General features: G+C 40.6%; 2 protein-coding genes across 8 annotated transcripts; one reads left to right on the top strand and one right to left on the bottom strand.

The window, feature by feature from the left end:
• Nucleotides 1-2,079: 2,079 nt before the first annotated feature.
• On the bottom strand, nucleotides 2,080-75,986 carry cep41 (centrosomal protein 41). 5 transcript variants are annotated; one of them, XM_073066801.1, is made up of 12 exons: nucleotides 74,465-74,480; nucleotides 61,577-61,640; nucleotides 58,694-58,798; nucleotides 48,832-48,879; nucleotides 41,521-41,582; nucleotides 40,855-40,921; nucleotides 39,989-40,148; nucleotides 34,596-34,762; nucleotides 30,655-30,722; nucleotides 25,804-25,918; nucleotides 17,948-18,154; nucleotides 2,080-3,321 (listed from the first exon to the last, which is right to left on the bottom strand). In XM_073066801.1, the coding sequence occupies exons 4-12, from the start codon at nucleotides 48,857-48,859 to the stop codon at nucleotides 3,194-3,196; spliced, it is 1,002 nt and encodes a 333-aa protein (XP_072922902.1). In that variant the 5' UTR covers nucleotides 48,860-48,879; nucleotides 58,694-58,798; nucleotides 61,577-61,640; nucleotides 74,465-74,480; the 3' UTR covers nucleotides 2,080-3,193. The 5 variants fall into 5 exon arrangements, with proteins under 5 accessions (XP_072922902.1, XP_072922901.1, XP_072922900.1 ...); XM_073066800.1 differs by lacking the exons at nucleotides 58,694-58,798; nucleotides 74,465-74,480 and adding an exon at nucleotides 75,768-75,986; XM_073066799.1 differs by lacking the exon at nucleotides 58,694-58,798 and having other exon boundaries at nucleotides 74,465-74,602.
• On the top strand, nucleotides 74,506-108,596 carry mest (mesoderm specific transcript). Of its 3 annotated transcripts, none has more exons than XR_012101468.1 (12): nucleotides 74,506-74,652; nucleotides 76,854-77,008; nucleotides 80,706-80,785; nucleotides 87,972-88,049; nucleotides 88,728-88,864; nucleotides 90,070-90,128; nucleotides 90,226-90,266; nucleotides 91,762-91,832; nucleotides 92,672-92,773; nucleotides 101,210-101,255; nucleotides 103,155-103,218; nucleotides 105,774-105,852. XR_012101468.1 is itself a non-coding variant. In XM_073066804.1 (12 exons), exons 1-12 carry the CDS (start codon nucleotides 74,630-74,632, stop codon nucleotides 105,889-105,891), a joined length of 1,005 nt encoding a protein of 334 aa, XP_072922905.1. In that variant the 5' UTR covers nucleotides 74,506-74,629; the 3' UTR covers nucleotides 105,892-108,596. The 3 variants fall into 3 exon arrangements, 2 of the variants coding, with proteins under 2 accessions (XP_072922905.1, XP_072922907.1); XM_073066804.1 differs by having other exon boundaries at nucleotides 101,210-101,286; nucleotides 105,774-108,596; XM_073066806.1 differs by lacking the exon at nucleotides 74,506-74,652 and adding an exon at nucleotides 76,085-76,190 and having other exon boundaries at nucleotides 101,210-101,286; nucleotides 105,774-108,596.
• Nucleotides 108,597-113,670: the final 5,074 nt, after the last annotated feature.

Raw genomic sequence — 113,670 nt, 5'->3', positions numbered from 1 at the left:
TGTGCATTTTATATCCATCATATGACTATATGGTCAGATTCTGAACAACATTTTGATTATTAGGGTGGAAAAACCCCTGACAAAGTACAACCGAGATCATTGACAAACTCATACCGAAGCTCTGTCGTGCTGTTACATTCTTTTGATGATTAAAGGGAGGAGATTTAACATACAGTATATCCACACTCTCTGTGAAGGCAGTAGGTGTAAATGATAAAAGTATCAGAAGCTATCCATCCCTTTCCTGTATGATTGTTGTTGTTGTTTGTCCTTCGGAGTCGAAGACGACCACAACTTCTGTCAGGTGGAGGGTTTGTGACTGTGGGTCCGTAGGTGACTGGTGAGGCCAATCCGGGCCCTGAAAGCTCGCCCACATGTGGGACACATGAGGGTAGATGCTGCAGTGGAAGTGGAGGTAGCTCGAGCCTTGCGCGTGGCACGTTTCCTCTGAGCCTCTGCGGTGCGTCTGATTTCTGCTGCATACGCTCCTTTAGTGGTCCTGCTCCACCAGGTTGGGCGGTCCAGAGCAAGCGATTCCCAGCTACTGGGATTGATGTTGAGGTCTTTGAGGGACACTTTGAGGCAGTCTTTGAAACGTTTCTTCTGCCCTCCAACTGAATGCTTGCCCTGGCTCAGCTCTCCATACAGCAGCTGTTTTGGTAGTCGACTGTCAGACATCTTGACGACATGGCCAGCCCATCTGGCTTGGGCTTTGGACACCCATCTGGCTTAGGAGGGTGTTGACACTGTGGGTGCTAGTCCCGTCCTGTATGATTACAGTTTTAACAATAATCAAGACTCACTGTCCAGGACAAAGAGGCCCACTTATTTGATACGATACTCAACAAGTTAAACATTCACTCCATCCACCACCAACATGACAGTACTGATGAGTTACAAGATGTTCCACAAGAACTCCACAAGGATGTTTTAAAATGGTTTCTCTTGAACCTGTGACTTTTGCCATCTAATTGGGCAGCAGGGAAACAGAGAAAAGACTAGAATCCCCTTACAAAATACTTGCATCAAGATTTAGACATATATCACCATTAGTCCATCAATGCCAAGTCAAAATCCTGAAAGTCCCTTCATCTGGTCAATAAGAGATTAGTAATAGACACTGTTCTTGCCTCCATATCCAATATACCATAAATGGATTAAAAACATTGTACACTATTATATCCATTGAAGAACATTTGCATTACTGGAAAGATGAAAGTAGTAGCACAAAAAAAAAGCATAATTGATTAAAATTCAGTTTAAGATTGTTCCTAGATTTGTTTGCTGTAAATTATAGTGGGTAAGGTAAGGCCAGTACAGCTGGGAATATCCCTTAAGACAGATGTCAGAGTTTGTGCACATACATCATCGGTGCCCTGTGTGGACAACAGTTTCAGTGTCCTGGTTCTAAATCTCATGGGTACCACACTTTAGAAAACAAGACTTGGCGATAACACCATTGGACTCTATAATCATTACAAAATGGGTTCTTGCTTTGAAATTCTCTTCTCATTTCAATACCATGTGCTAGTTTTGTTAATCATTGAGGGGGAAGTCACATCCCTTGTTTTCTGACTATTCATTTCCACTGAACCTAACTGCTAGTAAGGATTTTTATACGATTATACTTAAGAAATAGAAAAATTAATAGGATTTTCTAAACTTTTGACATGGCAATGAGTCAGCACATGACTAAAAAAGACCAATGCCAGCTAGAAAAATACAACTTTGATTCATAACGTATAAATCTACCAGTACTGGTACACTTGCATATTTCCTGTGCACATCTGCCTTTTCGACACCTTTAGCCAGAATTGCTAAATAATGGCTGATTTACTGAAAACAAGCATGCAAGAAGGAAAACTGTCTTCTTGGTGCTAGCCTTCCAGCCCCAAATTCAGGTAGCACAGAGAAAGAACATGCATATAATTTCACTGTAGGGCATACAGTATATTCAAGTTAAAAAAAGCCTCTCAGAAGAAAGTGAGGCTGGGATAGCAGGAAGCAGTACACAGGCAGCTGTAATTTATTCAGTATATTGTGCTACTAAAATTCTTCTAAAATTGACGCACCTGAAGGTTGAATTTTAAAACTACATTTATTTTGGTTTTAAAAGAAGCAACTTGCATGTATTCAGACAAGATAAATAATAACCCATCACAGACTTGCCTCCACTTCATTTCAGTGAAACATCTGTAGAGAAGTGTAGCAAATTGCACATTCATCTTGATTACACAATTGCATCAGCATTTTGCCCAGATGCTTCCAAACAATAGTTTAAAAAAAAGGTATGTAACATGCGTCCATGTGCTTATAATATCAAACTAATTTTAAACAGAAGTGAAGAAGCCCTGTGGGTTAAATAAACTAATCAGTTTATTACTCTCTTGTAAGCAAATAGATTGATTGCCACATTGACAGGTACATAAGCAAGGGAATTAGAATAAGTATAGGGTCATGGGATAAGATATTATGCACATTGCTCAGAGGCAAAAATAATTGAACAATGAGATTCACAAGGACTCCCCCACACCCCACAAAAATAAAAAGTTTTTCAAAGCATGACACTAGGATTGGTTATATGGAATTTTGGTGGCATATCATGTATTCTTTCACTATTTAGTTGTGGCAGTGGGGGAGGGTGCAGGAGAAGTGAATAACTCTTAGAACCAATGATTCAAAATAGCACAAGGATCAATATGGAGAACATTCTTCCTTTGGAGGCATGGTGGGGAAAATACAGCACTTGTAATGCGAAGGGTTGTTCTGTGCAAAATACTTAGCTTTCATATTAAAATTTATACCAGATTTTAATATGAAAATCTTAAAATTGAGAATCTATTGTGTATTCCAAGTCTTGATGCTTTGTAAGACAGGATGAGAAATTATTCTACAATGGCGCTTCGGCTCCAATCCTTTTCCTCTGCTTTTGGTTGGAGCTGAAAGCTATAAAGTTAAAAATATGCACTTTAATTTAAGATGATCTTAAATATCACAAAGCTTTTACTTTCTACAACTTGTTTGCTATTGCAATCAACAGTGTCTATTAACATATAATGCATCAGTTGTATTATTTTTGTAACTGAATGTCAATGATGCACATTTTCCATAGGTTCTCAGCACAATAACAGCTGATATTTAAAACACAGTAAAAAAAAAAATCAGGCTTAAAACAGAAGCGATATTCTTTCGCTCATTTCCACGGCTTGCTTTGGATGCTGCTTGTCCGTGATCGGGCACTGATGGAGCCAGCGAGCGAGGACACATGGCTGGCAGATGTCTTCAGTCGTGTTCTTGATGATGAAAGGTGGCTGTAATTGCCTAAAAAAAAGTAAATGAGCATGAATTACAATACTCCCACTTTATAAAAGTAGTGTGGAATTGTACAGCCCAGAATATACAACACAATCAAATATTAGTCTCATATAATAAGCATATCCACAGTGTTGTAGTAAGGGGAGTGAATGTTAAAATAATAACTGGAATGTTACTTCTAGTGCAATATTACCTGTAGGAAAGAGTTAATTTATGGAGTCAGAATAGACTAGGATTAGTTTGATCTGTGCACAATAGGTGTCTTTTTATCTCTTCTAATGGTTTCTAAAACAAAACTTCAAAAACAAGTTATCAGAGCTATTGCCAGACATGTCATCACTTGAAAGTTCACTGAAGTTTTAAAAAGTCTTGTAAGTTCAGAAAAAGCAGAACAAGTCTTAAATAGAGGAGCAAGATTAGAAGCAAACTCTATTTACCAGCATTTTTGTGGTGTCTGATATGACTGGAGGCTGCTGTCTCCTCTGACGAGGACTGAGTACAAATACAATGTTAGAACATGGCAAGCAAAAACTACTTTGACATTCCAATGCAGTTAAAGGAATGTTGTGCTGTTAAACAGGCTGTCTAGGGTAAAATGTTAAACTCGTGCCTTGTCATCCTAATAAATGGTGTAAAAAGTATCAACACTCTGAAAGATCCTTTAAATATCATTAACAATAAAATATACAGCTGTTCACTTATGAGAGGCTTGTTATGCACATCATAAATATGCCCTTCATACTTTAAAATAGTGACTACATTTATTCATCTGTATGTACTGTGGAGACGGAAAGGGACACTAGTGAATTCAAGGAAGGAAACAGTGACATTCTGGTGCACATTGATATTACGGAGGTGATGGTGTAGGAGGTCTTGAAACAAACAGTGAATAAATTCCTGAGGCCCAACCAGGTGTATCCTAGGATTCATGGGAAGCAAGGGAGAAGATTGCTGAGGTCCTGGCAGAGATTTTTGTATCTTCATTAGTTACAGGCAGGGTAAAGACAAGATAGCTAATGTTGTGCCTTTATTTAAGAAGGGTAGCAGGGATAAGCCAGAGAAATACAGGTTGACAAATGTTACATCAGTGGTGGGAAGTTACTGAAAAGGATATGGCTGATAGAAATTGTCAGCATGGCTTCCTGAATGGAAAATCATGCCTCGTGAATTTGATTGCATGTTTTGAAGAGATGACCATGAGAATTTACAAGAGTAATAGATATTCTCCACATGCACTTTACCACAGTCTTGACTGGGCCTCACATGGTAAACTAGTTCAGAATGTTAGAACAGATGGGAACTATATAACAATTACAGCACGGAAACAGGCCATCTCGGCCCTTCTAGTCCGTGCCGAATGCTTACTCTCACCTAGTCCCACTGGCTTGCACTCAGCCCATAACCCTCCATTCCTTTCCTGTCCATATACCTATCCAATTTTACTTTAAATGACAATACTGAACCTGCCTCTACCACTTCTACCGGAAGCTTGTTACAATCAGCTACCACTCTCTGAGTAAAGAAATTCCCCCTCGTGTTACCCTTAAACTTTTGTCCCCTAACTCTCAACTCATGTCCTCTTGTTTGAATCTCCCCTACTCTCAATGGAAAAAGCCTATCCACGTCAACTCTATCTATCCCCCTCTTAATTTTAAATACCTCTATCAAGTCCCCCCTCAACCTTCTATGCTCCAAAGAATAAAGACCTAACTTATTCAACCTTTCCCTGTAACTTAGTTGCTGAAACCCAGGTAACATTCTAGTAAATCTTCTCTGTACTCTCTCTATTTTGTTGATATCTTTCCTATAATTCAGTGACCAGAACTGTACACAATACTCCAAATTTGGCCTTACCGATACCTTGTATAATTTTAACATTACATCCCAACTCCTATACTCAATGCTCTGATTTATAAAGGCCAGCATACTGTTACGAATGAGGAGCAACTCTGATGGGCAGAAGGGTGCAAAGTCGTCCCCCCCCCTTTTTGAGAATCGCAAAATCGCTACTATTTCGGGTCTGATACCAAGGAAATGAGAGAGAGACAACGCAGAGATACACAAAAGTGGAATGTCTCCTCCTAACAAAAGCGGAACGGAACTACTGATTACTGCTATTGTCTCTTGGAGAAGGATTGTGTATTGAGTACTGTTCTATTCATTGAAACCCCTCAGGGGGCAACCAGAGTGGTCTGGTTGATGGGTTGCATCATCCCAACCTGATTAACACCTGAGACCCCGTGAGTGGGGATAAAAGTAAGTTCTGGGGAACACCCCTCAGACGCACCAGGAGAGACGCTACGAGACCGGTGGGGGCTTGTGTGTGTGTCCACCCTTGCCTGGGTGACGAGTCCGCCACGAAAGAACAGTCTAGCTAAAGGACGGATGGGTCATACGTGAATGGCCACAACAACAACGCATCGACGGATCAAGATCGTAAAGGAAAGTCGGCAAGTCAATAGCTGTTACTCTCTCTCTCTCTCCAACAATTGTAACACAGCGACCAACAACTACCGCAGCCTGCATAAACTGAACTGAACTTTATATTTCCATCGGACAATTCATTATCCCCTAGACAACGATCGAGCTTATTTCTTATTATTATTATACCCGCACTTTTAGGTTTAGTATTGATGACGTATGTTATCTGTATATTTGCATTGATATTATTTTTGTGTATTTTTACTAATAAATACTGTTAAAAATAGTATCACCAGACTCCAACGGATACTCCTATCTTTGCTGGTAAGATACCCAGTTACGGGGTTTGTAACAACTTGGGGGCTCGTCTGGGATCTGATACCAAATTGGAGGGCCAGTGAATCGGGCTTTTAAGTCCAGACTTTGATCTGGTTGCGCAGGTAACCAGACGGGAAACCAGCAAAGATGGACGTAGACGAATTTACACAAAACCCAACTTTGAAGGCGCTAGAGGAGGCCACAAAGACGGACTTGGTAAATATTGCGAAAGGACTAAATCTCGCAGAGGTGACGTCGTCAATGAAAAAGTGGGAGATGCGGAGGGCCATAACTCAGTATTATATTGAGAAGAATATGTTTTTGGCTGAGGTATTGGAAAATATCCCTGAAAAGGTACCAGCTATTGGGACGGCTCAGTTAGAGTTGGAAAAATTAAGGTTGGAACAAGAAAAGGGAGTATGAGCTCCAGCTAAAGGAGTTAGAGGCGAAGAGGGAGCATGAAATTAGGTTAAAACAGCTGGAAGCAGCTGAAAAGGAGAAGGAAAGAGCTGAAAGGGAGAAGGAAAGAGCTGAAAAACAGAGGGAGTATGAGGAGAAGGAGAAACAGAGGCAGCATGAGCTGGACATGGAGAAGTTAAAGCAAGAGAGAAGGGTCCAAGGGGCAGACCGAGAGGAGAGGTTTAATGTTAGTAGGGAGTTTAGGTTAGTACCTCCGTTCGAGGAGATGGATGTTGATAGTTATTTCTTGCATTTTGAAAAGGTGGCAGTGAATCAGAAGTGGCCCAGAGATCAGTGGGTGGCGTTGTTACAAAGTGTGTTAAAAGGGAAGGCACAACGGGCATATGCGGCGTTGTCTGTGGAGGAGGAGGAGTATGAGAATTGTGAGGAAGTAAAACAGGCCATTTTTCGGGCCTACGAGTTGGTACCTGAGGCATATAGACAAAAGTTCAGAGATTTAAAGAAAGTGTGGAATCAGACATATGCAGAGTTTGCCTATGAGAAGGGTGTGCTCTTGGATCGCTGGTGTGCGGCAGAAAGGGTGGAAGAGGATTTTCGGCGTTTCAGAGAGTTAATTCTGATTGAGGAATTTAAAGGTTGTGTTTCGGATGATATCCGGATGTATTTGAACGAGAAGCTGAATAAATCCATATCAGAATTTGCCAGGTTCACAGATGAATATGCCCTAACTCACAAGACAAAGTTTTCCTCGAATAAGAGTTACCAGAAAGACAGTAGGAATGGTAGAGAAAGCCCGCCGGCTGAGGCAGAAATTCAGCCGGGAGCTAGTGGTAAAAGTAAGGAGGAAGAAAGGCAAGCTGGCAGGAGGGTTCCTGGCTTGACCTGTTTTAATTGTGGAAAGGTGGGTCATATTGCATCTAAGTGCTTTGCTCCGAGGAAGGAGACAGGAAAAGGGAAAGCAGCAGTCCCTACAGGGTGTATTGCGTTGATCAGCAAATCGACAAGAAAGCCCCAGGTAGATAAAATACGAGAGGGGCGTGAGAAATTTATTTCAGAAGGGACCGTGTCTGTGAAAGAGGGAGAAACACCAGTTCCAGTGTGGATCTGGAGAGATACTGGAGCTGAACAGTCATTGATTCTCGGTAAGGTACTAGATTTTGGTCCTGAGATGGGAGAGGTAGTTTTGAGAGGCATAGGAAAAGGGACAGAAGCTGTACCTTTCCATGGGATCATTATAAATTGTGATCTGGTATCTGGACCAGCTGAAATAAGGGTACGGTCAGAATTACCGAGAGACGGCGTGGACGTCCTTCTTGGTAATGATTTAGCAGGGGGTGAGGTGTGTTCAGCCATGAAGCTGACGAGCCAGCCTGTAAGTGTTGAGGACCCGCCCCTAGATTCCAAGATCTATCCCGCATGCGCAACCACTTGCATGTCGAGAAAGGCAGCTGAGAAAGAGACCAGTTTAAATCAGTCCAGTGTTGATTTGGCTGAGACGTTTTTACCGACCCTGTACCAAGAGGGGTTGGGGGGTGGTAAAACGGAGAATAGGGAGGTGAAAGAGAGTAAAGGAGAGGAGGTAGACCTACCCTTAGCCAGGAGGGAATGTATAGAGGCACGGAGTAAAAATGAGAAACAGATAAGGCTGTTAGAAGGTCCAGGGTTGGACATAGATGATCTGTCTGGCTTGACAGAACTGTTTGAAGAAGTTGAAAATTTTAAATGTGTTCCCGATAATGAAATAAGGGCAGTCCTAGATGAAAAGGATGCCATTACCTTGAAGGAGTCTGCTGGGTTAACAGATGAGGTTGTTTTAACCCGCAGGGTTGAGTTTACTCCAGAAGGGAGTTGCCCAGAGAGTAGCTGGGAGGATCAGGGGAACTTAGAATTTGAAAAGGGGTCGGGTATTGAAAGCCTGGAAGAGGCAGATGTCCCGTCTGAGTGTGTTCAAGATGTGGATGCACATGGTACTGAACCTAGTAATGAAACTCAGGAAAAGTCTGAGGTATCTGATTCAGTCAAAAAGGAACGCAGTCCTTTTGGGTCAGATGGACTTGGTTCAGTGAAGAAAGGGTTAACCTTGGTACCAGTGGGAAGTGAGAATTCCCAGTTGTTTGTTTTAGAAGGTGTGTTAAAAGTTAGTGAGGAGATAAAAGGTGGTGATGTGGATATTATTGAAGAAGGGAAAAGTGTAGTTCCTAAACTGACTAAAGAAAATTTAAAGTCTGGATTGGTGTCGGAAGCAGTAACCAGGCTGAAGGAACAATGGCTTGTTAACAAGGTGCCTGCGAATCAATTACAGTTTGATTTGGAATGTAAAGGTACCCCACTCGCTAATGTTATTCAAGGGTGTGCTGTGAAGAGGCAGAATTTGAAAAGTTGTTTGGACAAAGAGGGATCACTTACAGATGTTAAACTGAAAACTAATAGAATGAAGGGCCCTGAAGATAAAATTAATGAATTGCTTAAAAATAAAGAATTGTGTGGAAGTTCAGAAGATGGGCTAAGTTTGGAAAACATTGTTGATAAAATAACTCCTATGAAAGGAGTATGCAAAAGCCTATTCCACACTGGTGAGCAAGCTAACCACGTGAGAGTTAACTGGAAAAGAGGCGAAGGTTGACAAAATGCCACTTTAAATAACAGGATCTGGTTTTGAGGGATTTCGACAAAGCATGTAAATAATAAAGACAACACCATGGAAGATTGACTGTTAAGTTTAAAAGTAAAATAAAGATTAGTATTTGCATAAACTTTTGTAATGTACTACAGAATAATCACACATGTATTGGTTCACATTTTGTAATATACACTTAAGCTAAGATCACAACTCTTTAGTTTTGTTTTGCTGAAGAAAAGGAATAAAAATAGATGGTTATTAAATTGGAGTCTGATGCTACAGGAATTTATTAAGGTACAAGATATTAAAGGAAGTGACAATGTAATCGCTAACTGTTTAGATGCTAAATTGAATGTATAACTGTATTACTCTGTAGTGAAAACTCTTTTGTATTGTGTTAGATTCTGAAATTCGGTAAGACTCTGTATTAGTTAATTTTCCCCTTTTGGTGAAAATTCTTAGAAGGATAGGGGTGTTACGAATGAGGAGCAACTCTGATGGGCAGAAGGGTACAAAGTTGCCCCCCCTTTTGAGAATCGCAAAATCGCTACTATTTCGGGTCTGATACCAAGGAAATGAGAGAGAGACAACGCAGAGATACACAAAAGTGGAATGTTTCCTCCTAACAAAAGCGGAACGGAACCACTGATTACTGCTATTGTCTCTTGGAGAAGGATTGTGTATTGAGTACTGTTCTATTCATTGAAACCCCTCAGGGGGCAACCAGAGTGGTCTGGTTGATGGGTTGCATCATCCCAACCTGATTAACACCTGAGACCCCGTGAGTGGGGATAAAAGTAGGGTCTGGGGAACACCCCTCAGACGCACCAGGAGAGACGCTACGAGACCAGTGGGGGCTTGTGTGTGTGTCCACCCTTGCCTGGGTGACGAGTCCGCCACGAAAGAACGGTCTAGCTAAAGGACGGATGGGTCATATTTGAATGGCCACAACAACAATGCATTGACGGAACAAGATCGTAAAGGAAAGTCGGCAAGTCAATAGCTGTTACTCTCTCTCTCTCCCCAACAATTGCAACACAGCGACCAACAACTACCGCAGCCTGCATGAACTGAACTGAACTTTGTGTTTCCATTGGACAATTCATTATCCCCTAGACAACGATCGAGCTTATTTCTTATTGATTATTATTATACCCACACTTTTAGGTTTAGTATTGATGACGTATATTATCTGTATATTTGCATTGATATTATTTTTGTGTATTTTTACTAATAAATACTGTTAAAAATAGTATCACCAGACTCCAACGGATACTCCTATCTTTGCTGGTAAGATACCCAGTTACGGGGTTTGTAACAACTTGGGGGCTCGTCTGGGATCTGATACCAAATTGGAGGGCCAGTGAATCGGGCTTTTAAGTCCAGACTTTGATCTGGTTGCGCAGGTAACCAGACGGGAAACCAGCAAAGATGGACGTAGACGAATTTACACAAAACCCAACTTTGAAGGCGCTAGAGGAGGCCACAAAGACGGACTTGGTAAATATTGCGAAAGGACTAAATCTCGCAGAGGTGACGTCGTCAATGAAAAAGTGGGAGATGCGGAGGGCCATAACTCAGTATTATATTGAGAAGAATATGTTTTTGGCTGAGGTATTGGAAAATATCCCTGAAAAGGTACCAGCTATTGGGACGGCTCAGTTAGAGTTGGAAAAATTAAGGTTGGAACAAGAAAAGGGAGTATGAGCTCCAGCTAAAGGAGTTAGAGGCGAAGAGGGAGCATGAAATTAGGTTAAAACAGCTGGAAGCAGCTGAAAAGGAGAAGGAAAGAGCTGAAAGGGAGAAGGAAAGAGCTGAAAAACAGAGGGAGTATGAGGAGAAGGAGAAACAGAGGCAGCATGAGCTGGACATGGAGAAGTTAAAGCAAGAGAGAAGGGTCCAAGGGGCAGACCGAGAGGAGAGGTTTAATGTTAGTAGGGAGTTTAGGTTAGTACCTCCGTTCGAGGAGATGGATGTTGATAGTTATTTCTTGCATTTTGAAAAGGTGGCAGTGAATCAGAAGTGGCCCAGAGATCAGTGGGTGGCGTTGTTACAAAGTGTGTTAAAAGGGAAGGCACAACGGGCATATGCGGCGTTGTCTGTGGAGGAGGAGGAGTATGAGAATTGTGAGGAAGTAAAACAGGCCATTTTTCGGGCCTACGAGTTGGTACCTGAGGCATATAGACAAAAGTTCAGAGATTTAAAGAAAGTGTGGAATCAGACATATGCAGAGTTTGCCTATGAGAAGGGTGTGCTCTTGGATCGCTGGTGTGCGGCAGAAAGGGTGGAAGAGGATTTTCGGCGTTTCAGAGAGTTAATTCTGATTGAGGAATTTAAAGGTTGTGTTTCGGATGATATCCGGATGTATTTGAACGAGAAGCTGAATAAATCCATATCAGAATTTGCCAGGTTCACAGATGAATATGCCCTAACTCACAAGACAAAGTTTTCCTCGAATAAGAGTTACCAGAAAGACAGTAGGAATGGTAGAGAAAGCCCGCCGGCTGAGGCAGAAATTCAGCCGGGAGCTAGTGGTAAAAGTAAGGAGGAAGAAAGGCAAGCTGGCAGGAGGGTTCCTGGCTTGACCTGTTTTAATTGTGGAAAGGTGGGTCATATTGCATCTAAGTGCTTTGCTCCGAGGAAGGAGACAGGAAAAGGGAAAGCAGCAGTCCCTACAGGGTGTATTGCGTTGATCAGCAAATCGACAAGAAAGCCCCAGGTAGATAAAATACGAGAGGGGCGTGAGAAATTTATTTCAGAAGGGACCGTGTCTGTGAAAGAGGGAGAAACACCAGTTCCAGTGTGGATCTGGAGAGATACTGGAGCTGAACAGTCATTGATTCTCGGTAAGGTACTAGATTTTGGTCCTGAGATGGGAGAGGTAGTTTTGAGAGGCATAGGAAAAGGGACAGAAGCTGTACCTTTCCATGGGATCATTATAAATTGTGATCTGGTATCTGGACCAGCTGAAATAAGGGTACGGTCAGAATTACCGAGAGACGGCGTGGACGTCCTTCTTGGTAATGATTTAGCAGGGGGTGAGGTGTGTTCAGCCATGAAGCTGACGAGCCAGCCTGTAAGTGTTGAGGACCCGCCCCTAGATTCCAAGATCTATCCCGCATGCGCAACCACTTGCATGTCGAGAAAGGCAGCTGAGAAAGAGACCAGTTTAAATCAGTCCAGTGTTGATTTGGCTGAGACGTTTTTACCGACCCTGTACCAAGAGGGGTTGGGGGGTGGTAAAACGGAGAATAGGGAGGTGAAAGAGAGTAAAGGAGAGGAGGTAGACCTACCCTTAGCCAGGAGGGAATGTATAGAGGCACGGAGTAAAAATGAGAAACAGATAAGGCTGTTAGAAGGTCCAGGGTTGGACATAGATGATCTGTCTGGCTTGACAGAACTGTTTGAAGAAGTTGAAAATTTTAAATGTGTTCCCGATAATGAAATAAGGGCAGTCCTAGATGAAAAGGATGCCATTACCTTGAAGGAGTCTGCTGGGTTAACAGATGAGGTTGTTTTAACCCGCAGGGTTGAGTTTACTCCAGAAGGGAGTTGCCCAGAGAGTAGCTGGGAGGATCAGGGGAACTTAGAATTTGAAAAGGGGTCGGGTATTGAAAGCCTGGAAGAGGCAGATGTCCCGTCTGAGTGTGTTCAAGATGTGGATGCACATGGTACTGAACCTAGTAATGAAACTCAGGAAAAGTCTGAGGTATCTGATTCAGTCAAAAAGGAACGCAGTCCTTTTGGGTCAGATGGACTTGGTTCAGTGAAGAAAGGGTTAACCTTGGTACCAGTGGGAAGTGAGAATTCCCAGTTGTTTGTTTTAGAAGGTGTGTTAAAAGTTAGTGAGGAGATAAAAGGTGGTGATGTGGATATTATTGAAGGAGAAGGGAAAAGTGTAGTTCCTAAACTGACTAAAGAAAATTTAAAGTCTGGATTGGTGTCGGAAGCAGTAACCAGGCTGAAGGAACAATGGCTTGTTAACAAGGTGCCTGCGAATCAATTACAGTTTGATTTGGAATGTAAAGGTACCCCACTCGCTAATGTTATTCAAGGGTGTGCTGTGAAGAGGCAGAATTTGAAAAGTTGTTTGGACAAAGAGGGATCACTTACAGATGTTAAACTGAAAACTAATAGAATGAAGGGCCCTGAAGATAAAATTAATGAATTGCTTAAAAATAAAGAATTGTGTGGAAGTTCAGAAGATGGGCTAAGTTTGGAAAACATTGTTGATAAAATAACTCCTATGAAAGGAGTATGCAAAAGCCTATTCCACACTGGTGAGCAAGCTAACCACGTGAGAGTTAACTGGAAAAGAGGCGAAGGTTGACAAAATGCCACTTTAAATAACAGGATCTGGTTTTGAGGGATTTCGACAAAGCATGTAAATAATAAAGACAACACCATGGAAGATTGACTGTTAAGTTTAAAAGTAAAATAAAGATTAGTATTTGCATAAACTTTTGTAATGTACTACAGAATAATCACACATGTATTGGTTCACATTTTGTAATATACACTTAAGCTAAGATCACAACTCTTTAGTTTTGTTTTGCTGAAGAAAAGGAATAAAAATAGATGGTTATTAAATTGGAGTCTGATGCTACAGGAATTTATTAAGGTACAAGATATTAAAGGAAGTGACAATGTAATCGCTAACTGTTTAGATGCTAAATTGAATGTATAACTGTATTACTCTGTAGTGAAAACTCTTTTGTATTGTGTTAGATTCTGAAATTCGGTAAGACTCTGTATTAGTTAATTTTCCCCTTTTGGTGAAAATTCTTAGAAGGATAGGGGTGTTACGAATGAGGAGCAACTCTGATGGGCAGAAGGGTACAAAGTTGCCCCCCCTTTTGAGAATCGCAAAATCGCTACTATTTCGGGTCTGATACCAAGGAAATGAGAGAGAGACAACGCAGAGATACACAAAAGTGGAATGTTTCCTCCTAACAAAAGCGGAACGGAACCACTGATTACTGCTATTGTCTCTTGGAGAAGGATTGTGTATTGAGTACTGTTCTATTCATTGAAACCCCTCAGGGGGCAACCAGAGTGGTCTGGTTGATGGGTTGCATCATCCCAACCTGATTAACACCTGAGACCCCGTGAGTGGGGATAAAAGTAGGGTCTGGGGAACACCCCTCAGACGCACCAGGAGAGACGCTACGAGACCAGTGGGGGCTTGTGTGTGTGTCCACCCTTGCCTGGGTGACGAGTCCGCCACGAAAGAACGGTCTAGCTAAAGGACGGATGGGTCATATTTGAATGGCCACAACAACAATGCATTGACGGAACAAGATCGTAAAGGAAAGTCGGCAAGTCAATAGCTGTTACTCTCTCTCTCTCCCCAACAATTGCAACACAGCGACCAACAACTACCGCAGCCTGCATGAACTGAACTGAACTTTGTGTTTCCATTGGACAATTCATTATCCCCTAGACAACGATCGAGCTTATTTCTTATTGATTATTATTATACCCACACTTTTAGGTTTAGTATTGATGACGTATATTATCTGTATATTTGCATTGATATTATTTTTGTGTATTTTTACTAATAAATACTGTTAAAAATAGTATCACCAGACTCCAATGGATACTCCTATCTTTGCTGGTAAGATACCCAGTTACGGGGTTCGTAACAATACCAAAAGCTTTCTTCACCACCCTATCCACATGAGATTCCACCTTCAGGGAACTATGCACCATTATTCCTAGATCACTCTGTTCTACTGCATTCTTCAATGCCCTACCATTTACCATGTATGTCCTATTTGGATTATTCCTACCAAAATGTAGCACCTCAACTTATCAGCATTAAACTCCATCTGCCATCGTTCAGCCCACTCTTCTAACTGGCCTAAATCTCTCTGCAAGCTTTGAAAACCTATTTCATTATCCACAACACCACCTACCTTAGTATCATCTGCATACTTATTAATCCAATTTACCATCCCATCATCCAGATCATTAATGTATATGACAAACAACACTGGACCCAGTACAGATCCCTGAGGCACACCACTAGTCACCGGCCTCCAACCTGACAGTTATCCACCACTACTCTCTGGCATCTCCCCTCCAGCCACTGTTGAATCCATTTTACTACTTCAATATTAATACCTAACGATTGAACCTTCCTAACTAACCTTCCGTGCGGAACCTTGTCAAAGGCCTTACTGAAGTCCACATAGACAACATCCACTGCTTTACCCGTGTCAACTTTCCTTGTAACCTCTTCAAAAAATTCAATAAGATTTGTCAAACATGACCTTCCACGCACAAATCCATGCTGACTGTTCCTAATCAGACCCCGTCTATCCAGATAATTATATATACCATCTCTAAGAATACGTTCCATTAATTTACCCACCACTGACGTCAAACTGACAGGCCTATAATTGCTAGGTTTACTCTTAGAACCCTTTTTAAACAATGGAACCACATGAGCAATACGCCAATCCTCCGGCACTATCCCCGTTTCTAATGACATTTGAAATATTTCTGTCAGAGCCCCTGCTATTTCTACACTAACTTCCCTCAAGGTCCTAGGGAATATCCTGTCAGGACCCAGAGATTTATCCACTTTTATATTCCTTAAAAGCGCCAGTACTTCCTCCTCTTTAATCATCATAGTTTCCATAACTTCCCTACTTGTTTCCCTTACCTTACACATTTCAACTAAGGAGAGCTTTCCAATTGATACAAAATTGGCTTGGTGGTAGGGGCTAGAGGGTTGTATTTTAGATTGTACGTCTGTGACCAGTCATATGCTGAAGAAATTAGAGCTGTGTCCTTCATTATTTGCATATTTATTAATAATGTAAATGGCTTGATAATAAGTTTGCAGCTAGCTCCAATATAGTAGACCAATATTCAAGGTGCAGTGCCACCATGGCCTGGTACAAACGCAGAACGACACCTCTCTGCATGAATCCCACTGCAATGAAGGCCGATATGCAATCTACCTTTTTAATCAGTTGAGGGAGGATGGTAATGGAACCAGGAGAAAACCACTTCCTAGTTGGCTTTTCTGCTTCTGAACTATGCTGACAAGAGCTCAGCAGCACAGAATACAACTAGGAGGAAGCCGGGGTAAAGGAGACTATTTGATGAGGAATGAAATGGGAAGTCAAATGGAAAGCTCTTGAATTAAAGACTGAATGCAATGTTATCTAACGGCCAAAAACCTGAATAATCACATTGTCAAGTTTGCCAACGACTTGACAGGCTTATCACCCACAACTACAGAGAGGTGTTGGAAGAGTTTGAGGCCTGGTGACAGGCAAATAACTCTTCCTCAATATCAACAAAACAAAGGAGAGGGTTATCAACTTCAGGAGAACTCACATCTGTCACACCCCTCTTTACATAGGTGGCACAGCAGTGGAAATTGCGAGCAGTTTCAAACTCCTGAAAGTGATCATCTTGCACAACATTTTGTGGTCCCAGAACATATTCTACATATTTCAGAAAGCTTAGCAATACCTTTGCTTTCTGAGGAGGTTGAAGAGATCTGGACCACGCACAAGAAGACAGATGTGCAGTAGAGAGCATCGTAACATCACTGCATGGTACGGAGACTGCACTATGGCAGACAGGAAGGCTCTACAACGGGTAGTCAAAATGGCCAATGCATCCCCAGCTCCAGCCTACCCGCCATCAAAGTCACAGATACAGAAGGGTGCTGGAAAGAGACCAGCAATATCATTACAGCCCCCCAGTCTGCTCATAGACCACTTTTCCGACTCCCATCAGGGAGGAGGCTATGGCATCCATGCTAGGACCAGACTCAAAAACAGTTACTTTCCCCAAGCAATAAGGCTGATCAATACCTGCACCCACTATCACACCCCACCAACACTACTTTATCATTTCCTGTCAGAGTTACAAGTCACCTGTCACCTTATGTACAGACACCCCAATTGCCGTGCGTCACCTTATGGGCATACAATGTATACAAGATATGTATTTATATTTTTTGTGTTTTTAAAAAAAATTATTGCATTCTTTATCTTGCGTTTTTTGTGCTGCATCGGATCTGGAGTAACAATTATTTCATTCTCCTTTATACCTGTGTACTGGAATGATATTAAACAATCCTGAACCTTGATGCTGATTGTAACTGCCCTTTAGCATAGACAGTTCACTATCCTCGCACTTCGAAAGGTTTATACTTTACATTTCCATATTATTATTAAAAAATGTCTGAGTGGACAAATATTCTGACCCATTCAATCTAATCGCCACAAGACAGGTATTTAGACTTCAGCATCAGCCTGAAAGGAAGTTTGGTATAAGATCTCACAAGAAAGGACATCAATGAGGTAAACTTGACTGTTACAAAGATGCATATCAAACTGGATTCTACATAGTAAATCAGAAGGCAATGTCCCTTTAAAGCTCTTTGTCATCAGATGGCCTTCAGGGAAAAAGCAGCAGAAAGCAGTCACTCAAAGTTACTGCAATTTAGTTGTGCACTGAATAAGATCATAGCCATTCTCTGAACTAACACTCTATCCCACAATATCTTTGGCTAAGAAAAATGAATCAAAGTAAGATTTAATATGAATAATTGATAAATCAATATTCCTTTTGCAAAGAGGTTCCCAACTTTTTTTTTAAATGCAAGGACCCCTACTGTTAACCAAACGGTCTGTGGACCCCAGAATGGGAACCCCTGCTTTTGCAGAAGGAAGCACTTTCATCATTTGCTCATAACTTCTAAAGTTCTTGACTTCCAAAAGGCCTAGGTCTACTTTTGCTTAAGTAATTCCCCCTCTTCTAAAGACTCTACATGACACTCATTAACTTATCATTACTTTCTATGATTTACTATACAGTACTTACTGGCAGGAACCAGGATCTCATCCAAGCTATACCGAATCTTGTTTAAATCTTCTTCAGTGAACCGGAACTTATCCTCTGCAGGGAGTGTTGGTTCTTGAGCTGTTGATCGCCTCGGACGAGGTGTTGGGACAACTGGAGGTTGACACGATGGTGGAATGGATCCAGTGGTTAGTCCTTGTGGGAACATCTGGGCAACTACTTTCAGTCCTAATAAGGTATTAACATTATTAAGATTCAAATATGCAACTGTAGTTTTACTGACAGACAAGACTTCATTATAAAAGTGAGAATGCACAAAGTAAATCAGTAACAACATCCCAATAGTTTCTTCCTAATTATTTGATTTATCTATCTACTATGCTTTTCAAATCAAGCACCAAGTTTACTTTCATCTCAGATCTCAAATATTTAAATAACACGTCTCAATTATTTTTTGGCCGAATTCAACTACAGTGGATTCTGGTTAATTGGAACAAGTAAATTTTGGCCCAATTAAGTGGTTACCCCAATTAGCCAAAGTTTCATGGAAATTGTTAAAAGGGTTTAAAAAAGAAAAATACTATTTAACTGAGTAACAAATTATGCATTTAAATGAAATATAAAACAGATGAGAACATTACTGATACTACTACAGTACTATAAAACTGTATTGGTCCCTAATAGTTATTGGAGAAATTCCTCTTGTACACGCTACTGTGTTCTTTTGATTGACTGTAAAAGAACAAAATCAGCACTGACACCTAGTGTAGATAATGGACTGCCTTCATACAATGCTTTCAACGATTGCATCCTCCAAATTCTTCACAGTTCCTAACCTGAAGTAATGAAATAGTTTCATTTGCACTCCCGTCTGTTTCTGGCATCTCCTAGCCTGATTGCTTGAAATTGCAGTGAGCAAAACAGTTCTGAATTGTCTTTCTGCTTATTTCTCTCTAACTATCAGTTTCAAAAATCACTGCTTTTTGAATACAAATACACGGAACTGACGCTATTTAACAATGGCCATAACAAGTGCATGTAACTAACGTTAGAAATTGTTCAGCAACAGTCCAATTATAGTGTCCCAAATAAATGAATATTTTCTTGATTACTTTTAGTTTTTTTAATATCTACAGAGTTGCACCGAATAAGCAGCTGCCCTGGTTAACTGGAATCCACTGCATTTCATATTCTCCCACATTATAGTTCATTTTCAGATCTTTGCTTTTCACTTAACCCTGTCTACTTTGTAATTTATTTTCTTAACTATCTTACGAACCAGATCAGAAACAGTAAGGTAGCAACCATACTTCTGGTCACTTCACCCAAGTCCTAACTTGAGGCCCCAGTAACAATCCCTGTGGTACATCATTTATTATCTTGCCTAACAGAGAAAACCTACTTAAGAGACTCCTGGATGGATACATGGAGCTTAGAAAAATAGAGGGCTATGGGCAAGCCTAAGTAGTTCCAAGGTAAGGACATGTTTGGCACAGCTTTGTGGGCTGAAGGGCCTGTACTGTGCTGTAGGTTTTCAGTCACCAGCTAATCTTCTATCCACAGCAATACCATCTCCTGCAGTATGAGCTTTTATTTTCCACAACCTTCGATGTAGAAGCTATCAAATGTTTTTTGAAAAGCTCAGTTTAGTGCACCTACTAATTCCTCTTCATCCACAGTATATTCTAGAACATAGAAATCTACAGCACATTACAGGCCCTTCAGCCCAAAATGTTGTGCCAACCCTGTAACCTACTCTAGAAACTGCCTATAATTTCCTGAGCACATATCCCTCTATTTTTTCTAAGCTCCACGTACCTATCTAAGAGGCTCTTAAAAGACCCTATTGTATTCGCTTCCACCACTGCACGCATCTACTTTCCGCTGATATGCCCTCGGTATCCATCTCCAAGCACCTTAAAACTATGCCCCTTTGTGTCATCCATTTCAACCTTGGGAAAAAGCCTCTGGCTATCCACCTGATCAATGCCCCTCTTCATCTTATACATATGTACCCTAACCCTAACTCTAACCAGTTTTTCTTCCCTATCTGTTTTACTTGTTATATCCTCAAAAACAGATTTGTCAAGAATAATTTCCCTTTCCTAAACTCGTACTGCCATTCTCCAATCCTATTAATGTTTACAAAATGTTTTTATTTACATCTTTGAGCACTCCCACCCACTACTATTGTTGGTCTTTCTGGTCTGTTTTTCGGTTTCTCCCATCACATGAAATAGTTTCTAACTCTAATAGTTTGATAATGTACAAGATGCACATATATATCTTGTTTTAATGAGTGATGGGTGACAAAATAGTGCAATGGTTAGCACAATGCTTTACAGTATCAATGACCCAGGTTCAATTCCTGCTGATGTCTGTAAGAAGAATTGGAGTATAAAAGTTGTATTGTTTGCTGTGTAACCAAAACTATGTAGATTATGTAGTTTGAACTTGCTATTTGCTATGCATGTACCCAATTTAGTAGGAGAATGAAATCTTAAGAATGTAGAAGACAATGGTGTGTTAATGAGAGGCTAGCTAAGAGATGTAGATTAGAACATGATTAAGTCAATAGGTAGAAACAATAGTGGCGGATGTACTTGTGATATGCAACTATAGACCGATTGGATATGCTAATGCAACTAAACCAGGAGATTGCTATAAAAAATGCTATGTACAAGGATCGGTGGGCAATCAGCGACTAGCTCAATGACTGTCTCAGCTTTGATTTGCAAATTAAAGTTTAACCCTTCTTGAAGAATCTTCTGCGTCTCCTGGTCGTTTGTGGGGCACGAGAAACCACGAGAAAATTGGCGACCGCGGCAGGACCGGAAAGAGACCCGCGGAAAGGAAACGGCAGATTGGGGACGCTTCCCAGTCCTCTAGGGACCCCCACAAGGCTAACAGAATTAAGGGTGCACCCAAACAAAAGGTAAGCGCTTTTTGCGACAATTTGGACTAAGAATTCTGTTGGTTTTGGGGAGGTCTTGGAGTCTCAGAAGTGTGGAACCACTGCCGAAGGGTCTCTCTGGTCCAAAGAATCTGGCAGAATTGGGGGTTAACAGGAGGCTCAGAGGATTGATCAAGAACACTGCAGTGAGGGTAAGTACAAATAAGCTAATAAGTTAAGTGAAGAAAAATTCCACGTGGTGTTGGTAAGTCCCTGTGGATACCGCTTCGTATGAAACGAAGGTCTGAACGGGCAGGGAAAGGGAAAATAGAGAAAACCCTGTGGATACCGCTTCGTATGAAACGAAGGTCTGAACGGGCAGGGAAAGGGAAAGTAGAGAAAATCCCTGTGGATACCGCTTCGTATGAAACGAAGGTCTGAACGGGCAGGGAAAGGGAAAATAGAGAAAATCCCTGTGGATACCGCTTCGTATGAAACGGAGGTCTGAACGGGCAGGGAAAGGAAAATAGAGAAAATCCTCGTGGATACCGCCTTAAGAGATAAGGGTCTGAATAGACGAGGTGCAAAGAGAAAGTTCTGTGGATACCGCTCTGAATAGAGGTCTGTACGGGCAGAACAGAATAGGAAACAAGGACAGTCCAATATATAGTTTAAAGTGCTGGTAGATAGACGATAGACTAGGCATAGAATTAGAGTAAATAATATTATCCAGTAAATGAACTGTGAATCTCTGAAATACCTTAAAAAGAGAGAACAACATGACAGGTAAAGGAATGGCAGTAGAGATTCTGAGCAAAAAAATCCCGGTAAATAAATATGAGATCACAAAAACTTCAGAAAAATGGGAAAAGAGAACCAAAAACCTGGTCACAAAATGGCCAAGAGAAGGGAACGTCTGATGTAAGCATGTGTGAAGAAATGGAGGCACTAATTAAAAATTACAAACCAAAAGATAAATCTAAGAAAAGAGGGCAAAAAAGAGAACGAGAAATGGAAGTGCTAAAACTCTTCAGAACGGAGGGAGAAAGGCTGAGGAGGGCAGGTAGAATATTGATTACAAGTGAGGAAGACACTAAGGTGCTGGAGAAACAGCCTGTTAGAGAGAGAGGAAGGTACAGTGAGAAGCTGGCTTCAGCTCCGTACCCAGATGCGAAAGAAACAGAAAAGCCCCCTCCCTATAATGAGGAAGGAACCCCTAAGCAGTGCCCCCTGCTGATGGGAACAGTAAACATGCAGGGAGAAGTACAAGTTTGGGATAATGAGGAGGAAAAAAGACAACACGAGAAGGAAAAAGCGGCGATATGGAAGGAGATACAGGCAGAAAGGATAAAGGTGGAACAGGCAAAGAGAGAAATGAAAGAAGAGATTGAACGGATGAAATACTTGAGAGAGGAAAAGGAAAAGGAGTATGAGGAGTATCGGTTATACCATAGAAATAAACAGACTAGAAAAGAAAGTGGCTCATCAGGGCAGGAAGAGATGAGGCATTCAAGAGGAAGTGGAAAAAAGATAGGAGATGAGAGTCTTGGAGAAACACAAGAGAGAAGGGAATCAAGCACGAGTAAGGATCATGAGGAGTCCCTGCCACAGGTGTACAGACACGGAGAGGAAGAAAGAGAAGGTGATTCTTTGGAGGAGCAAGAGTTAAGTGGAGAGAGAGAGGATGCAAGAATTTGTGGGGAAGAGGTAGGAGGCAGAAGCCTAGAAGAGCAGAAGGAGGCGGTAGGGGAGTGACTTGCGGAAGTAGAGAGAGAGCTAGATAAGTTACTGAGAGGGGATTGCCAGAGGAGATGCATTTGTATTAACTTTCTTTGCACCTCTTCCTGCTGCTCAGCCAACCTTTGTTTGTCTTTCCAGTATTTCTCAACCGCATGGACTACGTGGTCTCTAAATTCTTGTGGGGTCATTGACGTCAGCCCAACCACTTCCTCCAGTTTGGATTTTACTTGCGGAGGCATTGCATCCAAAATGCTATGTCGGACGTCAATGACCCCACAAGAATTTAGAGACCACGTAGTCCATGCGGTTGAGAAATACTGGAAAGACAAACAAAGGTTGGCTGAGCAGCAGGAAGAGGTGCAAAGAAAGTTAATACAAATACATCTCCTCTGGCAATCCCCTCTCAGTAACTTATCTAGCTCTCTCTCTACTTCCGCAAGTCACTCCCCTACCGCCTCCTTCTGCTCTTCTAGGCTTCTGCCTCCTACCTCTTCCCCACAAATTCTTGCATCCTCTCTCTCTCCACTTAACTCTTGCTCCTCCAAAGAATCACCTTCTCTTTCTTCCTGTCCGTGTCTGTACACCTGTGGCAGGGACTCCTCATGATCCTTACTCGTGCTTGATTCCCTTCTCTCTTGTGTTTCTCCAAGACTCTCATCTCCTATCTTTTTTCCACTTCCTCTTGAATGCCTCATCTCTTCCTGCCCTGATGAGCCACTTTCTTTTCTAGTCTGTTTATTTCTATGGTATAACCGATACTCCTCATACTCCTTTTCCTCTCTCAAGTACTTCATCCATTCAATCTCTTCTTTCATTTCTCTCTTTGCCTGTTCCACCTTTATCCTTTCTGCCTGTATCTCCTTCCATATCGCCGCTTTTTCCTTCTCGTGTTGTCTTTTTTCCTCCTCATTATCCCAAACTTGTACTTCTCCCTGCATGTTTACTGTTCCCATCAGCAGGGGGCACTGCTTAGGGGTTCCTTCCTCATTATAGGGAGGGGGCTTTTCTGTTTCTTTCGCATCCGGGTACGGAGCTGAAGCCCGCTTCTCACTGTACCTTCCTCTCTCTCTAACAGGCTGTTTCTCCAGCACCTTAGTGTCTTCCTCACTTGTAATCAATATTCTACCTGCCCTCCTCAGCCTTTCTCCCTCCGTTCTGAAGAGTTTTAGCACTTCCATTTCTCGTTCTCTTTTTTGCCCTCTTTTCTTAGATTTATCTTTTGGTTTGTAATTTTTAATTAGTGCCTCCATTTCTTCATACATGCTTACATCAGACGTTCCCTTCTCTTGGCCATTTTGTGACCAGGTTTTTGGTTCTCTTTTCCCATTTTTCTGAAGTTTTTGTGATCTCATATTTATTTACCGGGATTTTTTTTGCTCAGAATCTCTACTGCCATTCCTTTACCTGTCATGTTGTTCTCTCTTTTTAAGGTATTTCAGAGATTCACAGTTCGTTTACTGGATAATATTATTTACTCTAATTCTATGCCTAGTCTATCGTCTATCTACCAGCACTTTAAACTATATATTGGACTGTCCTTGTTTCCTATTCTGTTCTGCCCGTACAGACCTCTATTCAGAGCGGTATCCACAGAACTTTCTCTTTGCACCTCGTCTATTCAGACCCTTATCTCTTAAGGCGGTATCCACGAGGATTTTCTCTATTTTCCTTTCCCTGCCCATTCAGACCTCCGTTTCATACGAAGCGGTATCCACAGGGATTTTCTCTATTTTCCCTTTCCCTGCCCGTTCAGACCTTCGTTTCATATGAAGCGGTATCCACAGGGATTTTCTCTATTTACCCTTTCCCTGCCCGTTCAGACCTTCGTTTCATATGAAGCGGTATCCACAGGGACTTACCAACACCACGTGGAATTTTTCTTCACTTAACTTATTAGCTTATTTGTACTTACCCTCACTGCAGTGTTCTTGATCAATCCTCTGAGCCTCCTGTTAACCCCCAATTCTGCCAGATTCTTTGGACCGGAGAGACCCTTCGGCAGTGGTTCCACACTTCTGAGACTCCAAGACCTCCCCAAAACCAACAGAATTCTTAGTCCAAATTGTCGCAAAAAGCGCTTACCTTTTGTTTGGGTGCACCTTTAATTCTGTTAGCCTTGTGGGGGTCCCTAGAGGACTGGGAAGCGTCCCCAATCTGCCGTTTCCTTTCCGCGGGTCTCTTTCCGGTCCTGCCGCGGTCGCCAATTTTCTCGTGGTTTCTCGTGCCCCACAAACGACCAGGAGATGCAGAAGATTCTTCAAGAAGGGTTAAACTTTAATTTGCAAATCAAAGCTGAGACAGTCATTGAGCTAGTCGCTGATTGCCCACCAATCCTGTACATAGCATTTTTTATAGCAATCTCCTGGTTTAGTTGCATTAGCATATCCAATCGGTCTATAGTTGCATATCACAAGTACATCCGCCACTATTGTTTCTACCTATTGACTTAATCATGTTCTAATCTACATCTCTTAGCTAGCCTCTCATTAACACACCATTGTCTTCTACATTCTTAAGATTTCATTCTCCTACTAAATTGCGTACATCCATAGCAAATAGCAAATTCAAACTACATAATCTACATAGTTTTGGTTACACAGCAAACAATACAACTTTTATACTCCAATAGAAGTTACGGTAGTACGTTCTCCTCCTGAACTCCTGAGTTTCCTCCAGGTGCTCCACTTTCCTCCCACATTCCGAAGATGTACTGGTTGGCAGGTTAATTAGTCATTGTAAATTGTCCCATGATTAGTCTAGGGTTAAATTGGAGGTTGCTAGGCAGTGCGACTTGAAGAGCTGGAAGGGCCTATTCCACGCTGTATATCAATAAATAAATTTATGAGCTAAAACCTATCATCATTCTACAAAGCAAATGACTGAAAAATTCATAAAGTTAAGCTTTATTCATTCACTTTAGTTTGCAACTCTGTCCCGATAGGGTCACATTCCACTAAATCCAGAGAATTTAGTGCAAGCAGATGGGATAAGCCCAGGGGAACTGTAAGTTTTCAGTGACTGTGCAATGAGAAGCTTACCTATTACTTACTTAGCCAATGCATATATTTTATTAAATAACTTGTATTTTATTGGTGAATTTTAAGCAGCAATATACGTGACATTTAACTTCGGTGTCTATGTACATAATATATACAATAATGTCTCACATTGTTAATATTTAAGAGCTACTCAACCGCTCCATGACATCATGGGGGAGAAAAGGTGCTAGAAATTCCAGACTCACCTCCTGACAGCATAAATAGATTCTCAAAGCCTCTCTCACACAACGTTGTGGCAGCCTGACTAGCTATTCGCTCATCTTCGTCGTAAAGAAGAATGATTTTCCCAGGTGTGTTTTTCTAAATGCAGTCATTAAGGCTCTGAAACTGACTGATCATTAAAATAAATGTAACAACTGATTGAATTAGTTTTTTGTAAAGCAAATTGGGCTGGGAACGCGAGTGTGGTCAGGGAGAAAGAGTAGAAGCTTAAGGGGGAAAACAAGATGTGTAGTAAAGGTACTGTTCATATATAATGCTCTATCAAATCTCAGTAGCTCCACCCTCTCCTCCCCAAGAATCATAGACTTTTGAAGTTGATTTAGTCAAACTTTCTATGATACCAGATGGCATACTGCCAAGATTTCTGCTAGAAAGTTCTTCTCCTGCAGGAATCATTAGCCCAACAGTGCTGTTTGAATTCCAAAATTGTTAACTACCTCAACACTGACAATACTTAATTTCATACATCAGTAGCAAAATGATACAGCATTGTATAATAAAACACAAAGAATTTTTAAAGTTCTAAATGTTGCAACCATCTGGTAGAGAATTGATGTACCTTAATTTGCTGAGGTGAAGAATGTATTACACTTGTCAAGGTGAGGATTGCAACATTTTACAATTTAAAGTAGAATAAATACGAAAGTGATGTTGGCCTGCAGTACAAAACTGCTCCTATCTTGCTAATAATATTCAGAATGGTTTTACTTACAGACAAGGACCATTGGAAAATTCCTTCTGTTTGCTAAGGTCTGGATTCAAGATCAGATTTTATTACCAAAAAAATAAATGGTAAAATAATAGGTACAAAAATTAAATACTTTTGTTATTCATGGGATGGGTTTAGATAACGAAATGGAACATTATACCTCAAATGCTAGAACTGGCACAGATTAAAGTCCAGTTAGAATACCAATGGCGACTGATTGCCAAAGAAAGGACAAAGAACAAGTTAGACAACACAGAATATACCTTCCCCTCTCGCAAAGGAACATTTTACTTTCCTCTTGGTGGACAGCTCAGTACTTTTTAATGAATTGAACATTGCTTGGCTATAATAATTTTAAATGAAACAATTTAGGCAAACTTAATTTTATTCTAATTAATATAAATGCAAGATTTGCTCCTGGGTTTATGGGTACAGATTTGGAATCCCATTTAATACCTGCAAGAGATGAATAATGTGTAAAAGTTGCAGAAAGTGGTAATCTTCTTAAAATGGGGTTAGAGGAGAAAGACGTCTGCTGTGTGTGTTTAACCTCACTACTTTGAATCATGAATTCTTTAATCTTTAGGAATAACAAACAAAATGTCATTTGTCAACAGTACACAGTTACCTATAGATGGTGCCTTCATATTAAATCATTGATACTGTGAAGACTTTCATATAGCTAAGACAGCTTGACACAGCACTGAAGTAATTCCTTCTAAGGAAGAAAATACAGAACATAGAACAATACAAGACCTTTAGCCAATGATGCTGCCAACCCTTTAACCTACACCACGATCAATCTAACCTTTCCCTCCTACATAGACCATGACCCTCCATTTTTCTTTCATCCATCCACCCATCTATGAATCTGTGAAATGTCCATAAAGTATCAGCCTCACCCGCCACACCTGACAATGCAATCCAGTCACTTACCACTGAAAGTCCGCCTCTGACATTCCCCAACTAATGAAGGCCAAAACATCATGGACTTGGACCTCAAGGTCCTTGTTCCCCCGTTCCTTCACACTGACAAGAATCCTGCCATTATCCTTGTACTCTGTCGTCATTTGACCTTCCAAAGTGTCTCACTTTGCATTATTCCAGATTAAACTCCATCCGCTACTTCTCAGTCCAACTCTGGGTCCTACCTATGCCTCATCATAATCTACTTCTACACTAGCCCCAACAACACCAATCTTTCAATCATTTGCAAATTAATAACCCGACCTGCCACTTCCTATCCAACTTACTTATATAAAAACCACAAAGATCAGGGTCCACAAAGCAGGTCCCTGCAGAACACGGCTAATCACTGACTTCCAGGCAGAATACAGAACATTTATTACCATCCTCTCCTTCAGTGGGTTAGCCAATTCCAAATTCACGCAGTCATGTTTCCATGGATCCCATGTCTTATAACTTCCATGGGAAGGATTATCAAATATCTTACTTACCCATCCTAATACTTTTCAAAAGCTCCAATACATCATTTTTCTTAACCATGACATGTCCCAGGACATTGGCCTGCTCTATGCTGACCTCACATTTATCAAGGATCCTCTTACTGGTGAACAATGAGGCAAAGCATTCATTAAGAACCTCCCCTGCCTCCTCCAACTCCCCTTTATCCCTGAGCAGTTTTACCTTCACTCTAGTCACTTACTGTAACACACCACGGTTTTATTTTTCAAAACCATACTTACCAAGGCTTTTCTAGCTCTAAGCCCCTTCTTAAGCTCCTTACTCACTATCATAACTCAAGAGATCTGTCCAAATTTTGTTTTCTAAACCTTAAGTATGCTTCTTCCCTTGTCTAAATGTTTGACCTCTCTAGTCAACCGTGGTTCCTTCATTTCTACCAATCTTTTCCTGTCTCAATGGGACAAACAGCTCCATGCATCTGTTCCTAATTCATGCTCCCAAATTCCTACCTAATGCCACTGTAATTAGTCATTCCCCCAATTAAATACTTTTCCATACCACCTGCACCTATCCTTGCCCAATGCTATAGGTCAGGGTGTTGTGGTGACTGTCTCTGAAATGATTTCCCATGAAGAGATGTTGCCTAACTAGGTTCATTATCTAGAACGGCCTCTCCACAAACTGTGCCAGGAATCCTTCTTGGACACATCAAACAAATTCTACGCCATTTAAACCTTTTGCACAAAGGGCGTGCCAATCAATATTAGGGAAGTTGAGGGCAACAACTCAGTTATTTTTGCACCTTTTCAAAATATGCCTACTTATCTGACCCTTAGTGTTCCTGTTTCTATTGGGAAGTATTGAATACTAGGAAGGGAGTAATTACTCCCTTCCTGTTTCTGATTTCCACCCACACTGACTCAGTAGACTAATGCTCTACAATATTCTCACTTTTTGCAGCTGTGATACTATCCCTGATTAGCAATGTCAACAACTCCCCCACCTCAAAATCAACCTCCCTCTCTATCCATTTTGAAATATAGAAATCACAAAACATCAAGCAGCCAATCCTGCCCTTACAACAGCTGTCTTTGGAATGGCCACAACTTAATAATTCCATCTACTGATCCATGCTCAAAGTTCATCACCTTAGGAGGGAGCTTAAGAATGAAATTAGGAGAGCCAGAAGGGGCCATGAGAAGGCCTTGGCGAGCAGGATTAAGGTAAACCCCAAGGCATTCTACAAGTATGTGAAGAGCAAGAGGATAAGATACAAAAGACTAGGACCAATCAAGAGTGACAGTGGAAACATGTGTATGGAACTAGAGCAGATAGCAGAGGTTCTTAATGAATACTTTGCCTTAGTATTCACTACAGAAAAGGATCTTGGTGACTGTAGGGATGACTTATGGCAGATTGAAAAGCTTGAGCATATAGACATTAAGAAAGAGGAAGTGCTGGAGCTTTTGGAAAACATCAAGTTGGATAAGTCACTGGGACCGGTCGAGATATACCCCAGGCTACTGTGGGATGCGAGGGAGGAAATTGCTGAGCCTCCAGTGGTGATCTTAGCATCATCAATGGGGATGGGAGAGGTTCCAGAGGATTGGAGGGTTGCAGATGTTGTTCCCTTATTCAAGAAAGGGAGTAGAGATAGCCCAGGAAATTATAGACCAGTGAGTCTTACTTCAGTGGTTGGTAAGTTGATGGAGAAGATCTTGAGAGGCAGGATTTATGAACATTTGGAGAGGCATAATATGACTAGGAATAGTCAGCATGGCTTTGTCAAAGGCAGGCTGTGCCTTACGAGCCTGATTGAACTTTTTGGGGATGCGGCTAAACACACTGATGAAGGTAGAGCAGTAGATGTGGTGTATATGGATTTCAACAAGGCATTTGATAAGGTAGCCCATGCAAGGCTTATTGAGAAAGTAAGGAGGCATGGGATCCAAGGGGACCTTACTTTGTGGATTCAGAATCGACTTGCCCACAGAGCGCAGAGTGGTTGTAGACAGGTCATATTCTGCATGGAGGTTGGTGACAAGTGGTGTGCCTTTCCCACTCCTGATAATCACCTGCCTCCTGCACCTTGTTGTGACTGCCTTCCTGCAAGTCCTGTCTACCGATTCTCAGTCTCCCAAATGACCTATAGGTCATCCACTCAAGCTCCAGTCCTCTAACACAGTAAGGAGCTGCAGCTGGGTGCACTTCCCACAGGCGTAGTCATCAGGGACAGTGGAAATTGCCCCGACTTCCCACATCATTCAAGATGAGCTCTGGGTTCCCACTGCTCTACCTATGCAAAACTAAAGAAGAATAACTTAACCGAAACTTCACCTTACCCTTTGCATGCTGAAGCCTGTTGAGCCAAAGGACTCAGCTCACTGCTCTAACACTGAGCATTTGAACAATGGCCACTCTACTTAACCCCAACATATTACTGGCTGCTGCCAATTAACTAATCAATTATCAACTAATAATTTGCAAATGAGTCTCTTTTAGGCTTCTGCTAGCTAAAACTGCAAGAAATTACTAAATTGGTTCAAGACCAAGCCCTAAAGGTAAAAGAACAGCAATCAAACAATCTATAAATCAATGAAATTAGATGTTCACAAACAAAGTGATAATAAAACTGGAAGTCTGATTTTGCAAACTGGCCAACAATTTTAAAAAAGGATACATATTCCAGAACCTCCTTTGTATACGGATTCATTGTCCGCGATAACATTGCTATAGGATAACTGTACGCTGCACAAAAGGGAAAAATCACAGTTTATATGGGCTAAGCACTAACTATGAATATTACTTTATAGCAGGAACTTGTAGCAAACTCTTTGGATTCTAACATAATACACACAAAATGTTATGTCACATCTATGCATCATTTTCTCAACTGGTTAAAATTCAATTCAAATGAAAAACAAATTTCAAGATTATTTAACAGTGTGACTGACATCATGAAAAATTTAGTCATGTGAGTGGCACAATATTCACTATAAGCTCCAGGTACCACTGAACTGAACTCTAGCATGGTGATATTTCATATTCTCCCAATTCTTACAGTCAAAAATCTTCAGGTCAGTTGCTTCTAGAGTTTGTATAAAAGAAGAACTATGAAATTACAGTGCCTTGTAAAAGTATTCAGCCCCAACCCTTTGTTCACATAAATATATTACAACCAGGGATTTTGATAAATGTAACTGAGAATTTTAATTTGTGAACCACATGCTTCTTTTTTCACAGTAGTCCAAAACACAGGGAAAGCTGTAAAACATAACAAACTAAAAACTCAAAAGCTGAAATGTCAACAGCTCTTAAGTATTTGCTCTCTTTGTTCAGTATTTAGCTGAACCACCTCCAGTAGTATTTTTATATAAGTCTCTATTATTTGCACAATGTGATGGAGCAAGATTTGTTCATTCCTCCTTACAAAATTGCTCAAACTATGCCAGGTTAGTTGGGGAGCAGCAGTGGACAGCAAGCTTGAGGTCTTGTCAGAGATATTCGATTGGGTTAAGGTCAGGACTTTGCACCACTCAAGGACATCGACTTTCTTCATTTGAAGTCACTCCAAGGTTGATTTAGCAGTGTACTTTGGGTTACTGTCCTGCTAAAAGATGAACGTCCTCCCCAGTTTTAGCTTTCTGACAGCAGCTAGCGGGTTTATATCCAGGATCTCTCTGTATTTAGCAGCATTCATCTTCTCATCAATCCTGACCAGATTTCTATTCCCTGCTGCTGAAAAGCATCCCCATAGCATGAAGAGACCTCCACCATACCTTACAGTAAGGATGGTTTTAGCTGGCTGATCACAGTACTATATTTACACTACATGTACTGCTTAATGTTGAGGCCAAAATATTGCACTTTAGTCTCATCCGACCATGAGTCCTTCTTCTACATCTTTATAGTATCTTCTAAGTGACACTTTGCAAAGTCTTTATGGGCAAAGGTATGTTTTAATTTAGCCAGAGCTTTTTCATTGCCACTCTTCTATAAACGCTTTTTTGTGCAAGGCCTTAAGAGGTTATGGTGTCATGAACTTCATCTCCAATTGCAGCCACTGACTTCTGCTGCTCACTCAGAGTGACTGTTGGGGTCACAGTAGCTTCGCTTACAAATGCCATTCTTCTCCTGCCTCTAAGTTTATAGTGGCGGCTTGACATAGGCAGTGTGGCTGTGGATTCATATTTTGTCCATGATGGACTGCACTAAATTCTGAGGTATGTTCAGTGCCTTTGAGATGGTCTTGTACCCTTCCCCAGATGTGTGCTTCTCTATTACCATTTCCTTGATTTGTCTTTTGTCGTCATTCTGGCTTGGTCTGTTGAAAATATACCATACTGTTGGACCTTACAGAGAGAGGGGTATTTATTCTTATGAATTAATTGAAAACAGATCCTCCAATTTTCTACATCAACAAATTGAATGAATTGGTAAGCTAATATACAATATTGCAACACTTCTAATTTTCTCCACATTTAGACATAACAAAGTTTGAGAAAGCCAATGAAATACGGTAGGGGGATTAATTTCTTTCCAATTCAACAAAATAGCTCTTCTAGCCATTAATGTAAGAAATGCAATCATTCGACAAGCAGAAGAAGATAAATGGATTGAGTCCACCATTGGTAAACCAAAAATTGCAGTAATAGGATGAGGTTGTAAATCAATGTTCAATACCGTGGAAATAATATCGAAAATGTCTTTCCAATATTTTTTCAAAAGTGGACATGACCAAAACATATGAGTTAAAGACGCTATCTCAGAATGACATCTGTCACATATAGGATTTATATGGGAATAAAAACGAGCCAATTTATCCTTGGACATATGAGCCCTGTGCACAACTTTAAACTGTATTAATGAATGTTTAGCACATATAGATGATAAATTAACTAATTGAAGAATTTTGTCCCAATTCTCAATAAGGATAATAAAGTTAAGTTCTCTTTCCCAATCATTTTTAATCTTATAGAAGGCCTCTGAACATATTTTCATAATTATATTGTAAAGTTTTGATATTACACCTTTCTGAGAAGGATTTAGTTCTAACAATTTCTCCAAAATACCCGAAGGCTCAAAATTTGGAAAGGTAGGAAGTACAGTGTTTAAGAAATTCCTAATCTGTAAATATGTAAAAAAATGAAATCTAGGCAAATTATATTTATTAGATAATTGTTCAAAAGACATAAAACAATTATCCAAAAATAATCCATAACTTTGTTATTGTCTAAATTTGAAGAAAATTGTAAGTGTTGTATTTGACCCTTCTATTAATTTTGAAAAGACATGGAGACCATTTATTCAATATTTTCATATGATGTAATTTGACCCTGATCCAATCCTATTCGTTTTTTCGGTTTTGATTATACATATGTTGAGAGGATCGGAGTTGGCGACACCGATGATTTTGTACTTTTTTTAATAATACTATAAACAGCCCATTATTTATTTAAAAAAAATTTTTTTTTTCCTTTTTTTTTCCTCCTTTTTTTTCTCTTTATTAGTGTTAGGTTGTTAGATTAGTTTTTCTTAGGGTTAATTTTTTTTCTTTTTCTCTTTTCTTTTTTTTAATATATGATATATCTAGTTTTGTTCTGTTTATATGATATTTGTATCATTCATGATTTGGGAAGACTTAACTATATTGTAATTATTGCTTGTGTATCCTTTCATGTTCAGTGTAACTTTGTAAGTTTGTAACCCCACTATCAATGTATTAATCTTATCATATTGATATTAATAATAATAATAGAGATTGAAAAAGAAAAAAAATACAATATTGCACCTGAGGGAAGTTAGCAAGTAATTACAAAAGGGAGGAATTTTTTTTTCAGTCTCACAGTTTTTGTTTTTAAGTTTTAGTAAATGGTTTTGGAATTTTTCTTTTGATTTGTCATGATGCACATGTTTTGTAGATTAGTTCAAAAAATCCTACTTGAACATATTTTAAATTTAGAAAATAGGACAATAGAATGTGAAAATAGCTGTGGGGGATGAATACCTTCTCAGGGCTCTGTAAATTAGATGCATTACGTGTTGGGAATTTGGTGAAAATGCTGGCAAGACTCACACTATTTTAAATCAAGTCTATAGGATGCAACCAGAATGTAAAACAAAATCTTCAAACTCTAATTCCTGAAATATACTACAGGTAGACAAAGCTCTGTATTGGAAGTACAAGCTTGAGTCCCAGTCTTAATTTCATGCTATAGGGAGTTGTGAGAAAATTCTAAAGCAGTAAGGATACATTAGTACATGAATGGGAGGGCTATGGTCCAGGTGCAGATCAGTGGTACTAGGGAAAGTAACAGATTGGCTTGAAGGGCCAAAGGGCTTATTTCTGTACTTAGCACTCTTTGACTATGACCATGATACTCTGACCCAAAAAAAAATGAACGGACAAAAAAAAGCAGATTCCGTAAGTGGAATGGAGGGAAACTCACTTGTTTAATGAGAACAGGGATTTATACTCCACACTTTACCTACTACAACAGGCTAATGTAACATTGTTTTTATGCATTAACTACAATGATCTTTATTGACCTGAAAATAATGATTAAAGTTTTACCCATATAACCTGCAAATGACAACTGAACTAACATCTTCATGCATTACCTCCAACAATATGACATTGTTCATAGGCGTCCCGGTCTCGTACATCCAACAACAGATAAGGGCAGTCCGGATAAGGTCCATCTGTTTTTTCAGGACATTCAGAAGGCTTAGAATGGAACTCTTTCTGTTTCCTCTCCAGGTCAATTTCCCCAACACCACTTATAACACTTATGAGAAAAATACAAAAATTATGGAACCATAAACTACCAGATTCTAATAGTTAATAGCAAATTCTAGTAGTTAAGAATCAAGGACAAACTTTTTAAAATATAATTTAAAGGCGTAAAAAGATATTCTAACAAGTTGGCAGAAACTTAAAAAAACCCAAAATGCTTTAAATAGATCAGGAAACATTTGTGAAAAGTATTAAACATTGGAGATCATCCAGTTCTCACCATAATTAGGAATAAAGTAAGTTTTAGAATGCCATAAAAAGGGTCAAGGGCAGGACTGCGACAGGGTGCAGGGGAGAGAAGTGACAAATAGTTGCGGCAGTGCAGATGAAGAAAGATGATAATAGGAAACAAAAGCTCGAGGAGCTGCAAATACAGAATAATATTTAGAATTAGCAGATGGATATTAGAAATTTGAAATCAGAATTCTGGAATTATTATTAATCCAAATATACTGAACTTGATGTTGAAGGTGAAGGTCAGAAGACAATGATTTTGAGCTTCACTGGAGGTTGAGGAAACAGGTGGTCAGATCTAATGTCTCAGACTGATTCCATGCCTACATAGTACTCCTTAGGAGCACAAAAAAAGTCCAACTACATGAGATGAGGATAGGTGTATGAATAGTTTTCCTTCCTAAACACAAACATCAAACAAAAAATGTTACATTACTGATTCACATTGGACTCCTGCTCAAAATGTCTGCTTTTGTGTTTATAAACAGAATAGATAGTGCAGATTCTAGAAATCCAGAGCAACACATACAAAATGCTGGAGGAACTAAGCAGGTCAGGCATCAAACTAAACAGTCAACATTTCGGGCCAAGACCCTTCAGTAGGACTGGAAAGGAAGGTGAAAAAACGCCAGAACAAAAAGTTGTGGGGCGAGGAGAAGGAGGACTAACTAGAAGGTGATAGGTGAAGCCAAAGGGCGGGAAAGATAAAGGGGCGGAGAAGAAGTAATCTTATAGGAGAGGAGAGTAGGCTATGGGAGAAAAAAGGGCAGGCACCTGGGGGAGGTGATGGGCAGGTGAGAAGAGGTAAGAGGTCAGAGTGGAGAATAGAAGAAGAGGGAAGGGGAAGGATTAAAAAAAATAAATCGATGCCATCAGATTGGAGGCTACCTTGACAGAAATCAAGCCATGAGCTAACACGTCAGAATGGGAAAGGGGATTGGAATTAAAATGGTTGGCCACTGGGAAATTCCACTTTTGGCGGATGGCGAGATGCTCAACAAACCAGTCCCCCAATTTATGTTGTGTTTCCCCAATGTAGAGGGGTCTGCATTCAGAAGCACTGGATACAATGGACAACCCCAACAGATTTTCAGGTAAAGTGTTGCCTCACTTGGAAGGACGGTTTGGGTCCCTGAATGGACTTAAGGGATGAGGTAAATGGGCAGGTGTAGCATTTCTGTTACTTGCAGGGATTTGAGCCCTCATATTGGTGGAGATGGATGAACAGAGAAGGGAATTACAGAGGAAGTGATCCCTGTGGAAAGGAGGGAGTGAAGGGAGGAGTGGAGTTAAAGATGTGTTTGGCGATAGGATCCCATTGAAAATGGCAGAAATTGCAGAGAATAACAGGTTGGATATAGTGGCTCACTATAGTGGGGTGGTAAGTGAGGACATGAGGAATGCTATCCCTGTTAATGTGATGGGAAGTTGAGGTGAGCATGGATGTCCAGGAAATTGCATCAATGGTGGAGGAAGGGACATCACTGATGTCCTGGAAAGAAAAGCCTCATTCTGGGAACAGATGTGACAGAGACGAAGAAACTGAGAAAAGGAAATAGCATTTTTACAGGAGACAGGGTAGCAAGAGGTATAGTCATGATAACCATGGGAATCAGTAGGTTTACAAAAGATGTTGGTAGATATTTTGTTTCCAGAGATGGAGACAGAGAGATTGAGAAAGGAGAAAGATATGTCAGAAATGGACCAAGTGAATTTAAAGGTTGGGTGGAAATTGGAGGTAAAGTAGATGAACTTGACGAGCTCAGCACAAGTGAATGAAGCAGTACCAATGTAGTTGTTAATGTAGCACAGGAAGCATTGGGAGGCATTACCCATGAAGGCTTGGAACATGGACTGTTCTACGTACTGTTACATATCAAACATTTTTTTTAGTAACCGTAAGTGTCATTTAGGCTCGCCTGAACGAGACGGGTGGATTACGTCATTATAACAAATGCGTAGAGGTTCCTTCTATTCGATTCGAGAGGTTTCTGGAAAAATTCGTCAGTTAACGGATTTAATGGATCGTGAGCTACCAGAGAGGGAGTGAATTGAGTCGAGTGAGTTGAAGAGTTCACTACAGCAGTGGGTGGTCCCAATATTTCTCCGTGACGGAAGATTGTGATAATTTGCGGCACACAGTGCATATTGGATATGTGACTGTCACTTTGTATGATCCATACTTGGATTTCTGCAGTATTCTGTGGCGACCTCTTTTTGTTAACCTACACATGGATTTGGGTGTGTTATGTGGCAACCACTTGTGCTAAGGAATATTCTGTGACTGTCACCTTGTTATCCCTGTATGGACTCTAGTATTTAAGTGATGACCACTTGACTTCTGGACTCTTCTGTGACTGTCACCTTGTGTCATCGCAATGCAGATTTTATGAACCCTTCCTCACGGACACCTGTACCTGTTCCCGTGGAACTCAGAACCTTCTGGATTGTCATCCTAGGACTCTGTTTAAATTGTCTATATTTTGGGTTGAGTAAGACTTGGGAAGAACTATTTCCAGACCTCCACAGTTTGTGAGCTAAGATGCATTGCACTGTTAATTTTGGTTAGGGGAGTAACTGTGTTAATTGACAATTAAGTCAAGTCACTTTTTGTCATTTTGACCATAACTGCTGGTACAGTACATAGTAAAAACGAGACAACGTTTTTCAGGACCTTGGTGTTACATGACACAGTACAAAAACTACACTGAACTACGTAAAAAAACAACACAGAAGAAAAACACTAGACTACAGACCTACCCAGGACAAAACAGTGCAGGCATTACAATAAATAATAAACAAGACAATAGGGCAGTAAGGTGTCAGTCCAGACTCTGGGTATTGAGGAGTCTGATAGCTTGGGGGAAGAAACTGTTACACAGTCTGGTCGTGACAGCCTGAATGCTTTGGTGCCTTTTCCCAGATGGCAGGAGGGAGAAGAGTTTGTATGAGGGGTGCGTGGGGTCCTTCATAATGCTGGTTGCTTTGCGGATGCAGCGTGTAGTGTAAATATCCGTAATGGCGGGAAGAGAGACCCCGATGATCTTCTCAGCTGACCTCATTATCCGTTGCAGGATCTTGCGATCCAAGATGGTGCAATTTCCGAACCAGGCAGTGATGCAGTTGCTCAGGATGCTCTCAATACAACTCCTGTAGAATCTGATGAGGATGGGGGGTGGGAGATGGACTTTCCTCAGCCTTCGCTGCAAGTAGAGACGCTGCTGGGCTTTCTTTGCTATGGAGCTGGTGTTGAGGGACCAGGTGAGATTCTCCGCCAGCTGAACACCAAGAAATTTGGTGCTCTTTACGATCTCTACCGAGGAGCCGTCAATGTTCAGCGGGGAGTGGTCGCTCTGTGCCCTCCTGAAGTCAACAACCATCTCTTTTGTTTTGTTCACATTCAGACAGGTTATTGGCTCTGTACCAGTCCATTAGCCGCTGCACCTCCTCTCTGTCGTTCTTGCTGATGAGACCCACCACGGTCGTATCATCGGTGAACTCGATGATGTGTTTTGAGCTGTGTGTTGCAGCACAGTTGTGGGTCAGCAGGTGAACAGCAGTGGACTGAGCACACAGCCCTGAGGGGCCCCCGTGCTCAGTGTGATGGTGTTGAGATGCTGTCTCCGATCTGGACTGACTGCAGTCTCCCAGTCAGGAAGTCTAGAATCCAGTTGCAGAGGGAGGTGTTCAGGCCCAGTAGGCTCAGCTTTCCAATCAATTTCTGAGGGATGATTGTGTTGAATGCTGAACTGAAGTCTATGAACAGTATTTGAACGTACGTGTCCTTTTTGTCTAGGTGGGTTAGGGCCAGGTGGAGGGTGATGGCAATGGCGTCGTCTGTTGAGCAGTTGGGATGGTACGCAAACTGCAGGGGCTCCAGTGAGGGGGGCAGCAGGGTCTTCATGCGCCTCATGACGAGCCTCTTCAAACACTTCATGATGATGAATGTGAGTGCAACGGGACAGTAGTCATTTAGGCAGGACACTGAAAACTTCATTGAAAACTAAAGTCTTCACTGAAGAATTAAATAGAAAATATAGTTGATTAACATTAAAAATCTGTGCCTGTGGTCTATTACTGCTGGCATGTATCAGTACCAATGAAAAGGCAGGCATATTTGGGGCCCATATGGGTGCCCATGCCAACCCCTTGAGTTTTGAGAAAGTAAGAGGAATTGAAGGAGAAATTGTTGGGTTTGAGGACCAGTTCTGCCAGATGGAGGAGGGTGGCGATGGAGGGGAACTGGATGGGTCAGGACTTCTGTGTTTGTCAAGAAATGACAAGATCAGCTTCAGTACATAGTCAAGTAGATTTTGGTTGTTCTTAGCCTTAATTCACAGATAAAAACTAAGCAGTTGAATAAGCTAAGAGTAGGTACCCTGGTCTCTGGCATTGTAAAAGTCAATAACTTTGAGGTGAGCCTTTTAAATTTTGGTAAATAACTAAATGTCCATTTTCTTTATATCTGCCCTTCAACTTGAATGAAGGGTTAAAACAGTTTTATGTTATACCAAACAAGCCTGGACTCTGAGCAAAATATCATGAAATCTGTCTGTTTTGTCCTCATCTGGTTACAAGTTGTAACTAAAGCACACATTTTTTAAAAAAGTTGTTATATATAAAATGAAGGCAAATTTACACAGTTTTGATATTTCTGAGTAATTACTTAGCACCAGTTTTAAACTGAGTGAAATATTTGTAGGAAATGCATAATGTTAGTTACAACTGAACTATAATCACAATGTTGTGTTTCATGTAGGACTGACTATAATCCAATCACTTATTGAAATGACAAGGGTTTGCTCCTTTCAGATATCATTAGTCCTGGTAATTAAACCCAGCATTATAACGTTTTTATTTTAAAGTAATTAAACATTGTTTACTTGCTTAAGTTTGTTCGTTTTTTTTAGAAATCGTGTGACTGACGCTACATGACAAAGAAAGAAATATAATCATGATCGTTTGTCAGTAGAGGAACTCTTACCTTTGGAGGGTGGAACGAGCCGTTAGTGGTTTTTCACCTGACTCATCATTACTTATTAATTCTATTGGAGATTTCTGTGGATTTTCCACTGGACTTTGATCATCATTTCTCTTTATTGCACCCAGCTCAGGCTCATTTGCAGAGACAACAGAATTCAAATCTGAAGGGAACAACACTAAATTTAAAAGCAGCAAGTAGTGGAGATTAGAATATGTAGAATATCTAGTGGAGAAACACTAGAGGTGGTGTATTTGAACTTTGAACAAGAAAGCTTTGGATTGAGGTCTCAAAATAAAGAGATTACAATGCAAATTTAAAACACATTCCACTGGGTAATATATTGGAACAGACAGAAAAAAAATCATTTGACATCCTGGAAACAGTAGGAACAAAAGGGTCTTCTTCTAAGTGGCAAGCAATGATTGGTGAGGCTCCACAGGGATCAGTGCTGTGTCCCCACTATACATAACAGTAAGTGAACTAAGTTTAACAATTTCATTCTACAGATAAAACAAGGCTGGCAAGAGTCTGAGCTCTGAGGAGGAAGAAAAAATGCCTCCATATCATGTAGACAAGTTGGATGAGTGAACAAACGCATGTCAAATGCAGTACAATATAACTTGGTACCAGAAATAAAAAGAAATTATTCTGCAAATGATGAATGCTTGGAAAAGTGGGAGGGGTGCATTAGGGAGACAAAAGGTTAAATGGTCTACTCAGGCTACTGTTATCTATGTTTGAATGTTTGCGTTTTATAGGAGATTTCTATTTAGTAATGATTTCTCATCCATTATCCTGCACTCTCCAGTTATAAACACTGCAGGGTCATTGCTAAAACTTTAACAGATTCTTTAATGGATACAAACCTTCCTCCTGTTGTAGATCTTCAAACACCCCATTATCCTGCTCATTCACAGAAGCCACTTGTAGCACCTATGTTAATTACAAAAGTAAATTAAGATATTGTTCTAAACTACCTGAAGAATAAATATTAAAGACACAGAATCCCCTCAACTTCCTAACTATAGCAGATGAAACAGGTATTTATACCACATTTTGCATTATAACACACATTTCATTTGGAATTCAGATATCAAAAATTAAACTCAACTCGTTCATTGATTTCTTTGGATTACAACTGCAAAGTATTCCCCACTTTGTAGTGTTTACCTCAGATCTGAGATGAATGTCTGAGGAATATTCATCCTTCAATCACAACTGCCATTTCTGAGGAAACAGCACAAAATCTGTATCCTATCTAAAAGAAACACGTTTAGGGTTTTAGTAAATGCCGCGTTCAGTTTAGAAACTCCATCCCCTTCATTTATTCATCCTCAATAAATTTCAGGCTGGGATTTTAAACTGACAGAATTACATGTTTTAGAAAAATATGGTTGTGACTTTAGAAAAAATGATATATTTCAATTACAATTAAGGACATCTGGTAAAAACAATTTGAGACCCGATTCTCTAGGTATTGGATTATATAAAATGGCCTACTGGCTCATGACTTACCAAAAAAGAACACTTACCAACTGGGCAAATGTAGTGACTTTCAATCTTTTGAATAATTCATCTCTTTTATATCTATAATCTATTGAAAATAAAGGAAATAAAATAGGTCAAGTATGAGAATTTAAGACAATTACATTACAAAATGTATACAGATTATATTTCCAAAGTCATTTTGTATGCACCACAGTGTTTAAAGTGTACCAGATGGCATCTACAATCCAGATGTCATGCTGTTGGCAAATCTCTCAGTGGAAACTTACAGCATCCTGGTCAATTCCTAAAATTTTATTTTAACTGAGACAAAATGCTTTATCAATTACATTTCTAGTAGTCAGACATATCAACGTTTTCAATCCACTTCTAATCATCTGTCAGCTTTGAGATCCATCAACCTCAATGACCCTTTTAAATATATTTACTGCCAACCTCTCAAGTGAGTACAAACCTTGGGAACACATAACAAACAGATGCTGTAAAATAAAGAGACAATTCTGAAAACTCCCAGGAGATTTATAGAAAACAATTCTTCCTCACAATTGGGTTAAGAAAATATCGAACCATTTAACAGACGGGACTCATAAAACATCAATCTGTACAGCATAGGAAAAGGTCCTTTCACCCATTATGTCTGTGCTGACCATGATGCTAACCTAACTAATTGCATCAATCTGCACATGATCCACCTCTCTCTCTTCCATGCTCGTTCACACTGAAGTTCAAGTTTATTGTCTTTGGTCTGTACATACATATACAACAAAACAAAATAACCAGAGTGCACCCAAAATTCATACATCACACTAAGAACATAAAACAAAATATTACTACAACTAAGTTAATAAAATATAATTCAAAGTGCAGGTGAAGCGCGCAGCTCAGTAAACAGTAAACCTCACTATCCTAATGATGAGACCTTAGTGGTGGCAGGGTATCCATTAGTCTCAGAGTCTGGGGGTTGGAAGCTGCTATCCAGTTTAGCAATCCTAGTCCTGATGCTCTTGTACCTCCTTCCTGATGGTAGAAGGTGGAAGAGATTGTGCGATGGGTGGTGGGGACCCTCAACAGTACTTTGGGCTGTTTGCATTCAATGCTCCCAATAAATGTCACAAATAGAAGGGAGTGGCTTTTACTATACTCTGCAGGGTTTGCAGTTCAATGCTTTGGAGCTTCCATACTTAAATACCTCTTAAAAATTGCTATTATATCTCCTTCTACTACCTCCCCTGTCAGTGCATTCCAGGCACCTCAGACTCAGAGTTTTTTTTAAATAGATGTCTCTCGCACTTCCTTTAACTTTCCCTCTGTCACCTTAACCCTTTACCATCTAGTATTTGACATTTTCACGTTAGGAACAGGACTCTGATTATCTACCACATCTATTCATCTCATAATTTTATATATTTCTATCAGGTTGCTTGTCAGCTCCCATCACGCGAAAGAAGACAATCCAAGTTTGTCCAGACTTTCCTTATAGCTAATCCTCTCCAATCCATCCTAGTAAGCCTCATCTGTACCTTCTCTAAATCCTCACACTCCACATTCTTCCTGTAACTATGGCTCAGGCCTGATGTGTTCATTTTTTGTTTCAATAGGTTCCTTTGAATATACCACAGGCTATTCTTGCCTTATTTATATCAAGTCAGGAAATACTTTAAATAATCTATCCCAAAAATGGATCCACGTAGAACTTCATCCAGTTCTTGTGTCAGTTTACACATTGAATTTTGCTTAATTTAGGGCTTCACTGTCTAAACAATTGTCTTTACAAATCTCACCTTCATACAAATTAAAATAAATTTCACTGATCGCATTTCACTTTAGTTCGCGAGTGTATTATCACACCTTTAAAATTAAGCATTGTCTAACCACTTAAATTAATGAAAACTGAAGCAGCTAAGATTTCTCTTACCTTGGGTTTGCTTGTTGTCATTTTGTGATCCCTCTTGGCTGATTGCTGACATATTTTGTCTGTTTATTTTCAGATCAATCTTATATTAAAAATAACTTTCTACCTTTACTCTGCTAATAAACACCAAATTCACTGGTTTTATTTACACCAGCATCAGTTTTGGGACTTCCTACATTTGCTGAAATTGTACTCATCCACTCAAAATATCATTCTAAGTTTATACACATCCTTTTATATGCAATGGCTTTATCTTGTGCAACTAAAGGGCCATTTATTTAAATCTATTCATGAAACACTCCGGTTACCTTCGACACAGTGAAGTACTGTGCTGACCAATGCAATTACCTGAACTAACAAAGCAGGCTATATCACTTATCCATGAGAAAATCTAGCAAATTTTCACAATCCATCTTTAATTCCTTTCACGAAAGGAAACTACCTGTACAGCTTTACAACTCGTAATAAATTACCTTTTGTAAAGTACCTGGGCATTCCACGGGAAGTTGAACAAAAAAGTTATTTAAAACTGCTAGAAATCAGAATTGATATTCATTTGACAGGTATGGTGCTGCCACAGTGCATCAAGCCTACTCAGAAAGAAATGGCTTTCTCAAAATTTTAAAAGGGAATTTTCAATTCGTAAGCAGCTACATTACACAGTTAATGAATAACAGCATTAGGCATCTTACAAATGCATACGTGTTCTCTATCACTCAATATCCTCCAAGAGGGCCACAAACGTCATACAATTTGGAGGCTTGTGTGCCTGAATGACCCAGAGAGCTATGTTGGCTGGAGACAGGGTCTTGTGCCTTGACCTTGGTAGGGTCACCAATAGACAATAGATGCAGGAGTAGGCCATTCGGCCCTTCTAGCCAGCACCGCCATTCACTGTGATCATGGCTGATCATACACAATCAGTACCCCGTTCCTGCCCTCTCCCCATATCCCTTGACACCGCTATCTATAAGAGCTCTATCTAATTCTCTCTTGAATGCATTCAGAGACTTGGCCTCCACTGCCTTCTGGGGTAGAGCATTCCACATATCCACCACTCTCTGGGTGAAAAAGTTTTTCCGCATCTCTGTTCTAAATGGCCTACCCCTTATTCTTAAACTGTGGCCTCTAGTTCTGAACTCACCCATCAGCGGGAACATGCTTCCTGCCTCCAGTGTGTCCAATCCCTTAATAATCTTATATGTTTTAATCAGATCCCCTCTCATCCTTCTAAATTCCAGTGTATACAAGCCCAGTCGCTCCAATCTTTTAACATATGACAGTCTCGCCATTCCGGGAATTAACCTTGTGAACCTACGCTGCACTCCCTCAATAGCAAGAATGTCCTTCCTCAAATTTGGAGACCAAAACTGCACACAATACTCCAGGTGGGGTCTCACCAGGGCCCTGTACAGCTGCAGAAGGACCTCTTTACTCCTATACTCAATTCCTCTTGTTATAAAAGCCAGCCTACCATTAGCTTTCTTCACTGCCTGCTGTACCTGCATGCTTGCTTTCATTGACTGATGTACAAGAACACCTAGATCTCGATGTACTTCCCCTTTTCCTAACTTGACTCCATTTAGATAGTAATCTGCCTTCCTGTTCTTGCCACCAAAGTGGATAACCTCACACTTATCCACATTAAACTGCATCTGCCATACATTTGCCCACTCACCCAACCTGTCCAAGTCACCCTGCATTCTCATAACATCCTCCTGACATTTCACACTGCCACCCAGCTTTGTGTCTTCAGCAAATTTGCTAATGTTACTTTTAATCCCTTCATCTAAATCATTAATGTATATTGTAAACAGCTGCGGTCCCAGCACCGAACCTTGCGGTACCCCACTGGTCACAGCCTGCCATTCCGAAAGGGACCTGTTAATCACTACTATTTGTTTCCTGTCAGCCAGCCAATTTTCAATCCATGTCAGTACTCTGTCCCCAATACCATGTGCCCTAATTTTGCCCACTAATCTCCTATGTGGGACTTTATCAAAAGCTTTCTGGAAGTCCAGGTACACTACATCCACTGGCTCTCCCTTGTCCATTTTAGTTACATAAAATAACTAAAGTTACAGCCTCAAAAAACTCCAGAAGATTAGTCAAGCATGATTTTCCCTTCATAAATCCATGCTGACTCGGACTGATCCTTCTACTGCTATCCAAATGTGTCGTAATTTCCTCTTTTATAATTGACTCCAGCATCTTTCCCACCACTGACGTCAGGCTAACCGGTCTATAATTCCCTGTTTTCTCTGTCCCTCCTTTCTCGAAAAGTTGGACAACATTAGCCACCCTCCAATCAGCAGGAACTGTTCCTGAATCTATAGAACATTGGAAAATGATTACCAATGCGTCCACAATTTCTAGAGCCACCTCTTTAAGTACCCTGGGATGCAGACCATCAGGTCCCGGGGACTTATCAGCCTTCAGACTCAACAGTCTATCCAACACCGTTTCTTGCCTAATATAAATTTCCTTCAGTTCACCCTTTACCCTAGTTCCTTTGGCCACTATTACATCAGGGAGATTGTTTGTGTTTTCCCTAGTGAAGACAGATCCAAAAAACCTGTTCAACTCATCTGCCATTTCCTTGTTCCCCATAATAAATTCACCCGTTTCTGTCTTCAATGGCCCAATTTTGGTCTTAACTATTTTTTTGTTATTCACATACCTAAAGAAGCTTTTACTATCCTCCTTTATATTCTTAGCTAGTTTACCTTCGTACCTCATTTTTTCTTGGTGTATTGCCTTTTTTGCTATCTTCTGTTGCTCTTTAAAAGCTTCCCAGTCCTCTGGTTTCCCACTCATCTTTGCCATGTTATACTTCTTCTCTTCTATTTTTATACTGCCCTTTACTTCCCTCATCAGCCACGGCTGCCCCTTACTCCCCTTAGGATCTTTCTTCCTCTTTGGAATGAACCGATCCTGCACCTTCTGCATTATTCCCAGAAATACCTGCCATTTTTGTTTCACTGTCTTCCCTGCTAGGATATTGTTCCATTGAACTTTGGCCAGCAACTCCATAGTTCCCTTTGTTCAACTGTAATACTGACACATCCGATTTTCCCTTCTCCTTCTCAAATTGTAGGTTAAAACATATCATATTATGATCACTACTTCCTAATGCCAAACAGGTCAAAGGGTAAAGGCCAGATTAACAGTGGTCTACCAGTCCTCTACCACCCATGCCAAACAGGTCAAAGAGTAAAGGCCAGACTAACAGTGGTCTACCAGTCCTCTGGGTATGGAGGTTCAGCTCAGGGTTAACAAACTGGTCAAAAAAAAAATTGTTACGGAAACAATAATGAGGAATCTACATCTCTGTGTGATTCTATTCCTGAGTCTCCACCTGAAATTTGCATAACTGACAGTGGCGAAAAGCACGATGAAGGAATCCTGAACCACACTTGGAGCACAATAGAGAAGATGACCAAGGACAGAGTTGGAGGACTTTCATGCTGTCCTAAACACCAGCAGTGCTGACAGGTAGTAACTCTCACTCAGTATAGCATTACCATTACTAGATAGCAATTCACTTGATACATCATATGAAGTGAAAAATGATCTTTATACTGTCATATAATTTCCTTTTCTCCATTGCATTTTAATGTGGTTATATTCATGTCCATATTTTGTAAAGCCACTGTACATGTTAACATGATAAGGAAGGTACCTAATTCATTAGCTCATACAGTGTTTCTTGAATGCTCTTTGGCTTCTTCCTTGAACAAAGACCTGTCCAATCTGTGACCTTATCAACTCTTAAATCCCCTCAAAATTCTAAAGTTTGGTAAATGGGAACCTGTATGGGTCTATGTTACACCTGTCTCCTTCTCTATTATTGTGAACTCCATGTAACAGTACTTATTTCAACCCTCCTCACTTTTTCTGACTGTCTTGGTAGTTCCTCTGGTGCACCTTTGGAATTTCTTCAACATGTGTCTATCTTCTGCCTGCTTTCACTTTTCCTAGTTCTGATGAAAGAATGCTGACTTGAAACAATAAATCCTCTTTTCTCAATCGATGCTTCCTGACCTGCTGATTACTTCCATTGTCTTCTATTTGGACATCCAATTTCCAGTAACTCTAGCAAACATGAAGAAATCTACAGATGCTGGAAATTCAAGCAACACACACAAAATGTTGGTGGAACACAGCAGGCCAGGCAGCACCTATAAGGAGAAACGTCGACAGTGTTTCTCCTTATAGATGCTGCCTGGCCTGCTGTGTTCCACTAGCATTTTGTGTGTGTCCCAGTAACTCTAGTTTTGTTTATTCTAAACAGGTTGTTATACCTTTTATTGCTACCATTTCTCCTCCCAGCTCATTCCTCCCTCTTCCCCTCCCCTCTCTCTTCACTACATTTCACTTCCATTCCTACTTCTTTCCTCATTCCCCAGCATCCTCCTCACTCCTTTTCTCCTCTCTCCTGCAAATCATTTGTAATAATTAAATGGTAGTACTTCACATCTAGCAACGTGGGGTTGGCTTCGTACCCAAATGTCAAAGCTGCTGTAGTAGAAATGCCAGATGTCCAGTTGGGAAGATTGCTGAAAAAGATTTATATTAACTCACTGGGCCACAACAGGCCAGCAGCTCACGCGGAAACAGAGTACCAGTTGGCTTACTCTGGCACAAATACTGTCCCTTGGATGAATCAGTTCAAGTCAGCCTGGGATTGCATCTTTGTAATCAGGTATTAGGTCATGAAAATTATGAGGGAAACACAGCATCCAATGTTGTAAGGCAGCCAATTTCTTTTTAAACAGATGGCAAGTAGTACGGGGCTATTGGCAACCTAGTCAAGCACATGTTCAAAACAATAATATCAGAAGTTTGAAGTGAATGGTTTTGAAATATTCTCTGATATAATTGGATGGGCAAGATAAAATTGCAGAACAGGAGCAATATCTCTGACTGTTTTTATTTCTTAACTTTCCTACATAACACTAGTCTCTACATACATCAAAATAACTCAATGGCCATTTTAAGATTAGTTCCATTTTTTTATCCTCTCCATATTCCTATCAACCTCCTCCAGATTCTACCATTCACCTGCATACAAGGAGCAACTTACTGTGGATCAGAATCCAAGTGTCTGTATATTAAATAGGACACATTGCACCTAAGCAAGTCACTCGGTCCAAACCATTTTTGCTCCAATCTAACCTCATTTTCATTTTCCACATCTAGGTTCATCAGTGCAACCTTCTCGTTTCCTTCCGACATGCTTGGTCAGTCCCATGCTCCCCTTACCCCTCCACCCCAAATGCAACCAATCTTTCACTTTAACTACTCCCTTAGGTAACAAGTTCCACATTCTCACTATATCATATTGGTAATTTAATATTTTATACTTCAACTATTTCATATCTACAAAGAACATTTTGAGGGAGGAGTGGAAATCATCACTTACTTCTTCTTAACTCTTCAATTTTCTCCATGTACTTTGAAAGGCTGTGTCCTACAAAGTTAGAGAAGTTAAATAAATCATATGTTCATATGATTATACTTTAGAGTTATCCACATCAAAATATTATTCACATAGATCAAGTATAAATATCAAATCACAACATTTGAGAATTTAACATGTCAAATAACAATTTGCTGGTGAATGCAGCAAAAAAGTGCAAAATGAAAGATTTCACAGCAATATTTTATTTCTTTGTAAAGCTCTGCCTCTTTTCAAAGTTCTAGTTGAGTCTTATTAGTTGTTTCAGAGAAAGTTCTTGATAGTTAACAACTTATTTAACACTACCATCAAAATATGTACTTAGAAAGAATGCAACTAACTTCAGGAACCAAACCTGGCTTATGATTCAAATTTGTTGTAGATGTAGCCCAGAGTCCAATAGAGGAAAGTTGAGCTTACTAACATAACAGAACTTACAACTTTGATTCTGCTCCACCATTCAATAAAATAATGGGGAATCTTCTTGTATAAAATGGGCTGCTGTTTGTGTTGAGAAGAACCCACTTTACAGACAAATTCTGTAAACCCTAATAGCAGTTTTGCAGATGGGTTTAAGGTTTTATTTGCATCCTTGTTATTCACTTTGATCTGCAGTCGATGTTTTGGACAGAGACTTTTCATCAGGAACAGGGCCTTGGCCCAAAATATCAACTGTTTTTTCCTCTCCATAGATGCTGCCTGACCTGTAGATTTCCTCCAGCACTTTTGTAAAGGATAAAGAGAACCCCTTAGGTGCATAGACTGATTGGTCTGTAGCATTTATGTGAGGTACTCAGAAGATTGTTGTATTTCCCTATTACCTGATAATTACACTATCTTTTAAGTATGGAATCCCCTATGGATGCATTCCAAGTTCTCACATTTATCACAATGTAACACAGTTGGTGTGAATTTTTTTGTAGCCAAACTATTATAAGAAAAATTTTTCCAGCTAAAATACCTCAAAGATCAACTTGCCATCCCCAATTATTTACCATCAATATGAATGACTTGGAGGAGTCAGCGTAGAAGTTATCCAACTTTGCCAATTATACAAAAAAGTAAGAGGGCATGTTGCCAAGAGGACATTTGCACTCTGCAGGAGATTCAGATAGGGTGGGCTAAAATTTGGTAAATGGAGTTTAATGTGAGAGAGTGTGAAGTCATGCACTTCAGTAAGAGGAATCAAAGAGAAAACCGTTTTATAAATGGAATGAAATTATAAATGAGTATGTTGTAGAAGGATCCAAATCTTATCATGCATAAATAATAGTTAAGATCCAAGTATGGCAGTAGGTTCAGAAGCCAAATTAACAGTGGTCTTTATTTCAGGCTGAACGGAGATTAAAAAGTGAAGTATTGTTATAGCTGTACAGGATGTTAGTGAGGCTGCACCTGGAGTACCACGTACAGTTTTGGTCACCTTATAAAAGAAAAGACACAACCACATTTTCTGGCAGTCCAGAAAAGATCCATTAGGATAATTTCTAGGATGAGGGTTATAAAAAGGATATACCTGTAGTGATTGTTTCGAAGAATGAGAGGTGATTTTATTGACGCATATAAGATCCTGTAGGGCATGATAGAATAGATGTTGAGATGTTTCCACCAGTGAGGAAGTCCTGGAAAGAGGTCAAATTAACAAAGGAAGGAGCTGTTGTTTAAATTTCTTCTTGCAATGGGCAGCAATCTCTGCCCCAGCAGGTTGTGGAGGTATTTAAAGGGGTGTTAGATACATTTTTGAAAGATCAGGGAATTGAGATGTGGGGAACTGCAGAGAGGAGTTAAATCTCTATTTATTAATAATGGGACAGGCATCAGTGGTTAGATTTAATAATGGGGCAGGCTTCAGGGATTAGAGGGATGGCCTATTTTTGCTCCTACCTTCTTATGTGACATTTACTAGGAAGGGATTGGGATAATGCTCCTAGGGTTCAGGAACTTGGAATAGTTGATAAAGAATAATACTCATAATAAGCATGTTGTTTTTGTAAAGGGACAACAAAAAATCTTCTGGTATACCCTCAGGTGCTCCTGGAAAGAGATTGGCAGAAAGATCTCCATAAGACCATAAGATATAGGAGCAGAAGTAGGCCATTCGGCCCATCAAGTCTGCTCTGCCATTCAATCGTGGGCTGATCCATTCTTCTAGTCATCCCCACTCCCCTGCTTCCACATCCCCACCTATCTCTGCCATAAATACATCAAATAACTTGGCCTCCACAGTCGCTCGTGGCAACAAATTCCACAGATTTACCACCCTCTGACTAAAGTAATTTCTCTGCATCTCAGTTCTAAAGGGAAATCCTTCAATTCTTAAGTAGTACCCTCATGTCCTAGAATCCCCTACCATGGGAAATAAATTTTACATATTTAACCCGTTCAGGCCTTTTAACATTCGGAATGTTTCTATAAGATTCTCCCTCATACTCCTGAACTCCAGGGAATACAGCCCAAGAAATGCCAGACGTTTCTCATACGGTAACCCTTTCATTCCTGGAATCATTCTCGTGAATCTTCTCTAAACCCTCTCCAATGTCAGAATATACTTTCTAAAAGGAGCCCAAAACTGCACACAATACTCCAAGTATGGTCTCACGAGCGCCTTATAGAGCTTCAACATTACATCCCTGCTCTTATATACTATACTTCTAGAAATGAATGCCAACATTGCATTTGTCTTCTTCACCACCGACTCAAGCTGGAGGTTAACCTTTAGGGTATCTTGCACAAGGACTCCCAAGTCTCTTTGCATCTCTGCATTTTGAATTCTCTCCCCATCTGAATAATAGTCTGCCCGTTTATTTTCTTCCACCAAAGTGCGTGACCGTAGATTTTCCAACATTGCATTTCATTTGCCACTTCTTTATCCATTTCCCTAAACTATCTAAGTCTCTCTGCAGGCTCTCGGTTTCTTCAACACGACCCGCTCCTCCACCTATCTTTGTATCATCAGCAAATCTAGCTACAAATCGATTAATCACATTGTCCAAATCATTAACATACATCTTAAAAAGCAGCGGTCCCAACACCGACCCCTACAGAACTCCACTGGTAACGGGCAGCCAGCCAGAATAGGATCCCTTTATTCCCACTCTCTGCTTTCTGCCGATCAACCAATGCTCCACCCATGCTAGTAACTTCCCTGCAATTCCATGGAATCTTATCTTGCTAAGCAGCCTCATGTGCAGCACTTTGTCAAAGGCCTTCTGAAAATCCAAGTACACCACATCTACTGCATCTCCTTTGTCTACCCTGCTTGTAATTTCCTCAAAAAATAGTAGATTAGCCAGACAGGATTTTCATTTCAGGAAACCATGCTGGCTTTGGCCTATCTTGTCATGTGCCTCTAGGTACTCCATAATCTCATCCCTAACTATTGATTCTAACAACTTTCCAACCACTGATGTCAAGCTAATAGGTCTATAGTTTCTGTTCTGCTGCCTCCTATACTTCTTAAATAGCGGAGTAACATTTGTAATTTTCTATTCATCCAGTAGAATGCCAGAATCTATCAATTCTTGAAAGATCATTGTTAATGTCGCTGCCATTTCTCCAGCTACTTCCTTCAGAACCCGAGGGTGCATTCTATCAGGTCCAGGAAATTTATCCACCCTCAGACCATTAAGCTTCCTGAGCACCTTCGCAGTCGTAATTTTCACTGCACAACCTTCACTTCCCTGACACTCTTGAATGTCTGGTATACTACAGATGTCTTCCACTGTGAAGACTGATGCAAAACACCCATTCAGTTCCTCTGCCACCTCTACGTCTCTCATTACAATATCTCCAGCATCATTTTCTATTGGTCCTCTATCTATTATCAACTCACTTTTACCCTTTATATACTTAAAAAAGCTTTTAGTATCTTCCTTTCATAATTTATCTTTTCCTTCCTAATGACTTGCTTCGTTTCCTTCTGCAAGTTTTTAAAAGCTTCCCAATCCTCTATCTTCCCACTAACTTGCATGCTCTCTCTTTTGCTTTTACTTTGGCTCTGACTTCACTTGTCAGTCACGGTAGTGTCCTTCTTCTATTCAAAAATTTCTTCTTATTTGGAATATATCTGTCTTGCACTTCCCTCATTTTTCATAGAAACTTCAGCCATTGCTGCTTCTGGTGTCCTTCCTGCTGGTGTCTTTTTCCAGTCAACCTTGGCCAGTTCCCCTCTCATGCCATTGTTATTTCCCTTATTCCACTGAAATACCGACACACTGGAATTTGGTTTGTCCTTCTCAAATTTCAAAGTGAACTTGATCATATTGTGATCATTGTTCCCTAAGGGTTCCTTAACCTTGAGCTCTCTTATCACCTCTAGATCATTGCAAAACACCCAATCCAGCACAGCCAATCCCCTAGTGGGCTCAACAACAAGTGGTTCGAAAAAGCCATCCCTTAGACATTCTACAAATTGTCTCTCTTGAGGTCCAGTACTGGCCTGGTTTTCTCAATCTACTTTCATGTTAAAATCCCCAACAATTATCATGATATTGCCTTTCTGACAGGGCTTTTCTATCTCCTGCTGTAGTTTGTAATCCACATCCCAGCTGCTGTTTGGAGGCCTGTATACAACTGCCATTAGAAACATAGAAAACCTACAGCACAATACAGGCCCTTCGGCCCACAAAGTTGTGCTGATCATGTCCCTACCTTAGAAATTACTAGGCTTACCCATAGCCCTCTATTTTTCTAAGCTCCATGTACCTATCCAAAAGTATCTTAAAAGACCCTATCGTATCCACCTCCACCACTGTTGCCGGCAGCCCATTCCACGCACTTACCACTCTGAGTAAAAAAGTTATCCCTGACATCTCCTCTGTACCTACTCCCCAGCACCTTAAACCTGTGTCCTCCTGTGGCAACCATTTCAGCCCTGGGAAAAAGCCTCTGACCATCCACATGATCAATGCCTCTCATCATCTTATACACCTCTATCAGGTCACCTCTCATCCTCTGTCGCTCCAAGGAGAAAAGACTGAGTTTACTCAATCTGTTTTCATAACGCATCTCCTAATCCAGGAAACATCCTTGTAAATCTCCTCTGAACCCTTTCTATGGTTTCTACATCCTTCCTGTAGCAAGGCGACCAGAACCGAGCACAGTACTCCAAATGGGGTCTGACTAGGGTTCTATAACAGCTGTAACATTATCTCTTGGCTCCCAAGTTCAACTCCACAATTGATGAAGGCCAATACACCATATGCCTTCTTAACCACAGAGTCAACCTGTGCAGCTGCTTTGAGCGTCCTATGGACTTGGACCCCAAGATCCCTCTGATCCTCCACACTACCAAGAGTCTTACCATTAATACTATATTCTGCCATCATATTTGACCTACCAAAGTGAACCACTTCACACTTACCTGGGTGGAACTCCATCTGCCACTTCTCAGCCCAGTTTTGCATCCTATCAATGTCCCGCTGTAATCTCTGACAGCCCTCCACATTATCCACAACACCTCCAACCTTTGTGTCATCAGCAAACTTATTAACCCATCCCTCCACTTCCTCATCTAGGTCATTTATAAAAATCACAGAGTAAGGGTCCCAGGGTAGATCCCTGAAGCACACCACTGGTCACCGACCTCCATGCAGAATATGACCCATCCACAACCACTCTTTTGCCTTCTGTGGGCAAGCCAGTCCTGGATCCACAAAGCAATGTCCCCTTGGATCCCATGCCTCTTTACTTTCTCAATAAACCTTGCATGGGGTACCTTATCAAATGCCTTGCTGAAATCCATATACACTACATCTACTGCTCTTCCTTCATCAATGTTAGGGTCCTTTTACCCTTGCCATTTCTTAACTCAACCCATAGAGACTCTACACCTTCCAATTCAATGTCATCCCTTTCTAATGATGTATTATTATTTCTTAAACACAGGGCCATTCCCTCTGCCTACTAACCTATCTTTGCGATACACCGTATATTCTTATTGTTGGGACGTTCAGTTCCCAATGGCAGCCATTCTTTAACCAAGTTTCAGAGATGGCCACAACGTCATACTTGTGAATATGCGGCTGAATTTCAAGATCATCCATTTTATTTCTTATGCTGTGTGCATTGAAATATAACACTTTCAGACCAGTATTTGTTACTTCCTGTTTTAACTGCACCACACTTCTATTGCCCTGTAACTCATCCCGCTGGCTATGATTATGCCTCATCTCCTGCCTGTCCTTTCTATCATCTCTGTTGCACGCTATCTTTGATTTATTTCCTCAGCCCTATCACTCTGGTTCCCATCCTCTTGCCAAATTAGCTTAAACCCTCCTGAACAGCTCTATTACACTTGCCTGCTAGGATATTGGACCTCTTTGGGTTCAGGTGTAATCCGTCCTTTTTGTACAGGTTGTACCTTCCCTAGAAGAGGCCCCAATGATCCATGAACCAGAAGCCCTGCCCCCTACACCAGTCTCTCAGCCAAGTATTAATATGCCTGATCATGCTATTCTTGCACTTGTTAGCACGTGGCACGGGCAGCAATCCTGAGATCACTACCCTGGAGGTCCTTTTCAGCTTCGTACCCAACTCCCTGAATTCTCTCTTCAGGACCTCCTCCCTTATTCTACCTATGTCATTGGTACCAACATGTACCAAGACTTCTGGCTGTTCACCCTCTCCCTTCAGAGTACTCTGCACCCAATCAGAGACATCCTGTACCCTGGCACCTGGGAGGCAACACACCATGTGGGTATCTCTATCAGGCAGAAAGAACCTCCTGTCTGTTCCCCTCACTATGGAATCCACTACGACTACTGCATTCCTTATTTTCTTCTCTTATTTCTGCACCAAGGAACCAGGCTCAGTGCCAGAGACTCAATCTCTGTGGTTGTCCTCTGTCAGGTCACCCCCCACCCCAGCAGCATCCAAAACGAGATACCGAATACTGTGGGGGATGGCCACAGGGGTGCTTTCTACTATCTGAACTCCTCCCACCCCTTCCCTGACAGTCACTCACTTAGTTAACTCCCGCAGCCTCGGGTCTGAAACTTACATTGTTAGAATAGTGCCCACAGCCTGCAGAAAAACTTTTGTAACTGAGTTCATCATGCAATCAGCTGTATCACATTTGATGCTTTTGCCTACATTAAAAAATTGCAACAAGCATCTCAGTGAAACTTGGGATGCAACTTTAATCCCACCTCTAAGGAAATTTAAGCTGGTTTGATTGTCTATGCAAAATCAGAAGGATACCAGTTTAAGTAGATAGATTGGGATCCAATCACACTGAATTGTCCAACAAACAAAAAAAGCAGCAAAGTCATAAATAAAAAACACAAAATGCTGGCAGAACAGCAGGCCAGACAGCATCTATGGGAGGAGATAATAACAACGTTTTGGGCCGAAACCCTTCATCAGGAGTGAAGTAACATGGGATGGTCAGGGGGGGGGGGGGGGAGGATAAGAAGTGGGGGGAGGGATAAAGTAGAGAGCTGGGAAGTGATAGGCTGGAGGGAAATGGGCTGGGGGAAGGTGGAGAATTATGGGAAATAAAAGAGAAAGAAAGGTAGGGCAGGGGGGAGAGATTATAGTGAGGGGGGAAAAAGAGAGAGAAAGAGAACCGGACTAAAATAATAGATAGGGATGGGGGTAAGGGTGGGGGGGCAGGGATGTCAACGGAGGTCAGTGAGTTGGATGTTCATGCCGGCAGGAAGGAGGCTACCTAGGTGGGAGATAAGGTATTGCTCCATCGACCTGCGTGTGGCCTCATCTTAGATAGATAGATAGATAGATAGATAGATACTTTATTCATCCCCATGGGGAAATTCAACTTTTTTTTCCAATGTCCCATACACTTGTTGTAGCAAAACTAATTACATACAATACTTAACTCAGTAAAAAATATGATATGCATCTAAATCACTATCTCAAAAAGCATTTTATAATAGCTTTTAAAAAGTTCTTAAGTCCTGGCGGTTGAATTGTAAAGCCTAATGGCATTGGGGAGTATTGACCTCTTCATCCTGTCTGAGAAGCATTGCATCGATAGTAACCTGTCGCTGGATACAGTATATCACCCCAGCTGACTCACAGGTGAAGTGGTGCCTCACCTGAAAGGACTGTCTGGGGCCTGGGATGGTGGTGAGGGAAGAAGTGTGGGGGCAGGTGTAGCACTTCTTCCGTTTGCAGGGATGAGTGCCCGGAGGGAGGTCCGTGGGGAGGGATGGGGGGGGGGAATGAATGGACAAGGGAATCGCGTAGGGAGCGATCCCTGCGGAAAGCCGAGAGTGGGGGGGGGGGGGGGGGGGGGGAGGGGAAGATGTTCCTCACCTATCACCCTACCAGCCTACAGATCCAACGCATAATCCTCCGTAACTTCCGCCACCTCCTACGTGATCCCACCACCAACTACATTTTCCCCTCCCCCCCACTCTATACTGTGATATACTGTATCCGGTGCTCCCGATGTGGCCTTTTATACATTGGGGAGACCCGCCGCAGACTGGGAGACCGTTTCGCCGAACACCGGCGCTCGGTCTTCCAGCAGTGGCGGGATCTCCCTGTGGCCACACACTTCAATTCCACAAACCAGTCCCACTCCGACATGTCTGTCCATGGCCTCCTCTACCGTCAAGATGAGGCCACATGCAGGTCGATGGAGCAATACCTTATCTCCTGCCTAGGTAGCCTCCTTCCTGCCGGCATGAACATCCAAATCACTGACCTCCGTTGACACCCCTGCCCCCCACCCTTACCCCCATCCCTATCTATTATTTTAGTCCGGTTCTCTTTCTCTCTCTTTTCCCCCACCTCACTATAATCTCTCCCCCCAGCCCTACCTTTCTTTCTCTTTTATTTCCCATAATTCTCCACCTTCCCCTAGCCCATTTCCCTCCAGCCTATCACTTCCCAGCTCTCTACTTTATCCCTCCCCCCACTTCTTATCCCCCCTGACCATCCCATGTTACTTCACTCCTGATGAAGGGTTTCGGCCCGAAACGTCGTTATTACCTCCTCCCATAGATGCTGTCTGGCCTGCTGAGTTCTGCCAGCATTTTGTGTTTTTTATTTACGGTATTTCCAGCATCTGCAGATTCACTCGTGTTGCCAGCAAAGTCATAAATGTGCTTAGCATTCACAATCTATTCCTTTGAACAAGGTTGCTCATGGAATCAGAGCTGAAAAGACCAAAAGACAGGAGTAGAATTAGGCCATTTGGCCCATAGGGTCTGCTCTGCCATTTAATCATAGCTGATCCTTTTATTTTCCCTCCTCAACCCCAGTCCCTGGCCTGTTCGCATTACCTTTGATATCATGTCCAATCAAGAACCAATCTAGCTCTGTCTTAAACACAACTAATGTCCTGGCCTCCTCAGCTACTGGTAGTAATAAATTCCACCAATTCACTTCCCTCTGGCTAAAGAAACTTCTCTGTTTAAATGAGATCCCCCTCCCTTTCACTGTCTCCTAAGTGTTCTTCTACCTTAAACTCCGCAGTCACCTCTGGTTCATTACATAGTATCCAATCTGTTATAGCTGATGCCCGAGTAGGCTCAATGACGAACTGCTCTAAAAAGACATCTTGTAAGCATTCAACAAACTCACTCTCTTGAGATCCATTACCAACCTGATTTCCCCAATCGACGTGCATATTGAAATCTCATGATTATCATAACGTTGCCCTTTTGATATGCCTTTTTCCATTTCCCATTGTAATCTGTGGTCCACATCCCAGCTACATTTGGGAGGCTTGTATATAACTGCCATCAGGGTCCTTTTACCCTTGTAGTTTCTTACAATATCTTCTGATCCTATGTCACCGATTCTTTCTACTGGTTTGATTCTTCACCAGGACAAACATGCCACCTCCTCTGCCTACCTTCCTATCCCTCCGATACAAGGTGCAACCTTGGACATTCAGCTCCCAACTGCAACAATCCTTCAGCCACGATTCAGTGATGGCCGCAACATCATACCCGACAATCTGTAATATTGCAACAAGATCATCCACCTTATTTCTTATACTCGGTGCATTGAAATATAATACTTTGAGCACTGTATTTGCTACAAAGACAAGATTATGACATTACAAAGAAATATATTTTTGACAGAGATGCTTTGTGAGGAGCTGGCACAAACATATGTTCTCTCTGCCGCTGTACTGGGAACCAGCCGCAAATATTTTGGCCACTGATGTTCCCACAGCAATGAAGAAATGCTCACACCAACCACCTATGGCTCTGTGGAGTGAAACCTCAAGGACACAGGCAGAGACCACCAACACGGCTAGCACTGGGTGTGCTGAGAAAATACTCCTGATTGCGCAAAGTTTCATCTTGGCTGGGTACAAAGCAGCTAGGCCTTTGTAGGGGAGCAGCAACAGTTGTTCCACCTGTAAACAGACAACCTGAATTCTACAATCTTTTTTTGTTCTTTCCTATTGGGTGTCACAGAAGCAAGTTACTTAGCTGCACAGTTACTTCTAGTCTGGAGAATTCTCCATGATAATAAGCTCAATGGTTAGAAGTGCACAGCAGTTACAATGGTAGGATGTACTGGACTGTGGAAGCAGTGCACAGTTAGGGAGGCATATGCCAATGAATACTTGTACTGCTGGTCAACAGCACTAAAACAATTCAGTTCTCTGCCTACCTAGAGGGGTGGTGAAGCAGTTAGACGTGATCAGTTTATACTCTCAGGGATTATTACTGGAATCAATACCTTTGTAATACAAATTATTGATATGAGCTTGTGTGTACACAATACAATGCAGGTACAATAAATTATGGGGATATTTAAGAGATATAGTTTGGTGGAATAGGAAGAAAAGTGGCAGATGAAAGTTAATGCTGGGAAATGGGATTGTTACATTTTGGTAGGAAGAATGGGAATAGAATAGAATGGGGGGGGGGAAGAGGACTTTTTGAGGTTCCAATGTTTCTTTTCTTGTCGTTCATTCTTTTGGGGTTCTTCTGTTTTTTGTGGATGTCTGTGAAGGCAAGTATTTCAGGTTGTATACTGTATAAATGGAACCAGATGAACCATTGTACCCCAATATCCTCCTGAAACTCCCACTCCTCCTCTTAGCTAGGCAATCTGACCTGCAGTGAAGAATGCTAACAGAGTCAACTTAATATAGTCTTGCTTTCTTTGAAGGTTGTGCCATCTTCAAAGTGACACACACATTTTCTATTACTGGACAGCTTTACAGAATATTCCATTCATTGAAAGTAGCAGTAAAATAAAATCCAGCAACAAGATATTTGTTATGGAAAGATATTTAGGACAGAATGTTACCCAAACTGTTCCTTGTGAAATAATCATCCAGAAGGATTGATAGAAAAAGTATTTGTAGAAAGCTACAAATTTGGCTTAAATAGGCCTATTTCATTCTTTTCAAGTATCTCCCGTTGTCTGAAATCAGACTGTTGCTTATGGATAATGCCAGCTGCTAAATATCTTATATGCATAATTTTTGTCCAAGGCTTTACTAGTAAGGAACATCAATACTCAATTTTTAACTTCTTCGAGCAGCATGTGTGTTTCTTCCCTTTCAGCATCATTGCCAGCCACCCAACTTTTTTTTTGCCTTGATGGATTGTATGACTTCAGGCTAACATCAGGATCACCTTCTTGAAGATCAGATATTCTTGCTGAATCTGCTTTGATTCGGATGCCCTGGCAATAGCCCTGCTTGCTTGGGATGTTATCGGGTGCATTCTGCTATCCTAGTCTGCCAGGAACAAACACCCAGTTTGCTTCAGTTAACCTTAAGAGATATGGCGATTTCATATGCAGTTATCATGTATTGCTGATTCTGTTTCAAGTCCCTGATGAAATGCTGTTTATTGTTTGTTTTATTTTGTCAAGTATTCTCTGATTATTTCCTCTTTCAGTCACAGTTTCTCCATCTACCAACTGGATTTGGATATCTATTTTTTTTTCTGCCAGGCAAGTACAGTCCCTGTTTCCTATACTTAATGGCCTGAGGAATGATTGAACATCACACATTTACTATAAAGAGTGTTCCTCTATGTAACATCCCAAAAGCTTCAGCATTATCTTCAGGATGAAATAAGGCTACATTTTGTTGCTTTAAAAGAAACCATAGTAAGAGGGAAATTTGATGGATTCTTGTATTCCTATTTGGGGATTATGATGATGTCATTAGTTTGCTATCTTGAATCATTTAGAAGGAATGGCACTTCAAAGGTTTGGGCTGAAAGTGAGCAAATGGCAATACAAAATTAATGGAAATGAATCGAAAGACTAATAAGTGTGTCATTGGAAATAATCAGATCATATAAATAAATTGATTTCCCTACCCAGAGAGCAAAGTGGTGACAGAGACATTGAAAGAGATGTCAGACAAATAGCAATGATAATCTGTCCTTTACCATACTACAGAACATTAAGGCATTAAAACAAGTGGGAGTAAAAGTAAAACCAGCAATCTTCAAACTATGGGCAGCTGTGCTTTCTGTGACCAAAACCCTACACTGGGACATTCTCAATGAGTGTTTCTAATATCTCTATCCTCTTCTGAAATAAAAAGTCAACCCACCTGTTGGTTATATGACCCAAAGTCTCTTTATTGACATAATTTTTTTTTGTTTGGTAAAGCTTCTGTGAAACATCTTAAGGATGTCGTTATCACATTAAATATGAAAATAAAACACTATTGCACAATTTATTTATGTTCAGAATTTATCTGTTGATCTTTCTCTCAATATAAATCACTATGAAAATTTCATCAATTTACCAGTATCAATCCGTGCTCGGACATAACTGTACTTCGGATTTGGTACGACTCTTTTCTTTAGAAACTACAGAGAGAACAAAGCAAATGCAAATGATAAATACATGTACAATAAAACTACAAAAAGACCCAAATGAATATCTTGACTTTGAACCACATTATAAAATCACATGGCCAAATGAAGAACCAGATAGAAAGAAACTGGCACTGAGGAAATTGATAAATTAATATTACCGAGGTACAGTGAAAAACTTGTCTTGCACATCATCCGTACAGATCAATTCATTACAACAATGCATTGAGAGGCAGGGTTGAGTTATGTTGGCACTCAGTGGCAACTCCTTCACGTTCTTCTATGAAAACAACTTAATTTCTACCTTTGATGACTCTCCTTTTCTCTTTCACAGTGGATGGAGCTCTGCTTAAGACCCTAACCTGGAGTTACGCTCAGATTTCAGTTCTTTGTGGGATGGAACCCGCTCCTGGGGGTTCACGGCCGGCTGGTTTTCATATCCCAAGGACTCATCCTAGAAGACGAGCGCACCTTCGGGGTTCCAGGGTTTCTCAGCTTGTGGACAGGCTGATTCTAAGTCGGTGTCACCGACTGAAGTGACGCAGGAAAAATTAAACATCTGGAGCAGTGGATCAGCCACTGGAGACTTTGTACTTGGCGAAATGCAGTCTCTCTCTCTCTCTCTCTCTCTCATTGGTGCTGGAGAGATTGTTACCAATTTTCTGAATGGAGAACTCAGGAAAAAAAAGCAGCATGACAGACTTTTAACACTGTAAATCAGCGAGTTGCTTTGTTATGTCTTCCCTCTTGCAGTGAAAGGGGTCAACTTTTTTTAATTAGTGAGAGAGAGCCTGTGGCAGGTCGAACTGTCAGGTAAATGATTAGTTTCTGTTGTACTGCAGATCATGGTCTTCACAGGGGCCTTTGCTATTGCTTCCTTGGTGGGTGCTGATGCTTTTTTGCAGAAGTGGGCAGGAGAGAGGGATGGTCATTACTTTGCTGCTGCTTGTGTGTGTGTGTGGGGGGGGGGGAGTAGAGGGCTTTGGGGTTCCAACATTTTAACTGTCATTCATTCTTTGGGGCACTCTTCTGTTTTTGTGGAATGTCTGTGGAGAACAAGAATTTCAGGACATACAGTGGCATGCAAAAGTTTGGGTACCCCTGGTCAAAATATCTGTTACTGTGAATAGCTAAGTGGGTAAAAGATGACTTGATTTCCAAAAGGCATAAAGTTAAAGATGACACATTTCTTTAATATTTTAAGCAAGATTACTTTTTCATTTCCATCTTTTACGGTTTCAAAATAACAAAAAAGAAAAAGGGCCCGAAGCAAAAGTTTGGGCGCACCCTGCATGGTCAGTACTTAGTAACACTCCCTTTGGCAAGTATCACAGCTAGTAAATGCTCTCTGTAACCAGCTAAGAGTCTTTCAATTCTTGTTTGGGGGATTTTCACCCATTCTTCCTTGCAAAAAGCTTCTAGTTCTGTGAGATTCTTGGGCTGTCTTGCATGCAGTGCTCTTTTGAGGTCTATCCACAGATTTTCGATGATGTTTAGGTCAAGGGACTGTGACGGCCATGGCAAAACCTTCAGCTTGCGCCTCTTGAGGTAGTCCATTGTGGATTTTGAGGTATGTTTAGGATCATTATCCTGTTGTAGAAGCCATCCTTTTTTCATTGTCAGCTTTTTTAAAAAAACAGATGGTGTGATGTTTGCTTCCAGAATTTGCTGGTATTTAATTGAACTCATTCCTCCCTCTACCATCGAAATGTTCCACTGGCTGCAACACAAGCCCAAAGCATGATCGATCCACCCCCGTGCTTAACAGTTGGAGAGGTGTTCTTTTTATGAAATTCGGCACCTTTTTTTCTCCAAACATACCTTTACTCATTGTGGCCAAAAAGTTCTATTTTATCTTCATATCAGGCCACAGGACTTGTTTCCAAAATGCATCAGGCTTGTTTACATGTTCCTTTGAACTGTTTGAATAGAAAAACAGACTGATAGCAAAGTCTACATCCAGCAAGTGGGATTCCAGTTTAAATGGTGCCAGAGAATCTCAGTGACTTCTTGCTGGTGGCTAATGAAACAAAGAATAATACTTTGTCTAAAAACCTCTCTGGGAAGAGTAGAGGAGGAGGGGTATGCTTCATGGTCAACAATGCTTGGTGCAACCCCCAGAATGTGCATGGTCTCAAATTCTTTTGTTCCCCAGACTTGGAATACCTGGTGCTGCTGTGCAGACCCTACTGGCTGCCTAGGGAGTTCACGGCTGTTACCGTCACAGCAGTGTACATTCCGCCACAGATTGATACTGACCTGGCTCTCAAGAACTGTACGAGACCATCAGCACGCTGGAGACTGCACACCCGGAGGCTGCCTTCATCGTTGCTGGTGACTTTAATCAAGCATCGCTGATGAAAGTCTCTCTGAAGTTTTATCAGCACACCCAGGTGAGCACTCGTGGAGATAAGACACTTGACCACTGTTACATTCCCTTCTGCAACACTTACAAAGCTCTCCTTCGCCCAGCTTCTGGAAAATCAGATCACTCTTCAATCCTGCTTTTGCTGATATATAGGCAGAAGCTGAAACAAGAGGTGACCATAGTTAAAACTGTCCACTGTTGGTCCGACTAATCGGCCTCAATGCTGTAGGACTACTTCAATGATATCGACTGGAACGTCTTCTGTGATCAGTTCACGTTTGGAGTCACATGCTTCATCCGGAAGTGCATCAATGATGTTGTCCCCCAGAAGTTGTTCAGGGTCTTCCTGAACCAGAAACCCTGTATCAGTAGTTCTGTGCGAGCAGCACTTACCGCGCGATGTAGAGCTTATGCTGCCAGCAATCAGCTGGAGCTCAAGGAAACCAGTTACGATCTGCACAAAGCTTTAAAAGGCTGTGAAACGACAATACTGGGACAAGATTGAGTCAAGATCCACAACAAATAGCACATGTGTCTTGTGGTGAGGGTTGCATACCATCGCAGACTTCAAAGCCAAACGTTGTGGTGCCACCAACATCGGAGCCTCTCTCCGTTTAGCTCAACCACTTTTCGGTTTGATATCACTAACTCTGAGCCTCTGAGGAAAGCCACCGCTATAACCCGAAACCTGGTCATCTCTGAGGCTGACGTACGCAGATGTTTCCAACGAGTGGACAGTCGCAAGGCCGCAGGACCAGACGGCATCCCAGGACAAGTACTCAGGATGTGCGCAGCACAATGGGCAGGTGTGTTTACTGACATTTTTAATCTTTCCCTCTTCCAGTGTAGAGTGCCCTTCTCTTTCTAATTATCCACTATTGTCCCTGTACTAAAAAAGACCAAGGTAATGTGCCTGAATGACTGGCATCTTGTCACAATCACCTCAATAATAAGCAAATGCTTTGAGAGGCTGGTCAAGAATTACATCTGCAGCTCCCTACCACCCAAACTGAACATCCTGCAATTCGCCTACCAGTACAACTGATCGATAGACGATGTAATAGCCACTGTTCTACAAACCATTCTTATATATCTGGAGAAGAAGGATGTTTATGTGAAAAATCTGTGCTTGGACTACAGTTCAGCATTCAACACCATAATTCCATCCAGGCTCGACAGGAAGCTCAGAGACCTCAGCCTTGACCTTGCCTTATGCAGCTGGACTTCCTGTCCAATCGCCAGCAGGTGGTAAGAGTAGGCTCCCTCACCTCCACCTCTTTGACTCTCAATACAGGAGCCCCTCAGGGCTGTGTACTAAGTCCCCTGGCTTTACTGCCTGTATACCCATGACTGTGTCACCACACACAGCTCTAATCTGATAACTAAATTTGCCGATAAGACTACATTGATTGGCCTAATCTCAAATCATAATGAGGTGGCCTACAGGGAAGAAGTCATCTCTCTGACACAGTGGTGTCAAGAAAACAACCTTTCCCTCAATGTCGTAGAAACACAGGATCTGGTTGTGGATTACAGGAGGAATGGAGACAGGCTAACTCCTACTGACATCAATGGATCTGGGGTTGAGAGGGTGAACAGCTTTAAGTTCCTTGGCATCCATATCACCGAGGATCTCACGTGGTCTGCACATACCAGCTGTGTGGTGAAAAAGGCACTACATCGCCTCTTTCACACCAGACGGCTGAGGAAGTTTGGCATGAGTGCCCAAATCCTCAGCACTTTCTACAGGGGCACAATTGAGAGCATCCTGACAGGCTGCATCACTGCCTGGTATGGGAAATGTACCTCCCTTAATGGCAGGACTCTGCAGAGTGGTGCGGACAGCCCAGCACATCTGTAGTTGAGAACTTCCCATCATTCAGGACATTTACAAGGACAGGTGTGATAAAAGGGCCCGAAGGATCACTGGGGACCCAAGTCACCCCAACCACAAACTATTCCAGCTGCTGCCAACCAGGAAACAGTACCACAGCATAAAAGCCAGGACCAACAGGCTCTGGAACAGCTTCTTCCAGCAGGCCATCAGACTGATGAACTCACGCTGATTTGAGTGTACTTCCGTTACATTGACTGTTCTATTTATTATAAATTACTATGACTGCACATATAGACAGAGGCCTAATGTAAAGATTTTTACTCCTTATGCATATGAAGGATGTAAGAAATAAAGTCAATTCAATTCAATAATCACTTTTTCTGCTAAGCAAACAATAGCCTGTAGCTTCCTTTTGGACTTGGAGGCAATTGGATGCAGTAGAACTAAGACAGGGCAAGGCAGCATTGTCAACAGTGGGGAAGATCCAAGGTTTGATCAATTTAAGTGTCTGGCCAAATTGAGGCCGCGGATACCAGGCCCCAGAGCACATTGAAACAACAGAACCCAATGTCTGGATGATAACTTAAGTGCTGGAACAGATTGAAAAGGTCAGGGTGTCGAGGCATGACGCGAGGAACAGGTCAGTTCAGCTTGCTGCTCCGTGACGTTTACTCAGCCGTGTGCTGAACTCAGCACCTGTGGACAGACTCTCTTTAGACCATAGAATAGTACAGCACATTACAGGCCCTTCAGCCCACAATGTTGTGCCGACCCTCAAACCCTGCCTCCCATATAATCCCCCACCTTAAATTCCTCCATATACCTGTCTAGTAGTCTCTTAAACTTCAAGAGTGTATCTGCTTCCACCACTGACTGAGGCAGTGCATTCCACGCACCAACCACTCTCTGAGTGAAAAACCTTCCTCTAATATCCCCCTTGAACTTCTCTCCCCTTACCTTTAGGCCATGATCTCTTGTACTGAGCAGTGGTGCCCTGGGGAAGAGGCGCTGGCTGTCCACTCTGTCTATTCCTCTTAATATCTTGTACACCTCTATCATGTATCCTCTCATCCTCCTTCTCTCCAAAGAGTAAAGCCCTAGCTCCCTTAATCTCTGATCATAATCCATACTCTCTAAACCAGGCAGCATCTGTACCCTTTCCAATGATTCCATATCCTTCCTATACTGAGGGGACCAGAACTGGACACAGTACTCCAAGTGTGGCCTAACTATAGTTTTATAGAGCTGCATCATTACATCGCGTTTCTTAAACTCTATCCCTCGACTTATGAAAGCTAACACCCCATAAGCTTTCTTAACTACCCTATTTACCTGTGAGGCAACTTTCAGGGATCTGTGGACATGTACCCCCAGATCCCTCTGCTCCTCCACACTACCAAGTATCCTGCCATTTACTTTGTACTCTGCCTTGGAGTTTGTCCTTCCAAAGTGTACCACCTCACACTTCTCCGGGTTGAACTCCATCTGCCACTTCACAGCCCATTTCTGCATCCTATCAATGTCTCTCTGCAATCTTCGACAATCCTGTACACTATCTACAACACTACCAACCTTTGTGTCGTCTGCAAACTTGCCAACCCACCCTTCTACCCCCACATCCAGATCGTTAATAAAAATCACAAAAAGTAGAGGTCCCAGAACAGATCCTTGTGGGACACCACTAGTCACAACCCTCCAATCCGAATGTACTCCCTCCACCACAACCCTCTGCCTTCTGCAGGTAAGCCAATTCTGAATCCACCTGGCCAAACTTTCCTGGATCCCATGCCTTCTGACTTTCTGAATAAGCCTACCATGTGGAACCTTGTCAAATGCCTTGTAGATCACATTCACTGCACTACCCTCATCTATATGCCTGGTCACCTCCTCAAAGAACTCTATCAGGCTTGTTAGGCATGATCTGCCCTTCACAAAGCCATGCTGACTGTCCCTGATCAGACCATGATTCTCTAAATGCCCATAGATCCCATCTCTAAGAATCTCTTCCAACAGCTTTCCCACCACAGACGTAAGGCTCACTGGTCTATAATTACCTTGACTATCCCTACTACCTTTTTTGAACGAGGGGACAACATTCGCCTCCCTCCAATCCTCTGGTACCACTCCCGTGGACAAAAAGATCCTAGCCAGAGGTTCAGCAATCTCTTCCCTTGCCTTGTGGAGCAGCCTGGGGAATATTCCGTCAGGCCCTGGGAACTTATCCGTCCTAATGTATTTTAACAACTCCAACACCTCCTCTCCCTTAATATCAACATGCTCCAGAACATCAACCTCACTCATATTGTCCTCACCGTCATCAAGTTCCCTCTTAGTGGTGAATACCGAAGAGAAGTATTCATTGAGGACCTCGCTCACTTCCAGCCTCCAGGCACATCTTCCCACTTTTATCTCTAATCGGTCCTACCTTCGCTCCTGTCATCCTTTTGTTCTTCACATAATTGAAGAATGCCTTGGGGTTTTCCTTTACCCTACTCGCCAAGGCCTTCTTCATGCCCCCTTCTTGCTCTTCTCAGCCCCTTCTTAAGCTCCTTTCTTGCTACCCTATATTCCTCAATAGACCCATCTGATCCTTGCTTCCAAAACCTCATGTATGCTGCCTTCTTCCATCTGACTAGATTTTCCACTTCACTTGTCACCCATGGTTCCTTCACCCTACCATTCTTTATCTTCCTCACCAGGACAAATTTATCCCTAACATCCTGCAAGATATCCCTAAACATCAACCACATGTCCATAGTACATTTCCCTGCAAAAATATCATCTCAATTCACACCTGCAAGTTCTAGCCTTATAGCCTCATAATTTTCCCTTCCCCAATTAAAAATTTTCTTGTCCTCTCTGATTCTATCCTTTTCCATGATAATCTTTGTGGACCTCAGTTCTGAACACTATTTGTTAGCCTGTGTGGCGACCCACTTTCTACGCAGGCGAACCGGCTCACAACATGGCACGCGTCGGCAGAGAGGCCAGCCCCAAAATGGCGCTGGGCCTTCTTCTTCACCAGCAAGGGGAGAAAGCCCGCGCGTGGGAAGAGACTTTTGTAATGCACTTCTGATGTCATTTCCGCCCGGAGAGGGCAGGAATGAAACTGCGTAAAAGACAGGGCCGCGAAGTTTGAATAAACTAGTCTTGAGTGCAACTTACAGACTGCGTGTTGTTATTTCTAGCTCTGTGTGTAGCACATGCTACACGTGATTCTTTTCTTTGCACTTTCAGTGTTTAGAGGTCTTTTTTAAATGGGTTCAATTGGATTGCTTTGTTTTGTGGCTGCCTACATGGAGACGAATCTCAAGGTTGTATAATATAACATAATTTGATAATAAATGTACTTTGAACTCTTAAGTGGGATGTCATTCAAAAATAAAATTATGAGAATTAAGAGCCAGTGGTGGATAAATTTCCAGGACTTGAGATGGAAAACAGATGTATAACTAATAGATAATAGTTAAGACTTTATTATAACTAAACACACATGATTAGATGACAGATGTAGCACCTTTATTTAAGAATAGCAGCATGTTTAAGCTCAGTAATTATAGGTCTGTGAGTCTAATGTTAGTTTAAGGAGGTTTTGGAAAAACTTTTAAGAAGAGGATTAATCTACACTTGGAAAAGGAATTAATCAAAGATTGTCAACATTGCTTTATTTATCAGGAAAGATCCTGTCTGACTCATTCGATTTAATATTTCTAAGTATTCCTATCAGCCTATCCCCAAGTTATATCACTCATCTATACATGACAGACAACTTACAGTGGTCAATTAACCTAATAACCCATGAGTGAGGAAACTGGAGTACTCAAAGGAAGGTCATACTGTCACAGGAAAAGCAAGCAACTGCACACAGGCGGCACCTGACGTCAGCTTCAAACCCATGTCACTGAAGTTATGAGGTACCAGCTCTATATGCAGTGCCACTAGATGATGCTTACTGCAATGTATATTAATAAGTTGGTTATGAATGCAGGATGTTTAGGCAGTAAGTTACTTAGGGAGCGATACCTGCGGACAGTGGAAAGTGGGGGTGGGGAGAGAGGGAAAGATGTGCCTCGTGGTGGGATCCCTTTGGAGATGGTGGAAGTTATGGAGAATTATTTGCTGTACGAGGAGGCTGATAGGGTGGCATGTGAGGACAAGAGGAATGCCATCCATTGTGGGGTGGTGGGAGGATGGGGTTAGGGCAGATGTGTGCAAAATGGAAGATCTGCAGGTGAGGGCAGCGTTGATGGTGGAGGAAGCAAAGTCCCTTTCTTTGAAGGAGGAGAACATCTCATTAGTTCTGGAGTGAAAAGCCTCATCCTAAGAGCAGGTGGAGACGAAGGGACAGAGAGATGGAGATGGCAATTTTACAAGTGACAGGGTGGGAAGAGGTATAGTCCAGTTAGCTGTGAGAATCAGTGGGTTTATAAAAGATATCAGTAGATAAACTATCCCCAGAGATAATGACAGAGAGATTGAAAAAAAAGAGGAGAGAAGTGTCAGAAAAGAACCAGGTAAATTTGAGGTGAGGGTGGAAGTTGGAGGCAAAATTGATGAAGTTGATGAGCACAGCATGGGTGCAGGAAGTAGCCTCAGTGAAGTCACTGATGTAGCGTAGGAAAAGTTAGGAGTGATACTGGTGTGGGCTTGGAACATAGACTGTTCTACATAGCTGAGATCCATGCAAGTGCCCTTTGTTTTGGTGGAAGTGGAGAAACTGAAGGAGAACTTATTGAAAGTTCTGCCAGACTTTCAATTGTCATGACCTCAGCCCCCTCCTTTGTGAGAATCGCAAGAGAGAGAGAGAGAGAGAGCCTTACGGTTTGGAATGTGGGCTGGTCGCTCAGCAAGACAAAAGCCTTGGACATAGCCATTGTCTTGGGAGACACCTTTGTGGAATAAGGAACTGGCCTACGTGCAAACCCTCAGGGCAATGTGAGATGGGTGATGGGGGAAAGATTGCCTCGCCCCCACCCTGATTGACATCTACAACCCTGCCAGTCCAGATAAAAGGTGGGCTGCCGAAGCGGGGCCTCAGACGCACCAAGGAGACACACGAAGAAGACACGATAGTGCTTCCCATCGGAGCGGGAAGCCATTCTGAAGGAAGCCACGTGCGTTAGATTCCGGATCGGGAGTCTGTGGCTGGAACCAAAGGACAAACCGTTTTAACTAACAACAGGGATTTGCTTCGCAAATACGACGGGCAAGTGTTCCTTCTCTCTCTCTCCAACACGTGAAATGCCAGCGGTTCCCGAAATGGGGAAGCCTGCAGACTTTGAGTGACTCTTATATTTCATTGGACTCAGTATCCCCTAGACAACGATAGAGCTCATTTTTGATTGATTATTACTACACCTGTGCTTTAGATTGAGTTTTGACGATGTATATGATCTGAATGTTTTGTATTAACCATACGTTTGTGCCCCTTTATAAATAAAACGTTTGAAAATAGTAGCACCAGGCTTCAGTGGACCTCTCTATCTTTGCTGGTAAGTCACCCGGTTACTGGGGAACGTAACACAATAGAGCTAGATAGAACTCTTATAGATAGCAGAGTCAAGGGATATGGGGAGAGGGCAGGAACGGGGTACTGATTGTGTATGATCAGCCATGATCACAGTGAATGGTGGTGCTGGCTAGAAGGGCCGAATGGCCTACTCCTGCACCTATTGTCTATTGACAGAGGAGAGTGGTGGTGGTGGAGAGCAGGTTGCGTCTGCTATCTATAAAGAAACAGAGAGTTCTAAGGCCCTCCTGATGGGGAATGGAGGTGTATAGGGGCTGGACATCCATGGTGAAAATGAGACGATCGGGACCAGGGAACTTGAAGTCATTGAAAATGATCCAGAGCACGTGAAAAGTAACAGATGTAGATAGGAAGGGACTGAACCAACAGGGTCAAAATGAGTCAAGGTATGCTGATACAAGTTCAGTGGGGCAGGAACAAGCTGAAACAATGGGTCTACCTGTACAGGAAGGTTTGTGGATCTTGGGTAGGAGGTAGAAACAGGAGGTGGGGAGAAAGGAAACTGAGGTTGGTGGCGGTGGATGGGAGATCTCCAGAATTAATGGTGCTGATGACAGTGGCCTGGTGCTCCTTAGTGGGGTCCTGTTCGAGAGGTAAGAAAGATGAGGTGTCTGTGAGTTGTTGCCTGGCCTCAGCAAGGTAGAGGTCAGTCTGCCAGAATACTACAGCACCCCCCATATCTGTGAGTTTGATGGTGAGGTTAAAATTAGTGCAAAGAGTGTGGAGAGCAGTGTGTTAGGAAGGAGTGAGGTTAGAATTGGTAAATTGAGACAGTTGATTCAGGGATCGCTCCCTATTGATTCCCTTGTCCATTCATCCCTCCCCACTGAACTCCCTCCTAGTACCTATCCTTGCAAGTGGAACTAGTGCCACTCCTGCCCCTACACCTCCTCCATCACTATCATTCAAGTCTCAAACAGTTCTTTCAGGTGAGGCGACATTTCACCTGAGTCTAATGGTGTAATCTATTGTATCTGCTGCTTCTGGTATGGCCTCCTAAATGTCAGTGAGGCCCAACATAGATTGGGAGATTGCTTCACTGAGCATCTACACTCCATCTGCCAGAAAAAGCAGGATCTCCTGCTGGTCACCCATTTCATTCCTACTGCCGCGATGAGGCAACACTCGATTGGTGGAGCAACACCCTATATTCCATCTGGGCAGCCTCGAAACCAATGGCAAACTGATTGACAATAAACTGGACTGGTCAAAGAACAATGAGGCTGTCTACAAGAAGGGGCAGAGCCGTCTCTATTTCCTGAGGAGACCGAGGTCCTTTAACATCTGCCGGATGATCCTGAGGATGTTCTACGAGTCTGTGGTGGCCAGTGCTCTCATGTTTGCTGTTGTGTGCTGGGGCAGCAGGCTGAGGGTAGCAGAATTAACAAACTCATTCGTAAGGCCAGTGATGTTGTGGGGGTGGAACTGGACTCTCTGACGGTGGTGTCTGAAAAGAGGATGCTGCTTGTGGCCATCAAACTTTACGACTCCTCCCTCGGAGTGTCAGACACCCTGAGCCAATAGGCTGGGCCTGAACTTATTTCCACTTGGCATAATTAACTTATTATTATTTATTTATGGTTTTATATTGCTATATTTCTACACTATTCTTGGTTGGTGCGGCTGTAACGAAACCCAATTTCCCTCGGGATCAATAAAGTCTCTGTCTGTCCAAGTTGCATGCCATCTTGGACAATGTCTCCCATCCACTCCATACTGTACTGGTTAGGCACAGGAGTACCTTCAGTCAGAGACTCATTCCACCGAGATGCAATACTGAGCGTCATAGAAAGTTATTACTGCCTGTGGCCATCAAACTTTACAACTCCTCCCTCAGAGTGTCAGACACCCTGAGCCAATAGGCTGGTCCTGGACTAATTTCCACTTGGCATAATTTATTTATTATTATTTAATTATTTATGGTTTTATATTGCTATATTTCTACACTATTCTTGGTTGGTGTGACTGTAACGAAACCCAATTTCCCTCATGATCAATAAAGTATGTCCGTCTGCATGAACATCAATTTCTCAAACTTCCAGTAACTATCCACCCCTCATCATTCCCACTTCCGCCTCTCACCTCATCTCTTTACGTGCCAATCACCTTTCTCTGGTGCTCCTCCCACTTCCCTTTCTTCCATGGTCTTCTACCTTCTCCTTTCAGATTCCCCCTCCTCCAGCCCTTTATCTTTCACCAATCAACTTCCCAGCTCTTTACTTCAATCCCTCCCCATCGCCAGTTTCACCTACTTCCTTGTACTTCTTCTTCCCTTCCCCTACCTTCTTGCTCTAACTTCTAATTTTTTTTCCCCAGTCCTGATGAAGGGTCTCAGCCCAACACCTCGACTGTTTACTCTTCTCTATAGACGCTGCCTGACCTGCTGCGTTCCTCCAGCATTTTGTGTGCTTTGCTTGGATTTCCAACATCTGCAGATTTTCTCATCTTAGTCAGCACAGACTTGGTGCTCGTAACTAGAGGGGCATTGGAAGGGGCGAGAACTGTGTGTACAATACAACACAAAAAGAGGCCTTACAGCATGATATCTGGACTGCCGATGATGTCCAATGTAACTAATCTAATCAGTCCAAGTAAACCTTGTTTAAAGGACATTACAAGCGTAAGGACAACGGGTTGAATGGTGGAGTGTCCTCTAAATCGAGTTACACAAGAGCCTGTGATAATGCTGCAAGAAAGTTTTTCATGGTACTTCTAACTCGATGTACTTGTGAAATAAGCGCCCAAAGTACTGGGTAGAGGACGGGGTACTGCAGAAACAGTTGATGGGGGTGGTGGGATAGGGGGTGGCCCTGGGGGTGGGGGTGGGAAAGGCGGGGGGGGGGGTGGATGGGGGTGGGAAAGTGGGGGTGGGGGTATCTCAGTTCCGCAGCCACACACAGCGCGTGCGCGGCGGCGGGCAGTGCCACACGGGATGCGGTGTTGTTCGTGGTCAGAATGCCCTCTGCCCTTCAAACCTGACCATAGCCAGCGTCACCTAGGGTGAGGGTTAGGATGCTGGAAGAATACCTCGAGTCAGGGGTCTAAGAATAAAACCGCTTTATCAGCGTGTCGTTCCCACTTACCTCAGGATTTCCGATCGGGTTCTTTAGTGACATATTTATAAATCCTTGCTCGCTGAACCCTGAAGCAATTTACAAAGACATCAACGCAGTGTCAGACCCACTAAAAGTAACCGTCGCTGACATTCAAACATTTTCGCGATTGGTTTATGCCTTTGAACGTGACCAATGAGGGTGCTGCTTATTCCGAGGTGAGACGGATCGCCGTTGCTGGGGGAGGGATGCAAAGGCGGCGGTTGCCGTGGAAACGGCCGGGATGCCGTTCGCGTCACTGCTGGACAGTCTGGTCCACGATAATGGTTGTACTAATTTCGTTTATATTACAATTACATTGTTATTTTTCAGCGTGATGAAAAAAGCTATTGTTTCCGCATTTGTTTAACTTACATTTGGAAAGAAATGGCTTCATTTAGCTTGGTGTAGTGCTTTAAAAACCAGAGATGATTATATAACCAGAGAAAACAGGTCCGTCAACCTCCATTTCGACCATCATATCCTATTTATTCCAACACAAAATGCTGGAGGAACTCAGCAGGCCAGGCAGCATCGATGGAAAAGAGCACAGTCGACATTTCGGGCCGAAAACTTTCGGCAGTACATCAGAACACTCTTTTCCATCGATGCTGCCTGGCCTGCTGAGTTCTTCAGCATTTTGCTCGGATTACCAGCATCTGCAGATTTTCTCTTGTTCCTAGTTTCGGTATTCCAAATGTGTTAACCAGCACTTGATCCAGCTGTCTGTGCCTTAACGACGCCAGTGCTTGTTCAGATGTTTCTTAATACTCTGTAAAAGTATTTAGCTCCACTAATTTCTCAGGCAAAACCTTCGAAACTGAAAAATTTGGATGAAGCAAATCACTTCCTCAAAGTTCAACGCTGAAAGTGAATTTATTATCAAAGTATGTATAAATTATACGACCTTGAGATTCGTCTCCTTTCAAGCAGCCACAAAACAAGAAACCAGAAAGAACCCATTAGAAAGACAAGCACACACCCGATGCACAGAGAGAAATAAAAACACAAATGGTGCAAGTAACAATACTTAGAAGAAAGTGACATAAAGCCCGGAACCTCAACCTCAGCTAATCACACAACGGAGCAAATCGTCGTGGAGCTCCTCAGATCTCCATTAAAGCACTTAATCTTCTCTTTAAAGCCATATCATCGGATCTCAGACACCTCTGTCATGAATAAACGTTTGTTATTTCCTACCGTACATTGCTTGTATCCATTTCGAGAAAACAACCCTGGCCTGAAATTGCAGTGGTCAGTTTAAGATGATTTACAAAGTAAAGCAGGTTCAAACCTGAGCTCATGTACTGTCTGTGTGGTTTTGCAGGTTCTGCCGCTGAGGTCTAGTTTCCTCTAAAGTCCCAAATATGTGCGGGTTGGTAGGTTAATCAGCCACTGTAAATTTCTTCTTGTGTTTTTTTTTTGAAAGAGGAGATGAGAAAGTAGGAAGAATAAGATATAGTGAGATGAAGCTGTTCTTTAAACGTGTGCTCCCCGTAGTTATTGCCAACTCTGAAGCATGTCTCCGGCGTGTGTGCAGTCGCGCAGCCGGCCCTCCGGCCAGCAGGGGGTGCCTGCATGGGGCTGGGGGAGGAGGCGGGGTCAGGTCAGCGGAGCGGCGACACTACCCGATCCGGATCCGAACTCGGACCGGACCGGAGGCGAAAGTGTTTTCAGGTGCGGTGGCCCTTGAGTATGAGGACTCACCTGAATGCAGGTAAGCAGCGTCCAGTATTCTACCTGCACCTTTACCGGCAGATGTCCCATCCCTATACCACCAGGAACTAAACTTTGCAACACTTCCAGGTTCTAAAATAGAGAAAAAAACAGTTCCCAATTACTTATATAGATCTGGCTGAGACCTAAGTCCATTCAGATTTGGGAGAATACACTTGTTAACATTTTGTTAAAGATTATGTTAAAAGTTGTATTTTACTAAGCAGCGGACTTTTCAACAAGGGCATTTAAATTGGAATAAAATGATCACAGATTATTAATACAAAGGCTGACAGATTAAGCAAGAATTGAGGTAAGTGAATACAACAATCAGGGACGCAAAGCTATTGAGTTATGAAGCGTAATAACCGAGTCTCCTTTTGTGTTTAACTTTGCTTGATGGTTTAACTTCAAACATTAGAAGTTTCACCCCTTTGACCAGCACTTAAAAGTTTAGTCATAATGTGCCGGTAACATTGGACAACTTTGCCTACAGAGGGCAGGAGATTTATGCAGCTGACCAAGACGCTTGCAGTTTAATCACATTGTTGTGGAGTTCTCCAACCTACATTTATCTAGTTTGCAGGTCAGTTCCATTAAAAAAAAATCCTGAAGTGGAGGACAGTTTCGTTTGAAGAATCCTTATTTCTGTTCTCTTTTTAAGGATGAAAGAGTGGTGGATCCAAGTTGCACTTCTTGCTGCTCCTCTAATAGCTGTCTACCTTCACCTTCCTCCTCCTATTCTCTCACCATCCCTTTATTCATGGCGGGCTGGTGGAGCATTCTTCACCTTCAAAGACCACCGCATATTTTACAGAGGTGAGTTTGATATTGTATCATCGGGGTCATTCAGTCACGGGGCAAAAATATTCCTGATTTAGTGAAAATTTTAAAAAAACAAAAAAAATTAAAAAGATAATAAAATGATTGAAGTATGCAGCAGGTCAGACATCACTGGGAAGAGTTGTTTAAGATTGAAGATCCTCCATCTGTATGGGGAAGGAGGTACAAGAAACCAGTTAAACTGCAGCAAAGACGCAAGCAGCATGTGAGGCATCTGCAGGGTCTTGACCTGAAATGTTCGCTTTATTGATTTAACCATATAACAATTACAGCACGGAAACAGGCCATCTCGGCCCTTCTAGTCCGTGCTGAACGCTTACTCTGACCTAGTCCCACTGACCCGCACTCAGCCCATAACCGTCTATGTAATTTGTTGCTGCAGCATTGTCACATATAGAAGGTTTTTGACAACATGCTACAGAGAAACAATATTCTCTGTTTTTGTTACCCAAATTACTTCCCTTGCTGTATGCTTTGTCACGTTCAATCCCTCGGTTATAGATCCAGTCATGTTTCTAGAGGACTGTCTGATAGCATATAGAAGATGGAACAGGGCGTACAGGCCACCAAACAGTAGCATGGATATTGGGTGCAAGTTGAATAGGGAGTTAACATTGGCATGTGGCAAAGGTAATGTCGCAGTAGTTATGGGGGATTTCAACATGCAGGTGAACTGGGAGAATCAGGTTGGTGCTGGGCCCAGGATAGGGAGTTTGTAGAGTGCCTACGGGATGCATTCTTGGAACAGCTTGTACGAGAGCCGACCAGGGACAAGGCTATTCTGGATTTAGTCTTGTATAATGAAAAGGATTTGATAAGCGATCTTGAAGTAAAGGAGCCATTAGGAGGTAGTGATCATAACATGATAAGTTTTTATCTGCAATTTGAGAAGGATAAGGGCAGATCGGAGGTGTCAGTGTTGCAGCTGAACAGGGGAAACTATGGAGCCATGAGGGAGGAGCTGGCCAAAGTTAACTGGATGGATATCCTAGCAAAAAAGACAGTGGAACAGCAATGGCAGGTATTCTTGGGAATAATGCACAAGGTGCAAAATCAGTTCATCCTCGGAGAAGGAAGGATTCAAAGGGGGGAAAGGGGCCACAGTGGTTGACAAAGGAAATCAAAGATTGCATAGCATTTAAAAAAAAGGAAATATGACAGAGCTAAGGTGAGTGGGAGGACAGATGATTGGGAAATTTTTAAGGAACAACAGAACTTAACTAAAAAGGCAATACGGGGAGAAAAAAATGAGGTACGAACGCAAGCTAGCCAGGAATATAAAGAAGGATAGCAAAAGCTTTTTTAGGTATGTGAAGAGAAAGAAGATAGTTAAGAACAATGTTGGGCCCTTGAAGAATGAATTGGGTGAAATTGTTATGGGAAACAGAGAAATGGCAGAAGAATTTAATAAGTACTTTAGATTTGTCTTCACTAGGGAAGACACAAGCAATCTCCCAAATGTATGGATGGGCCAAGGACATAGGGTAACAGAGGAAATGAAACAGATTGACATTAGGAAGGAAACAGTAATGAGTAGACTGATGGGACTGAAGGCTGACAAATCCCCAGGTCCAGATGGTCTGCACCCTAGGGTACTAAAGGAGGTGGCCCTGGAAATTGCGGATGCATTGGTAATCATTTTCCAATGTTCCTTAGATTCAGGATCAGTTCCTGAGGATTGGAGAATGGCTAATGTTATCCCACTTTTTAAGAAAGGAGGGAGGGAGAAAACAGAGAACTATCGTCCTGTCAGCCTAACATCAGTAGTGGGGAAGATGCTAGAGTCCATTATTAAAGATGAAATAGTGGCATATCTAGATAGCAGTGATAGGATTGGCCGAGCCAGCATGGATTTACCAAGGGCAAATCATGCTTGACTAATCCATTGGAGTTTTTCGAGGATGTAACCAGGAAGTTAGACGGGGGAGATCCAGTGGATGTAGTGTACCTCGATTTTCAGAAGGCATTTGATAAGGTCCCACATAGGAGTTTGGTGGGTAAAATCAGAGCTCATGGCATTGGGGGGAAGATATTGACATGGATAGAAAACTGGTTGGCAGATAGAAAGCAAAGGGTAACGGTGAATGGGTGTTTCTCGGAATGGCAGGTGGTGACTAGTGGGGTGCCACAGGGCTCGGTATTGGGACCACAGCTGTTTATGATTTACATCAACAATTTAGATGAAGGCATTGAGAATAACATCAGCAAGTTTGCTGATGATACTAAGCTGGGTGGCAGTGTGACATGTGATGAGGATGTTAGGAGAATTCAGGGTGACTTGGATAGGCTGAGTGAGTGGGCAGATACTTGGCAGAAGACATTTAATGTGAATAAGTGTGAGGTTATCCACTTTGGGAGTAAGAACAGGAAGGCAGATTATTATCTGAACGGTGTAGAGTTAGGTAAGGGAGAAATACAAAGAGATCTAGGAGTCCTTGTTCATCAGTCACTGAAGGTGAATGAGCAAGTGCAGCAGGCAGTGAAGAAGGCTAATGGAATGTTGGCCTTTATTACAAAGGGAATTGAGTACAAGAGCAAGGAAATCTTTTTGCATTTGTACAGGGCCCTGGTGAGACCACACCTGGAATATTGTGTACAGTTTTGGTCTCCAGGGTTAAGGAAGGACATCCTGGCTGTAGAGGAAGTGCAGTGTAGATTCATGAGGTTAATTCCTGGGATGTCCGGACTGTCTTACGCAGAGAGGTTAGAGAGACTGGGCTTGTACATGCTGGAATTAAGGAGATTGAGAGGGGATCTGATTGCAACATATAAGATTATTAAGGGATTGGACAAGATAGAGGCAGGAAATATGTTCCAGATGCTGGGAGAGTCCAGTACCGGAGGACATGGTTTGAGAATAAGGGGTAGGTCATTTAGGACAAATTCATGACCTATGTCTGTGATGATAAACCTGAGACTAATTAATATAGACCCAAAAAAGTGTTTTTAGAGCCATAATTATGATCATCAGACAAGGCAGGATCATCATCTAATCAGGTTAATAAAGCTTAGCAGTCAGTCCTAGTTTCCAAGGCTGAGTTATCCTTAAAGGTGAGTTGGGTCACCAGTTTGGCAATTACTCACTCAGTAGCAAAGGCTGGTGATCTGCATGGAGAGAAATGCTGTTTTAATCCAAATACCTGTATTTTAAAAACATTTAATGGCATCTGAGGGTTATGCTAATGCATTTATTTTTATTTTTATTTATTAGAGATACAGCATGGAATATGCCCTTGCAGCCCTTCAATCCACGTGACCAAAAATCCCACAGCCCCAGATTTATGCCTAGCCTAATCATGGGACAACTTGTAGTGACCAGTTAACCTTCTAGACTGCAAGTTTTGCCACTCTTCTGGCATCAACAGAGCAAGACCACAACTGAGTAATCCTAACATGTCTTTAGAATGTGGGAGGCAACTCGAGTACCCGGAGGAATCCAACACGGTCACGGAGAGAACATATAATCTCCTTACAGACAGCAGTAGGAATTGGATCTGGGTCGCTGGTGCTGGAAAGCATTAGGCTAATTGCTGTGTTACTGTGCTGCCCCTCTTTGGCCCAGACCACCAATCCTTTAACATTGACTTGGAGTTGCTTGTATTGAACTTAACTGCAGGACTATCAGACACCCTTTGAAACTGTCTTAATGTGGTATTTTTATGCTATATTTCAGATTCCATAGGTGCTTTTGGTAGTTCTGACACAGTGATACTTTTGCATGGCTTCCCAACATCAAGCTATGATTGGCACAAGGTAGGAGCAGCTTAGGAAGCTGATACAATTTGCATAAGGATTTTTTCTCTTTGAGTTTATTGTGGGAAGAAAAATGGGAATTGAAGAGAGGGGACATGTTGTCAGTGAGGGATTGCACTCTCTCAGGGAGAGAGTTCAGTTGAATTCAACTGTCGGTGAAGGGAACTGCTATCTAAAGTCCAAGTTTTGATCGATGAATCTCTTTCTTTTCAAATCTTTTTATTAATTTTTTAAGAAAAACATAAGAAAAATATTAGTACAAAACATTTGAGAGTACATAATAGATTAATTAACAATCAAATTTGTATTAATCAATACATAGAGTCTCTCAAACTCATAGTATAATGTAAAGAAATTAAGAAAAAAAAAGAAACCCCCCCCCCCAAAAAAAAACAACAACTAAAAAAAACTAAAAAAAAACTAACCAACATGGGCAATCGCATAATGCTAAATACATACAGCAGTGCCAATGACTCCCAACCTCCATCCACACAATTCAGGATAGTAGCAATAAGGTTCAGGATCAGACCATTTAATTCATATGAAAATGTTGAATAAATGGTCTCCAAGTTTCCTCAAATTTAACTGAAGAATCAAAAACCACACTTCTAATTTTTTCTAAACTCAAACAGGAAATAGTTTGAGAAAACCACTGAAATACAGTTGGAGGGTTAATTTCTTTCCAATTCAGTAAAATAGATCTTCTAGCCATTAGTGTAACAAATGCAATCATTCGTTGGGATGAAGCGGATAAACGCTTATTATCTATCATTGGTAGACCAAAAATTGCGGTAAAAGGATGTGGTTGGAGATTAATATTTAAGACTCTTGAAATAATATTAAAAATATCTTTCCAATAGTTTTGTAAACAAGGACAAGACCAAAACATATGGGTCAACGAAGCAATATCAGAATGACATCTATCACAGGTTGGATTAACATAAGAATAAAATCGAGCAAGTTTATCTTTAGACATGTGAGCTCTATGTACAACCTTAAATTGTATTAGAGCATGTTTAGCACAGATAGAGGATGAGTTTACCAATGATAAAATTTTTTCCCATTGCTCAATAGATATAGGGCAATGCAATTCTTCCTGCCATTCCTTCTTAATTTTTTCTGATATATCTGGTTGTACATTCATAATCATATTATAAATGATAGCTACTAAGCCCTTTTGACAAGGATTAAGAGCTAAAATTCTTTCTGTAATGTCCAATGGACATTCTTTCGAAAAAGACTTCAGTTCATTATATAGAAAATTTCTAACTTGTAGATATCTAAGAAGATGGGTTTTAGATAAATTATATTTATTAGATAACTGTTCAAAGGACATAATGTTATCATCCAAAAACAGATCACGAAAACATGTTATACCTTTTGTTTTCCATAAAAGAAAAGCTTGATCTATAGATGATGGTCGGAAAAAGTAGTGAGATATTATAGGACTTGACAGCATAAACTTATTCAAACCAAAAAATTTACGAAATTGAAACCAGATTCGTAATGTATACTTGACTATAGGATTAGTTATCTGTTTATTCGTTTTGAATAACGAAAAAGGAAGTGAAGATCCTAAGATTGAGATCAATGAGAAATCTTGCACAGATTTACATTCCAAATTTACCCATTGTGGGCCAGCAACTGTAGTCGATTCTTGTGTCCAAAATATCAAATACCGTATATTAACTGCCCAATAGTAAAATCTTAAATTTGGTAGAGCCAAACCGCCCTCCTTCTTAGGCTTCTGTAAATATTTTTTACCTAGCCTAGGATTTTTGTTCTGCCACAAATACGAAGATATTTTAGAATCAACTATATCAAAAAAAGATTTAGGAATAAAAATTGGTAATGCTTGAAATAGATATAGAAATTTAGGTAGTATCATCATCTTAATGGCATTAATTCTACCTACCAAAGACAAAGATAGTGGGGACCACCTATTAGCAAGTTGCTTAATTTGATCTATTAAAGGCAAAAAATTAGTTTTAAATAGATCTTTATGTTTTTTAGTAATTTTAATACCTAAATAAGTAAAATAGTCTGTAACAATTCTATATGGTACCTGATTATAAATTGAAGTATGCATATTTAATGGAAAAAGTTCACTCTTATTAAAATTCAATTTATATCCAGAAAAATTACTAAATTGAGCAAGCAAAGAAGAAATAGCAGGAATAGATCTTTCAGGGTCAGATATATATAATAACAAATCATCCGCATATAATGATACCTTATACATCGTCTCCCCACGGGTAATACCTAAAATATTGGGTGATTCACGAATAGCTGTAGCCAAGGGTTCCAAAGCAATGTCAAATAATAAAGGGCTTAAAGGACAACCTTGCCTTGTGCCCCGAAATAACTGAAAAAAAGGGGATCTTTGATTATTAGTGAAGACCGAAGCTAAAGGTTTCTGATATATTAATTTAATCCATGATATAAATTTTGAACTAAAATTAAAATGTTGCAAAGTATTAAATAAATATGACCATTCGACTCTATCAAATGCTTTTTCGGCATCTAAGGAAATGACACATTCTGGGATTTTAGATGAAGAGGTATAAGCAATATTAATTAATTTTCTAATGTTAAAAGATGAATAGCGATTTTTAATAAATCCAGTCTGATCCTCAGAAATAATCCGAGGCAATATATTTTCTAATCTAATAGCCAAAATTTTACTAAAAATCTTAAAATCCGTATTCAGCAAAGATATAGGCCGATAGGATGCACATTCAGTGGGGTCTTTATCTTTTTTAAGAATTAAGGAAATAGAAGCTTCATAAAAAGATTGTGGTAGTTTACCTATACTTAATGCATCTTTAAAAATTTTACAAAGCCAAGGAGAAAGTATAGAAGAAAAGGATTTAAAAAATTCTGCAGAAAAACCATCTGGACCCGGAGCTTTACCCGAGTTCATTGAGAAAATAGCCTTTTCTATTTCAGACTCCGTAATAAGTGTGTCCAAAAATACACTATCCTCAACAGTTACTTTTGGAATATTCAATTTCCTTAAGAATTCACTCATTATAGAAGAGTCCTTAGTACATTCTGATTGATATAAAGAATTATAAAAATCTTGGAAGGCTTTATTTATCTCTTTATGATCAATCGTCAAAGTACCATCTTGTTTGTGAATCTTAGTAATTTGTCGCTTATCCGAAACAATTTTCAATTGGTTAGCTAGTAGTTTACCAGACTTATCTCCATATGTATAGAATTGAGCTTTCGATTTAATTAACTGACTTTCAATCGAGGAGGTTAATAATAAACTATGCTCCATTTGAAGTTCCACCCTTTCTTTATAAAGTTCTTTACTAGGGGTCAATGAGTAGATCTTGTCAATTGCCTTAATTTTATCAACTAATGTTAATATTTTAGAATTAGTTCGTTTCCTAACTCTGGCAGAATATGAAATAATCTGTCCACGAATATATGCCTTAAAAGTATCCCACAAAATTCCACTAGAGATGTCTGCTGTAGAATTTATTGAGAAAAACAAATCAATTTGCTGTTTAATAAAGTTAACAAAGTCAGAGTCCTGCAGTAAAACAGGATTAAACCTCCAACCTTTAGTACTAATATATGAATCCGTCACCTTAATAGATAACTTCAAAGGTGCATGATCAGATATAGCAATAGAGTCATATTTGCAATCCATAACGTCTATAAGTAAATGCTGATCAATGAAAAAGTAATCAATTCTTGAGTAATTATGATGCACATGGGAAAAGTATGAGAACTCTTTATCATTAGGGTGTAGAAAACGCCAAATTTCACAAATAGCTGAATCAATCATAAAAGAATTAATAAGAGAAGCCGATTTGTTCGGAGAAGTTTGAGTGGGCTTGGATCTATCCATCAAAGGGTTTAGACAACAATTAAAATCCCTGCCCATTATCAATCTATATTGATTCAGATTAGGAAAGGATGTAAATAAACATTAAAAAAAATTCAGGACAGTCAGTATTTGGAGCATAAACATTAACTAAAACAACTTTTTGATTAAAAAGTAAACCAGTAATAAGCAAAAATCTACCTTGCGGATCTGAAATTGTTTCATGATGTATAAAAGCAGTTGATGAGTCTATAAAAATAGAACCACCTCTCACTTTGGCTTGCGAATTTGAGTGATACTGTTGTCCCTTCCAAAACCTAAACAACCGCTGACTATCCACCTTCCTTACATGAGTCTCTTGTACAAAAATAACATTAGCATTCATTCTATGGAATACTTTGAATACTTTTTTCCGTTTGATCGGATGATTTAAACCATTAGTATTCCAAGAAACAAAGTTAATAGTCTTATCCATATTGACAATATATATTACAGTTAACATATAGGTTTGAAAGAAAAGTGAACTCATGAACCCGGAAGAGGGAAGTAAGTTCAAAGGGAAACCGGAAGTCACAGCACTGCAGCCATTTTTGTAGTTTCATATAAGCCCATGAAATAAAACTAAGCAAAAAGCAAGCAAAAAAAAGAAAAAAAAGAAAAATCCCCCTCCCACCACCCTCAAAACCCCAGGAAAAAAGCCAAACAGAGGCAAGCGAGCGATCTAATACTAAAATTACCCCCTTGTCTCAAGACGGCAACTCAAACGTAACAAAGTTAAAAAAATACAAACAACCCACATTATAAAAAAGGGTTGATATAGCAAAAGTTAAAATATAAAATTAATGTTATAAATGTATATAAACAAAAGGGTTAAAAAAAATTAAAACAATAAATGAAAGTTTAAAACTTTCAAACACATCAAAACAGTTATGACGCTGCAAACACTGAAGTCTGTCGGGAAGAAGAAACGCCATTTTATTTTTTCCCAATCTTAATATTCAAATGTTAAAAGTGTAAAAAAAGAGCGTATATCGATTTAAAAAAAAGAAAAACAAAAAAGAAAAAAATAACCCTAATAGGTCATTTTCAACGCTAATAGATTAATAATATAAAAAAATATAAAATCAGAATAAGCCCAGTAAAAAAAAAGAGAGCTTTAACCGTATGTAAGAAATACATGTGAACCGTATCAAAAAAAAACCCCAAACGTCAATCTATAACAGATCCAAATCTATAGGCTAAATTACATTGGTCAGCCCGATCAAATGTCATTGTTCCAGGAAACCTTGAGCATCCGCTGGCGATTTAAACAACCGAAAAGATCCATCTTGAAGGGTGACTCTCAGGTGTGCTGGAAACAGCAACGCTTGCTTGTAGCCTTTCTGGTGAAAATTCGACATAACCGATCTAAAAGCCAGCCTAGCCCGTAATACCTCCGGGCTATAGTCCTCCAGAATGCGAAAATTGAAGTTTTGATAGGTTATCATACCTTTTTTACGAGCCGCACGAATCAGACGTTCTTTGATATGAGGATAATGGATTCTAAGGATTACGTGTCGTGGTTTCAGACTTGAATCTGCCTGAAATCTGGACACCCGATGTGCCCGATCGATTATCGGGGGGTTATCCAGGACCTCTGCGCCCAGGACATCCACTAGAAATTTAGAGAAGAAAACGGTCAGATCACCGCTTTCAAATTTTTCCGGGATCCCAATTAACCGAAGATTTTGTCTTCGAGAACGATTTTCCAAATCAGTAATTTTAACTTTATAACGATCCATCTGTTGGATCGTCGAAGTTTGCTCTTCTTGTATTTTTTCGATTATATGATCCTTCTTACGAGCGGCTTCTTCAAGAACCAAAATGCTTGCTTGTTGTTCTTTTGATTCCCGTGAAAGGGTCAGGAACTTTTCTTTGAGTGATTTCAAACGTTCGTCATACTGTGAAAATCTTCCGAGTAATTTTTTCTCCAGATCTTCAAATTTAGCTTCTATAAACTTCACAACTACTTCTAAAGTTAACGGTTCTTTCGTCTGTTTCGGTTCTTTTGCTTTAGACATTTCAGCAAGCTGAGAATAATTCAAATAGTTTAAAAAGAAAAATTCTATATGTTTAGACCCCTTTAAAATAAGTTTAAGGGGTGTTTGTAGGTTAAAAAAACGTAAAAGGTTTGGAGCAAAGCCTAGATGCGGTTTACTCCATGAGCGCCATCTTGAGACTCTGATCAATGAATCTCGCAACTGTGATTATTATAATGGTAGCAGCCCCCTAGTTGGTCATTGTACAAATATCTACCAATATGTGCTAAAGTTGGCCAGGATCCTTCCTTCACAGTGACTATTACAGGCAGTCCCCGAGTTCTGAATGTCCGACTTACGGACAACTCGTACTTATGAACGGAGGGAGCAGAACGCCGTCCGCCATTTTAAGTCGTTGCCGTTAACACTGTGTTGAGTGTATAACTTTGTATTTGGCTTAAATATTTCTTAGCGAGATTCACCCTGATTCCCCTTTTCCAGTCAGTATCGCCCCCACTTGTCCCATTTAACCTGTCTCAGTGTGGGTGGACTTTAGGACCCCGGAACGACCCGCCGCCCGCGGCTTCTGCTGTATTTTTTTTGTTAAGTGCAATCATGAACAATAGACAGATCAGAAATGCTGATCAGGTCAACTAGTTCCTAAAGAGAACTCTGATAGGCCAATCAGATGGTTCACTGCTGCTCAGCAATAGAACATAAAATCCACAGTTTTCTGTTCCGTTGATGGAAAACAATCGTGATTGAAAATAAAGTGGAAATAATAAAGCAATTGGAAAGAGGTGAAACGCCATCAGTCATTGGAAAAGCTTTAGGCTACAGTCGGTCAATGATTGGAACAACTTTAAAGGATACAAGTAAAGGATAAAGTGAGAATAATGGAGCACGTGAAAGGCCCTGCCCCAATGAAAGGTACAATTATTACTAAACAACACAGTGGTTTAATTATTGAAATACATACATTTCTTAAGTGTTTTATATGCAAAGAAAGGTAAAATATATACTATATGCTAAGACAAACGTTTGACTAACTGACACTAAATAATACTGGTTCCGACTTGCGTACAAATCCGACTTAAAGAAGGACTAAGGAATGGAACTTGTTTGTAACCCAGGGACTGCCTGTACTGTAAACCAATTTACCTTCTATTCAAAAATTAAATTTGAAGTAAGCTGGAATATATTCAAAGGGACCTCCTTTAAATGAGTGAGTTTCCCTTTAGTAGCTGAACTATATTGCTCAATGGTCTAAGCATTTTGTGGAATAATTGAGAGCACTAAGGGGATTATGGCATTCTTTTAATTTTAGATCTGGGAAGGCTTGACATTGAGGTTTAATCGTGTTATCGCAGTAGATTTTCTTGGCTTTGGATTCAGCGATAAACCTGTGAGTATGTGGTTCCTGAGTTGCAATGTCTAGTATCAAACAACCAATTCCTTTGCTGAAGTTGTGGAATCCTTTTTCTGATATTTCTGTTTTCTACTGGCATAGAATAGTTGCTCCGTGGTGACACTTGTGTTAAGAAAAATAGTTGCTTGGGAGATATTGAATTGAATTGACTTTACTTCTTGCCTCCTTTACATACATGGAGTAAAAATCTTTGTTACATCTCCGTCTAAATGTGCAATGTGCAATCATAGTAATTTGTAATAAATAGAACAGTCAATGTAACATAGAAATACACTCAAATCAGCGTGAGTTAATCAGTCTGATGGCCTAGTGGAAGAAGCTGTCCCGGAGCCTGTTGGTCCTGGCTTTTATGCTGCGGTACCATTTCCCGGATGGTAGCAGCTGAAATAGATTGTGATTGGGGTGACTTGGGTCCCCAGTGATCCTTCGGGCCCCTTTTACACACCTGTCCTTGTAAATGTCCTGAATCATGGGAAGTTCACAACCACATGTGCAGTGGGCTGTCCGCACCACACTCTGCAGAATCCTGCCATTAAGTTCTTGCCATAAAGTACTTATGTTATCACATATATTCTTACGTATTTTAGGAAATGGTTGGAGATGCTTAGTATTGGCGAAGTGAACTGACACCAAGATGCATTTCTTCTTGTCTAGAGGCTGCACAGATACTCCATCTTTGAGCAGGCGGATATCGTGCAGGGGCTAATGGCGGAACTGGGCCTAGCTCAGCAGAAGGTCAATATCCTGGCTCATGATTATGGAGACACTGTTGCATTGGAGCTGCTCTACAGGTTATCATTTAAAAGATCATTGACATTTGGACACAGGCATAATCCTAACTCAGCAAAAATACTGTATTTTTAAAAAAAATTACATTGAAACATTGCATTTTGAGTGCTTTAAATTAAATTTCATATACACTCAGTGGCCACTTCATTAGGTACAGGAGTGTTGCGGTCTTCTGCTGCTGTAGTCCATCCATTTCTAGGTTTGACGTGTGTTCAGAGATGACATTCTGCACACCACTTTTGTAACGCATGGTTATTTGATTTACTGTTTCCTTCCTGTCAGCTTGAACCAGTCTGGCCTTTCTCTTTTGACCTCTCTCATTAACAAGGCATTTTCACCCATAGAACTGCTTCTTAGTGGATATTTCCTTTTTTTGTTTTTCACTCCATTCTCTGTAAATTCTAGAGACTTGTGGATGAAAATCCCAGAGAATCAGCAGTTTCTGAGATACTCAAACCAACAATCATTCCACAGTCAAAGTCACTTGGATCACATTTCTTCCCCATTCTGATGTTTGGTCTGAACAGTAGTTGAACCTCTTGACCATGTCTGCATACTTTTATGCATTGAGTTGCTGCCACATGATGGGCTGATTAGGTATTAGCATTAACAAACAAGTATAGCTAATAAAGTGGCCACTGAGTGTGTGTATCGGTCTATGCCATTCCTTTAGATTCATCAGATGCATGGAGAGAGGGAGCCTGATACATGGGCAATGGCTTGTTCTCCATATCATACTACCCAGGGTCATGCATATAGATAGCTAGGGTGCAATATCTGTGGTCAACTCTGACTAATGGGCCCTCACTCATGAGTGTCAGCAGCCAAGCTTCCATACAGTGCATTGTTTTATTGGGCATTCTGTCCAAGTGCTCTGAGTTCAATTTGAACCCATCAGCAAGTCTTCTTGAGTTATGATCAGGAGTGAGATGTGTGATTTCTACCATTGCTCTGGGGCAATCTTTGGCTGAATCCAGCTGATAAAATCCGAGATTTGTAATGCTGGGCACAATCACCAGCAAATATTGAGTAGAATTCAACACCTTCCATCTGAATGGATTTTTGTGCTGTTAGTCAATTACAGTGGCTAAATCACCCTGTCTGAGGTGAGCATCTGCTATGGAGCCAATACTTATCGTGTGTGATATAATCCCTGTTGGAAGTTTCTCAGTTACAGTGTTTGAGCATTACATCTCCTTTGTGTTAGGTCTGAACATGGTAATCCTGGACATCTGATTATTAACAGCCTGTGTTTATCAAATGGAGGTATTAAACTATTTTTCTTAATTGATTTTAATGATTTATATGGTTTTGAAAAATAATGTCAATTCTTGTGGCTAATAGCTTACCCCATTCTTCACAGGAATTTTTCCAGAGACAAACCACCCACGATTTCTGCAAAAGGTATTCTCCATGTTTTTAAAAAATGCAATGCATTAAAAGTGTACAGAACCATAGGGTGCAGAGTAAACAGAATGTCAAGGGGAGCATGTGTGGAAAGGGAAATACGTTGAAAGGGCAAGAAGAACTAGACTGAGTGGAAGATGTTGGATGATAAGTATGTGTCTTGTGCTGAATAGCTTCTTTCTGGTCATAAATTCTGTGCAATTAAGTGGAGAGTCCTGTAGGCAGCACCAGAAGAATAGACAGTGAAACCACAGTCAGGGAGCAATGAGTGAGAAGGGTGTAAAGTACTATCAGCCTTGAAATGCTTGGCAAATCCAGATTGTGAAATGGTGATGTATTATTCTAAATGGATCAAATCAAGAGTAGCTAGTGTATAGCTTGAAAGGAGATAACACTTTTTCAATCAATCACTGTTTTCTATGGATGCTGGCAAAGAGGGCTCCACTTCTTTCCTCTTGCCCTGGCAAACTCATACAGTGAGCCCAGCAGAGAAATTGTGGGGATAGGTTGAAATGTCTGACAGCTAATATAATCTCAATGGTTGCAAACAAAAGGTTGATTGGCAGGTACCATACATAATTAGTAATGCTTGTCGAATGTTGACTTTAATTACAAGAGATTTGGAGTATGAAAGTAGGGGAGTTCCGCTGTGCCTTTACAGAATGTTGGTGAGACTGCATTTGACTCTTTTTGTACAGTTTGGCATCTACATTTCTAGTGGAAAAAAGATTCATCAGGATGATTACTGGGGTGAAGGGACAGAAGTAAAGAGAATTTGTTTATTTATTGAGATATAGCACGGAATAGGACCTTCGGGCTCTTTGAGCCATGCCACCCAGTAATCTCTGATTTAACTCCAGCCTAATCACAGGACAATTTACAATGACCAATTAACTCATCAACCAGTATGTCTTTGGACTGTGGGAGGAACCCAGAGCACCCGGCAACTCATGATGAGAGCATACAAACTCCTCACAGGCAGCTGTGGGAATTGAACCCGGTCACTGGAATTGTAAGGTGTTGTGCTAATAACTATGCTACCATGCCGTGAGCAGGTTGCAGTGTAGAAGACTGTCAGATGATCTTATTGAAGTGTGCAAGATGTTGAGAGGATATCTCCCTTTGTTAGGATATCTAGAACAAGAGCGTATAATTTCAGAATAATGTATTACCCCTTTTAGCAGGAGGTGAGCATATTTTTCTCTCTGAGTCATGAAATTTTAGGATTCCATACCATGGAGAACTGTGAGGACAGTGTTACTGTAACTGAAATTGCTTGTGATATTAAAATTTTAAAATGTCAGAAATGTAGAACAGTAGCTATTGATGCACAACTGTAGTAATGTTATGATTTTTAAAAAAGTGAGGTTAATGGATGAAATGCTTATTATAAATGTGGTCTGTTGTGCATGGTAGCACATAAAAACTGGTGTACATTTTAAAAAATTAACAATGCTTTTCTACATTATTTTCTTAATTTTCTTTATAACAGTTACTCAAAAACAGTGGTTGCTTTTCACCAATCTTCACCAGACTTATGAACTACTATTTTTTCTCAAAAGGGTAAGTCTGTAACCAGAGCAACACACACAAAATGCTGGAGGAACCCAACAGGCCAAGCAGCATCTATGGAAGAGTAAACAGTCGAGGTTTGGGGACTTCAGGACAGAGAAGGAAGAGGGAAGATGCTGGAATAAAAAAAATAGGGAGAGGGAAAAGTGTCTAGTTGGAAGGCAATAGGTGAAGTTAGTTGGGTGGGAAAGGTCAAGGGATGGTAAAGAAAGAATCTGGTGGGATAGAATCTGATAGAAGTCTGTAATCGTGTGGATCTAGGAAGATCTGAATTATATCCAGTAGACCTCAACACTCTGAGCAACAATTTAGTGGGATGTCTATTCAATTTTCCCAATCCATGAACAACAGCATACCAGTTTCATCTCCCTGCACAAGTTAAACAATGCTGACTTGAGCAATCTGAAATGCTTTCACATGTGTGTTAAATGCTGAATAAACACTTCTCACAACCTGCATGTGGTAGTTCTGTTTTGTTTTATTAGTTTTAAGCAAGAAAGTCATTGTAGATCAATTCAGATTAACCTGCATTATATTCATAGTCAATGTTTTCACTAAAATTAGTGAATGAAAATGGAATACTGCTGTTTGTCAGTCTAGCTCAATTCATTCCTTGTTGGAAGGTTTGGTCTTAAGACCCATACTGGCTTTTGGCATGAAATGTAAGTTAGTCAATTCTCAGAAGTCCTCAGAAAAGACCACTGAGAAAAAGAACAGCAAACACTTACTGCAAGGCCACTTTACTGGCACTTGTTTTTATATTTATCAGTCATGAAATTTTGGACTTTGGTGAAATATCTTGATGGGATTTTTCTTATGAACCGTTTTAGGATCAGCGCAGTGTTTGGACCTCACACACAGCCAACAACTGCAGAGTACTGGGACATGTGGACTGCTGTTCGGATCAATGATGGGAATCTAGTAATGGACAGGTGAGTCAAGCACCAAGTTGTATTCAACTTGTTATGTTTACAGCCAAAAGCAATGTATTACACTGTTACTGGATGAGAAGACTTTAAAGCTATAGACTATTCAAGGATTTTTGTCAAAACGTAATGTTTTCTGACATCCAGGATAGCACTTCCACCATCTCAAAGTCATGGCACTGCTGGGTAGCTAATCAAATAGCGCATGGTAAACATAGATTTTTATGGGATGTGTGAAGCTGTATTAGTTGCTGCAGTTATAGAGCCTATCTGTTTCGTCTGATAGTCATTGTAACAAATGTATCCATGATCTAGAAGATAATTCAGTCAAGCATTCTTTGGTTCTTAATTGGTGTTTTGTTTATATCTTTAGCCGGAGGGTGGTGAATCTGTGGAATTCATTGCCACGGACAAGTCAATGGGTATATTGAAAGCAGAGATTGATAGGTTCTTGATTAGTAAAGATGTCAAAGGTTCTGGAGAGAAGGCAGGAGAATGGGGTTCAGAGGGATAATAAATCAGCCATGATGGAATGGTGGAGCAGACTCGATGGGCCAAATGATCTAATTCTCTGCTCGTGTGTCTAATGGTCTTAAATAACTTATTGCCTTTATACCTTGACTTTATCTTTGTACCTCCCTCCCTCACTCCCTCTTGTAATAATTAATATTCATTGAAGTCTGTGTATATAGATTGGAAAAATCAGATTTCAAGCTTTGCCTAGTTGAGGATTGCATAGAATATTCTATTGGGATAGTTTCTTAAAACAGTATGCTGTGTTCTGGAATCAACCAGAGAGGAAAATATAGTAATGTGGAACGAGATAAGATTAATTAATGACTCCCTAGTGAAGGAGCCTTGGGGTAGCAGCGATCATAATACTGAAGTTCCAGTTTGAGGGAGAGAGGAATGAGTCTAAAATTACTGTTATAGTCCTAAATGGCAATAGAACACTTCACTAAAGGGAATAACTCGCCATGGGCGGTCCCAACCAACTGTAAAAGGAGGAGGGTTGGGCATGGGGCCAGCAACCCCAATTAGTAAAAACCCAGAGCTCCAAACACCTCATCACTGAGGAAGGATCTTAAGATGGGCTACATCTGGGGACGACTTGAAAGACTGGCCTAGGTCAGAGGACTGTCAGTGGCCATAGCCCCAGTAGGGGTAATGGGCTTCAGAAGATGCCCATCACATTGAATTGGCATATTACCTTAAGGGAACAGGCAGTGGTGATACAACAGCAACATTTAAAGGGATCTCTCAAGTACACAGAATAGATAAGTTCTAATGAGAAAGGAACATTTAAAGGGTCTGTGGTTAGCTAAGAGAGGAAAAACAGTGCTGTAGAAAACAGTAGGGTTTCAATGTGGACATTTAAAAATGGAACTAGGCATAGGTCCTATAGAAGATGAGTCTGGGCAATTAATAGAAAGCCAAGAGATGGCAGATGCATTAAACAAGTGTTCTGCATTAGGCTTCACAATAGAATATAAATGCATCTCCCTACAACATAGGCACATCGGGCAGCAACCTTGCTGTTTCCTTTGTGTTTGTCTATTTTACAAGGCAGAGTTGCTAGCTCGACGCTCAACCCAGCACGTGTGGAACTCCTGCAAGGAACCAGCCAGATTCAAACCTGGGACCTCTTGTTCTGAGGTTCGTGTGTGGATGCCATTGCACCATTGGCACAGACAGAATATAAATGTACCAACCCAGAAATGGATCTATAAATGAAGATGGAAAGATTTGAAAATTGCTATTACAGGGGAAGTAGAATTGAGCAGTGTTAGAGCTATAGTTGATCAGTCCTTTTAGCCTGGTGGACTTTATCTGGCTGCCCTTTTAAAGAAAATAGCCACTAAGAGGGTGAATACTAAAATTTAATTGTTCACAAATTCTCTAGGTTTGGGAGAGGTTCCATTAGATTGGAAAATAGAAAATGTATTTCCTTAGCTTAGAAACTGAGACAGAGACAGAAAGAAAGAAACTTCAAGCCACTTAGCTTAGTGGCTATCATAAGGAAAATGCCAGAAGTTATCATTAAGTACATTATTTGCAGCACTTCAGTAAAATTAAAAATGGTCAATCAAAGTCAGCAAAGTTTTGTTAAGTGGAAATTTGGTGAAAATATACTAAAGGTTCTTAACAGGTTAACTTTGGAGAGGATGTTTCCTCTTGTGGGAAAGTCACAGGGGTCCCCAACCTGGGTTTCACGGATTGCTTGCTTAATGGTGTTGGTCTATAGCATAAAAAAGGCTGGAAACCCTTGAGATTCTAGAACAAAGGGTCACTGCTTAAAAATAAGGGGCTGCTCATTGAGACACAGATAAGTCAGAGTTCTTTCTGATGGTAGAGTGACTTTGGAGCTCTCTTCTTCAAACAATGGCTAATGAAGAATTTTTAAATGATTTAAGGCAGAGGTAGATTTGATTCAAATGAACAAGGTTAATGGAGTAGACTAAGTGCACGGTTAAATTTATAAACTGATTAGCCAGGATCTTACTGAATGGAGGCATGAAATTTACTCCTAACGCATGTGCTCGTAAAGTCTCCTATGTTATGTACCCCGTAACTGGGTCACTTACCAGCAAAGATAGAGAGGTCCGTTGAAGTCTGATGGTACTATTTTTAACAGTATTTATTGATAAAAATACACAAAAATAATATCAATGCAAACGTACAGATAATATACGTCGTCAATACTAAATCTAAAAGCGCAGGTATAATAATAATCAATAAGAAATAAGCTCTATCGTTGTCTAGGGGATAATGTATTGTCCGATGGAAATATAAAAGTCACTTCAGTTCATTCAGGCTGCAGCTTTTGGTTGGAGTCAAGAGAGACAGAGGTTTTAAACTTGCCGGCTTTTCCTTTTTATGATGTCGATCCTTCGAGAGTTCCGTTTTTGTAGTCGGTCCTTTTAGCTAAGCCGTTTCGTGGAAAACTCGTCATCCGGGCAAGGATGGACACACACACGAGTCACCACCGGCTGTCGCTATTAAACGCTGTCACGGGATTTCTAGCGTTTTCTCCTGGTGCGTCTAAAGGGGTTGTTCCCCAGACCCTCTTTTATCCTGGCTCACGGGGTCTCAGATGTCAATCAGGTTGGGATGATGCAATCCCTCAACCAACCCCCTCTGATCATTCCCTGAGGGCTTCCATGAATAGTACAGTACTCAATACACAATTCCGTCTCCAAGAGACAATGGCCGGTATCCGTGGCTTTGTATCGCGGAGGCCAGGACACATTCCAAATGTCTCTCTCTCATTTCCTGGGTCTCCTGACCTGAATTAATAGCGATCTTGCGATTCTCAAAAAGGAGGGGGCTACTTTGTACCCTTCGGCCCCTCAGAGTTGGGGCACAGGCGTAACACCTAACACTTACAGTCAGTGTGGAGTTCTGGATTGCCTCAGATTAGCTAATTTAACACCAAGTATGCCAGGAGTGAGAACACTTATAGATTCTGTGCTAAAAGAGTTTATTATACCATTATATGGAGAGAGGTGAGTTATTGATAAGTGCTGCTTGCTTCTAGCAATAAATTGTCCTTGGCTCAGTGTGGAGAGACTATGTGAGGAATGGTGTTGGGCAGGCTGGAGAGAGTAGTTCATCCTCTCATTGCTGAGATGCAAGAAGTGTGGGGGTTGTGGCAGGTGTATCGTGGAGTACAGGCAGAACCTTCTCCATGCCATAAAATAACAAATTCCATAGTTTGCCAGTGATATTAAACCTGATTCTGATGTGTTGACAGACTGTCTGGGTCTTATGATCTATCGTGTTACCTCCTGTTAGATAAGAAGGAAGCTGTTACCTGAGATGTTCCTGAAATGAGAAACTCATCTGAAGGGGAGAACCAGCAGTTTCTATCGCATAACAACATCAGAATTGAGGAGTAGGTACTGCCAATTCTCGCAATGGTCTTCACTCACTGTGTCAGCCAGCCCACAGCCCTGCATCTGAATGCTGAACGTAGAACAGTACAGGCCATTTGGCCCACAACATTGTGCTGACTCTTTAACCTACTCTAGGATCAATCCAACCCTTCCCTCCCACATAGTCTTCCATTTTCTTTCATCCATGTGCCTACGGAGGAGTTTCTGAAATGCCCCTAATGTATTTGCTTCTATCACCCCTGACAGTGCATTACATGTGCCTACCACTCTGCATTAAAAAAAAATCTACCTTTGACATTACCCCCCCCCCCCCCCACATAGATACTTACCTCCAATCACCTTATCACCTTGAAGTTAAAACTATGCTTACTCCTAATTAGCCATTTCTGCCCTGGGAAAAAGGCGCTGGCATTCCACTCTATGCCTCTTGTACACCTTTATCAAGTCACCTTTCATCAATGTTCCTTCTATTTTTTTTTACAGCTGCAGACTCTGAGCAGGAAATTTTTACATGGCTGAAAAACTGTGTGACTCTTTAAAGGTTTTTGTAATATGAATATTTAGAATGAAAATTGAACAAATCACATTTATCTAGGGTATAATGGGTAGAATGGTATAAGGGTATAATGGAACACAATAAAGAAAATCTTACATGTTTTGTAATTTTTTTCTAGCTTTGTCCAATTCCAGCTGTGTGGCAACAGAGGCTGTGTGCTTGGGGGCGTTTTAGTTACTGTGGCCACGCATCCGCACAGCTTAGAGGGAACAGTGCCTCTCATCCTCCTAGTTCCAAAGAGAAAAGCCCTAGTTTGTTCACCCTATCCTCATAAGACATGCTCCCTAATCTACGCAGCATCCTGGTAACTCTCCTATGCACCTTCTCTAAAGCTATAATGAAGAGACCAAACTGAACACCATATGCCAAGTGAACAGCTGTACCACTTCCCCTGGCCCACAGTCTCTCCACATTGGACTGTGGGCAATTTGTTGTTGGGGGAGTGCCCGTGAAGGACCGAGATTCAGTGCAGGTTCCCTTCACAGCACCATGCAACACAGGCAGAGAATGGGGGAGGCAGATGGGCCTGTAGACCTGTAAGTGTTTGAAATGGAGGACAAAGAGCACCGTGTGCCTGTACCATCATTCAGTAAGATAATAACATCTGTAAATATATTCAGCAACCGAGCCTCCACGGCCCAACAGGGCAGAGAATTTCAAACATTTATCTCTCACTGCATGAAGAAACACCTTGTCAGTCCTGTCCTGAATGGTCAAATTTCTTTTAAGAGTTTGTCTCCTGGCTTTATATACCCCATCAACTGTGCAGCTGCCTTGGTTAGCCCCTTATGACTGTTGCACGTTGACATGAGATCACATCTCATTTTTCTAAACTTGACACAGAGGTTCCATGCTTTAAGTCTGAACTAGGTTCAAATGAAATTGAGTGATTGAGTAGAATGCATGTAGTGCCACAGTTTTAAAATTACAGAGAAGGAGTTAGAATAGAAATGAGTTAAATTTTAGTTTTAACATGGGAGTTTATCCATTAGTTATTTTGCAGTTTAGTCAGAATTCCAATGAGTGACTACCACGAGAAGTGTTGATAAAAAGCAAGTGGGAGATATCAAGTGAGGAAAGCATCACTCATCAAGTAGAAAGTTTTTCTCTGATCCTGTACAGGAGATTATTAGTCTTGTAATATGTTCCTTCAATCCAGGAATGGGATTCTGTATCTTTTCACTTTAGTTTAGCTCCTTTGGAGGAGTACCATACGTAGGTAGCTTTCATACAGGCCTTGCCTTTTATGAGGCCCTGTTTTCTTTGTGCATATTCCATTCTTCCTGGTCCTTCTAAAGCCTTATTTTCTGGTCAAGGAAAATATAAAAATGGCCAGAAATTGCATCTAATGGAAAGAACACAAATCCATGCAACAGAGCTGAAAGCCTTCAAAAAAATCTTGCTGAATACCAGAGTAACTAAAATAGAATGTGCTGTTATGTATAAAGAGCCATTTATGTTCTCCCAGCTGGTTTACATCTGACATTGGAGCTGAGCATGAGATCACTTAGATGAGGTTTTCTTACTCGTATCTTGTCCAAAAGCCTTTAATTTTCCTCCTTAGAACTGTGCAACTGGGAAGTTGCAGCAGGTAATGTAGATCGATGCCGCTGAAACTTGCAGAGCTGAATATCTGAGTGGAATTGGATTAAGGGTTATTGGGTTAAGTACAGATAATCCAGTGCTGTCAGTAAACATGCTTGTTAATGGGACCTTGAAAATATACTAAGGGACATCTCTAGTCAAAACTGTACAGTATTGATTTAACTTCAAAGAAGGTGCAAGTTGGTGTAAAACCTTTCATTAGGGTTATTTAAGTTGGTAGAGTTCCCAATAAAGCATATTTTATGCTACCTCTGACGTGCTGAGCTGTATTATCTTTAGTGGTTTTTATTGCATTTTTTATTTAAATTTTCCTAATTAAATCATATTTCAGCATAAAGTTTTCTGAACAACGCACACAAAATGCTGGTGGAACACAGCAGGCCAGGCAGCATCTATAAGGAGAAGCACTGTTGACATTTCGGGCCAAGACCCTTCGTAAAGTTTTCTGATTGGTTTTTATTCACATTGGCTCAAAGTAATGCAAAATTCATTTTAAGTGCAAGAAATGTTTACGAATAGGCTAACTAAATAAACTTGCCATACATTTGACTGAAGACACAGAGGAGATAAATACCCATTGTTAACCTTTAAGAAGATGATTGGAGATTGAGATTCATATGTGTTAACTGTTTAACCTTCCATTTCCCCAGGATAAGAGGGTGAGTGTAGTTTAAAGCAGGTGATTGTCAAGCAAGAATGTTAACAGAAGGGCCCTACAGTAGCATAGTGGTCATCAAATGCTATTACAGCTTGCGACGTCGGAGTTCAATTCCAAGGTCCTCTATAAGAAAGTTTGAACATTCTTCCCATGTGTGCATGGGTTTACTGCAGGTGCTCTGCTTTCCTATCACAGTCCAAAAAAGTATTGGTTAGTAGGTTAATTGGTCATTGTAAGTTGTCCGAGGAATAAGCTAGGGTTAAATTGGCTGGTTGTTAAGTGGCGCAGCATGGTGAGCTGGAAGAGCCTCTTCCTCGCCATATCTCTAAATAAATTTAAAAGTATAAAATTCAAAAAGAATTGGTGTGATGAGTAATTTGACCTTTTATCACCCTGGACTTTGAAGGGAAAAATGTGGGGAGAATATTCCACAGTCAACTGATTTATTGTTAGCTTACTTTAAAATTGGACTTCTTATTAAAGAATCCTCTACCCTACTTCTGTCAATTGCTGCAAGTCTTGAAAATGGAAAATGTATAAATATTTGTCAATATATTTTCCCCAAATGGGGAAAGTGTAATGGCATTCTGGCCCAGCTGTTATTTGCTAATGCTGACTGAATTTTATAATGGGATCATATAAGCTGGAGTAAGGTGAAATACACTCACTTATGTTACTGTCTGATACGGTGCTGGTGTTTAGGTCAGTAATGAAGGCCTTCCATCTCTGTCTGTCCTTGGCCCTCTTGTCTATTGTGGTTCAGGGTCCTCGTTTCTGCCTCTATGGTATGGTGCCAAGTTGTCTTTGGTCTCCCATGTTTTCTTCACTCATCAGGGACCCAGTGAAGTGTTGTCTTGATGATGGAGTTGTCTTCTTTTCTCATCAAGTGCCCAATCCATCTCCAGCGTTTCCTCATGATGATTGTGGCTATGTCCACTTGATGACACTGAAGGAGAAGAGCGTGGTTGGAGATCTTGGCCAGAAGATACAGAGGATCTTCTGGATGGAAATACACTCAGTGGTCACTTTATTAGGTACAGGAGTGGTTCTGCCACTGTAACCCATCCTCTTCAAGGTTTGACGTGTTGGAGTTCAGAGATGCTGTTCTGCACTCCACTGTTGAAATGAGCGGTTATTTGAGCTACTGTCACCTTCCTGTCTGGCCGTTCTCCTCTGACCTTTCTCAGTAACAAGACATTTTTACCCACAGAACTGCTGCTCACTGGATTTTTTTTTTGTTTCTTGCACAATTCTCTATAAACTCTAGAGACCTCTGCATGAAAATCACAGGAGATCAGCAGTTTCTGAGATATTCAAACAATTCGTCTGGCACCAACAAGCATTCCAGTCAGTCACTTGGGTCACATTTCTTCTCCATTCTGAATAATAACTGAACTTGACAATGTCTGTATACTTGTACGCATTGAGCTGCTGCCACTTGATTGGCTGACTAGATATTTGCTTCAGTGAGCAGCTGTACAGGTATACCTAATAAAGAGATCACTGAGTGTATATGAATGTAGAGTCAGTGAGGAATGTTAAACTGTGTAAGAAGCAAGTAGGGGTTCTAAACAGCAACTATTTCTCCCATGATATGCTCATGATGATGAAGTGCAGAAATGTGCTATGAATACTTTGATTTTCATTTAATAGTATGTTTCCAAGTCAATTTGTCCTAGCTCTTAAAACTGCGGGCATAACATTCCATCACTTAATGTTTTTTTCAGTATTTTGCAGTTCATCAATCAAAGATGGAAGTACAGAGATCGATGGGTAGGAGCCTTGATTTCTGCCTCTGTTCCATGTATGTTGAACAATGTTGGCTTTATCTTAATGGAGAAACTATTCTAATACATGTGAGAGGTGTTTACAAATAATCATGATAGATAGATAGATAGATACTTTATTCATCCCCATGGGGAAATTCAACTTTTTTTCCCCCAATGTCCCATACACTTGTTGTAGCAAAACTAATTACATACAATACTTAACTTAGTAAAAAATATGATATGCATCTAAATCACTATCTCAAAAAGCATTAATAATAGCTTTTAAAAAGTTCTTAAGTCCTGGCGGTTGAATTGTAAAGCCTAATGGCATTGGGGAGTATTGACCTCTTCATCCTGTCTGAGGAGCATTGCATCGATAGTAACCTGTCGCTGAAACTGCTTCTCTGTCTCTGGATGGTGCTATGTAGAGGATGTTCAGAGTTTTCCATAATTGACCGTAGCCTACTCAGCGCCCTTCGCTCAGCTACCGATGTTAAACTCTCCAGCACTTTGCCCACGACAGAGCCCGCCTTCCTTACCAGCTTATTAAGACGTGAGGCGTCCCTCTTCTTAATGCTTCCTCCCCAACACGCCACCACAAAGAAGAGGGCGCTCTCCACAACTGACCTATAGAACATCTTCAGCATCTCACTACAGACATTGAATGACGCCAACCTTCTAAGGAAGTACAGTCGACTCTGTGCCTTCCTGCACAAGGCATGCACTATTAGTCTCTATCTCCATCTGTTCTGTTGGGTGTTTACTGCTCACTCCAGAGAATTAAGGTTAAACATCTAGACTAACTGACATACTAGCAATGATGGAGCAGTTGGATGAGACAGGAGTGGCCTTACAGCCAAAATGTTATAATGCAAATAAGCTCTCAGGTAGACATAAAACTCCTGGTGCTACTTTGAAGAGGAAATTTTACCTCCTGGGTCATGGCCAATATGTACCCTTGAACTATCACTAAAATAGATTATCCAGTTATTATCATTGTGCTTTTGTTGGGGATTATTGCGCTGAAATTGACAGCTCTACTTTCAAAAATGCTTTGCAAGCTGATTAAGATTTGTTCCTGGATTTATGAGTTGTCAGTGAATGAATGCTTCTAATGTTGAAGCCCTCAAAAATATTCAATATTAAACTTTTAAAATAAAATTAAATATTTAAATCAATTCAAATAAAAACAATGCCCCTGCCCACAGATGTTTTCTCTAATTGATATCGGCCTTGCTCTGCAGTAATTAACTTTTAGAAGTTTGTGCTATGCTGTTCATCTCCTTGAGAAAATTACAGTCGCCAGTTTAAAATTGGCAAACCTGAATTAGTATTTGTCTTCAGCATCCTGAGTTAAGGAATGATGAGAAAATCATTCATTTTCCTGCTTTAAATTACTCTCCAATGTCCTCCCTCTCTTTGGATGAAAGTTGCAGAGTCCCTAAAACATGCCTTTTCATATCGCGATTTATTTACTTATCACATGTACATTAAAATATGTCATTTTGCGCTATCAACTGGTCTTCCCAAGGGTGTGCTGGGGGCAGCCCACAAGTGTTGTCACACATTCCAGCACCAACATAGCCTTGCCACAATATTCAACAGAACAACACAAGCAGCAGCAATGGACCAAAACGTAAGATAAGGAGCAAAACGAGCCCTTTTACCAACCAACCCCTGACATACAGACAGGCCCTCCAACCCCAGAACAGGCCACCTCGGGACCTCCAGTCCTTGGCTATGGACTGTAGAAATTTGTGTTTAAAATACCAATGCATTTTATTGAGTTCCCATTATTCCAGTAGTTGGCTAGTTTCACTTAATTGTAGTCTGAGCTAAACAAATTGAGTATTCTGTGAATGTAACCGGAGGTTTGCTGGTGTTTCATGTTGTTTTATCACAGTACATTTAATCTATGGACCGATGGATTCTGTGAACCCTCACCCTGAATTTCTGAATCTTTATCGGTAAGTCACGGTTTTCTTCTCATGTATTCTTTAGTCTGTATTAAAAACAGTTAAATGACTTAAATGATAGAAGCACTCTGGAATTGTCTGGACCTTTGACTTGGGGTAATTGTGTTCTATAATTTTAAATAAGTTATAAAATTGAGAGGGCATACAATAAATCTAATCAAATTTGAAATTCAGCAGGAAGGTTATAAAAATAGATTTTTTTTCTGTGCAGGGACAGCGAAATGAGGTAATTGGTAATTGCTAAGGCCTAATGTATGAGAGGACTTGGTGATGGGAATATTGTGAAAAACACAATAAAATACATAAAATGGCTTTTACTATCTGAACTGATCTTTGTTAGTGATTGGAGACAAACCCTGGAATAAAAAAAGTTCCAAATAAAATTTATAAGTGCACTGTTCCATAGAATACACAGAACAGTAGATTCACATCTGATTAAAGATGAACTGGTGTCATATTGGTTACAGAAAAGCAAAAAGTCTAATTCTGTAAATAAAAAGGAAATATATTAAGCCTTTACGAAATGGAACTGGTAACAGAACCTTTACTGAAATACGTATTAAATTCTATAAGTAAGTGACTGGATTATTACTTTAAAATAATCTAGCCATTTGCCTCCTATTCTCCTAGTGAGAAAATAGGAGCCAATTGTCTCTATTCAGGGTAAATTTGACTGGTGCTGGTTAATCAATATGTTGGCTAAATAGGAGCTAACTAGGTGATTGCTAAACTAAAACCAGAAATTAAGTCACAAGATATTGCAAAACAGTAGGAGCACATTCTTTCCAAGAAATGTGTCCCAAATGAGTCACTCAGTTTTATCCCAGTCTAATGCATATTCCCTATATCCTGTTCAGGCAGATTTTGAATCTTAAGATTGAAAGCTTACAAATGGAAAGTAGTGAAAAGCAAATTCAAAGGGAAAGAGAAAACTTCCATTAATGAGTACTGAGGGACAGTAATATGTATAAAACTCACTTTTGATTTTGTTTGGAAAGTAAAGCCCTTAATTGGAAAGCGTGTATTTTGGGGTTAGGGGGTAGCAGATTTAAGTGAATGAATTAAAACAACAAATTCCTGTTTATCACTTTAAGGGACAAATGAAGCAGAAAACAATAATTACTCTGAAGGCTGCAATTTGTACTTTTGTTGCAGTGTTTGTAAATCTGTCAGTTTACTCAAGCTTTCAATTTACTTTTTTCTCATTACTACAAACGTAATAGCTAAAATACTTGTAGGAGGGACAATCCAATGTGTATCTCTACCTAACTGGATATTCAGATGATGGGTTTATAATGGTGACCACCCCCCCACAACTCCCCACTAAAACTTCCTGATTGAAGTTCCACCAGAAAACTGAGTAGTTAACCTAGATTGATTCAGTGAAGTATTGGCTGAAATCATAAACTGGTTTCTGTCTGCCTCTGAATGTAAACTAACCATGCAGGAAGTATGATTCTTTTAAAAATTTATCTATTGCTCATCCATTGGCACTAAAATTGACAATCAGATCAATCACGGTGATTTTGCTATTCCCTATCTTGCTGCCACAATTTCTACTTTAAATTTTTTTTAATTGGCTGTAAATTATGGCATTGGGAAAGTCACTATCCAATACAAGATTTTCTTACTGTGGCCGGTAATCTTGGATCAGTAGTTAATGGCAAAAATTAGTGATAATCATTCCATTGGTCAACAGAGTCTGTCACTGATTGGATATTAGGCGAATATGCGATGATTGTGATGAAGGTTTGTCAGTGTCAGAATCTCTGAGAGACTGTGTATAACTTTTTGGATTCGGAGCTCATAGTGTATACTGGCCTGAGATTAAAAACTTCTTCACTTCTGAAGATCGAGAATGATCAGTTAGTGTACTCACACACACTCAGACACAGGGAAATTAACTTTTTATGTGGAACTTTGATGCTAAACTGCTAAATTAATATTAATAGCAAAGTGGGGTAGCTGGTGTTGTGGTCTTAAGTAGTAATGAAGTGAGGTTAACACAATTTGAAAATGTCTTTAATACTTTGTACAGATTCTGCTTGATTTATAGTTATCTCATACATATGAACGAACTCCCATAATAATGTTAAATTCAAATGAGAACCAGAGTTGGAACAAAATACTGGTTTACATGCATCTTCCCTGCAATAATCAGAATTATTATCTCTGAAGAACATAGGCTGACAGTTTAATTACTGAAGACCATTTAAGAGAATTGCTTTGGAAATTGACAAGCAGTCACTTCCATTGATAACCTGTTAAACAACGTAACACCTACTGGTACTCAGGCCCATCAAAACCACCTATTGAATGTGGTGCATTTCAGAACATAAATGATAATATTGATTTGTACCATTGTAGCGAGGCAGGACAGTAAATAATTGTACATGTCAAATGGCTCCATCAACACCATTCACTAAAATACTCTTGGGGCTATGGTTAACATACCAAGTGATTGTTTTTTTTTTCCCCAACATATGGATAAAATTGGCATTTGGCTAAGAAAGAATGTCCACTCTGCATAATTATTTTTCCTTCAGGAAATTGGTACCAAAATCAACAGTGTCAATCCTCGATGACCACATCAGCCATTACCCTCAGCTTGAAGACCCTGTGGGCTTCAAACAAGCTTACACAAACTTCATCAACTCCTTCTGAATTTCTAGTTACAACACTGGAACTTGACCAATGAATGATCACCAGCTTCTTCTGCAATATGGGAATTGTGGTACAAATAATAGGCCAATAAGATTATAGATATTTTAAATTAATATACTTTGCAAATAACAATAATACTATTACTTTCTGCTTTGCTTAGAGGTTATTTTGCAGTTGCCACCTGCAAACAGGTGGGAGCTCTGTTGGATGAATTTAAATGAAAAGATTGTGGATCAGTGGTGAATTATATATGCTGGTATTTAGTAGTGAAGGGATTTCTCTATAAAGCGTGGAAGCACACAGCAGATAAAGTTAGTATTTAGGTGGCACTTTCTTGCTTGAAGTATAAACTATTTGTCTTTCAAATTCTTGTTGAGCGACAATTAATTTTGCAGCATGTCTTCTGCTTCAGGATTTAGCTTCCTGAGATACAGGGATGAACATTTCAGTGCATGAGGGTGTGGCAGTTCAGCATGGGAATCTCTTGCTGGTAAGGTCTACTTACTGGCACTTTTGACCAATTGTAAGTCACTCGCACCCCCCCCCCCAACAGATGATCCACGGGGCAAATGTTTTCAAAACTAACAAATAGAATGTGTATAAATAAGAGATTTTGGGGCCTTTCAGGTGATAATAATTTCTTGTAATTTCTGAAGAATTTGATAGTAAATGTAGAGGATTAAGATAACCACTAATAATAACCAGTAAAAAAAAAATTCAGGACGAACTCTACCAGAACCTGGTAGAAACAGGTTCGATTTTGTCATTTAAAAAAAATTGTGGCAGTAGCTAAAAAAGTTATCGCAGTTACTTGGAAATCTGATTTATATTTAACTATGGATCGTTGGAATAATGAAATATATAGTTGTATTCCACTTGAAAAAATTACATATAATCTAAGAAATGAATATGATATATTTTTGAAAATTTGGCTCCCATATCTACAAAAGATGGGATTAAATATATAGGTCCTTTGAAGATAAAATTATAAAGTAATTGGGGAAAGTAAAAATAAATATTAAAATTATTTTGAACTCCATGGAGCATGTGGGGATCCTCCGATATCCAGGCAATCTTTTTCTTCTTTCTTTCTTTTTTCTTTCTTTCTATAGATAAGGGTTAAGGGGGAGAGGGTTAAGGGGAGGGGGAGGATTAATATTATTTTTCTTTTTCTTACTAATTTTTCATTACATTTATTCTTTGTAATTTTCTAAAAATTTAATAAATAAATATATTTTTTTAAAAATTGGATAGGTATATGGACAGGAAAGGAATGGAGGGTTATGGGCTGAGTGCAGGTCGGTGGGACCAGGTGAGAGCAAGCGTTTGGCATGGACTAGAAGAGCTGAGATGGCCTGTTTCCGTGCTGTAATTGTTATATGGTTATGTGAACTACTTTACTATTTGAGAATAACAGTCAGTGGAGCACATGAGTGTATAAAAACTTAATGCCAGGAGAACAGTCTCTGTTTTTAAGCTACTGCTCAATTTACAATGTCTAATTATAGTTTCTAATGCCTAATTTGATGACATTAAGTTCATGTCACTCAATTTTCAACATGAAGTTAAAGTTGATTGAAGACAAATGATGGTATATATAAAAAAAAACATTCCAGATAGGTTAAAGGGAAGAGATTAGTGGAGAACCTTTTCACACTGTGGGAGTAATATTGATAAAGTAATGGAAGTAAAAGGTCCATTTGCACATTCTTGTTTTCAAAGCTCTTTTGGTATGCATGTGGCAGGATGGTATACATTTTGAGTTCTACTCATTGCTAGTTAATTTTCCCAGTCAACTTTGTTGTACATTAGTGAAATTTCACTTCCCATTTGTCAAAGGAATATTGTGGAGCTATGATTTGTCAATACTATACTGTATTTAGCTACACTATCTACATTTGTTGATGAATTTCTTCCATAAACCAGCCTGAGTTCAGATGTCCAATATGAACATTGTGCATCTGTAGCTTTAAATCACCATTAATCCAGCATACTTGTGACTTTGGTGACAGACCAGCATATTTTCTAGACTACTAGGAATCAGGACCACAGTGAGTTTAAAAGGAGTATGGGATCACATAAATCAGCATCTGGAGAGCTCAATGGCAAACCATTGAGATTTCTAATTGATAGTGGAATATTGGAGTTTTACGAGTATTCATTTAAAGTATAATGAAACTGAGACTGCAGAAAGTTTGTTCAAGTAATGAATAAACAAGTGGAAAAATTATAATTATTTCTATGAGTAAAGTTTCACAAAATGTTCTTTAAACTATATGGCTGATTTTGTTCCTTAATGTTTAACAAACTGTAAAATTGTAAATATCACAAAGTGAGTTGAGTTATTATAACTTTCAAATAAAGCAACATAACACTGCTTATAATCCCCATCATGGTGCAACTTTGAAGGACTGATATTTCTCTCAGAATGCTGCTGTACCCCCACCACATTTATGCACGAATTGTGAATATTTGTTATTTTAATATTATCCACATTCTTCTACCTGTTTTCTTTCTTAACTACAATGTCTATTTCAAATGTTGCTGACACGGGATTCCACCCAAATACCTTTTGAGGTTCCTGTCTATCTGAAATCAGTCCATTTCTCACAAAGATTTCACAATTTGATTAAAATCTGATGTTTTACTTTGAGCTCAAGGTTGTATAATACATTCTTTGATAATAAATATACTTTGAACTTTGATTGCTTTGAGACTATGGATTACGTTCATCAAAGTAGTGAAAATAATTGATACTTCCTCCCCATTGAACAGTGGGAGTTGTTAAACCCAGTGGTTTAAAGTACCATCTTTGTAGAACAGATGCTGCAAAATAGTGAGGGATATGCAAGCATCCTGTCAAAGTGCCCGAACCTGACCGGGTTGAAGAACTGTATCCACAGGAGGCGTGTCCTTTGCGTAAGAAGGTACAGAGATCTCTTAAGGTTACAGCCTGTCATCTGAAAGCCAGTCAACGAATGCCTCCAATGTAAGAAAACATGTCAGCTTTACCCAACATGTCAGCTCCTGTTGGTCCAAGGTAAAGTAGCTCAATTCTTCTCTCCTATTCTCACAGCAACTTGTGGCAAAAGCAGCCCAAAACACATCCTGATGTTAGCATGTTGAGGATGACTAATGACTCCAACCAACATGGGTAAAGGAGTCCAGGTACATTTGTAAGCTATATGAGGTGTTTGGAGGTCACAGATCTCGGGATAAAGATTATAACTTGAGCGATGGCCTTTTGAGTGGAACAGAGTAACAATAGGGTTACATTGTCCATAAAGACGACAGTCATTTTTCAGACTGACTGGATTGAAAATCTCAATGTAAACTAATTTTGCATGTTACACTTCTGTTAATTACATTTGGGGGAACTGTATACTAGATAAAATTAAATGAAAGACAAGACTTACCAAATCAAAGGCTGCATGTATCGTAGTAGGCTCTGAAGCACAAAAATATGCTCAAAGTAGTTCTACTGTGGTCACATCCGATTTTCAATGGCATAATACTATTTATTTTGGACTTGTGATTGAATTTCTAATCCATGAGGTGGTAAGTAAAATAATTGTGTAAAATGTTATTTTAAGTACAAATACTCCAAAGCAGCCTGGCACTAACGAGTCTGTGATTAACAATAGAATGAAATAACATATAACATATTGGAAGGAAGAAGATGAAAGTAACTTGCTCTTTGCACATTCCTTAAATCCATACTTGCACTGTAATAGTAATTTGCAAGTCACTCTGTTCTGCTCAGCATTAGCAGTAGTGGCTCAGGGCTGAGAGTTCATGTTGAATGGCTTATCTGAAGGTTTCAGGATATACTGATGTAAAACTCATTCCAGTCCTGGAACAGATATGAACAAACCTGCAGGAAAATAAGAAAAAAGCATAATTACCACACACAAAAAGCTGGTGGAATGCAGCATTTATAGGAAGAAGTACAGTTGACGTTTCGGGCCGAGACCCTTTGTCAGGCCGTCCTTCACTGATCCACAACTTCAGGATTAAATGGATAGTAGGATTATGCAATAAAAGCCTATGATCAAAGAATTTGGAAATGGTATAAAGACAATTTTTCTCAATATCTGCCAAGTTAATTCTACTTCCTTGACTGAATTAGAAGTAGTTAATTCAATGGCTTTCCAAAATCAAAACAAGGATTTTGGGTGACAATTTTTCCAATTTTTTTCTGTTGTTTCATTGTTTCAACTGGCTTTTGCAATTGATTGAAGCAACTGGATAGCTATCTTGGGGGAAGTATTTTCTTTATTTATCTAATGTGGTAGCACAAAAGATGGTTGTAGATGGTTCATATTCTAGATGGAGGTCGGTGACCAGTGGTATTCCACAGGGAAATGTTCTGGGACCCCTCCATTTTGTGATTTTTATAAATGACCTGAAGAAGAAGTAGAAGGATGTGTTAGTAAGTTTGCTGATGACTCAAAGGTTGGGGGTGTTGTGGACAGTCTGAAGGGCTGTCAGAGGTTACAGCGGGACATCAATAGGATGCAAAACTGGGCTGAGAAATGGCAGATGGACTTCAACCCAGATAAGTGTGAAGTGGTTCATTTTGGTAGGTCAAATTTGAAGACACCATATAATATTACTGGTAAGACTTTTGGCAGTGTGAAGGATCTGAGAGATCTTTGGGTTCATATCCATAGGACACTCAAAGCTGCTGTGCAGGTTGACAGTGTTGTTAAGAAGGTGTATGGTGTGTTGGCATTCATCAGCTGTGGGATTGAGTTCAAGAGCTGTGAGGTAATGTTACAGCTATATAAGACGTTGGTCAGACCCCACTTGGAGTACTGTGCTCAGTTCTGGTGACCTCACTACAGGAAGGATGTGGATACTATAGAGAGGGTGCAGAGGAGATTTACAAGGATGTTGTCTGGATTGGAGGGCGTTCCTTATGAGAATAGGTTGTGTGAATTTGGCCTTTTCTACTTGGAGTGACAGAGGATGAGAGGTAGGGGCATAGTTTTAAGGTGCTTGGAAATAGGTACCAAGGGGATGTTTGTTTTTCACATAGAAGCTGGTGGGTGTGTGGAATGCACTGCCTGTAGTGGTGGTGGAAACAGATACAAAAGGGTCTTTTAAGAGCCTCTTAGATAGGTACATGGAGCTTAGAAAAATAGAGGGCTATGCACGAGGGAAATTCTAGACAGTCTCTAGAGTAGGTTACATGGTCGGCACAACATTGTGGGCCAAAGACCCTACAATGTGCTGTAGATTTCTATGTTTTATGATCACTTAACTGGGGATGGAGAAGGTAGGAGAGGGTCCTTAATGAATTCATTGCTTCAGTGTTCACCAGTAAGAGGAACCTTGAGGTTAGTGTAGAGCTGATGAATGCGCTAGAGAATGCTGAGTTTCTGAAAGAGACAGTGTTGGAGTTTTTGAAAAATATATTAGGAAAAAACATTAGTCCCTGAGGCTGGATGGGATGTACCCCTGATAACTACAGGAAGCCAGGGAAGAGATTGCTTGAGTGTTAATGATGATATTTATGTCCTCACTGGTCACAGGAGTAGTAACAGAGAATTGGAGGATGGCAAATCTTAGGTCTTTGTTCAAGAAAGGTAATATGGAAATTCAATTTGTCAATTGCTCTATCGTCACTTTCAAATAATCCCGCAGACTAAGTCACACCAGAGCAGTATGATCATGGCTGGTCATATAACAGGAATATTCAAAATCACAAAACTGGGTAGATGTTGGAAATCTTGAGCAACACGCACAAGATGCTGGAGGATCTCAGCAGGTCAGGTAGTGTCTATGGAGGGGAGTAAACAATCAATATATCTGGCCGAGGTGAAATGTCTCAGTCCAAAACATCGATTGTTTATTCCCCTCCATAGATGCTGCCTGGCATGCGGAGTTTCTCCAGCATTTTGTGTGTGTTGCCAACAATATTCAAGTTGTAAGTTTTCTGTGTATACTTACGTAAACTGTGTATACAGTCTCTCACTCACACACCTCAAACATAGAACTTCCAACATGTACCTAGCCCCTCAAACTTATGAAGTGTTCCGATCTATCATCATTTCAAAGCTATACTTGAACACGTACAGATTTCACAGTGTGTGGACCCGGAAGCTCAAAAGCTGCACTGTATATTCCAGGCATATCAAATCAAAAAGTACAGCTAGTCAATTATAAATGAATCATCTAAAAACATACCTAAAAGACAAAACAATTTAAACAAGCATTAATCTAACAGTGTAAAGTATTTTTTAAACAGTGGCAATATTGATTCTTTGAAAAATACCAGCAAACTACAGATTTACTTTGTTAACACGAGGAAGTCTGCAGATGCTGGAAATTCAAGCAACACACACAAAATGCTGGTGGAACGCAGCAGGCCAGACAGCATCTATAGGGAGAAGCACAGTCGACGTTTCTGGCCGAGACCCTTCGTCAGGACTTAAGTTTACTTTGTTGAAAGTTCTAACAGCAAACAGCTTACCTCAAAGCTGCTTTGGAAGAACCACAGGAAAGTCAGAGTACTATTTAAATGTAAAGTGTTAAAAAGTTTACAAAATAGTAAGAACTAGCAGGGCAAAACTCATTTACTAACACAGATCATTACCTTAAACTCAGAAGAGATAAGAGAATCTGGTATTAGTCCTAACAACCTTGCCTTTTTAAATGGATAATGTTCTGTCAAAGATTGCAATGTTATTTCTTTTCTTTATTTAGTGGAAGAAACAAAAATCCAAAACCATTAAGTTCTGAATTTTTAAAATGTATATTTATTGTTTTGACAAAATCAACATATTACAGAGCGGTTTAGCACGATACAGGCCCTTTGGCCCATGGTGTTGACCTAACTCTTTAACCTACTGCAACATCGGTCTAACCTTTCCCTCCCACAAAGCCCTCCATTTTTCTTTCATCATGTGCCTACTCAAGAGTCTTTTAAATGTCTCTAATGTATCTGCCTCTACCACCACCCCAGCAGCACATTCCATGCACCTAATACACTGTGTTAAAAAAACTTAATTCTGACATTCCCCCCTTCCCCCCATACTGATTTTTCACAACACCTTAAAGTTAATGCAATGAACCCATCAACTGGAAGTGGTAATAGGCCACTTCTCTCAACCGTGCTCCGGTAATAAATAAGAAATAAGATGCTGTTGCATCTTCAACCTTGCATTCCTGCCTTTAACTGATTCTGATTCCTTTAATCTCTTGCTTCCCAAGAACCTGTCAAAGCTTGTCTTAAGGCCACTTTCACTGTCCTGCAAGGGTTCCAAAGACAAAACTCTCCAAGAGAAAAAAAATCCTTATCTCTCTTTTAAATAGATAAGTTCTTATTTTTAAACAGATGACCCATATTTCTGGGGAAGAGTAAACAGTTGACTCTTTTCCATAGGTGCTGCCTGGCCTACTGAACTCCTCCAGCATTTTGTGGGTGCTGCTTTGGATTTCCAGTATCTGCAGAATCTCTCGTGTTTCTGACCCATATTTCTAGATGGTCACACAAGACCATGATCCACCCAGTCCAAACCTGGCAGGTTCCTGTGCATTTCGTACAAGTATTAGCTTCAGCAGGTTCAAACTTTTCTCATAAGAGATACCAATTACATCCTTCCTTAATTAACGAGACCAACAGTGAACACAATTCTTCTGCCGTGACCCCCTGTATCCTGCACCGTGTACTGGAGAATAACTTTCCAACTTTTCTGTATAATACCCCACACAATAAATGAGGCCATTCTGTTACCCACCCTATTTACTTGTTTAGCTACACTCTAGACCCCC

This window comes from Hemitrygon akajei, chromosome 14, assembly GCF_048418815.1.
Source record: "Hemitrygon akajei chromosome 14, sHemAka1.3, whole genome shotgun sequence".
In the NCBI taxonomy this organism is placed as follows: Eukaryota; Metazoa; Chordata; class Chondrichthyes; order Myliobatiformes; family Dasyatidae; genus Hemitrygon; species Hemitrygon akajei.
This window is presented reverse-complemented; position numbering and strand designations above follow the sequence as displayed.

Coding starts and splice junctions, on each gene's coding strand:
- mest (XM_073066804.1), top strand. CDS start 74,630: ATGAGGGTGCTGCTTATTCCGAG. Junction 88,050..88,727: donor TTGGATTCAGCGATAAACCT/GTGAGTATGTGG, acceptor CTTCTTGTCTAG/AGGCTGCACAGATACTCCAT. Junction 90,267..91,761: donor ACCCACGATTTCTGCAAAAG/GTATTCTCCATG, acceptor TCTTTATAACAG/TTACTCAAAAACAGTGGTTG.
- cep41 (XM_073066799.1), bottom strand. CDS start 74,497: ATGTCACTAAAGAACCCGATCGGAAATCCTGAG. Junction 40,922..41,520: donor TCACTACATTTGCCCAGTTG/GTAAGTGTTCTT, acceptor TAATTAACATAG/GTGCTACAAGTGGCTTCTGT. Junction 3,322..17,947: donor TGAGATCCTGGTTCCTGCCA/GTAAGTACTGTA, acceptor ACTTTTTTTTAG/GCAATTACAGCCACCTTTCA.